The sequence below is a fragment of the Anolis sagrei genome, chromosome 3, assembly GCF_037176765.1.
Source record: "Anolis sagrei isolate rAnoSag1 chromosome 3, rAnoSag1.mat, whole genome shotgun sequence".
In the NCBI taxonomy this organism is placed as follows: Eukaryota; Metazoa; Chordata; class Lepidosauria; order Squamata; family Dactyloidae; genus Anolis; species Anolis sagrei.
In genome coordinates this window covers 202,790,903-202,935,081 of record NC_090023.1, presented here as the reverse complement: position 1 = coordinate 202,935,081, position 144,179 = coordinate 202,790,903, and the positions used below count along the sequence as shown (strand labels likewise).

Below are 144,179 nucleotides of genomic sequence, written 5' to 3'. Positions count from 1 at the left end.
GTCACACCCTTAGTGTGATTATACCACCTTATCTTCCCTGGATAGCTGTTGCATTTCTTTTATCTCCAGAGTCATAAGTTGTTTCAATTGACTTCCATGTCGGGCATTTGCCGTAATAACAATTCTTTCAATCATATTTCTTAAGCAAGCAATCACACAAGGCAGTAGGAACATGATTAGAATACCAATTATCAAGATAACAAATCCTACAACGATGAGGTCTTTTAACCATTGGAAGTTTGGCAACCAATCAGTTAACCAGCCAAAAACACTCTCTCCCTTTGGGGCGTATCCAATTCTGATGGTAGATACTACTTTCTGTATCTTATCTATATCAGATTCAATCTCTCCCGATTTGTTTATATAGTGGCAGCACGTGGTATTGAGAAAAGAACATAGCCCTCCTTGTACAGACAATAGGTAGTCCAAAGCAAGTTTGTGTTGCATCAGGACCCCTGCCAAGGAATCAACTTCTGTCTGCAGAGCTCTTATTCCAGCCACAGTTTTGTTCGCCAGCCTCTCCACTTGAGCTGAGAGTCTCCGAATCTGTTTTATATTTAGAGCTACACCCGCAGCAGGGAACAAGATGGCTCCCAGCCTTTCTCCCTCATTTAAATAAGTTTGGTCTGGGTCATATCCAAGTGTTTCATCATAGGCTCTTTTCAAACGCTGTTCTTCACGCTCCCTTCTCCAAGTCACCTGGGATTGTTGTTCTGGGTATATTGTCACATCCGCTAACATCAGAGTGCCGATCGTGCACGTTCCTTCCCAAAATGGCGGCAAAATCTTTCCCGCCCATTGACCACAGATCCAATACAATCCCTGAGACAAGCCACCCTTGGCTACCAACGATTTAGGCACTTCCTGGTGGGCTTCCACCCCTTTTACCACTTTTGCAGGATTTGATTCTCCTCTACTCTGCTGTGGCCCTTCAACAGGTGGTTCCCCCTGGCCCTGAGGCAGTCCTTTGCTAGGAGCCTTTGGTGGATCACGACCCCTGCTGGCTACTTTTGCCTGGGCCTGTCTAATGTGCGTGCCCAATTCTGGTGAAACAACTCCATCAGATCTTTTTACCCTTCTTGAATGTTCCAAACGGGCTAAGAGGCTAATATCTTCAGACGCCTCTGTTTTGAATACATGGAGAAGGAGATTACAATTGGGATAATGACCAAGTTCTATTTGGTGTGTGTGGAGAGGGTTGTCTCTATCTTGGGTCCATCTCTCATCTTTCTCCCAAATAATGCAAGCTGGGGCCTCTGGCGAAGTCTCTGCATGTGTTATTATAGCTTGTCCTGGATCAAGTAAAGTTTCAGTCATCTCATAATTTTGAGGCCTTAAATTGCTCCATCCCTTTTGGCTTAATAATGTTCCTACCATAAGTGGCCATCCCTCACGCTGGGAAGTAGGCCCATGACTACAAATCCAACAGTCAGTAGCTTCTGTCTCATTCGCTATGTTCTGAATCATCTGGTGGAATATGTTCTGCTCCCATCCTCCCTGCACGAGCTCTGGGACAATTACACTCAACATCATCAGGTAATAAGTATTCCACATTCCAAAACGAATAAGCTTTCCCCCATAAAACATGCTTATAACGGTAAGCCAACCAGATCAACCCCACAATAATCAGAAATCCCACAAATACACCCCCGTCACCAAAAAAGTCCATTTATTCTTCTTTCTTCTTTCTTCTTTCTTCTTTCTTCTTGCTTGATTGTAGTTTCAAAAACTAAGTCTCTCTCCTATTCAGGGCAACTTTATTCTTATGTTTTAAGTCTTTGAAATGTATGTCTTTTTATTTTATTTATGTATGGTTTAATTAGTTCTTTATTCAATCATCCAATTCTTAAGTTTATTTGCTGTAAGTCAGGGTCCTCTGCTGTGTAGTCTTCTCTCAAGCAGGCTTAGCTCATCCACAATTTTACTTCCTCGTACCCGTGGGGATTCATCAAGTAGCAGACCCCTTTCACTCCTGTCTCAGATGTCACACTCCCCAGGATCTCTCATCCACTTTAAATCTTCTGGTAAAACAGGGGGATACTGTAACAGGTAATTAATTAACATTTTTAAAATCTGTACTTTTTCCTTGATGCTTAATCCTTCTCACTTCCACCTCATATTACAACAGTTTACCTTCCTTTGCCAATTCAATTTCTAAACATTTTGAACCTTAAAAAGCATCTCAGTATTTTAGCAAGGCAACCCCATCATTCACTTTATCACAGCTCTCCCCACAAAATCTTCTAAATTTAAATGCATCTCGAATTGCCACCACTTTCTCTCTCAGACAGTTTCACAACTAATATCAATTTTTTTCCCAAAAGATTTTCCCAATTTCTTCTCTCTTCGTGAGGGCATTTAAGTGGCCATCTTAAATACTCTCAACACATGATTTTTCCCTTTTCAATCTCACCCGGCATTTGCAAACAATCAACCTCACACAACCTCACACACCAGTCTTATTCATCCCAAAACTGATTCCATACATACACTCATTTACTCTTTACTGCAATTTTCTTCTCAAAAGGGAATCTAATCATTCACTTCTCACACTTCTCTCTCACACATCTCAACAATTTTCTTTCATTATTTTTAATCCCTCTTTACTTCTGTACTAACATTTCATCACTACTGCATGACTTTCTTTTACATTCTCATTCTCTCTTTTCCCACATGGTAATCACACACTCTGGTTCTTCTCCTGTGATTAACCATTTCGCTCTTCTGACTTACTTTTTCCTTGCTTTCTCAACATTCTCTCAACATACCTTAACTTTCTTCTTGGATGGCTTTCTCTTACCCACATGCTTGGTCTTTCCCCATCATGTGTTCCAGGTTTTCCTGAATTTTCCTCTTTTTTTCCTTTTATTTGAAACCTGTGAAGATTATTTCTCTCACAACACAAACAGCTACACACATTCTTTTTATCCTTGTTCTTTTTCTAACCACACACACATTCAAGTTTTCCAGAGAATGTATACAGACATTTTCCCTTTTTCCCAAAAGACAAACACATATTTCACATATTTTTCTTTTTTTTTTCTTTTCCTTTTTTTTCTCATTTTATCATCATTTCTTTTCTTTTGGCTTTTTCCCGGAAGCCTATAACCATTAGTTTCTTTTCTTTATGAACATACTGACATTTAACAAAGAGACAAAGCAAAAACAGAAACAGACATACGGTTGCAAAGCAGCTAGAAGAGACAATGCATATAGCAGCCAGATTCCACAATACACAACACATAGGATCAACATAACAATTTTCCCTTTTCAAAGTGCACTTTTTCTTAACCTTAAGAGTGAGCCTTCTGTGGCGAACGCAACACTCAGGGGGGTTTTCCTCTTGAGGTCTGCAGTACCTCCTTTGAAAAAATGTTCCCCCAAACCTGTTTCCTCAGGCATATCCACAAATGCCTGTACCTTAAAAAAAGCTAGCTTTTCCCCTTTTTCTGGAACTGCAGCTGTTAATTCCCAATGCCCTCTCAGTCAAGGAGCCAGCAAAGGAACAGGCCAGTGGAGGCGATTTTCCTTATGGGTACCCTTTTTCATCTCCCCTGATCCATGCCTTGTCCAGCCCCTGAGTGAGAAGCACCAGCTTCCAAAAGCTTACCTTTCCTTCTTCCTTTTCTCCAGCCCCACGTTGGGCGCCAATTGAAGCAGGGGGAGCGAGGGTCCCCAAGAAATTCCAGGAGAAAGAGGAGAAGGAAGAGACAGAGACAGCATTGCAAGTTCACAGAATTTATTGCTTACCCAGGTAAGGGCACCTCAGCTCCAATCTGGCTGTTGAGGTACAACCTTCTGATCCAAACCACCCAGTATATATATCATAATTCTCAGGGTTACACATGCGCATAAAAACTCTAACCTTTACACAATCTGATCAGTTTGTCCTCGAATCGTGGCCAAGAACATTTGTTGGCAAGATATCATGTTTTCCACAACTTTTCCCCTTACATCATCTGACCTCGCTCTCAGACAACTTACATTAATTTACATTGAACCATTAAAATGAATCATAACTTCATATTTCTTCACATCATATTATATGATTCCACACATCTTCATTTCTGTATCTTTAAGCAAGCATTTCCCTTATTAATTCTCCTTAATTATATTCCCAATACATTTGTCAATACATTTATTCCATTAAAAAGATATATTTCATTTTGCCTGCTATTTACTTCAACCAGACAGGAGGTGGCGCTGTTATACCATATCTTCAAATGTCCGCTTCTTCCTTAGGTTAATAATCATTAACTTTGTACTTGGCCCCAACATTTTTGACCTTCCACAAATAGCCCAGCTCGGCTTGCTCAAATATTGACACAAGATTAGGTCCCCAGCCTCCTGTCCTTTCATGCCATCTGTCGTTTTCCCTTACACCAAAGAATCACCACCAGAACTTCTTCTTCATATTATTAAGAATCCCTTTTTTTAAGGTAAGATTTCATTAATTTCATTAATTTCTATTTAGCTGCTGCCACACTAGCAGTTCGAAAGCATGTAAATGTGAGTAGATCAATAGGTACTGCTTCAGCGGGAAGGTAATGGAGCTCCATACAGTCATGCTGGCCACATGACCATGGAGGTATCTAAGGACAATGCCGGCTCTTCAGCTTAGAAATTGAGATGAGTACCACCAACACCCCAGTTGGACTTGACTAGACCTAATGTCAAGAGGTAACCTTTACCATTACCTTTACTGGTAAGTGTTAGCATTGGTTCTTTGCAGAAGGCTGCCAAATTCTTTTCACTGAATGCCCAGATTTCTAAATGCTTGATCATAGTGCTAGAAAGTCAATGTGGGGAAAAGAATATTATTGTGATGGGCAATACCCTCATTAGACTTCAAACCACTTCTAGTGTGGGAAGATTTGCTTGTTTTCTGGGACTTTGTGGTGGTTTGCATGGCCTTTAGGTGACTCCAGGGTAGAATATTGGCCCTGTGAACCCATTTTGAAATTATACATATGAAGATGTTCATCTGTATCACCCAAAAAAGCTTTGATGTGACACATATAGCTGATAGATCATTTTCAATATACTTGACTATTCACGTACCCTGCTATTCTCAATTACGACATCTGTGCCTGGTTTTTTAAACCCTGAAGGGAAACATTTACGTCTAGACTAAGACAAAAGATAGCTAAGGTAGAGACACAACAGATGTTATCTCTTGCTTCATTATTTATGTCTTGCTGAATGATGGAGCAAACCGTAACAGTGTCACATGCAAGTCAACTAGGTTCACTGACACAAGATGAAAACACCTTGTTAATTGAAGAGTTTGCATTGGCTACCATCCAGTTCCAAGCTGTGTCTTTTTCTGTATCTCTAGTTAAACCAAACATAGAATTTGAACAAGCCTAGCAAAGCCAAATTTTAATTACATTTTAGACAGCCCATTAATATAATTGTTATAATTCCATGGCAAATGACATAGCAGATTGCATCCTCCAGTGAGCCAGTTTTGCAGTGACATTAATTCCAACTAATATTCAGGTGAGACAAGTACATTTTCCACCGCATTTGAAATTTTTGGTGATGACAGGGTTACAGAATGCTGTTTTACTCAAGGTGCAACTTTAATTAGCTTCTGTGAGGCTGTAATTATCCACACAGCTGTCTATAGTAAGACCTTAGAGAATAAATTGATCACATCTATACAAGGTTATAGTAAAGCTGTCACTTGTTTTAGCCATAAATTCAAAATCTAAAGAAAGATGTTTTCAGTGCTCAGTTCAGGTAACTAGCTTGAACTGGGAAACTCTCATGAAAGCATAATAGAAAAATGCAGAACTATCATCTGTGACTTAATGTCCAACATGCTATCCTAAGGCAATGTTTAATGACCTCAACACACGAGGTAAAATCAGTGTCGTACAACGCTACATCTCCAGTTCACTCACGAAGCCACATGCTGCCCATTAGACAATGCAGGCTGACTTCCAGCAGGACTGTGTGTGAACTGGGGTGGCATCCCCATGCAACACTGTGCTGTCAACATAAGGATCTCCCCATAGAATCATAGAATCATTGAATCATAGAATCAAAGAGTTGGAAGAGACCTCATGGGCCATCCAGTCCAACCCCCTGCCAAGAAGCAGGAATATTGCATTCAAATCACCCCTGACAGATGGCCATCCAGCCTCTGTTTAAAAGCTTCCAAAGAAGGAGCCTCTACCACACTCCGGGGCAGACTTCCAAAGAAGGAGCCTCTACCACACTTCCGCAAGCCACATAGCAATGCTCCCACACGTGTGATGGGGAAGTGTCAGCTACCGTTCAGGCAGTATGTGGTGCTGAGATTGCCCAGATGCACCTCTGACTTACAATGGAGGCTGGCAAATCACTACACTGGACCTCATCCTTGTGATGAGGTCCTTAGTAAAGAAGTCCATAGTTTAGATATAATTTTAATTGTAATGATTGCCCTGGGAAAATATATTTCAAACTTTTATCTGGTATAAAATCAAAATGTCTGTTTTTTAAAAAAAAAAATGAGGCTGGCAGATGCATAACTCTTGAAATGGCACTATAAGGAAGCCAGTTTTCACGGTGTAATTATGTATCATTATGGCTTTTCTGCAGTGCTCATAGACAGACTTCAACAAGCTTGATGGAAGAGATTCTGATGTCCATAGAGATTCTCCAAGTGATTTTCAAGACTCCCAATTGTCTAAAGAGCTTGCAAACATAAAGGAAGCTTTTGTATTCAAATTGTCAATCTAAGCAAAATAACTGGTAACAAGATGAGTGAATTCTTTATGCATTTGCTATTTCCAGGTAGCTAATGCCTCAATTAAACCGCATTGAGTCGCCTGTTATGGGCTGAAAAATGCGGTATAGAAATAAAGCAAATAATAATAATAATAATTAGAAGGCAATGGTGTAGTACAGTGGTTCCCAACCTTGTTTTGACCAGGGACCACTTGACCGGGAACCACATTGACCAGGGACCACTCCCCAACATTAGTACCAAAATGGTTACAAATCGGTTTTTGGTCAACTTTAGATTTAGTTTGGCTATTTGGGGTGCTGATTCAAAAAGTTGCATTAGAGAGACCACATCAGCTCTAGTTTCTGGTACAGAACATGTGCTATCTAGTAGTCATCATCTGCTTGCCCACAGAAAACCATATTGCATAATCTATAGCTGATGAAGCAGTAGTAATCTTTCATGGGTAGTCAGCCTCTCCCCTCCCAACATTCCCATTGCCTCGGCACTATGAGGGTTTTGTGAGACCAGTCGCTCTTGGTTTTGAGGCAAAGGTGTAGTAATGATGAGGCTGTGGACCATATTTTTGTTCTTGCAGACCACTGGTGGTCCCTGGACCACAGGTTGGGAACCACTAGTGTAGTATAATAGTTTGAATATCTGTTGTACCATTGAAGTCCACAGAGAGTGCATTTTCACTGAAGAATTAATGCAGTCTGTCAATACTTTAACCGTCGTGGCTCAATATTATGGAATCATGGAAGCTGTAGTTTATCAAAGTCTTTAGCCTTCTCTTTCAATGACTACTGGTGCCTCTCCAAACTATAGCTCCCATGATTCCATAGCATTGAGCCACAGCTGCCAAAGTGGCATCAAACTGCATTAATTCTGTAGTGTATATACACCCTGGGTAACCTTGGGCAAGTCAGTGAGCTTCAGAGAAAGACAGACACAACTCTTCTCTGAACAAAACTCTGAACAAAACCTTAGGGTATGCATAAACAACCTGAAAACACACAACATCACCCCAATAATTATTCCTCCTAGTGTTCTGAGAACATGGAAGTAAATAGAATGCCACTGCAGCCCAATAACAATCTACCCTCCTTTGATTGAAATGTTCATCAAAAACAAAAAGAATGAGCATGTTGCAAAACCCGGAATAACCTCGAATAGTGATTTATGGGCTGTTCCACACAGCTATATGACCCAGAATATCAAGGCAGATATCCCCAATATCTGCTTTGAACTGGATTATCTGAGTCCACACTACCATATAATCTAGTTCAATGTGAATTTTATACAGCTGTGTGGAAGGAGCCCATTTTGTTGGTGCTTGCTATGCAAACATTTCAAATGAGTCTTGGTCATACAAAGTCATAATTCTTTGCAATATTTCTGAGTGAGGTTCACATTGTTCCTGTTCCCACCATTTTCTACAAATTCTGTAAAGAATAGCTATTACATATTACTTCTGAAAGAAGAAAAGAATAGTCATTATATATTTAAAATGTCCTGGCAACTATGAAATGCAAACAAAAAAATGTCCTTGGAAATGTTTTTTTTTTTTTCAAAAAAAGATTTTTAAATGCCTAGTCTGAGAGCTATGAAAATGGTATTTTTATTTTTAAAAACTTTTTTTTAATTTTTGTACTTTGTTCCATTGTGAATACCTATTGTGCATGAACCTTAGAATATATTGTAGAAGTAAACATAGACATTTGTTGAAAAAAAAAACACTGCTAGAGAAAACAGCTACCAATATGAAAGGCTGAAAGAAAGAAAAATAGAATCATAGGAAGGGATTGCTGGTGAGGTTTTTAAATTAGCCGTTTCAAAATTAGAACTTGCACATCAAATTAAAGTTAATGCAGTTTGACACCACTTTAACTACTATGGAATCGTGTAGTTACAAGGTGTTTAGCCTTCACTGCCGAAGATTACTGCTGCCTCATCAAACTAAAAACTATAAACTACAGCTCCAAAAACGTCCCAGCCAGCTTGTCCATTACCCCCCCCCACCCCCCCACCCCACACACACACACAGCATAAGGGATTCTTAGAGCTATACTCGCCACAACCAGGGGATCACAACCCTGATTGTGGCTTTGCTACTCTGTTGCTGAGTATGCAAGCCCAGTGTGGAACACATCTCACCATGCTAAAACAATGGATGTGGCTCTTAATGAGACATGCCACATTATCACACGGTGTCTGCGCCCTACACCACTGGAGAAATTACACTATTTGGCCAGTATTGCACCACCTGACATCTGATGGGAAGTAACAACCAATAGTGAAGGCAATGACATCTCTGGCCCATCCCCTGTTCGGATACCAGCCAGCATGCCAATGACTTAAATCATGAAATAGTTTTCTAAAAACTACAGAGACACTCGCTGGAACACCTCAGCAAGCCAGAGTCCAAAAGTGGCAGGCTAAAACCCAGAACATCAATCAGTGATTGATACCAAATGAAAGGCTCCCTCCTGGGCACACAGGACAACTTAGAAGACACTGAACAGAAGAGATGCAGAGCCAACCTTAAAAAATGGGACTACAAAGTGGAATCTACAACATGCAAGTGTGGAGAAGAGCAAACCACAGACCACCTACTACAATGCAACCTGAGCCCTGCCACATGCACAATGGAAGACCTTCTTATAGCACCACCAGAGGCACTCCAAGTGGCCAGCTACTGGTCAAAGGACATTTAATAGAATGGCAAGTTTGCAAACTTTGTGTGTGTAGGGGGGGGGGGTTAATACAATACAATTGTTTGGTTCGCTCCTGACATGATAAATAAATAAACTCCAAAAGTATTTTTCCAAGTTTTGCTGTTTACTAACAGTCATCTATGGGTTCCCTGGTGGCGCTGCTGGTTAAACCACTGAGCTGCTGAACTTGCCAACTGAAAGGTCGGTGGTTCGAATCCGGGGAGCAGTGTGAGCTCTCACTTTTAGCCCCAGCTTCTCTCAACCTAGCAGTTAGAAAACATGCAAATGTGAGTAGATCAATAGCTACCGCTCCAGTGGGAAGGTAATAACGCTCCATGTAGTCATTCCAGCTACATGACCTTGAAGGTGTCTACGGACAACACTGGCTCTTGAGGTTAGAAATGGAGGTGAGCATCATCCCCTAGAGTCGGGCATGACTAGACTTGATGTCAAGGGGAAACCTTTACTTTTACCTAATAGTCATCTTTCTCCACCTCTTTCTGATGACGAGGAAAACAGATTGGGGTTGGCTGTAAATATTTTGTAAAAAACGGACGTCTTAAAGCCTCATGGTCTGTGAGTGTGCATTGGCTGTAGTTAACATTGATTAACTTGCCAACATAAACACAAGACAGATTTAGAGTTCCAACATATAAAGCATCAAGACAACTTGCCTTAAATACTAAGCAACTCTAAAATGGAATGTCCCTAGTAAGGTTTTATTTAATTAAAAAATGTACCCTTTATGATTGTAATAAATAAGGGCTTTCCAAAATCAATCCTCGAACTTGCTGCAGTTTTCTTTAAGGCAAGGTTTATATAAAGAAATGTCCACCAGCAGAAATGTTTTGTTCTGAAACTTAAAGCATATCCTCCAACTTGTCCCAGATTAAAATTGGGATATCTCATGACTTTCCCCTCCTGCATTTCTGCTGCTCTGTAATTATTTTCTATAATTTTAAAAACAATTTCAGAATTGCAAGTATGGTTAATTAAAACAAATAAATGCTACTAAAAATCAATAAATTACTGCCTCGTGAATAGTGAAAGGGGGAGAGGGGAAAGGAAAATCCCCTGCCAATAATGCCATGTACAGACATGGCATTATTGGCAGCTATTGACAGATTTCCTATCAATAGCAGGGATCGAGTTAATCATGGGGAGGAAGTAGACTGGTAATGGTCCTGCTGCAATGCAGGTTTGCCTCCTTTGTGCAATAAAGTCTATAAACTTTCCTCACTCTTTGCTGACTTCTTTCTACATTCTGCAAAGGTTGGAAACATGAGCAAGAAAGGAGGGTTTTTACTGTTTAAAGTGAATTAGGAAAAGGCTATTGCTTTTTCATTTACCTAGGCAAAATACTTATCAGGACTCTGGAGAACCATCTCCAGCTATTAACTTGTCCTCCCCCGCCCCTGCCCCAAGTACCACATAGTTGTTGATAATTAGCATATTAACAGAATAGTTATTCATGTAGCATATTAACATTCTTTTAACATTTTTCTGGCCTCTGAGACTCTCTCTGTTAAGTGTTGTTTTTTTTTTCTTGAAGAAAAATACAGATTAGATGTCTTCATATTCAATAGATGCTTCAGGAGTGACCTGTGTGGGTTCATTGTTTATGGAAAATAGATGTCAGTCATGAAGAGCAGGGATGTCTGCAACAAAGACTACCTAAGCTGTCTGCAGAGAAGGTGAAAACATGTGGGAGACATCATGTGATATAATCTAGAGGTATAAGCTGTTTATTTCTGACTGTCTTTCAGCACAAATGCTTTACAAGAGGGCTCTAATGAGAGCTGTCTATGTCATTTATCCAAAGTATGAAGTATATGAAAATGAAATTATTCTAGTGTGTGGGTTGGCGAACCATTTCAATCCCTTGTGCAGTTCTGCCCATGAACTGTGTTCTTTTTCAAAGAGGACAACGAAATGTTCCACACAACAATTATTCTCTGTTCGCTTGTGCATTCACGTTGTCTGTCAATTTATGGTGACTGCATGAATTTCATAGTGGAGCCTTTTTTCCAGTGTTGGTGAACTCAATCCTGACCATTGGCCATGCCTCGAACTTAGTTTACCAAAACTGGATCATTTGTGCCCTCACCTCCCACCCGGAAATGACTTATGGAAACTGGAAATGCAAAGCAAAGCCCTTGGATCTTGGCAACCCTATATGCTATCTGGTTTATAACTGCATCAATAGATCAGGACAAAGTCAAAGAGAGTATAAAGTTTAGACAAAGCTATCCACTTCTGTGATGTTCTTCAACACAAACTAGGGATTTCATCACACAAAATAAGTCAAGTGTTTGGGAAGTAGGTTTTCCCTAAAGCTTCGCCATACCCCATTTTGAAATTAAATGGACAATTTTCCTACCTCCGTCACACCTAATCCTTCTCTCCACTTTCTTTAAGATGTATCTGTTTGATTTGCAATCACATGGTAGAGACTTGTTTCCCTCACTGTCCCTCCTCCATTTTCGTTTTTTTTTTTTTCTTTTACTTCTCATTTTGTAATTTCAGGAGTTCAACTTACAGTCCGAGAAACTCACAATAACATATATAGTAGGGTTATTCTTACATTTTACAGGAAGGAGGTGGGGCATGAAGCTTTAGCTCTCTTAAATCTCTCTCTGCTATCCTTTTGATAGGCAAAAGCAGTACAGCAGGACTTTCAGAGAGGCAAAAGTTCCAAAGGACCTTTATGACCCACACAGGAAAGGGGGGAGGATGTTGAAACAGGGAGCTTGCTAAGGTTACAAAGACACTAGAAGAAGCACAGGATTTGCATTCTTGCTATTTTCCCCTGAATGTTTTGAATATTTTGTTTGCTATACTGCAATGCGCTCCGTGTGATTGCCTTGACGGTTCGGAAGCTTCAAATAGTCCAACGAGAGGCAGCCAGGTTAATAGCTGGGATGGCATACAAGGAGCACACAACTCCCATGTTACATCAGCTCCACTGGCTGCCTGTTTGCTTCCGGGCACAATTCAAAGTGCTGGCTTTGGCCTATAATGCCCTAAACAGCCCCAGCCCAGTTTACCTGCTTGAACGCATCTCCCTTTATGAACCATTGCGGAAACTATGATCTTCTGGGGAGGCTCCCACCCTCACAGGCGCATTTGGTGGGGACAAGAGACAGAGCCTTCTCAGTGATTGCTCCCCGGTTATGGAACTCCCTTCCTGGCAATATTAGATCAGCCCCCTCCCTCCTGTCCTTCAGAAGGATGGTGAAGACCTGGCTGTGGGACCAAACCTTTGGGGCAGTGCAATGAGGCAAAATGGTGTCCTGAGATGGTTTCTAAGCAACTTTTAATATGAATATAAGTGATTTTAATGTTTGTATATATTTATGGTTTTATGTCCCGGCATTGAATGTATGCCGTATATGTGTTGTGCTCTGCCTGTGTCCCCTGCGGGGTGAGAAAGGCAGAATATAAATTTTAAATAAATAAATAAATACTTCCTCAGTCCCAAAACAATAATGGCAGCAGATAGGAATCGATTCTATCCATCTCAGCTCCTCTCTCCATGATTATATCATCATTTTATTTACAAACAGACACATCACATGATAAATTGGGCATTTTACATGTCTCTACATGGGGAATAGGGGAATAGGTCACTTGCCAATCAGTTCAGGAATCATGGGGAAAACCCACTTTTTAGAAACAGCAAGATACCTCTACACAACATTTGAAGCTTATGTCATGTGAAGGGCAACATCCGTGACAGTTTCTTATGTGTACAGAAACACTTATTTAATTGTGTGTGATGAAGACATAGGTGGTTTGAAACTGCACAACATAGGACAAGCAACGAACATTTTGCAGTCCCCAAGCTACTTCCAACTCCCTTTTTTTTGCACTCCCAAGTCATGCAGAGAAAACAATTCAAAGCTCTGAAATGCACTATCAGTAAAAATAATCAATTATCATGATAAAATACTTTTCCAATTACCAGTCTAAATTCAAACTGCTAAATGCACTATCACAGTGCAATTGACTAACACTATAATCTCATCAGTTTCCAGTCAAGCAAAAAAGAAGAAAGGATTAGTATTGTGAGCACTGAAAAGGCTTGCAAGGTCTTTATCCAGTCAGTTGGAAGGGGAAACCTTAATTTGCTGGTTTTGTTGCCAGTGTTTGCTATGTTATAATAGGAAGTTAATTTAAAGTTCATGGTCTCTCAAACTGATTCAATTTTTAAAGTGTTATGTAATGAGTTAAAATTACTCAATTATTTATAAGATTTAATACTTTCAAACAATTTAATCTTTTCAAGTAGTGGGTTGGGAGATTTTATTCCGTAATACAAAAGAAGCAGTATGATAAAATAAATATATATTAAGTGTTTATAAGAATATAAATATATTTATTTTTATAGATTTTACCTTATTTTTGTTTGTATTTTTGTCCACTTTATGAATTTTTAAAACCCCGCTAAACTCCTTAATATAGCTTTAATATAACCTCCATTTTTTCAGTTTGACAGGGACAATCTTGATTCTCTTTCCTTTCACTTTTCAACTGCTTTTAAAATGTTTCTGTTTCTCCCACCTCCTCCCACTCCCAGTTTCCTTCAGTTGGAGCAAACTGAGTTTGAAGTTTGAAGTACACAAGCATTTTGCATTAAATTAATTCCACTTACAGAGAAGAGTGATAAGGAGAGAATCTTGCCTTTCCCAGTAGGTTTAGGCAAAACTAAACTGCTGTAGCCTCTCCTAGCTTGTATGTTCTTCCTCATTAATAACTTGTGCCATCTTGGTCACATGTTCCAGTTCTGATATATAAAACATAGATATGCATGACCTTGTGTTCTTCAGACATTCAGTGCTTTAGCAATCAGACAGCCAGAAAAATAGCTCCTGGCCTGAAGAAGTTGCCCCACCACAGTGTGCACTGATGTGACTAACATGCAAAGTACCATATGGAGTTATGCAACTTTTAATTATTTTATAAAAATCCTGTCATCTTCATCATTGAGGTCAGATAACTGAAAGGGCCAGATTGTGCTCTAAATTCTTTCCCATCACAGCCCGGAAATTTCTATGTAAGATTCAACTACATGATATTTCAATACTTTTTTTACATTCAGACTCATCCTTCATTAAACCACTTCTGGGAACTGCTGAGGCCACCGGGTCATTAGGGACGATTACCATGCTCCTCAATTATCAAGGAAGAGTAATCATAGCTCTTGACATTATAATAATGGCACCACATGAAAAGTTCATTAGCTAGAAATGGAGATATTACAGTCATAATAATCTAAGTAAAGACTTGTGCAATCCCATATTCAAAGGTAAATCCACTGAGTTTAACAAAACATGAAAGATTGCAACCAGGGGCACATCTATGTTGATCCTTTCTTCAGGACCAATCCAGGAGGTTAGATGCTGGATTGACCTCCAAAAGTGTCCCCACAGGGCTCACTTTCAGCGGTGCTGAGAAAGGGAGTGCTGAGAAACCACCTTCCTCTCACAGAATGCCATCCCAAATCCCAGGGCTGCCTGAACCTGGGAAATATGGGAAGGCTGTGGATAAAGTTGTGGCTGGAACCAGCTTAAGTCAGAGGAAAACCTGAGTTCTGGGCAAACTTCTGACTTTTCCTTGACTTTTGGAAATTTGTAGAAAGGCCACCTTAAGGTGACTTTGCCTCACATTACTGTGGATCATCTCCATATTAGGTTTTGTCATCATGGGGCTGGTCCACATCTATACTGATCTAAGTCATCAGTGTAGATGGGACCCAGGACATCATTTGACCAAATTACAAGTTACCTAAGGACCTTTCTACACAGGGCAGAAACACAGGAGGAAGCAGGTTAAAATAACCTGCTGCTTCCTGGGTTTCTGTCCCCACTCCCTCCAACAACCCTGGGCATACCCTTGGAAGGTAGCTAGATGCCATCCTGGATCAATCAAAGGTTGACTTGGGATGACATTCAGCCAGTCCCCAGTCCCACATTCCCCCCCCCAAAAAAAAACTTACCCGAGGGGCTTCCTGGCAGCGCAGACCACAACATAAAGTACTCCTGACTCTTGAAAATGACACATCAGGTGTGAGAGGTGAACTCTTTTTCCCCCTCCCACCTTCTGACACAACATTTTCAAGCATCAGGAGTACTCTAAGGAGGGGTCTGCCCTGTCGGCTGGCCCCTCGAATAAGTTTTGGGGGGTAGAGGGAGGGAACCATCTCACTCTTTCGGGCTCTAGGAACCCAAAGAACTAGGTTGATGTGGAGATTGACACCCCCCAGGATTGAGGAAACAGTCCTGGGAGTCAGTCCATCCACACAGGGCCCACACCTGAAAAGATCCGGACCTTAACTTAAGGTTGTTTGGATGCCTCAGGTAAAAGCGAGATAGGTCCCACATTTTGGGCTTTAGTTGAATAGTTCTGGCCTTTAAAACTGGGTGTTAACTTGACTTGCTAGCATTCCTTGGTGGTCCTGCATCCCACATCTGAGTAGAAACCAGGCATGGCCCTGTTTTATTTCTGATATCAGACATGATCTAGTGCCTTCAGAACACTGAAAAATGTATGGGATACATGGATTATGTTTGTGCATCAAGCCAAAATGGAGGGCCTTTCACAACACAATAATTTCGTAATTGTTTTTGTGTGCCTTCAAGTTACTTATGACATATACTAAACACATGATAGGATTTTTCTTGGAAAGATGTGGTTGAAAGGGTTTGCCTTTGCTTTTTTCTGTGCCTGGGTGAGTGTCACCCAGTTCCTTTCTATGGCTGAGCAGGGATTCAAACCTTGGTCTTCAGAGTCATAGTCCAACACTGCATCACACTTTCTCATAATATTGAACTAATATTCTCCAACAGACAATGTTGTCAGTATGATTTGCATACTTTTTGTCTGTCTTTTTGTTTAAGAGCAAAGTGAATTTGAGCACAGACTTGACTTGAAAAATTCTGTTTGCAAGTACTCCAGCTTTTAGGAATTTTTTATGAAAATTCTTCTCTTCCCCATGAGAAGCAAAGAAAAAAAAGCTGAAGAATTATGCAAACGAAACCTTTAAAAGTATGGAATAGTTTAGTAAAAGGTTTTGTTTGGTAGTCATCGCTGCTAATGGTACACATTAATGCAGTAGCGCTTTGAATGGCAGCAGGATGATTACTTCTCCATACTGCTTTTGTTATTGGTCCTCACCATAGTTTCTATTTTCATGCCAGTGCAATTTGCCCTAAAAAGTATGTTTCAGGGCATAATACCCTGTATGAATATAACACCTGGAAATAATAAAGACTGTATGGGAAAGTGATCTTTTGGGAGACATTTGAAGGCAGCTTCCTCTGTTGTAAACTTGTCCTGAGAAGCATAAACATCAGGTGCTACAAGTGTGCCATCAAAAAACCTCAGGGTAAAGATGCAGAATGTGAAAATCAGTGTTCCCCAAACTCCAGCACTCTTTTTCTCTTCGTCTGCTTTTTCTCTTACCTATTTCATACATGACAAACTTTTAATCAGTCATGCTACTTTTTCCTTCCTTCTACCTGCCCCCAGTGTTTATTTCTTGAGCTGCCTAAACTGATATTCATAAATAGATCAAGCACTAGGCTTGTGCATAGATTTGTTTTGGACATTTGCCTTCAGCTTGTTCGGCTTGTTCAGACACCCATAATGGCAGGGGCTTTGCCGCTGTCGATTTCTTCTTCTTCTTCTTCTTCTTCTTCTTCTTCTTCTTCTTCTTCTTCTTCTTTTTTAACTGAAACAGACCATGTGACTGCTGGTTGTGGCTATATTTGGTTCTAATCGGGCATGTGGATAGCCTGCCGCATGCGCATGCAGTTTCCAACCCCCATCAGGACATATTATTATTTAAATTCATAAGAATTGTTCCAGCAAAACACTACCAATCAAAGTTCTACCACCCTTTCTGTACCAAACCTATCCTTTGTGATTTCTCTGCCTTCTTAATTTCATTTAATAATAATAATTAGGCCACAGCCAGCCACAGCCAGCAGCCCCAGTCGCCATCTTTTCCAGTTGCCAGTCACCTGCCTGCCTGAACTGAAGCCATCCTTCTCCCTTTGTCCCTGAGCCCCTCCATTTCCCTTTTTTGGGGGGCTGCCACCACCTTGCCTTTCTGAATCAGTGAAGCTGATTTTTTTTTTTTTGTCGTGTCAGGAGTGACTTGAGAAATGGCAAGTCGCTTCTGGTGTGAGAGAATTGGCCGTTTGCAAGGACGTTGCCCAAGGGACGCCCGGATGATTTGATGTTTTTATCATCCTTGTGGGAGGCTTCTCTCATGTCCCCACATGAGGAGCTGGAGTTGATAGAAGGAGCTCATCCACCTCTCCCCGGATTCGAACCTGTGACCTGTCAGTCTTCAGTCCTGCCGGCACAGGAGTTTAACCCACTGCGCCAGCTGATGACCTGCTCTGAACTGCTAAGACTTAAAAATAATATAATATGCCCCAAAACATTGTGTATTTTTCCAAGCATGGCTAGATTTCCCACAATACATTTTTAATTTTTTTCCCAGTGGATCATTCCTGTTTTTCTAATAAGGGGACATGCTGCTTGCTTGCCTAGGGATGGTGGGCTGCTGGACTGTTCCAGTCTGTTGTGAGAACAAGAAATGCAAAAGTTTTGGAAGAAGATTTTGTTGTTTTTATTAGTAAAGAAAGTGTAATAGTGGTCTGTGTGATGTGGAAGTGCATCTTTGACATTTGGCAGGAAGGCATGGTGCCCTGCTGCTGCTCCTAGAGAAGCTACAGGGTGGGACCAACAGGGATAGCTTTTTGGGAATGTTTAAAGGAGATTTTATTTAGCTGCGAACCAAAAATGGCTCCTGTTTTCAGGAGGCTCACAAAACAGATCCGTGAGTCTGCCAAAATTCGGATAGCAGAAACTGATCGTGGTTTTAAAACAATACTGAAATATTTGAAAAATTGTCAAGAAATCCTGGTGAGATCATTCTTGCACTAATGAGAATCTTTACAAAAAGGTACATATGGTTGTGTGTAGAAAACAACATTATGTGCACAGAAAATAAAAGTTCTGTACAGGAACAATATGTGCAAAAATGACATTTTCTTCACGGAAAACTTCTGTAAAGAAGTTTTGGGAAGGCCTCTGTCTGAGGAGAAGCAACCAAGAACATTTCCACTCTAGTTGGGGGTGGGGTTTCTGCCAGAAGCCACACAACATTGTGTGATGGCTGATGGAAGGCTCTGGCCTTGAAGAAGGTTCGATGCATCCTAGGACACTTATTTTAGTAAATGTGATGAGGTCATTGGGCCCTGAATGAGTTTGCTGCAAAGAAAACATCCAGAATTAGGATTGGATTCATAACATTCAGCCACACCAGACTTGCCTTCTTCCTTCTTGGACCTCCAAATGCTATTTCTTTGCATTCTATTCATTTTCCAATCTATTTCATCTGTGTATGAGTTAAGCACTATATTCTCTTCTGACCTAAGTTCTTTTCCAACTCTCGCCACCCCATTTAACGGTCTGACCTATAGGTTGCTACTAAACACAATTATTCTCATTCACTGAAAACAATGCAATCACAGATATTCCCAAACACTTAAAAGAAAAATTGCAGCTTTTAGTAATGTCAACATTTTGAAATAGCATTTGATTTTACTTTAATTACTTCCTTTGAACTCCTTCAGAAAAGTCAGATTTTTTTTCAAAGAGCTCTGATTAAACAGAGTCCACATCTTTCTCACTCTGCAACCTTCACTTGTACTTTTTGCTTTCTTTCTAATCTTGCTGATTTTCTTGAGAAGTTTCTATTAATTCTTGAATCCAAAAGTGAGCCTCCATTTAAATTACCCCCTCCCAAGGCTAACCTTGGTTCAAGAGGTTCTGCATGCAGCTTTTTCCAAGATCTTGCATTGTCAGATGTAACTACAATGATGAAATTCATTCCCCAAAACCATACATGTTCACCCTATCAGTGGATCAGGGCACTGGATAATTACATCTGCAGTGCTCTCTTGCGACCTCATCAGACGGAGTAAATTTCAGCAGCAACGACTTATAGCTACTTCTGGCAGGGCTCTATGGCAAAACTAAAGAGGAATTGGCATATGCCAACACTGCTTCATGTGTTGCATGGAGATCAAGAAGGAGAAGCTCGGTGACGGATGCTTCCCCCCTCCAAGGGATGAGGTAGGGGGAAGCCGGGCAATGCGGGGCTTGGGGCAACGGGTTCCATACCCCACGCTAGGCACTGCCAGATTCACCACTATGATTATGTTGTTAGTTGTGGGGCATCTTAAAACCCAGCAACATTGAGGTTCTGCCAACTTCTTGTCAACACACTCCACAACTGGGAATGTTATTTCCCACCAGTTGCAGCAATGACAGACAAAAAAGGTAGACTTTGAGGGTAGGTGGGTGGGGGGAGGAGGATGTCACATTCAGACATTAGTGATTAAACATGGATTCCCAGCAGTTGTGGAATCATAAATCCAGTTTATGACCTTGTAATTACAAAAGAGGATGCTACTCTTTATTTTCATGTTCTAGGGCATAGACAGTGTTTGGTACATCCCCCATATTGATGTGATGCATCTGACAAAATGCATCCTCTCTAGGAATTTTCTAGGTTAGTGGTTCTCAACCTGTGGGAGCCCATGTGTTTTGGCCTACAACTCCCAGAAATCCCAACCTGTTTACCAGCTGTTAAGATTTTTGGGAGTTGAAGGTCAAAACATCTGGGGACCCACAACTTGAGAACCACTGTTCTAGGTCCTCCAGGGCAACTCTGTGACAAATTCCACTGGATGTCATTCATTTCAATAGAATTTAGTATTATCCACATTTACCATACCTGATTCAGGAATATATTTAATTAAAGCAATCTTTAATTATTTTATTGCATTTAATAGCCACCCCAAATTAACTTGTAATTGTTAACAGTAGTGACAAACCTTCATGCACTATATTAATTGATACAGTAATTATTACTTTTTAAAAAATCTGTCTGCAAGTAGCGCTCCTAGTCCATTAAAAAAAAAACATTGTTAGTCTGGAGTTCCAAGCAAAACTTTCCAAAAATGTGAAACAGAGCTCATATCATTTTAAAACTTTACACATATTCTGTTCTCTATCTTCTTATTATAATGACACAACAAGTCAAAACTCTATCGCTATTATGCCAAAAAATAATGAGCATGGGCCTCATTAAGTTAAAAGCAAAAAGTAAATGTATTTCCACTGGCTATTTTCAAAAGCCCAGTGGACTAATATAACATACTGTTCTTAATACATGATTCCCCAATTGTTTTAAGGCAAGCATTGTGTAAAACAAAGTGTCTTTCTAGTACACCTAATTGGCAATCTTTCAGAAGACTCAATGTATGATTTTTAATTTTTTAAGAAAAAATATCTTTCTAATATCATTGCATCATAGCAATGGTGAGCAACCATGGCAGTTTGGGGGGGGGGGGATCCTGGGATCCTTTGGGAGCTTCACAAATGACCACAAAATGCCAAAAAATGAGAGGAGGAACCTTAAAATGGCCAGAGATTCATTTCCCATTTGATTTGTGATACTAACATTGCAAAAGGGCCTTATGATGGTGCATGTGTTGAAAAGTGACATTTCCCCTGGAGCCTTTCATACTATAACAATAACAATATCATCAACAACAACACTTTATTTGTCTTCTGCCCTATCTCTTCGAGGGGACTCATGGCAAATTCACCACCACCACCAAAATAAGCGTGGATTCACAACAACAACAACAACAACAACAACAACAACAACAACACTTTATTTGTATTCTGCCCTAACTCCCCGAGGGGACTCGGGTCAGATTCCAGCATATACAGACATATAAAGACACAAAGCAACCATTCAATGCCTCGAAACAATGAAACACAGATACACAGATAAAGGTAAAGGCTTCCCCTTCACCTCTGGCTCTGGGAAGTTGTGCTCATCTCCATTTCAAGGCCAAATAGCCTATGTTGTCTGTAGACACCTCCTAGGTCATGTGGCCAGCATGACTGCATGGAGTACTGCTTACCATCCTGCCGAGACAGTATACATTGATCTATTCAAATTTGCAGGTTTTCGAACTGCTAGGTTCGCAGGAGCTGGGGCTAACAGTGGGAGCTCACCCTGTCCCACGGATTCGAACTACCAACCTTCCAGTCAACAAGTTCAGCAGCTCAACTGTTTAACCCGTTGTGCCACCGCAACCCCATCTGAATAATTTCAGCACCCCATTGTCACTGCCATGACATGGCTTTTTGAAAAGACAATTTTCTTTTTTATAGTAGAAAATGGAAAATTTGGGAGACAATAAAGGTTAGGGGACACAAAAAAAACCCCTTGGGGCCACATGAAGCCCCAGGAACACACTTTTATCCACCCTTGAGTTACAGGAAGACAGTACTTTCAAGAGCCAAATATCTTCCATGTACCTTCCTGGAATTAATTTTTAAAAAGAGAGAACTACAAAATTCTTGTTAGCAGATAGGAATGATCAAATGGAAGAAACATTTGGATTAAAATTAATCTGAATATATGTAAAGATATTTAATTTAGGCAATTATTATGCTCGGGTGTTAGGCAAAATGGACATTCCCATGTAAATTAATATTTTTCCTCTGTACATTTGTATCTCATCTTTCTTCCATCATGAAACAAAAGCAGCTGCCAAATTGCTCACCGGAGCGGTGTACAGGTATAACCCCCCCCCCCACCCCCGTTGCATCAGCTCCACTGGCTGCCAGACTACTACCAAGCACAATTCAAAGTGCTGGCTTTAGCCTATAAAGCCCTAAACGGTCCTGGTCCAGTTTACCTGTCTGAATGTATCTCCCTCTATGATCCTCCTTGTAGGTTAAGATCATCAGGGGAGGCCCTGCTCTCAGTCCCACCTTGCTCGCAAGTGTGACTGGTGGGAACAAGAGACAGGGCCTTCTTAGTAGTGGCCCCTCGTCTATGGAACTCCCTTCTCAATGAAATCAGGTCAAACCCTTCTCTCCTGACCTTCAGGAAAAAAACTTAAAACATGGCTATTGGACCAAGCATTCAACCAGTAATTGAAGCAGTACAATAATAACAAATTAATGTGGTTGACAAATGGGCAGGACCTTGGATGACAATTTGAATTGTTGTTTCAATAACTGATGTTTTTAATTATCTGGATTTTAATTTTATTTGTTTATTTTTTATTTATATGTGTTGGCAACAAATTGCTGACTCTTGTAAGGCCGCCCTGAGTCCCCTTTGGGGTGAGAAGGGTGGGGTACAAATGTGGGAAATAAATAAATAAATAAATAAATAAGGTCCTTAATTGACTTGGTTCCCTATTTATAGTGACCCTGAGGCAAGTCTTGGCAAGAATTGTTCAGAATGAGTTTGCCATTATATTCCCCTGAGGCTAAGAGGACATGATTTGTTTTAGATCATACAGTGGGTTTCCAAGGACATGATTTGTTTTACATCATACATGGCCAAGCGGGAATTCAAATTATGGTTCCTAGAGTCTAATCTAACATTCAAACTACTATGCCACACCAGTTCTCACATCACACTTTAGCCTAGAACCAAATGACCAACATAATTATGAGGGTGCATAATCTATTTAATTGGTATCCTGTTCAGCAATATACATTTCCAGGAAATTCACAAAAGTAAGGTATCTTATTAACACTGTTGGCAAGAATGAATGAGTAGGAAAGGTTTGGTGAATAAGAATGGTAGAAATCTGGACTGTGGGATATTTTAAATGAGAGGTAACTTATCAATAGTGCCATTTATTTGATGCATGTCCCTTCCCCTTCTCCTTCTCCAAGACTGAAATTCAAGGTGTCTCACAAAAACGTTAACTTAAAAAAAATATTAAAAAACAAAATATATAATATTAATATAGAATGAAACACAATATAATTTCCAGTTTTAAGCTTTCAAACTTTTTTCTACTAATGTCACTGCTGTATGTTTTTCTAGCTTTGGGGCCTGTTGGCACTTAGACAAACACAGGTTGACTCACCAATTCTAATCCAATAAAGGGATGTTTTATGGCTGCACAGATATCTCTCCCAGATTTCTCTACAGAAACACTGCTTAATTTGGTGACTAACAATGTCAATTAGTTTTTTTAAAAAGGTTGTAATGATTTTAATGGAAGAATTATTGTAAGTGTTCCAGGAAAAAAAGGTATGGATTAGTCAGACTGACTCAGACTTCTGTATCCATTGTGTTAAAATGTCTTGAAAGAAGAAAGGTTGGGAGGAAGATGTTTACAGACAGTGTGCTGCTAAAGTATCCAAAGGACACCAGAAACTAAGCAAAGTCAGTCCTGTTTAGTACTTTGATATCAGGTACTATAGGCTATATTTCAGAGGAAGGAACTGGCAAAACCACTTCTGAGTATTCCTTTCTTTAAAAAAAAATCCTATGAAAAATTAATGGGGTCGCCAAAAGTTATCAGATGACTTCAAAGCACAAATATAAATACATACAGATGATAATCACATCAGCATAACTGTAGCTGAACAACAACAACAACGTGAAGCCTTTGCTCTGCCTTTTCCTCTCCTTTTTCTCTTCCCTGTTCATAGATTATCCCAGTAGTGTAGATACCTTCCTTTGTATTAGTTTTTGGGTGGAGGAAAAACTGACCAGAGGCCAGCCTTAGTTGGTCTATTCCATTTCCCTGTGTAGAACTCTCTTGCTGGAATGCTCCCTTTTCTACAGTCACTAGAGGCTTGGGGCATTGTCTGGTAATCCTAGACCCAAGCAATTCTAACAGGCATCCTTAGCAACTGCATTTAGCAGTATTTTTATCCCACCAGTCCAAAAGACAACAGAAGCTTTTGGCCAGCCTAGCCTTCACAAAGAAGAAGATTGAGACAGATTATATGTAACAACTCGTAAACCATTGCTTTGTATCAGAGGCAGAAGACTCCAGAAAAATGATTGCAACCAGCAAAATCTCCTTTTATAATGTATGGCTTTAAGTTACCTTATGATACTCCCGGATGGAGTCATCCTTTATTCATCTTGTTTGCAGTAAACTTATTTTGGTTATTTTTTCACCTTGCCTAAAGTGCCTTAGTGTGCTTATCAGAAGATATACACATAGCCCCCAAGTACAACCAGACACTATAGTTTTCCCAAAGACTCGGGCAATGAAAATGGATTTATTAGCTGCCTCTCCCTGTGGCTCAAGGCAAGATACATCATCATTAAAACATGAGATAAAACACTATTAAAGGACATACAACAAGTTAAAATCCACCAATTAAATGCAGATTAAAATTCACGATTTAAAATTGACTGTATAGGCCTGCTGGGTAGGCCTGCTTACTGTTGTGCTTGATAGCAAATTGCTTTTCCCCAATCTTCCAAGAATAGCCTGTAAGTGTGTGTGTGTGTGTTTGTGTGTGTGTATACATGCATACACACACATATACATGGTACCCTTTACTAGGCTTGGGCCATGCATGTACCTGCTAACCTCTGAGTGATGGTCACTGGTTGGAGTAAACCCCCCCCCCCCCGGGAGAACCTAAATGTTTGGGTGGACTGTATGGGAGAAGGTGATCCTTTAGGTAACCTGGATGCAGTCTCAGACCGGCTAGACCAGGCATCCTCAAACTGCGGCCCTCCAGCTGTTTGGGCCTTCAACTCCCAGAATTCCTGACAATTGAACAAGCTCGTTAGGGCTTCTGGGAGTTAGAGTCCCAAACAACTGGAGGGCCACAGTTTGAGGATGCCTAGGCTAAACCAACCTCACATCTCAGCAGGTTCATCAAGATGCATATGACCACGTCCAAGGCCAGTCGGGAGCATTTCTGCTACAGATTAGCTGCTGATTTATCAGTTAGTGTAGACTGTCTCTATGTCTGATTGATAGGTTGTTAGAGTCATCTTTCCGAATGTTTAACTTCCCTGTCTTCATTCCACAGACTCGAAGTGGTTTCCCAAACAAAACGTTAAAACCTTTATCTAACAATCTAAAAAGCATTAAAATAATATAACCATTTAAAAATAAATTAAAACACAAAAGTTAAAAGTTGTATATTGTGCATTTAGTTTTCTTTATCCTCTCAATTTTTTTGATGTTGTACTTGGCATTACTTTTACAGTATTGTAATTATATTTACATATTGCAGTTGTGTGTCTGATTATGCTTATTTCTCATTTTTGAATATATGAGTTATTTTCTTCATTTACATTTAATTGGTGCTTATTCTCTTAGGGCTTTTTTTGCTGTGAATTAAATATTCTCCCAATTCTTTCTCTGATTCTTTCTTTCACACACACCATTTTTTAACCAGAGTCTTCTCAGTTTTTAAAAAATGTAATCAATTTTTTACTTTGAATAGTTGAATTATTTAATACTATATTTTCATGCTATATTTGTTTGTCAGCACCCAGGGATGGTTTGATAAATGCAAGAATGAAATTAATTTAGTTCTGTTATGTTTGTATGCATTGCATCATAAATATGAATTTGTGGTGTATTATAAACCTTAACACAGAATTCTTAAGACTCAATAATAACTGCTTTTAGGTCCTTACATTTGTCCAGCCCTTGAAAATACAAATCAGATTAAAAATAAAAACTAAGCAAGATCCTTGAGCAGCTCTAGAACTATGAATTTAACAAAATTTCTGAGTGCGATCCAATCAGGGGCAGAACATGTGACCCCCATCAGCAAATATGTGACAACATTCATATCCCAGAGGAAATTCTGGGAAAAAACAGATATTTTTTCCATGCTCACTAAAAAAAAATCACTTAATTGAGAGTCAAGCAACAAGGAGTTCGTTCATCACTAGTATCTTGTTAATCTCATTTCCCCATCTCCTGGTGGTGCAATAGGTTAAACCCTTGTGCCGGCGGAACTGCTGACCGAAAGGTCGGCAGTCCACATCCGGGGAGTGGAGTGAGCTCCCATCTGTCAGCTCCAGCTTCTCATGTGGGGACATGAGATAAGCCTTCCCACAGGATGGTAAAACACCTGGGCACCCCCTGGGTAGTGTCATTACAGACGGCTAATTCTCTCACACCAGAAGCAAGTTGCACAGGCATGTAGCCGGGGAGGAGGGGGGCTTGAGGGGCTTCAGCCCCCCCCCCCCCCGAAATTCTCATGGTGGTTCGTGAAAAGGCCTTACTGGTGCATTATTTAAACTGTTATGTTTATTCATATCATGATCTGATCACCATAATCAAGATATCCCATATGCATTCGGGTATTGGGGTAATGATACAAAAGGTTTGCTAGGCTAGACCCTCTTTCACTCAGACTCAGCCCCCCCCTGAAACTCAGCCCCCCCCCCCGAAACCCCCCCTGAAATTTTTTTAGCCCCCCCCCCCCCCCCCGAAACAAAATCCTGGCTACGGGTCTGAAGTTACAGTTTCTAAAAAAAATTAAAAAAAACCCTTTCAAACAGAATTGAATCTCTTATTCTCCTAGAGAGCAAGCAGGCACTTCAAAATGTCCTTATTAATACAGCCAGTCTTCTATATCCACAAATTCTGCATCCATGGAGTCAATTATTCATAATTTGAAAATATTCAGCCAAAAAGATAAAGAAGCAGAACTTTGATTTTACTGTTTTATATGTTGTTGTTCATTCGTTCAGTCACTTCCAACTCTTTGTGACCCACGCCAGAGCTCCCCATCGGCCGTCACCACCCCCAGCTCCTTCAAGGTCAGTCCAGTCACTTCAAGGATACCATCCATCCATCTTGCCCTTGGTCTGCCCCTCTTCCTTTTTCCTTCTATTTTCCCCAGCAAAATTATCTTCTCATTTTATATAAGGGACAACATTTCACTATGTTATTGTATGTAATGGGGCTTGAGCAGCCAGAGATTTTGGTATCCATGGTGGGCCTTGGAATCAAACATTGGCAAATACTGGGGACCAACTGTACTTACAAGCTTTCAAGTATAGAAGAAACATTTATTACAAATGATCTCTCAAGTATTGTCATATAAATAACAATTGTGGAATTATTTCTACAGACAAAGTTCAGAACTCAGTCCGATCTCTCTGCTGGTGTACTTGTATGTTGAGTAACTTCCTCTGCTTAGAGACATGATTGCTATAGTAACGGCCGAACATTTTCCTTTTTTTATTATTAAATTAGTATTTATTAAATACGTAAGAGCTGACCTCTAAAGATGGCTTTGTATTTCAGGATGGATGCACTTACAGTGCTTAGCCACAATTGGCTTCAGCATTAATTTTAATTAATTTTTTTCCATCTAGAGACTCTAAATGGTTTCTCATTATATGTAGTGAGGGGGCAAAACCCTAGGTCACAGAAAGTAGCTTATATGGAAAAAAAATCCTGTTGCTCATATTAAAAGTTTTATTCTAATAGAAGCTTTTATAAGGAAGTTTTAATTTGGAAGTATCCCTTCCAGAGAGAGTATTCATTGCCAATAGCAGTACAGATAATAATACTTAAGAGAATCTGAATCTTCTCATTGCCAGAATGTAAGTTTTGCTGGTGGTACTCAGTCAATGACTTCTGACAGCTTCTTAAGGAATCAGAGATCATTTTCATTACAGCAGAATTTCTGAATTTCTGCAGGCTGATTGTAGCCCCATCTTTCTATTAAAAGAGTTCGGAGACATATGCTTTGGAGATGCATGACTTTATCCCACAAGGTCAACTCTCTATTTTAACATGCTGGCAAAATGGAGTCCTACACAGGCCATCCCACAATACACAGCCACCTCCAGTGGCTGTTCATGGGAATCCATGTTGCCAGCATCTTAAAATGGAGAGAAGACTTCATATTGAATCAGGCGTGCTACCCAACTCCTGACTTAATAAAATGAGGAGAAAGTGTGTGTGCTTCAACTGTAAAATAAGATGCACAAAGCTGATTGGTCGGGCTACGCCTGGGAAAATGGATGAGCCTGGGACTTTTGGATACCATTACAGTTTTCAAGCTTGAGCTATGAAGGTGCTTGGAGAGAAGCAAAGACAGAGATAGACTTTGGAGTGTGATCTTGCTTCATAACCTGCTGGAAGAAGAATATCCACATGGACAAAGAAAGACCATTTTAAATCTCTCTAAAAGGAGAGTTTATGTGACTGATTGTACATAGAAGAGTAAACTACTTGTTCTTTACTGAAGCTGCGTGGCATATTTTCTTTCTCTGGCAAGGCAGTGTGTGGGCTGATGTGAACTACACATCATTTTCATTTTGTCACAAAATTGACACCAGCTAGCTATGCCCCAAAGTTTACCCTTGACTGATATTTCATAAGTTTCGACATGTGGATAGATGAGAGAACAAAACTTTGTAAACACTCTCATTGTTTTGCTCATCCTCATTCTCCCTCTCTTTTTCCTTCTTTCTCTGAGTAGCAGAGAGATATACATGTAATACGATTTGGGGAACAGTATAATTGGTTGCCATATTTATCATGCTATCTACTGTGGAGCTTGGCATTATGATTCAAAATAATAGCTAGGAAGAGCTGTTTGGAAACTGCGAACATATTCAATCAATAGAGCAGTTAGAATTAGATGAATATACTTTACAATTATATTTTCACCTATAATTAACAGGAAGATTTAAAATGGACACAAAGAGATATGCTTTTGAACAAAAACATCAGATTTTGGAATGTGTTTTTGTACAGATTATGAATATGTAATTTCTAAAATGTATAAACTTGAAATTTGAAATGTATGAATATTGAAATTTGAAGTGGAAGAACAATGGGTAAAAGAATATATGATAAAAGGAGCTAATAATTTTGATGATAATATAGAGATGGATCAATGGGGACCAGTAAAAGAGATTGCAATTCATATTATGTTATTATCTCAAAGGGATTTTCTATGAAATGGTGGACTAGTGGTGTATATCAAAAATGAAGCTGTTTAGAATGTATAAAGAGGTTTTGGATGTCTATTGGAAATGTGAGCACCATGGAACAACATTTTATCATATAATATTGGCTTATAATACACAGATTAATGCAGAGGATGGTAAAAACTAAGATTCAATTAAAATGAAAATGATTACTTTTCTAATTGGTGGGTTTGCAGCTGGGAAAGACTCACAGATGTCTATTTATTTATTTAGTGAATTGAAGTTACAGTTGTAACTTCAATTTAAAAACAAAAAGTTAAAAACTTGACATTATATTAAATGTACTTTGACTATTAGCTGGCCATTTGGAGTGCCTCTGGTGTTGCTGTGAGAAGGTCCTCCATTGTACATGTCGCAGGGCTCAGACTGCATTGCAGTAAGTGGTCTGTGGTTTGCTTTTCTCCACACTCGCATGTCGTGGACTCCACTTTGTAGCCCCATTTCTTAAGATTGGCTCTGCATCTCATGATGCCAGAGTGCAGTCTGTTCAGCGCCTTCCAAGTCGCTCAGTCTTCTGTGTGCCCAGGGGGGAGTTTCTCATTTGGTATCAGCCATGGATTGAGGTTCTGGCTTTTAGCCTGCCACTTTTGGACTCTCACTTGCTAGGGTGTTCCTGTGAGTACCTCTGTGAATCTTAGGAACCTATTTCTTGATTTAAGGCATTGGCTTGCTAGCTGATATCCAAACAGAGGGTGGTCCGAAGATGTCACTGCCCTGGTCCTTTTATTATTGGCTGCTACTTCCCTATGGATGTCAGGTGGTGCAATACCAGCTAAACAGTATAATTTCTCCAGTGGTATGGGGCGTAGACATCTTGTGAAGTCTAAGGCAATATATGGTTACAGCAGCAAGATAGTTATGTAAACAATGATGGAAGAATTCAGATTTACCAACTTCAAAAGGTAGGTACATAACTGAATTTAGTTACCATCAGAGCTGAGAAACGTTCCTTTTTGAATTACAACTTTCAAACCAATAATGCTATTGGAGATTTTTTGGAACAAGAAGATCAGCTGTTCTCTGAGCAGAAAGTTATCATTTGTGCAAGATTCTCCTCACTGTGCTCTAGCAATTAAGAAATTGGTTTTTCTTCAAATTTTCAAATATTTTTGAATATTCAGTCCTTTCCTAATGCCATTTTACACTAGTATGTGGGCAGAGTCGTGCCCCTTTCAAGACCTGATTGCTAAAGCAACAAAATGTTGACTGCTAGGACAAACCATTTTGTTTCTACTATGTCTTTATGAAGTGGCAACTTCACAGAGTTTCCCAAAATAGACTTTGGAGTACAGACAGTTGCTCATAGGCAGTCACGAACTCCTTCACAGGAACAATTTTTCAATTAATATGTGATACACCTTTTATCTTAGCTGCTTGCTACACAGAGCCTAACACAGAAAGTCTTGGGAAAACATATCAAGCCTACGCAAAGCCTTACAATAATGGCTTTTAAGCACACACATATGATTTGGGTCTAGGAAATAAATTGAAAATCACAACTGAACTTCTATATGATACTTTGTGATCCCTACTGTAATACGGAAACTGAAAGAAAGCAAATAAGAAAAAAAGAAAAGAAGGTCTTGGTCTTCTTCACGTGCATGGCAAAAGACAACAATGCCAATTTAAGAAGCAATGAAGAAGGGACAAAGGTCAAAAATGAGTTTATTGGCTTTGTGAAGTCTTGGCTCTCCCTTTTCCTCTCCTTTGCTTCAGTTCTTGTAGCAAATAAGGGGAAAATTGTCTCTAAGGAGTAGAAGATGACATGTGGCGTTTTCAGACAATTTCCAAAAGGCAGTGACCGCCAAATGAAGAAGCTGATCTCTTTCATACTTCCTATTCCTGTGTCTAATGTCTCCCCTGAGAGAGTTTTCCATTTGATGATACAAATGTGTAGCATTAATAGAAACAGCTAAATAGCTCTGTGAAAGCAAAGGTGCAAGCGAACATTATCATGAGCTGTGCATAGTTTTTAGGCTTTGTGTGTGTGTTTCTTTTTAAGAAAGAGCCCAAGTTGGCTGAAAATAGAAAGAGGCCAATTCAAGTAAATACTTTAAAAGCAGGAAGCTCAGGACAATCCAATTCAGCTTTAGAATAAAAAACAACAACACTGGATCACATTTGAAGTATTTCCGTGTGGAGATGTCATGCTGGCCACCTAGCTACAGAAAAGGAGGACAGAACAAGCTTGAAAGGTAACAGAAATCATTTTCATTCATGTTTGTCTATGGAAACACTTTCTGAGATTTGAGAATTTTTAAGGTTTCTATTTTTTATGAATCAGAACAAAACAGTTTGGAAAAAAGTGCAAAATAACATTACAAAATAAATGAGTCTGTTCTTTAAAAAGTAAAGGTGACCTACAGAGATAAAATGAACTTTGGTAGATTCAGATACGTTCAGTAATAAGTAGAAATTTGTAGAAATTTTACCTTTGTTTGAATAGTCTCCAAAAATTTTCACAGCCATTGGCAACCTTATACATACTGGTAAAAAAGCTGTCCAGCATCTAAGTCCATCTTTATGAGATTTTATTACTTGTGTCCCAGGTCTAGCCTGAGTAAGCGTTAAAGCTGTTTCTGCCATCAAGAGACTGTCTCTTAATGCTAAAGTTTAGACCTGTCAACTAGATTGTATGTTGTTATGCTGTCACACAAAGTGAATGAGAAAACAACCTGTACTCTTTAATCTGTGCTCGATATCCAAAAGGAGCGAGAGCTTTGAGTGAGCAAACAACCTGCACCATAGATATATTGATACTAAAATAAAACTGCTGTTAATTGATTGCCTAATAATCTTACTTATACTACTTTAAGGCATTGGTTTGCTGGCTGACATCTCCAGCCCATCCTCTGTTCAGATATCAACCAGCAAGCCAACACATTAAATCAAGAAATAACTTCCTAAGATTCACAGAGACACTCACAGAATGCCTCAGCAAGCGAGAGTCCAAAAGTGGCAGATGAAAACCTGGAACTTCAATCCGTGGCTGATACTGAATGAGAAACTCCCTCTGGGCACACAAAAGACTAGGCGACTTGGAAGGCACTGAACAGACTGCTCTGACTTCACAAGATGGAGAGCCAACCTTAAGAAAAAGGGGCTACAAATGAGTCCACAACATGTGAGTGCAGAGAAGAGCAAACCAAGATCACCTACTACAATGGACTCTGTGCCCTGTCACATGCACAATGGAAGACCTTCTCACAGCGACACCAGAGGCACTCCAAGTGGCCAGCTACTGGTCAAAGGGAATCTAGCATAATGCCAAGTTTTTAACTTTGTTTGCGTCTTTTTAAATACATTATAATTGTACTGCTACTGACACGATAAATAAATACTTATTCTACAATCGTAGTTACTATCTTGAAAAGACAAACAGAATAAAATGAAGTTGAAAATAGGCAATTAGTGGGACCTATTTGGTTATTGTTTGCAGTATTGAAATAAAATATTTAATTCATACCTAAACAAGCCAAGTGTTTAGAATTTAAGGAACATGAGTCTGGGTAAAATCTGTAATTAAGAGTTGTCATTGGGGGTTTATATGAGGCAGAGTGTAAAAAGAAGGCTTCTCACAGAAAACCACAAAGAAGCTGATATCTTCCTATAAATGAGAGTGTGCCTATTTGACGTTTCACTGGAGACTTGGCACAATGCAGTCAAAGGAGTGAATTTAGAGGCTGGCTCTTTGGCCATTTACCTTCTCTTTGTCCTAAGGCCAGACACATGTTTCCTCATCCTGGATCCGTAGGATTTCTTTTAAGACATTACTCTTTACTGATGCCATTTGTAAATTTTAATACCTAGCTAGGTAATCTGTGTAATTTGAAGCATAGACATTTTTAAGATAAAGAAAACCTTGTCCAGCTGGCAAGGCAAATTTTAAAAAAAATCAGCATCCAAGAGAGTGAAAATAACATTTTCAACAGAAACTTTGGACTTTTGCCTTGATTAGCTGGAGTGAGAGCAAAACCTATGAGTGTGGTTGCTCAGGCTGAGAATGATTCCTACAACATCTGCTCTCTGTACTCTTCAGCTATCAGAGAAGCCAGATACTTAATTTTAAAAAATGATCAAAAGTGCACTGATCCATTTACACTGGAAGAAACTGTGGACAGGCAAAAACCTTCCATGAGATCCTGAATCATGGCTGACTAGGTCTCCTTTCTCCCAGTTGATACAATTATTCATAAATGCACTATTAAGTGGTGACCCCTGGACTGGGTGAGCGCCCTTTAAATAACTTCTTCCTGTGTTTTAGTGTCCTCCAGTAATAACAGCTACAAGATCTGTCTTGTACCTATGTGAGCCCTGTCAGTCTTTTATATGGGATGAGTCTCTCTTATAAAAAATGTTTGGTCACTTTGATTTCAGCTATTATTTGGGGGAGATTTTGGAATACATGTATTTGCATATGCATACATAATGATACATTTTGGAGATGGAACCCAAGCCTAAACACAAAATGAATTTATGCTTTATATACATCTTATACAGGTAGTCCCCAAGTTGCAAACATCCAACTTACAAACAACTCATAGTTACGAAAGGGCTTCCCTACTCCCTCGCTGCCATGAATTCTCATCACTAAGACAAAGTGTGTCTATATCTTTCCACTCCTCTCATTTTTCTTTCAATTGATCTCCAAACTCCTTTTCCTTTTTCTTCCTATCCATCTCTCCAAATCCCATTTTCTTCCTATCAATCTTTCCACCCCCATTTATTTTTCTTCCACTTTAAATCCAGTCACTGCTTCCTGCAGAATTCTGGGGTTGTAGTTTAGTGAGGCCCAAGGCTTCTCTGTACTATTCATTTTAAAGCTGCCTTCCCCCAACTACAAACCCCAGAATTCTGCAGGAGGCAGCAATCAGATTTAAAGTGGATAGATGCTCCAGTGCAGTGGTACATGTGCCAGAAGGGGCACGCAGCATTCGCTCTCCTAACACATGTGCCATTACCAACCTCCTGCCCGCCATCCCACCATGATCGCTCACTTCAACTCACTTGCCCATTTGCCCCCCCCCTTGTTCACCCACCCACCACCCCTCACCCCCTTACTTATGCCAATAAATGTCTGCTTTCATACATTTAAAAAGAAAATCAGTATATTTTAATTTAAACATTGCAAAGAAACACAACTAGTTAGTACCAACATAATCATCTAGTCCTTTTGTGCAATGCAAATAGCTTAGCTAAGCAAGTTGATTTTACTGATGTCATTAAAATGTTTTGACAGGAATGTACTTTGAGATCATTTTTGATATCATTGTAAGTTTTAATTATGTAAATATAGTTCTTAAAATAAATATGTTACTTTTGTGATGGCAATAGCAACCTTCAAGCCTCCACTAGTAATTTGTTTTTATATTATTCTGTTTGCTTACTGTATTGTATATGTATGTTTTTGGTTGCTGCTTTACCTTTACTCTATGTTTCTTAAGGTTGTGGGAGAGGCTGCAGAACACATTATCAGATCTGGGACTGTTCAGATCTCAGACTCCATTTTAGAACTGAGAGAGACACCATGAGACTTTGGACTGTTAAAAGCAAACTCGTGTTGCTGTTAATTATAAGAAAGATGCCCTGTGTTATCTGTACAGAGAAACTACTTCACACCTATATATAACTGGATTGACAAGTTATGTACCTATTGTATATGCTCAATGCATGAAAGTTGTGAGTAAACCAAATAAGTTACTTTTAACTAAGTCTATTTTATTTTTGTCTCTTGAGAGCATGATATAGAAACAATATGTTTTATGGGAGAGTAGATGTTTTGGACACTGAAAAGAACAGTTCTGAAGAACTGCTATATTTGGTGCATATTCCTAACAGATCAGAGACCAACAGGTTATCAGCCTAACAACCGAAATCCAAATTGCCTTGCATAAGTATATGTGGATAATGGATATATTACTGAAGAGAAGATTTTACTCAAACGAGTTTTTGGCTCTTCTCTGGACGATCATACTTTTACAAAAGGTTATGATTTTCAAAAGGTTGTGAATGTCATTTTTCTTCAAAAGTTTATGGAGATTCTGGTTTTCCAAAAGGTTATGATCTCTAAAAGATCATGCCTTACTAATTTTTTGTCATCATTTCAACCAACCTAAATCTTGCAGAGTATGGATTTTATCCCAAATTCTGCAGCCCCCCCCTCCCCATCCATGATTCTCGATAAGGGTTACTCAATCCGCCTGAGCTTTTGAGGATAGAGCTCAATTACTCAGATACTTTCACAGCTTCAGGCATGTAATCCATATGTGTGATTGGAGTGGGGACATCATAGTAAAATTATTACAAAAGATACTGACATTGTCAATTGATACTGGTCATTCATCAGCGTAGTTAGTCCCTTGCAACTATTCTACACTAACATAGTGTTCAGTTATTGGAGCCAGCTCAGTGCCTGGTGGGCAACCGTGTGTTGTGGAATATGCCTCTCGTCTCCAAATAGCAGACTGAGTTTACCACCAATATACATTGGGGAACTTGAGACCTCATTACTTTGGTAGAATCTGCCAGAGCTTGAACTCTGCTGGCATAGCTTTTCAAAAGACTGATCAATGCTACTACTTTTATTATATTTTATTTCCTTTTATTTATAAGCCACCTTTCTCCTGGCATGGGACCTGCTTTTATGAATGTTTGCTTAGAAATAAGCCCCAGGGCATCGACGTTAAAGATTGCAAAGTGCATCTTAATGCCACTTAAAGCAACAGCTTTAATCTGTGCAAGGCACACTTTAGCTCTATGCAGGAGGTAAAAAGTTAAAATATCTTTAAAATACATTTGTCGCCAGGAGAATAGTTTGCCAAGCAAGAAAAAAAAGACCACTCTTGTAAACTACACTATAATGGGGTGGGGGTGGGGGCTTGAAAGACAATTTATCACTCTAGGATGCATTTTGATCTCTAGAAGAGTCAGAAAATATTTGATTACTTATGCAAGGCTTTCCTGCCCTAGGTGATTCATTTCACGTGTGCATGTTTGTTTTGAGTGAAATGTCTGTGCACACATGTTCTTGTTAAAGAAGTCAAGCCCAGGAACCCATCAACTTTGTTAACTGAGATATGCCTATACATAATATAGAGCATATCATGGTTGCCCCCACACAGCCATCATTTTTGGTGTTCTGAATCTTAAGCTATAAGGAAAAATTAAACATCTTATGTGTTTTCTTAAGTTTTTTGTGAAACAGACAACACTTTTGGAGAGACCTGTTTTCACATAATTGTAAAAGTGATATCACAGACCCTGGAATGTACTCACTCTCATTGCTTTTAGGAAGCTTATATGGATTGGCCTTTTAAATTGTTTGTTTTTTTTTAATTGTGGCCATTTTAGTAATATTTCATACCTTTAATAGACCAACTAAAATGTGCAGTACATCACACTAGCATTCAAAACTTCCTTGTTCTTCATCAGACAGAGATGATAAAGTAGTACATAGAGCAGCGGTTCCCAACCTTTGGTCCTCCAGGTGTTTTGGACTTCAACTTCCAGAAATCCTAGCCAGCTTATCAGCTGTTAGAAATTGTGGAAACCAAAGTCCAAAACATACAGAGGGCCAAAGATTTGGAACCACTGGAAAAATATAGAGGTCTCAGAGGCTATATATTGGGTTTTACAGGGTGTAGATGGTAAGAGATATGGAGACATGAGAAAAGGTTGAAGGAGCTGGGCATATTCAGTTTGGTGAAGAGAAGGCTGTGGGTTGCCACAATTGTCATTTTTAACCACCTCAAGCACTACCATAAGGAGGAAGGGCCCGGTTTTCTTTTCTGCTGGTAGAATTAGGTCTAATAGTTTCAAGTCACAGAATTGTACATTTTGATTGAACATTAGAAGGATCTTCTTCACAGTGAGAAAGGTTCAGCAGTGGCACCAATTGCCTAGACTAGTGGTGGAATCTCTTGATCTGGATGTCTTCAAAAAGATGTTGGACAGCCACCCACTGGAGATGTTTCAACTGAATCAAAAGTAATGGCCTATGGGCCCCTTCCAATTTTATAATTCTATGGAAAGTGCCCCCTGGTGGCACAGCAGGTTAAACCACTGAGCTGAACTTGCTGCAGGTTAAACCACTGAGCTGAACTTGCTGACCGAAAGCGAGGAGCGGGGTGATTTCCTGCTGTTAGCCCCAGCTTCTGCCAAACTAGCAGCTTGAAAACATGCAAATGTGAGTAGATCAATACGTATTGCTTCGGCAAGAAGGTAACGGCACTCTATGTACTTATGCTGGCCACATGTCCTAGGAGGTGTCTAAGGACAACGCCAGCTCTTTGGCTTGGAAATGGAAATGAGCATCGCCCCACAGAGTCGGACATGACTAGACTTAATGTCAAGGGGAAACCTTTACCTATGGAAAGTAATCCTTCCTCCTCTTTCACTTCTCACTGTAAGCTGAATGGGAACAGAGGCAGTTTAGTTTCTCCATCTGAGATTACAAAGTACCCCTCAGCCCAATATATTTTTAAATGGCAAAGCCCAGCTGCCTATTTTATTGGTATTGGATTAGTTATTTTTCTGAACTAAGAAAACAAAGAGTTGCATAGGTTTATCCATTTTATAGGTCAGTGCCAACAGATTATTCTTTTTGCCTGGAAATAGTTGGAAACAAATGAGGATCTTTAAGCATCTTGGCTGATAGATTCAGAACCAGCTATAGCTTCCAAATGTTTTTCAGTGGCAATTTCATAGAAGTTGAGTGCTGATTTTCCCATATGATTACGAGGCATTTTGTTTTCTCTTACAGTTATTTCCACAAATGGCCACAGCATGTAATTCCCTTTTCTGATTTGGTACCACAACATCTCCATCTCTCTCAGAGGCCATCTTTGCCAGACTTCTGTTGCCTTTGCTCCTCTGCAAGACCCCTTGTCCCCTTGGTTTGAAGGCAATTTGTGCAGCTGAATAGAGACAGCAGTACCGTAGCCATGATTTTGATTGGGAGGGGGGGTGAGTTTGATTTGGGTGGGGGCTGAGTCTGAGTGAGAGAGGATCTACCCTACCAAACCTTTTGTATCGTTATCCCAATACCCCCATGCATATGGGATATATTGAGCATGGTGATCAGGTCATGATATGAATAAACGTAACAGTTTAAATAATGTACCAGTAAGGCCTTCTCAGAGACAGAGAAGACAAGAATATCCCCTTGGTTTGAAAGCAATTTGTGCAGAAGAACAGAGATAGAGAAGACAAGAATGGAAAGGACCGCAAGATGCCCCAGCCTTGTTGCAAGGAGATGGTTTTGTTGTGATGCCATGGCAGGAAAGGGAGGAATGAGTCAGGGCTGGTGGAAGGAAAGGAGTCTGTAGCACAGATGTTGCCACCCACTGAATATGCGCAAAAGTGAAATATTTGCAACATCCCTATTTTTGCAAAGATTCTGACCCCTATTCCCCACAAAAGTCGAAGGTCAGCTACACATTTGAGTTGTTATGCCTAGCAAGCTTTGGGTGAACACTCTGCAATGAACCAACACTGATATTCTTCCCATCTCTCTTTTAATAAACTCTTGTCACTGCCAAATAATATTTCATTAGTTAGTCAATATCTTGACAGTGAACTACCTGCCTATCTAAGCAACCTCCTCATTTTATCTTGTTTCTGAGGGCACTATCATTCATCATGAAGGGAAAACAAGTCAGATATTATTTGCTTAGCTCATGTCATGTCATAGATTTTTTAACTTGCCATTTCACTGCATTAATAATGGGTTAGAGAGAAGGAGGTTGCCAGTTGAGGTAATTAAATAAATATCTGCGATAATTATAATTTCTTTCAATAATAAAGTGGCTCGCTCTGTTCAGTTCAATTTGGAAGCAAAACGAAACTACTCACAGGCAAAATGGAAGGCCTTGCAGCTACAAAAGGACATTGAAACAAAGAGAAATACGACTACTCTCCCAGTTCACCTTAACAGGTAACAGTTCAATTGTAATGGCGACATTGTTCCTTGCAGGAGGAATTAGCAAAATTGGCTACTTGCAAGAAAAGATAATAATTCTTGCTAAGGTAGTAGGAAAATAGGAAGATTGCATTACAGATAGATTCAATAAAGAAAGCCAAGGCCCTGAGTCTGCAAGACCAGAGCAGAGCAAGGTGACTTAGAGGTATTTCATAAGTTGAAGCTAATTTAATGGCAGTCAGCAAGTGATTTATTTTAGTTAAAGGCTACTGGTCCACCACATATTTCCAACTGGAAACCAATGTCCTCACTGCGGAAGAACATGCGGATCAAGAATAGGGCCAACTACAGACCCACCACCAAGACACTACACCTGGATGACCATCATCCTCAGGCTACGAGGGATCGCCTACCACATATATAGTAAGAAGTGGTTATCTGCAAAGATGGCACTGATTCAAAGGTAGACTCCCTGACCACCTTTATCTCTTGCAAAGCAAACCACTCCCTTATTTCACATTATTGAATCCCCTTTCCCTTCTTTTTTCCACTCCTCTTTCCCAAATCCTGCTCTTCCACTGCCTAATAACAGAGCTATCTGAGGGAGCTTTGCAATTCTGCTTTTTCTTTTCTTGAGGCTGTAGCCTTCCTGTTTTAATGACAGAATCACCCACGTTCATATTTTCAACTTCAGCCTTAATTGTGGAAACTAGTCAGTTAAGAGAAATTGCTCAAACAGCCCAGCTAATTAACGCCTTAATGAGCTAATTAGTGAGTAATCCCAAGATCTGATTTATGGTGTGTCTGCTGCAACTATATTTTTTTAGAAAGCAGTATTTTAGCTGTTCAATGAAAAGAACCCTAACGTAGTACAGGCAAAAAAGTGGAAAACAACTGAAGCACCTTCCATCCATGACCTTCCAAATGAAAAGAGAAGCGATGGACATGGACAAATTATCTAGGATAATGAAGGGGAGATCTCTAAACAAGGTGTGAAGAGTAAGAGAATTTGGAGAAGGGTAGAAAATGTCTACCAATAAATGAAAAATGAATGGGGGATTTATGGAATAATGAGTAACTATATAAAGAAAGACTCTAAAAGGCTTAAAAGTTTAAATTGGAGGACATAAGGAATAGTTTCTGTAAACAAAAATAAAAATTAAGCATTTTTTCACCAATTAGAACTCAAGATTAAGGAAGAACTTATACCTCAAAGGGAAGCAAAGTCTAGACAAGACCCTGAAGTATGGAATAGTAATTATAATGGTTTGCGTCCAGGCTATTTGCCCAATCGCATTTCCCCCTATAGGCCATCCCATGCACTGTGGTCAGCTGAGAAGGCTCTGCTCTCAGTCCCACCCCGTCACAAGCTCGATTGGTGGGAACAAGAGAGGGAACCTTCTCCGTGATCACTCTCCATCTTTGGAACTCCCTCCCCAAAGAAATAAAACGACCCCCACTCTCCTCTCCTTAAAACATTATTGAAGATGCTACCTTTGCACTTTGGCATATGGAGAGGAGGAAAACTAGGACCCTCTGGATAAACTGGAATGTTGGTTGACCTACTTGTACCTCATGACCATTTGGGTACACTTCAAGAACAACTATAATTAGCCGATTTCCATTTATTTTGCTTTTATCATTTGAGATGTTTTAATGTTGAGTATGTGATAAGCATAACCTGTTTCTTTGTGATTACTTGTATCTTCTCATATTGACATCAATTTTAATACAATAAGTCCACTGCCATTTTATGTATATTATATTTCATTATTGTTGTTTTTTTGTATTTGTCCAGACATTGAATGTTTGCCTTTTTGTGTTGTAAACCACCCTGGCCCCTCAGAGAGAGAGAGAGCAGTCTATATATAAATTATTATTATTATTATTATTATTATTATTATTATTATTATTATTATTATCACAAGATGAGTCCACAGCAAACAAAATCACTCTGCTGGCTGTTGTATTGGATCACACGTCAGACACTTCCCAAGTCTCTAGGACTGTGTGATGTATCAGCGAATGATGTGTGCAGATCCCAGTAGGGTGGCCTTTTGCAGCTGACAGATGGTAATTTTGTCAGCGCTGATTGCATTTAAGTGCAGGCCAAGGCCTTTAGCCACTGCACCCAATGTGCCGATCAAAACTGGGACCACCTTTACTGGTTTGTGCCAGTCTTTGCAGTTCGATCTTTAAATCCTCATATTGTGTTAGCTTTTCCAGTTGCTTCTCTTCAATCCTGCCATCACCTGGGATTTCAACATCACCGATCCATCAGTTCTGTGGCATTGAAAATTTCTTCTGCTTCTGTAGTTGTTTTGCTTCCAGTTGCCCTACAGGCCCACACCCTGGTTGCTCAGCAGTGGGTCCTGGTTCCTGCAGCCCACTTGTTGACGGGTACCCAGGAGAAGCACTCGCCATGGTCCTTATTATCCTGGGTGACAACCAAGCCAGCATAGACTTCTTTGGCGTTTGTTTCACCATATTTAAATGGGTTGGGTGCACTTAGTTCTACTTCTCAGTTGAGACCACTCTGGCTTGGTTGAACCTGCAGGTAGTTTACACTACCGCCAGCACAGATCTCAACATCATAGATGCAGTTAAGCCCCCCGCCAACAACAATAGTGTCTTTATTATTATTTGTATTATGCTTGTTTGGTTTATGTGTACTCTTTTTCTTTGTCCTCTTTGATGGTGTATGCATTTTGTTGAAACTTTTTTTTAAAAAAAAGGAAAAAACCCTATCAGCAATCCTTTTCGATGGCTGTTATTATTGTCTTCAGTAATGAACAGATATATTTTCTTCATAATGGTGGACATTCTTTTTGTGGATGGGGTAGTAAAACCATCCTAATCTATCCACATTCATATTTTAATACAGTTAATGTACAAAATACAAGTTTTTTTTCCAGCAATACATTTCTATGATACAACAAACCAGACACTTTAGAAATTATGGGGTGTTTTACCGAGGGGGGGGGGGTACAAATAAATGAGCAAACAGGCTACTCAGCAGGAAAGGGGATAGATCATCAAGCTTTTGTGGTGTCCTAAACAAGAACTGCCACTTCATTATCAGCTAATGTAAGCTAGCATTATTCCATCTGGCAGATAAAGTGGGATTCAGGAAATGGAGATCAAAAGATCACTGTATACCAAAGCACTTTTCAGCACTCTCATTCATGCTCAGAAGCCTGCTGGTAGGTGATTAAATGTCCCAATTTTTAAGTAATAGTGTGATGCTGAGAATTGGCTTACATGCCATTGAATGAAGCAGACAGTCTGAACAAGATAAAAAACCTGTATCAGCCCTGTGCAATGTTTGTATTTAGAACTGTGCAATCAATGAAAAAACGTTCCAATACTCATTTTTCCCTTTTTCCCTTTTTCTAATGATTTTAACTGAAAATTCTCAATAAAGATTATTTTTTTAAAAACGTTTCAGTACTCAGTATGAAATAAGGGAGTGGGGAAATTGTTTCTAAAATGTCTCTGAAATTGGACGAGGTTTGTATTGAAACTACGATTTAATTACTTTTTCGTTACTTTTTATTAAGTAATTAATTGTGGCAATGCAGAAACATCAGGGGCACTTTTCTCCCTCATTGTTAGAACTATTGGCATGAAACTTGCTAAGTTTATAGAAGACCTTTACCACCGCTAGCCCATCAAGTTTCAGAACATTTCACTCATCCACAGATTTAGGGGGAATTTTCAAAGTTTTTACGAACAACATTTTAAAAACACCTACAAGAGCTATCTCCTTGAATTTTCTATACAATGACACAAGTTAACAGGGATCATTCCCCTCAGGTTTCAGAAATATTCATACCTACTGATTTGGGGGAATTTTTTAAAAAGCTTTGACAAAAAATGTCATTTAAAAAAACTAACAGCAGCTATCTCATTGAATGTCTCTCATATCAACCAATAGAACAAATTAGAGATTTCTTCCCAGCCCAACACTGATTTACTTACTTGTATTGAAATATCAGTCAGTTCTCCTCTTTACAGAGTCAACAATTTATTGGAAATCTGGCTTCTGCTAGGATGGAAAAAACTCTCTATTGTATTGTTGAAACCTGTCATGGCTGGAATCACTGGGTTGTTGTAGGTTTTTCAGGCTGAATGACCATGTTCTAGAATCATTCTCTCCTGAAGTTTCACCTGCATCTGTGGCAGACATCCTCAGAGGCTGTGAGGTCTACTGTAATTGGAGTTTTCTGATGCTGCGCAGAATTCTGGGAAATGTAGTTTAGGGCAGGGCCTTTTGAATTCTCTGCCATAGGGCTCCTCGCCTTCCCAAACTACATTACCCAGAATTCTGTGCTCTTTTTCCCAGCTCACTCAGCTAGTCCCGCCCTGCTGCTTTTCTCTCCTCATGGCAAGCGACCATTAATTTAAGGCATAATGGCAGCCTTTTTGGCTTCCCTTGCTTGCGATGAAAATGAAACTGACTTTGATAGGCTTCCAAACTTTACAAAATTCAAACAAAAAAATATTGGGTGAGTTTTAATTCTTAAGTTTTTCCGTGGGTACATCCCTCTCCCCGTGTTTCTTAATATCTGTTCATGTATACAAAACTTATGAATTAGGTATGAAATTTTGCACACCCCTTTAGATATGAATACAGGAGGACTAGTACTGTAAACCTAGGGTAATTTGATCAGCATCATGCTACATTAGTAGACACATCTCCCTCCCCCAAATAGTATCTACCCTCCTTAGAAATTCTTGGATTTTAGTTTAGAAATGAATCGACCAAATTCCATGCCAATCCCATAAGGCTTTCTCTCGGTTATGCAGTCCTGCACGACGAGTGGATGCTAGGTAAAAATGGCAAATTCAAAACCAAGGCGTTTATCTAAAAATACTTTAATAGAGCAAGTTTCCCAGGAAACAAATTTGATATATAAGATGACACCCAATGCATAAAACATTGCCATTTAGGTCTCATGTGGAAAACACATACGTACACACAAGTGGTAGGTAAAAGTCAAGGCTCCAGAGACTGGATACACTAATCCACCAAATTGTAAGGAAAATTGTTTACAAAGCAACCATTATTCCGTATGTCTTGTTGCATTTGTTCATACTCCGTTCACAAAGATAAAACCCTTTGAGGATAGGAAAACAAATGATTTCAGCATGAGATGCCAAAACATACAGAAATCTTAATAGTAATTTACAACATAATACAGCATTTTTTATTTTTTTATTTTATTTTCTACAATAAGTTCTCAAGCTTCCTGTTCAGGCAAGTTGCTACATACAGCTAAAAACATTTCTGAAAGGATGTGTAGAACATGGACCACATCAAAGGAATGCTTTGTCCTAAAATCATAGAGGATTGTTATGTCCTATGGCTCAACTTTCAATGACACAAATAAAAACATTGGTAGAAAAAGAATGTGCGTGTTCTCCAAGCCACAACTGAGTTAATAAATGCGGAGCCCTGCGAATGTTGTAGGATCACAACTATTATCCCTCTTAACAATTGGCTATGCTGATTAGGGCCCATGGGAGTTGTAGTACCTCTGGGACGAATACATTCTCCATCCCAAAAGTGAAAGCTTTTTAGAAGATTTAACAAGTACATAATAAAATGTGCATATAACTAGAAATCCAGGGTGCTTTTATTTTTTATTCCAATTCTATCCCATCAGCTTCATTGTGGTCGTTATGACAAGAAAATATTTGATGGGAATCTGATTCTAACCTATATCAACATAGTCAGAAATCAATCCAAATTAAACATTTCCCAAAGATAATCAGGCCCAGACTAGACCAAGGTGTGCCAGGAGGTTAATTTGATGACTATGCAGCCATTACCATCTAGGTATCATGGTATAGATATATGGATGCCACAAGGTGTGAAACGGGAATAGCTTATCTGGGAAGACTGTGATTTCACTGCCAGGGCATGCTAATACACAGAAAGAATCTTTTACATGCTTCAATTGGTTTGCTTTTGACTCTCTAGATCAGAAAGACAGTAAAAAAATGAGGCCTTGATCTGCCCATCGGTATATCAGTATATTCTAAAGGAAACTGGGACTGGAGTAGAGTGAGGAATCAAACCTTGTAACTATCATAAAGTGTGTTGTCAAAGGCTTTCATGGCTGAAATCACTAGTTTGCTGTAAGTTTTTCAGTCTGTATGGGCATGTTCCAGAAGCGTTCTCTCCTGACGTTTCACCTGCATCTATGGGAGGCAACAAGAGTTTGTGAGACTTCACGACCTTTGAGGATGCCTGCCATAGATGCAGGTGAAACGTCAGGAGAGAATGCTTCGGGAACATGCCCATACAGCCCAAAAAACTTACAGCAAGCTATCATAAAGTGACTTACAGGATAGTAAGCAGTTGTCTATCAGTGTTGGGCTTACATTAATGGGAAAGACAACAATTTCTTCTTTGTAGACATACCAAAGTGCCCCAATGCTTGTGGGGCAACTGTTCAATCCATAATATGTTCCAGAGAGTGAAGCAGTAGCCATCTTCTGCCTTATTAGTTAAAGGCTGCAAGGAAGGAATCTAGGGAGAAATCTGCAGTGAAAGAAATCATATGGATGTAGCAAACTACCCAGAACCCCTGGTGGTGCAATGGGTTAAACCCTTGTGCCAGCAGGACTTCTCACCGATAGGTCAGCAGTTCGACTCCAAGTAGAGAGGGTTGAGCTCCCTCTGTCAGCTCTAGCTCCCTAGGCGGGGACATGAAAGAAGCCTCCCAAAGGATGGTAAAACATCTGGGCATCCCCTGGGCAACTTCCTTGCAGATGGCCAATTCTCTCACACCAGAAGCGACTTGCAGTTTCTCAAGCCACTCCTGGCATGAAAAAAGCAAACTACCCGTCTTTCATATATTTTTTAAAAACCCAAACTTTGTTAATATTTTAAACTCCAAAAGATACCACAGTTGTTTAAAAGTTAGCCTCAGTGTATGTTTGGTACGTACTAAACCTTTTCTCCATCCAGATTTCTCTTACAAATCTATACTGATGAACCAATGTGAAGAGCAATGATAGCAATATGGATATATCCATACATTAACACAGGAATGTGTATTCTCCTTGCCATGGGTAACCCAGATAGCCATTTCAATATTTGAGATTTGGGGATTCCTTTTCTATGTAGACCTCATTTCTGCTTGTATAGGGAATTCTGAACTAATTTAGTAAAACAGAGGAGAGTGTATTTATACATCAAAAGAGGAAACAGTTGCAAAAATTGGAAACGCTTTTTCTTACTGCAGCTACAAATGTATTTTCAGTGAAACAATGTTTTTCTTACCAACAAAGAATACAATTCTCCACCAATTAAAAATAGTTTGAATATCAAAATGATTTTAACTTTTTTGCTCCTCTGGCAGAATTAACCGGTTTTTCAAGAACTATCCATCTCTATAAGAATGGAACATCTAAGAATGACACTGGAATTGGCCTTAGATGGTCAAATATTTCTAAAAGAAAAATAAAGTAAAAATCAGAAATTTAATGGGATATTTGTGGTTGTTTGAAATGATGCTCTCAACAGCATAATCAAAGTTTGGGGAACTTCCATGGGACCTTGAGCAATACTCCTTTTAGAAGCAGGACAAAGTTGCATTTTTCTTTAGGGACAATGTAAAATATCTTGTTTTAAATGGTTAAACTGCTGAGCTCCTGAACTGGTGGTTCAAATCCTGGAGAGCGGAGTGAGCTCCCGCTCTTAGACCCAGCTTCTGCTACCTAGCAGTTCAAAAACATGCAAATGTGAGTAGATCAATAGGTACTGCTTTGGCCAGAAGCTAACGGCGCTCTGTGCTGACCACATGCCCTTGGAGGTGTCTACAGACAACGCCGGCTCTTCAGCTTAGAAATGGAGATGAACACCACCCTCTAGAGTCGGACATGGCTAGACTTCATGTCAGGGGAAACCTTTACTATCTTGTTTTAAAACACCAATGACTGTGTTTGAAAACAATATTAGTATGCCTTGCCTCTCTTGCTGTATGTGGCTTTTTTCAATTCCACAGTATCCCTATATTTTGGAGGAATTTTAGTGACATGGGGCAAAGGAAATGCAAAACCAGACAGAGACCCATACATGCAAGGCCTGCATTCCCCACCTTGTCATAGACTATTGCATTTCAAGAGTCTTATTCTATGAATTTTTAAATTATGCAGGGTAGCCAACACAATCAAACTGTGATCAGTACCTAGCAGTGGGGAAATTAGTTTACTTGTTCAGATTATATAGATGGAAAACCAAAAGCACAAAACATTTCCTCTCTAGAGAATTAGCTGGACATTGTGCTCACATTAGAGTCTCACTTCTCTTCTCTTGGCAGCTGCATCCCGTTCAGCTTTGTTGGCTCAGTCACAAATTAATCCACATTTATCTTTGCTGCTATGGAACCATTCTCCCCCTTTCTATGCAAAATCACATCATGTATATCAACCGTTGACAAATGTGATCCTCCAAAATGTTTTGGATCTACAAACCTCATCAATCCTGCTACCAAAGACAACTATGGGAGCTGCAGGTCAAAAACATCTGGAAGGCCATTGTTGCCTACTACTGCCCTGCATACATAGTGATTCTTCACAGAATATGGGGTTTGGATGCAAACAGCACTTTGTAATTAGCCTCTAATCCAAACCCAGAAAGAGAAAGCAGCGATCCAGTTTTCCCTTGTGAGTTACATATTATAGATACATTAATAATACCTATAATGCAGTGCAAATTACTGCAGTTTGTTAAAATCTTAAATTCAAGCTTTATCCAACAGAGCTGATACTGAAAGATCTTTTATGTGTAAATCATACTGAAATCCCCACCACTTTCTTCCAAAAAGATAGAAGCAAACAATGTGTTAAATTGACTTCAAGTACTTTGCTGCCCAGAAATAAGCCAGAAATACAAAGAGTCTTTCGGCCACACTCTTTTAAGTCTATCGTAACAGTCCAACAGTGAGATATTCAACAAGTTGATTATTTTAAATCGGAACAAGCATTTCCATGTGCTGCCAAAATGAAAACAAAGTACACAGAAATGGACAACCTGGCCTGCAAGATCCTTCAATTGTTAGGTACTACCATTTCAACTCAGAACGTTGGAATGGAATTATCTTTAATTCTTTGCAAGTATTATTGAAGGCAGTAGCAACATACAAGCAACCTTTATATTTGTGTTATTTCTTCTCACAGGAAAGCAAATGAGGAAGAAGTACATCTTTCCCAGGCTTATTCTCCAAAAGCTAAATGTACACAGGAAAATGCTGTAACTTTTCTGTGATGTTTAATTATATAGCAGGTTAAGAGACATTTCTGTGGCCTCGAAAGTACAGGGAGCTCAATGGATGAATGATGTGAACTATGTATGAGCTCATTCTTATAAAGGAGCAGCTGCATGAGAGTGGCTTTTAGAGGCAAACTTTTGTGAAAATAAATACTGTTAGGTGGTCAATATTTACTGAACAAAATGTTTGGACCACTAAATGGGCACTCAGCAATGTCCACGTGTGTGTGTGTTTTTTTTCTTCAAATAGTGCAAATGTTCCTTTCAGAGGAAGCTGCTCTTTTTGTCTATCAAGGTCTAGTAAACAGTGATCTTTAAAAGAAAAAGGAAAATGAAAAAAAAAATGTATATTCTTCACAGGATTGCCAAAGAAGAACTCTTCAAGATCAGCCACATTGTTCCAAGTTAGCCCCCACAATAGCAGCAAACAGACATTTTATTATGTAGTAAGAAATACGTCCAAGCTCCTCTTCGGTTATAGCTTTGCACCGGAGAACTTGAGTACCAGCAGGACTCAACTGAGCCTCGGGATACCTTTCCATTTAATGCCATTCCGGTGTCCACTCCTATCAAGAATATAATGCTTCTAGGACAGTCACTATCTGCATCCTCTTGAGCTTGCACATGAGGCTGAACCATCTGAAAAAGCAAAAAGAAATTATTGAAAGCACGCTCTAATTTCCCCTCACTTTGAATTTTATCTCTTTAAGAAAAAAGACAGCATTGCACCTATTCACGGACAGAGACGTGAAAAGCAATCCATTGAACTATTCTGTACAACAGACCTTCTTAGTCACTTTGATATATCTAAGCCTATTTATCTAAGACATTTATATCTCACCCCGAAGGGGACTCAGAGTGGCTTACAAGTTATATGTACATACAATATAGGACATCTGTTCACCTGAAAATACCATATTAAGCATGAAACTCCCTGAATAATGTCTTGATCATGCCCAAGTTCTTTCTAAGAAAAGGCACATCCCATGCCTAAAGTGTTATAGTCTCACACGATTAGTGATGTGGAGCAAAATGCTACCTTAGAAAACTATGCATCTGATCTCTCTACGTTTCTAGTTCAAACCTAATTCATGATATACATGTCTGGTTCGGCAGACACTGCTACAGCCCAAAGGCCTAACTTTTTCTCTGTAACAATTCATGAGAAATAAAATTATATTCTTGTTATGAAAGCACAGTATATCAGCATTAATAAAACAGTTTAAGCCACTTACTGTAGGTTAATTCTTCTCCAGCTCTTTTACGTGATTGGTCACCTCTAGGGGGAAAAAAGAGATTTAAAGTAACCTAGATTTCAAAAGAAATGTTGATGAGACTGTTTTTAATAATAATAATATCCATGTGTCATTTGAAGAAAAAATATGCAAGTGTTCCAAAGAAAGCATTTATTATGTATTAATAATTAGGGTCAATTTGTTTTCATTACATGGGTGGCAGAATGTAATTTCTGTAGAATTACATTTTTTGGAAGATGATAATACTACAGGGATCACAGAATTAAGCATATGGTTAAGACTCCTGATGCGGATTGTGTTGTTTCATTTAGAATGACACAAGCTAAATACGTATTTAGTGTACCCTCGAATTTAGTCTTAGAAAATTCAAGGCCTTGCCCCACCATGAAGCACAGTGGGGGCAATGGTTTTCTTCTAGTAACTAGCTTTGATACAGTGCAAAAGAGTACCAAATTGCCAGTGATCTCAATTACTTTTTCACCGTGATGGAGAAATTCATTTGGCACTTCCGCTTCAGGTGCCAAATAAGTGTCATGACATTTCTCTAGTTTACTCTATTCATAAAGGTTTTAACCGTCCTTTAAATCACACTGGTAAGCTACTGAAATAAATGCTATCAAAAAGATAACTATTGCTTTCCACTCTATATTTAAAAATTATTATTCTTTTAACAAAACTGCACATCCCTGTTTAAACTATATTTTATTACACGTGACCTGTAGAACTGCCAGTCAGTTATCCTTCTGGAACACTGCCAGGGCTAAATCACATCTTCAAGGCTTAATTTATCAAGAGTCACCAGGGAAAAGCAATTTAGAATTCTGAAGTAGGATGAGGCAATTGTTTAATCAGAATTTGATGTTGAAGTGATTCGCTATACTGGATGTTCATAAAGTCTCTCTACCATTTAGAGATTTAAATGGCATACTGCTGCGCTCTGTTCCATTAAAGAGATTTTATGGACACCCTGTATATTAAAGTCTTTTTACTGGCAAGGAAAATGCCTACATGTCAACTTACAAGCTGGAAGGTTAAAAGTTAGCGTCTTTTCAGGTGGATATTAGAAGAAAGAGAAAAAAAATCTACTTTTCTGGTCAAAAACTGAAATCATATGAATGAAACCACGGCGGTAAGGAACAAAATGTGACAACAAAACACAAACAATTACAATTTCAATCTGCTCCTCAATAACACTCAAGATCTCTAATGAATTTTCTTTTAAAATAACTTCTTATTTTAAAATTATAATACACCCACAATACACATACCAAACATGTACACATACACAAACACATACACCCCGTCACACACAGTACAATAATCCCTCATCCTGCCCCCAGTGCAACCCACCACCTTGGCTTCCATCACTAATCCTCGCAGAGTTTATGTACATTTTAGTTAACACTCTATACTTCTAGATCAATACATTCCTCTTGTTTTTATTTATAAAATTCTCCCATCAGATATGCTTAGAAATGGATATGAGCACCACCCCCAGAGTCAGACACAACTAGACTCAATGTCAGGGGAAACCTTTACCTTTTACTTACTTTGTTTTAAAACACCGCTTAACTACGCTTTAAAACAATATTAATGTGCCCTGAATCTCTTTCTTTACATAGCTTTTTCCAATTCCACAGTATCCCTATATTCTGGAGGAATTTTAGTGGCATGGGGCAGTGGGAATGCAAAGTCAGGCACTGAGACCCATACATGCATGGCTTGCATTCCCCACCTTGTCATAGACTATTGCATTTGAGAGTCTTACTCTTTGAATGTTTAAATTATGCAGGGTAGCCAACAAAAACAGATTGTGGTCAGTACCCAGCAGTGAGGAAATTAGTTTACTTGTTCAGATTATATATATGGAAAACCAGAAACACAAAACATTTCCTATAGAGTGGAAAGCAGTAGTTGTCTTTTTGACAGCATTTATTTCAGTAGTTTACCAATGTGATTTAAAAGACGGTTAAAACCTTTATGGATACAGTAAACTAGAGAAATGTCATCACACTTATTTGGCACCTAAAGCAGAAGTGCCAAATGAATTTCTCCATCACGGTGAAAAAATAATTGAGATCACTGGCATTTGGTAGTCTTTTGGACTATATCAAAGCTAGTTACTAGAAGAAGGCCATTGCTCCCACTGTGCTTCATGGCAAGACTAAATTTGAGGGTACACTAAATACATATTTACTTGTGTCATTCTAAATAGGCACATCCCTGATTTTTTTTTTACTTTGTTGTGGATCATAAGCCCGCACCAATCCACAAGACCACCTTACATAGAAAAAGCTCCCTTTCTTTACTTTACACCTCCAACAGAATCCTGATTACGAATTATCTATTTTAGCTAGGAGAGCTGGGGTTATGTTACATTTTATGTAAATTGTCTCCAATTGAAGCCACCACTCTAAATTTGAAACCTTTGTTCCACAGGTATTCCCAATTATCAAGATCTATATTTCTCCCTAGAGCTTTTGCCCATGAAATCGTGGAGGTTTTTACTTGGTTGTCTTCCAGGTTAGAACATAGGATGTATTTCTACAATTTGGATATTTAACTTTTTTCCCTTTTTCTAATACAGTTTCCAGTTCTAATATTTTTTAGACAAATCCCCCCCCCCCTTTTGTCCTTTTTCCATTTTTAATCTAATTGGTGATAGTAGTAGTAGTAGTAGTAGTAGTAGCAGTAATAATAATAATAATAATAATAAAAAAACTTTGTTTATATTTCACCCTATCTCCCCAGAGTGACCCAGGGTGATTCCAACATACTAAGACAAATATTCAGTGCCTCCGTAAAATAAACAGATACCGACATAATAATCCCAGAAAAACCTCGCATAGAACATTAGAACCTAACATCAATAAATGCAATCAATGTTGATACCCAATTCATCTTCCCCCTTAGTGCCCATTGGCTATTAAATCTGATAATTAATTCCCCATATGTCCTTATATCATCCTTGGAAATGGGTCTCACAATAGCTTCTATTGCTCTCAGCCACAGGGGTGTTTTCACTTCCATGCCTAACTTGTACTTGTTCTAGATATCTATGAGGCTTGCTCTAATTATATGTTTGGTAAAAGACTTCTTTAATCTCTCTCCTTCATACCATAGGTATTCTTGCCACCCAAATCTTAGTCTGTGTCCTTCTAGATTAAGTAAATTTACATTCTTGAGTTGTTTCCAATCTCTAAGCCAGCTCATGCAGGCAGCTTCATAGTAAGTTTTTAAGTCTGGTAAATTTGAATGGTTGCAACAGGAGCCATCCCAGCAGCCCTGGGGTTGTTGTCGTCCCGTCCCCCCCCCCCCCCCCAAATCTCTTTGGCATCAATTAAGTTCTTGTAAGTAATTCGAGCTTTTTCATAATAATAAGTTTTCTGTTTCACTCCTGATAAAGTAAATCTCAGAAATTGCTGGTAATGAAAATGCTCGTCCAAGTTTCCTTGTTCAGATAGATAATACTATGACATTTTGAAATGAACTAGTTTACAGAAAGAAAGCACTTTCCTGCTCCAAAGACTTGGAAGCAGAGCTCAGAAGTTTATGGTACCACAAGAGCCTCTACAGATCGTCTTAAGGACCAAATAGTCTATAAGAAAGAAGGCAGAATTTTAGGGGAAATCATTGCTTCACAAACTGTCTCACAACACAAACTTACAAAATGTAAAAGATACTAAAGAAAAATATTACTGCTGGTTTTCTACTTTGTCCAGAGCCAACACAACCTTTTCAAGTGAGAGAGCAAAATCACAACATACTCCACTTATCAAGAATTGATTATTAACCCAGCTTCACTCCCTAATGCCTTCCAGAGTTTGCTTGTAATAATTGACAGATACACTGATGGATTTGTGGTGTCCAGTGTATAAGTAGATGCATATACTGGATGACCTGGTCACAATTTTAAACATAAAGACTGTTACCTGGAAAATCCTTCCTGAATAAGCTCTTGTTGAAGTTTCTGGTCTTGAGCAGCATACTCTTCAAGCTCAGATTCTACAGCAGGAGGGAGGATGTTTGGGATAAATTTAGAAAATAAAGCTGGTGCCATCTGAACCCATTCTGAAAAGAAATAGCCAGTAAAACAAAATCAATTTAAAAATATGTCCTGTTTCTCCCCTGTGCACTCATTCTCCCTCTCTCTCTTTCTCGCCCATTCACACTTTACTAGCCACTATATTACACAGAAGATATATGGAAGCCAAACAACAAGCTTTGGTATTATATTCATAGAGCTCATACTTAGTCTTGCTATGTACTAAATGCAATGGTATACAAGATTATCCTTCATCTGGTAAACTACTTCAGACTGCTTAATTTAATGAAATAATAAACCCATAAGGAGCAAGATGGCATATAGGTGCTTTTCGGCCATGTACCAAATATCACGATAGTAAACATGACAACAAATGCACCATGTTTGCCACATCACTTAGTAATTGCACTTGACCTCTTCACAAAGGTCCTGTATCTAGCTAAACAGATGGTCCGACAGGACTGCCACAAACACAGATACCTGTCTTCTAGTTGATCCTAGTATGTAGATATGTCCAAATAATACAGTTGTCAAAGGAGCTGAAAGGAAAGCAGAGATGAGGAAATGTGTGGCCTTCAGGTGTTGTTGGGACTGCTGCTCTCATCTGCTGTATGCAGCATTGCCAAAAATGGGAGACAATGAGAGCCATAGCATAACAACACCAAAAGAGTTGCATATTCCTCATCTCTATCACAGAAAGGGCTGAATGAAGATGCTAGATTTTGCAGAGATTCTGATTCTACAAACAAGTACTGAAAAAGCAGCAAGCAATTGTTTATTGATCTACCAACTATAAGAATGTATAGATTGAGTATCCCTTATCCAAAATGCTTGGGACCAGAAGTATTTTGAATTTCAGATTTTGCAATACCTATATATTTGCGTTTACATACATAATGAGATACCTAGGAGTGGAACCCAAGTCTAAGCATGCAATTAATTTATGTTTCACATACACCTTATACATATAGCCAAAATGCAATTTTATACAATATTTGTAATACTTTTGTGCGTGAAACAAAGCTTGTGTATACTGAACCATAACAAGAAGTCTGTATAGGCACTTCATAGGTGAGCTTGCGGAGCCAAAATGAAGAATGTTACAAGGCTGCTGTTCAATGCCAGCCTCAAAAATTAACTGGGACAAAGGTCCAGATATTAAATTATGTTGCATCAGCAGTTGAGCTTGCAGTTTCTATCTGATATCATTGAGAAATTTATTATGGGTAAAGTTTTACAAGAAAGGCAGGAACCTAGTTACGACATTCAACTGGCATTCCACTGTGCAATGCACTGAAGAAGCTGACACAAGAAGTGTAAGTTTACAGAAACCAACCATCATTCTAAAAAAAATTAATTTACCTGGTCTTAGCATATACAATCCTTTGACAACATTTGCCATGGTGGAAGGGTTTATCCAGAAAGGTGTGGATTGGGCTTCTAGAAGTAAAGCTGAAATGAAAAGAAACTCATCAAAGATTAATTCTACATCAAACATTGTTTTTATTAAAGAGTGAATTATCTGAAATGTACATTAATGGAAGCAAAAGCAAAAACCTACAAGTCTGTCAAATGGCTTTACCTGACTTCAAACAACTCAGGTGGAAGATCTTTGAAACATTTAAAACATATACCTTTCTGAATGCTAGTTTGGTTTGGAGGGATGTTTCATGCTGCAGAGGATGTATTATTTTCAAAATAATTATCCACATTAATGGGTTTGCCTGTTCTTCTTTATACAAAAGGCCAGACTACGCAAAATATTTTAAATCTGAGTGACTCCTGTGCATCAGAAGTATTGGTACTTCTCCCCTAAATCTTCAATACTGTTTACCTCCACTACTATAGAAAAAAACATATATGCACAGCACCACTGCTAACTAATTCATTTTAATATATTTAATATATTGTAAATGTGCCTTGTCAGTGGCCTCTGAAAATATGGTTATGTGACCATGAGAACCAAGGGTTCTTAGGAAAACTCATCTCATAAACTTTGTTTGTCATAGTCTACATCACAATTACCATCTTCAAAGCTGTAGAACAATGATTCAGAGTTTTATTATTTTAAAGCAATTCACTGTAAAATCAATTTAAAAATATATTTCAATCTATCTACATACGAACATGAAGTCAAGAGGCACTTTTTAAATAATCTGAATTCATTTTCTATTTATGAAATAACATGTTAAAAATAGCTATCATAAACATTCTCGTGATACTCTATGACAACAAAAAATGTTCTTTGTCAATTTTACAATTGCACATTTAAGTGATGTCTCCTAACTTGAACTCCACCATTCCTCAGTGTTTACACTGATGCTATGCTATCAATGCTAAGAACAGTAATCACAAAGTTGTGTCCAACGTTAATGCATAGCATTAATGCATTGTTGTATCTCCATGAAGAAAGAGGTAAATACTGATATATCCACCAGACAAAATCGGGGGTGTTTTAGTTTGTCTAAGGTTTCAGAGCTTCTCCAGAGCTGCCAAAAGGGGAGCGTAGTATAATGCCCAACATATTCAACAAAATATTTAAATGGCATAGTGACAAATGCAGCAAGCCATACCAGTTTTAGTGTTTTCTACATCAATGAAATATAATGCTTCCAATGAGAAAATGAGCTATCCTTCGCAGGTATAAACAGTCTCATTAAGAAAGAGATGAATGCATTTTTTTTCTTTTCTGACATGAAATAAAAATTGAGGAGCAAAACAGGAAGAGCTGCTTTATCCAACTATATATGCCAAAAAGGAGGGAAAAAACACAGCCTGCAATTCAAGAGGAAGGCAGTGATATCCTTGACCTTTGAAACAGTCTTAATATCCATACAACATATTCATTCTACATAAAAAGTGACTGACATTTAAGTTTAAGTTTATTTACTGCTGCTAGATTTTCTTTTCCCTTATTTTGCTTCCTTGGCTATCACTGGAACAGCTATTGCCAATATCCTTGAAAAACATAATCAGCATTATCAAAACTCAGCAGCATAACCAAAGATTCATCTATTTGTTCCTTATTGAATTTCTCCTTTTTCAATACTGTTATGTAAATTTACATTTAATACATTTCTGTTAAACATCTAATGAACCTAACTTCACAGTGGCAGTCAGGATCAACTTGTGAATTAAGAGCATTTGCAAAGGCATTTGTGATTCTCACTATCTGTATTTATGAACATAACATGGGGATAAAAAGTGAATGATATTATTAAATGGCAGTGACACAAACATGCTTCTGGGAGTCCCCAGAAAGGCTTGCATGGGTTACTGGTATGCTGCCTCTTTCCCATACAAGAACACAGGTTCCTGCAACAATGAATTTGCTGGTTGTGGAAAGACTTTCTGGTATTTTAATTTTGTATTGAATATTTTTCAATCTGCAGTGGATTCAAACCATGGGTGCGGAGCCCACAGATACAGAAAATCCAGTATACATACTTATATAATGAACTCTAGATACTTAACTCTAAGAAGCTACTTAAAGACAGTAGCTTTTTACGGTAATAGCAAAACAAAGCTGGAAACGTTCAAGGTGTTTGATACTTTATCAGCAAAGAACAGCCAAATGGGTTGGAAAAAATAAGGAAGCTGCACTCCATTTAGCACGAAAACACAAGTTGTCATAATGAAGATTTTACTCAAGTTCTTATGTAAGTTCTATTACATCAATCATCCTATACACTGGACCTGTAAGACTAATGCTGGAATCTGAACAAAGAAAATCTGCGCTTAAGGCAATTCAACATGTGACACCAGTTTAATTTTCTCTCTGTATCTGCTCACATCACACTCACACTTCTGTAAAGCTTTTACAATACCCAGGGAAATGTAGGGTGTGTTTTAAAGGTGTTACATTAGGATATATTCTAAAAATTCTAAAAATTCATTGAGCAAATGTGAAGAACTTCACATGATCCATCTCCTGATGACAGCTTAACTCCTAGTATGTATTCCTGTGGTGCTTCTTTCTGGCATGCCATGAAATGCCTGGAAAATTACTGCTTCTTATATGGTGACAATATATCTGTTTCAAAGATGAAATAACTGGAGAATAGTACAACTGCATTTTGTGATGTTTTTGTAAAGGCTTGAGCCGGAAAATATGAGCGTCTCCTAACCAACATTCACGATAATGGCATGTACTTTTGCCAACTTTTTTTTTAAAAAAAAATATTTGGGATAAACAAGAAGAGTATAACATAACCACTTTCCACATGAAGTTTAGAAGATAACATAGATGACTTTCACTGTACATATATTTTAATGATTTAACAAAATAATAAATAAGATATATTTCCCCTACTTGTATCAATTCCTTTTCTACCAAACCCCAGAAGCACTTTAGTAGAGCCAAGATCACTGCTCACCGCACACTGCACTTGATTTTAATCCCCTATCCCTCCGACACTTCAGCACTTTTTAATCCTGTACCCCTACTCCGGCCGGCTCAGTTTTTAATAATTGTCCTGTTGCATTGCTATTGTTTATTGTTTTCTGCTTTAACTGTTTTATTTGCTATGTACTGTTTTGTTGTATTGTGTTGGGCTCCGGCCTGCTGTAAGCCGCATTGAATCCCTTGGGAGATGCTAGCGGGGTACAAATAAAGTAGTAATAATAATAATAATAATAATAATAATTGTTTGTTTTTATTTATTTGCTTCATTTTACCCTGCCTTTCTCAAAGCTGCAGGAGGACTCAAGGCGGTTTAAAACTCTGGCAAAATTCAATGTCGCAAGATTCAATGCCGCTTAAAACATATCCCAGAAACTAAAAACTGTTAAAACGGCAAGCAAATAAAATACACATAATAGTTTCTCCCTCCCCCCAACTTTTCCGTTCACCCCCCTCCCTCCAGGAACAGTAATACATTTCCTTTATTGTTCATTCTGTTTGTTGGATCATAAGGATAGTCTGGTTCAATTTCTTATATTTTCTGTTATTCTTTGCCTTGGCTATCAGTTTTCCCCATTTCCCTTCCCATTTCCCCCTGGGGTATTCATTGGTATATTTATTTTTCCTATCCATTATGTAATTATATTATATTATTTTCAATAGTAACCAGGCAGATACTTAAACTGTAATAAACAGTTTGCAAACAACATCCCCACATTGCTTGGGGTCATGGGAACTAAACAACAGGTAGCCTGCGAACAGTGATATCTCATTTAGCAATTATGCTAACTGACATTGATAACTCTATCCACCATGAATGTGATATAACACCAATGAATGTAACTTAGCTAGTGATAGTAAATGTTGCAAGTTAATTATAAACTCTGCTCTACCTACTCCCAAGCTGTTTAATTGGGTAACCAAGAAATCTTCTACTTTGAGAAAGAAGAAGGTATAATGTCGGAAACTGAAAAGTTTATAATACTCAAACCTTTCTTTACCAGACTTGGACATTTTACAAGTGTCCAAGTCTTTGATCATCTCAAAAAACCCTTGGAGTTTCTGTAATAAGATTCTATTATTGCCATTTGAAGTCTTCCAATTACAATGAAAAGTAGCATACCACATTTCAACAATGACCTTTAAACCAAAATGCCTGAAAACCATTGCTAATTCATGTGTCAGAAGCATGAACCATTCTCAGTAAAACCGTAAGATACACCTAGAAGTTACGCTTCGGATAGAAATATTCACCACAAGTAAATGATGAGATAATAAATCCCTTGTGCTAATAAGAAAGAAAGAAAGAAAGAAAGAAAGAAAGACTTCCGGTAGCGGCAAGATGGCGGCCGCCACGGTTCGCTAGAGTTCTGAGGGAACCGACCAGCTAAACACCCCCTGGTAGAGCATACGCTCCCCCAACCCAGCAGCTAGAAGCGGGTTGGTGCCTTATCAATTGGACTGACACAGCCTGGAAATGGGGAAGCCACAGAAATGAGGAACCCCAACTACCGAATCCAGGGTGTCTGAAGCCCAGTTGTGCGGGGGTTTAGTAAGGACGCCCGGGGCAGCCGCAAGGCTGCAACGCGGGTTTAGACGCCAGCTGCTATTTTAATCTGAAAGAAGTGTGAAAAGCAGAAAATATATCAACGAAGAAAGGGAACCCCAAGTTGAGAATTTGGGTCGACGCTAAATGAACAACAGGTTGAAATTATCAGCCCTTGAGAAGGAGTAAGAAGTAAGAAGTAAGAAGAAGTAAGAGGCAAAGAGAGGCAAAGAGAGAGAGGAGAGAGGAGAGAGGAAGAATGGGAGAGTGGAACTCACTTCTGGGTTAATCGAAACACAGAAGCTCAGAAACCTAAACGCAGGGAGGACAAAGGCCCATCCGCGATAGAGAAATCCCAAACCCAATCCTCAAAAAAAAGGGACATTGACAAAGGACAAAGGAACAAGAACCAGCGAGGAATATAAATTCCAGCCTCTGGACTGAAGGCTCTGCAAATTCCGACGCGACTCCAACCCGCAGGCGGCTGTAACGCTCAAAGGGAGGCTCAAAGGGAGGCAGAACGGTGAGTCTTGATAGGCCTCCGCTCCCCACACCCCTCCTTCCCCTTCCATCCCGGTTCCCCCCTCCACCCCTCCACGGTCAAGAATCCACCTACCTTCCGAGGATGGTGAACGGGACGCTGGCAAATCGAGCGTGAACGGGGGAGGCAACGGAGACAGTGCCGAGAAGAAAGGACAGAAAGGAAAGGAAAGGGGAGGAGGAGACAAGAAACGGAATTGCGAGAGAGAAGAAAGGGGATAGGAGAAGCGAAAGAGAAAAAGAAAGGAAAGAAACCAGGAAGGAGGGGAGAGCGGAGAGGAGCCAACGGAAGTGAACAGAACAAAACCGGAAACAAGAATGACGAGATAGAAAGAAAGGGGAGGAGTTACCCCGAGCAGCGAAAGAGGCGGAGACCTGAAAGGAGAAACGGAAGAAAGATACCTCAAGAAAGGCAAGAGAGACAAGGAGTCAAGAGTAGGTAAGGGAGGAGAAGAGTGGAAAAGAGCGGGACAGAGTGGAGAAGAGAGGAGAAGAGCGAAACGGAAGAAAAGAAGGTACAGGCAATGATTCAAGGGAACAAGGGATTAATGTGTGAGAAAGGACTTTGGATTAACTGCCACTAAATTATTAGAATTAGAATAGAAAGACCATTTTGACATTATTGAATGAATTAAGGACAGTAATTTTGAAGGAACAAAATTAGAGAGACATGGATGGACTGTGAACATACTAGAGTAACTAGATCATATGAGGCCTGGATACGAAAAGTAGTGTCAATTATTGTGTTATTGTGTTAATTATTGTAATAGAGACCATAGCGTGATAGAGTAAAATATTATATAGATAGAGGGGAGTTTTAGAGAGGTTAATGTGAATTATACATGTAATAGATGCTATATGGATAGATGCTACACAGATATTTATTATATACATATTAACTATATACCTAGACCTCGGAATTACTTTGGACCATTTTAGATAAGAGTGCAATAATTACTAAATAGACAAGTGCACATAATTGATTGATGTATATAATTGATAATTGTATGTCTTGAATGTATCAGTGGATGAATTGTTACTGGAGATTTAAGATAAGAGTGCAATAATTACTACCTGGGCGAGTGCATATAACTGAATAACCTAAAAGTTAAGTTAATATATAATATACAAATAGTAAAGATACAGTGAAATTAAAAGATCCGAAATATTGGAAAATATAAAATAGAGCAATAAGGAAGAACTAGAGAAGATTAATTTGAGGAAACTTCTGTCATAAAGTTTATATTATTAGTCTGGTTAAGAAGAGGACATCAGAAGGACATCAGAAGAGTAACGAATTGATATAAGAAGGAAGACTTGTGATTATATTACTATCATACTACAAATTGATCATAAATTTATTAGAGAAAAAGATAGTCATTTAAGATCAGGAACAGAGGACATTGGGAGTATAAGATATAGATAGATTATAGAACATAGCAAGTACAGTACAAAAAGACACTAGGATACAACATGTCAATTTAGGGAGTATATAAAAATAAACCTAGCGAGGAGAGAAAACAACTTAAATAAAATATTTCTGGCCCTATAAAAAGAATGTCTGCACAGAAAGGGAAAATGGAAAAAGAAAGAGATAAAGATAAGGGGGAAAAAAAAGGAACAGGTACAGCCAGAAAAGACTCGCTTCCAGAAGAACTGAGTCTGCGAGACTTACTGAAAGAAATATGGAAAATACAAGAGAGTCAGGCGGGGCAAAGCGAAACCATCAAGAAAGAAATGCAGGAAATGGGAAAGAAATTAAAAGAAGAAATGCAGACAACAATCAAAGAAGAGATGAGAGGAATGAAGGAGGAAATAGGAATACTGAAACAAGAAAATAAGGAACTACAGAATGAAAATAAAGTCATCAAAAACCAACAAGAAGGAATGAGGAAAAAAATCCAAAATCTGGAAGATACTGTTAAAAAAATGCAGAATCAACAAGATGCTATAGAAGCTATAGAAGTTAAAGAAAAAGAAAACCAACTGAGATTCCGTAATATAATAGAAGACAAAGAAGATATAAGAGAGATTGCTGTAGACATAATAACCTGTGTACTTAAAAAAGGAAAAGGGGAAATAGAGGCAGAAATAGACAGGGTCTTCAGGATCCCAACAAGTTATTCCAAAAGACATAATACTCCAAAAGACGTGATTGTAGGATTTGTGAGAAAAGTAACTAGAGATGAAGTGTTAAAGGAGAACGCGAAGTCCCCAACGATGTATAAAGGGAGCAGGATCGCAATATTGAAAGAATACCCTCTGACCATAATAGAAAGAAGACGGAAATACCACTTCTTGACAAACGAACTGAAAAAAAGAAACGTTAGGTTTAAGTGGGAAAGAACAGAGGGAATAATGGTAACGTGGAAAGGGACAAAGTATTGGTTGACATCAGAAATGAAGGCAAAAGAATTCTGGGAAAGGCTAGTTAAAGAAGAAAGAGGAGGAGGGCGAAAAGAGACAGAAGAAGAGGAACAGGAAAAAAGCAGGAAAAGACCAAGAGAAAAATCACCGACCCTTAACGACGATGCTTCCAGTATGAACGGAATGGATATGACATCAAGGATAAAAACACAAGAAGAACAAAATGGAGGAAGTTAAGATATACTCTAACAACATAAATGGGCTAAACTCCCCAAAGAAGAGAAAACAAATATGGCAAAGACTTAAAAAAGGTAGATATGATATAATATCATTGCAAGAAACCCATATATCGAGTAAGCATATTACTTATCTGGAACACAAAGCTTTAGGGAAGATGTACTACGCATCTGGCCCAAAGAAAAAAAAGGGGGTAGTGACGTACATTAACGATAAAATGACATCTGTCTTAGCCTTCAGAGATATGGAAGGAAGAATGTTAGGGGTTAAAATTGAGATGGGTAATAAAATTGTATTGCTATGTAACATATACGCTCCTAATGAGTCTAAGAGTAATTTTGTTGATAAACTGAGAAAAAAGATCGAAGAACAAGTCTATGATGAGTTATTGATTATGGGAGATTTTAATGGGGTGTTGGACGAAATGAAGGATAAGTCTACGGGAATCCTCAAGACAAAACAAAAGATCACAGGGGGATTACCAGTGAGATTTAGGGATCTAAAAGATGATCTAGGTCTACAGGATATATGGAGGTTCCAACATGAAAATGAAAGAGATTTTACATTTTTCTCGAGTAGGCATAAAACATGGACACGTATCGATATGGTTTGGGGATCTAAAACGATACTAAATAAAGTCACCAAATCCCAAATTCTACCAATGATAAATTCAGATCATGCCCCATTATTAATAACAATACGGGAAGAAGAGGAAGGACAAAGAATATTCAGATGGAGACTCAATGATAATATATTAAAAGATCCCAAAGAACAGGAAAAAAATAAAAATTTATTACAAGAATTCTTCCAGTTCAACACAGAAAAAGATACATCAATAAATATAATTTGGGATGCCAGCAAAGCATATATAAGAGGCCACTTAATTGCACAGGGAGCAAGATTAAAAAAATTAAGAAATATGGAACAACACAGATTAGAAAAAGAGATAATAAACTGGGAAATAAAAGCAAAAAAGAACCCACAAGATAAGAAGGTACACCACCAACTTGAACTACTAAGAAAACAAATGAATACATTACAGCTAGAGGAAATAGAAAAGAAACTCAAATTTGTCAGACAGGATAAATTCGAAAACGCCAATAAGGTGGGAAAGTGGCTGGCAAGAAAAGTGGCAATTAAAAAACAAGCCCGACATATAGCGAAAATTGAAGACAAAGGGAAACACTACTACAAGACTGGAGAAATAATCAAACAATTCGAGAAATATTACAAGACACTCTATGAAAAAGACAATATTTCAAAAGAAAAGATAACGGAATACTTAGGAAAGATGAAGATTGAGAGATTATCAGAAGAACAGAGGGAAAGGTTAAATAACAAAATCACACAGGAAGAAATAAAGAAAGCAATAAAGAAGATGCCGATAAATAAAGCCCCAGGACCAGACGGCCTTACGGCAAAATACTACAAGACATTCCAAGACATTCTTATAACACCAATACAGAAAGTGATGAACAAAGCTATGGAAGAAGCAATCATCCCAGAATCGTGGAAAGAAGCCGTAATAACCATTATACACAAAGACAATACAGATGGTACTCAGCTAAAAAACTATAGACCAATTTCACTGACTAATGTCGACTACAAGATATTTTCCAGCATATTGGCGGACAGATTAAAAGAGTTACTAAGGACAAGAATAGAAGATGACCAAGTTGGATTTCTACTTGAGAATGCTAATGAACATCAGCGAATACTATGAAAAAAATACCCACAAAGAGGTCGCCATGATGTTTCTCGACGCAGAAAAGGCGTTTGATAGGGTAAGCTGGAGTTTCATCAAGGCGACGTTAAAAGAAATGGACATAGGCTACCAATACACAAATGCAATAAAATCAATATATTCAAAACAAACAGCAAAGATTGCAATAAATGGTCAAACTTCTAATAATATACCAATACAGAAAGGAACTAGACAGGGCTGTCCACTGTCTCCGCTATTATTTATCTTGACCTTGGAAATACTATTAATCAACATAAGGAAAAATAATGATCTATTAGGTTTAAAGATAAAGAATTACTCATATAAAATCCGGGCCTATGCAGACGACATGGTCTGTATTGTGGAAAACCCCATAGATAGAATAAATAAATGGCTGTTGGAAATCGAAAAATTTGGGGAGGTTGCGGGTCTAAAAATAAATAAAGATAAAACACAAATCATCACTAAGAATATGAATAAGAAGAAGCAGGAAGAGCTAGAGAAAATAGCAGGAATGAAAGTAGTTGACAAGACAAAGTACCTGGGAATAATATTTACAGCTAAAAATACACAGCTGATAAAGAATAATTATGAAAAAAGATGGGCAGAAATTAAAACAAAAATGAAGAAGTGGGAACATCTAAACCTGTCATTGCTTGGGAGAGTTTCAGTCGTAAAGATGAATATACTACCAGAAGTCCTGTTCCTATTCCAAACCCTGCCAATAATAAGATCAAAAACAATGATAAAAAAATGGCACAAAGACATAGGAAAGTTTATATGGCAGGGAAAAAAACATAGGATAAGCTTTGTTAATCTAACGGACGACAGAAATAGAGGGGGACTTGCCCTGCCCAATTTCCAACTCTACTATGAGTCGGCGGCCCTGGACTGGATAAAAGAATGGACAACACTGGAGAAGAAGAAATTACTAACCCTGGAAGGGTTTGATCTAGTCCAAGGTTGGCATGGATACCTCTGGAGGGGCAAGGCAGAAAAGGAGAGAAACTTTAAGAACCATGTGATAAGATCTGGATTAATCCAAGTATGGAATAGGTACAAGGATAGATTATATATAAGAACACCACTATGGTTCTCACCCAATGAGGCTAACCATATTAAAGAAATACCCCGAGATAAATGGCTATTATACAAACAACTATTGAAAATAAACACACAGGGAGCGACACTTAAGTCATTGGAAGAATTAAGGACACTGGATCCAACTATTTCATGGTATCATTACTTCCAAATTAGGGAAAACTTCAACATAGATAAAAAAATAGGTTTTGAGACAAAGGAGGGATTTTGGGACAAGATGATAAAAATAGACACAAAAATGATAAGTAGAATTTACAAACAACTACTAATATGGAATACGGAAACAGAACAGGTAAAAAGAAACATGGTGCAGTGGGCTAGAGATGTAGAGAGACCAATATCCATGGCAGAGTGGGAGGAATTATGGCGGAAAAAATTGAAATACTCGTATGCTGCAGAAATAAAGGAAAACTGGTACAAGTTATTCTATAGATGGCACTTAACACCAGAAATATTAGCAAAGATCAACAAAGAAAAAACAGGAGATAAGTGCTGGAAGTGCGGGGAAAAAACTGGGAATTTCATCCACATGTGGTGGAAGTGCAAGAGAGTTAGAGAATACTGGCGCCAAATAGGAAAACAAACAGAGACCGTCTTACGGACAAAAATTAAATTAAAGCCAGAGACCTATTTATTAGGTATAACAGACAGTAAGATGGAGGAAAATGCAGATAAACTTTTCTTTTACATGACAACAGCGGCAAGAACAATTCTGGCTAGAGTATGGAAAACGAAAGAGATACCCACCAAGGAACAATGGCAACTGAAAGTCATGGATATTTTAAATATGGATAGGCTCACTGAAAGACTAGCACAAAACGATAAGAACTATCAAAAAACAGACTGGACAAGATTTATAGATTATATCAAAAAAGAAAATAAAGAGATCTATATTAGTGACCTTTAAGAGATTCTCAAAGGTAAATTCAAAAAGAAAACGGAGACTCAAAAAGATGAGAAAGAAAGGAAGAGAGAAAAGAAAATAACCAAATGAAAGAAAAGAAAAATATAGATGTTTATAGAGAATATCAAAATCAACAACCATAAAAGAGAGGCTATTCAACCTGGGGGGATCTGGAAGTCTATATTTGTTAATGTTGTTTCATGTTTCATGTTTTCTGTCTGTCAGAAGTTGGAGATGGTCGGGGTTTGTCGGATTATTTAATGTCTACCTTTTTTGTCTGTTTTGTGGTTTTGTTTTGTTTTTTTTTTCTCTTTCTTTCTGTGTTTATCTGGATACACTGTATACTGTTTAATGTTCTATAGATGTTTGTAATTGTCTCTTTTTTTAAAAGAAAGATCAATAAAATTAAAAAAAAAAAGAAAGAAAGAAAGAAAGAAGCCAGTGCTAATTAATTCATTTATTTGTGAGATTATTGGACTTGTGTTCATTTTATTGGCTATGAAATTCATGATGTAAGCACCCACTGCATAGTCTTTTAAGAACCCAAAATTTTGGACAAAATATTATATATTGTTTATTTCTTTATTTGCCTTATTTATATCCCGCCTTTCTCAAGGAGGCTTATAATCGCACCTCCACAGTGCCTTAAAACATACAACATCCGTTAAAACGTAAGTTAAAACTTAAATCATAATAAGCATAATAAAAATGCATTTCAATGAATCACGTTATCCAGAGTCGTAGTCTAACTGCACCGATTCCATACTAACATTCCTGCAGTGCTCTATTTTCCAAATGCCTGCTCCCAGAACCAGGTTCTGACTCACTTTCTAAACACTAGGAGGGAGGGGGGGTTGCTTTGATATCACTAGGGAGTTTCACAACCAAGGGGCCACCACTGAGAAGGCCCTATCTCTCGCCCCCATCAACTGCACCTGCAAAGCAGGTGTGATCGAGAGCATATTCTCCCCAGATGATCTTTATCATAGCTGAAGATACATTCGGACAGACAGGCTGGGCCGGAACCATTTAAGGCTTTATAGGCTAAAGCTAGCACTTTGAATTGTGCTTGGTAGAAGATTGGCAGCAGGTGGAGCTGACACAACAGGGGGGTGGTATGCCCCTGTACGCAGCTCCGGTGAGCAGCCTGGCTGTCACCCATTGGACCAATTGTAGCTTCTGAACAGTCTTCAAAGGCAACTCCACATAGAGCACATTGCAGTAATCTATACGGGAGGTAATCACAGCATGAACTACCGTGGCCAAGTCAGACTTCCCAAGATATGGGCACAGCTAGCGCACAAGTGTTAATTGTGCAAAAGCTCCCCTGGCCACTGCCAAGACCTGGGGTTCCAGGCTCAGTGATGAGTCCAGGATCACTCCCAAACTGCAAACCTGCCATGATTTGGGACATTCCAGAAATACCTGGTTGGTGTCTGTGGGAAACATGTTATATTGGATAAGACATACTTTTTGGCTGAATCAGGAGGACACACTTATGTTCACATTTTTACTAAACACTAGCATTTACATGGAAATGTTCTGTATGCTGTCAATCACACAGCCAGCAGCTGCATTTTTACAAAGGGGGAATCTCTGTTGGCACTGGATTTTCTGAAATAGTCAAATTATCCAGAGCTCACAACTGTTGGCTTTAAATTGTATTGTGAGTTTACCTTCTTAAAAGTGCTTAGTTTCTTTCTGAACACTTACAAAGGTTTGAATATGCCCTTCTACTAATTCCACTTTCCCATCAATGTTGACACACAATTTTGAAATTCCACAACATGGATTATCCCATTACTCATCCAAATACCTTAGCATTTCAGAAAAAAGGGAAACCAAAAAGGTTTACTTACGCATCAGGCTGTAAATGTGCTTTTCTGCAACATGTTCCGTAAACAGTTTTATAAGGTCATTTCTTAAGTCCCGGTTGAGTTTTGTTTCTATGTAAAACTTATTCTGAAAAAGAGAAGAACAGGTTTATTTTAGTAATCACACTAATTTGTGAAGCTCAGACTTATGAAATGGCATTATTTGCCATTGCTGTCTCTATTTCCTCTTATAATTACCAGTCTTTCACTTGTTGTATGAAAAGACATGAGGTTGTTCCAAAATTAATAAGGAAATAAAAAGTTGAAGGAAAATCACAGACAATTTTTGAAGACATACTGAGACAAATCCAACTAACACCAGGCCCCTTAATCCCACCGGGGCAAGAAAAGTTGTGGTTACTGAGCAGAACTTTTGTACTCTGAAATATCAGAGTCCCCTCTCCAGATGTGAGGATATCCAACTCTTATGCCATTTTAGCTACAAAAGCAAGCATACTAACCTATAAATTTATGGTATAAGGAAAGTGATAACCATTGCACTATCAACTTTATGAAAGAAGTACTTTCCTTTGGTTCAGTCAGGAAGCAGCACACATACTCATATTCATACAGGCAACACAGTACCTTCCTTTCTCATATTTATGACAAAAATACAGTGATCTACAGAAAAAACTCCACAACACAAGCAACTGCTTATTTGTAAATCAAAATTAGATCAGAACACCCCCATGCACTATACATGAGGTCGGCTGCACATTGGCACTCTTTTCAAAAGAATTGTGGATGTTAGAAGGTAATGTAACACAGTGTACAGAGCTAAAAGAGAGAAGAGACCAATTTCTTCCTCAATACTCTACACAGTACTATAAACACATGTATATAATTGCCCCAGAGAATGTAGGCTGCAATGTACAGGCAATGCTACCAAAGATAATAGGTAAACATAATTCTCTCACAGATAAAGAGAGGAAGGTCATGGAAAGGTAATCTGATATTCGGTTCTTGTGGGTTTTTTCGGGCTATATGGCCATGTTCTAGAGGCGTATGGCCATATAGCCCGAAAAAACCCACAAGAACTGAGTGATTCCGGCCATGAAAGCCTTCGACAATACAGTAATCTGATATTTCTTGAGTAGTTTTTAAAATACATGTTTGGCACTGCAGTGTTTTAGGGCCACTGATGGCATGATTTAAATGATAACAAATGTATCTATAGTGCAGATATTTGAATCAGAGATATATAATTCAAGAGTACAGCAATCTTTAAATAACAATAACAAATCTACACTAAACCTTCCAAAAACTAAAAGTCTGCTGAATTTATCATCTGACTCCTTAATTCTATATTTAACAAAGATTCTGGTAACAGCTGGTTCGGGTTTGAAGTGGTTATTGGGACATCCATATCATGAATGATAAATATGTAACTGTTACTTGTTGCTGCCTGTTCTCTCCCTGTGGACTTCCGCCAGGAGAACATCAATCTCTCTCAGGACCAGCCTGTTCAGGTGCTGAGCCAGCTGCTGCCAAACTAGTCCGTTTCATCTGTTCTCTCCTGATGGATGTCACCTGATCAGCTCAAAGGGCAGGCCAGCTTTGCCACCAAAGGTGGTGAAATCAAAGAGATATAATCCTTTGGGAGAACCACTTCAGGCATAAAGGAGGATAACTTATCCTGCCCAGGAGAAGAAAGGGGATTCTCTGAAAATAACTTCCACCTCCACTGTATTTGAAATTCTGTTATAGTTAAGATATACCTGTTGGGTTAAAGAAGATCATGTTTACAAATGGGAGAGAGAATGAAATAAAGATTACTACTGTTATGGGCAGAATATGAAAAAAAATGTATCAACTATGGGCGAAGGAGAACTATAAGGTATTGGTTGCTGCTAGACTTTTTCGATGTAAATAACTTAGCTTCCTACTGCTTCACCCTCAGTTGGAAATACTTATGCCGTAAGACATGTCAGTGAATGAAATTGAGAGAGTTTGACTTGCCCAAGCTAACTCAGTAGGTTGAAACTGGAATTCAATCATTGGCCCCAGTGCTCAAACCTCTACACAACACTGGCTCTCTACAAATGTATAACTGTTTGTATTCCTCTCTCAGTGCTGTAAACATCTATGGGTGAATATAAATACTTCAAATAAAAGTACACTACTCATACTGTATTATTATGTCAGAGACTACTGGTACTGAACACACAAAAAGAATCATTCTCGGGAAGACTAAATAGTTCCACAATTGGTTCAAGGACTTGAGAGAATTTCATGTTCTGTTCAGATTTGCAAATGTGGCATTAGAAATTGATTATAATTGTGTTCAGCTTCAAGTACTAGCAATGAAGCATCACAAAGAATTCTAGCATGTTGTGTGGTGCTTTGTTCCCCATTCCCCATGTTTAAATCAACAGTCCACAGAAACAAAAGACTAAGTGCATTTATCCTGCAAGCAGCAGGTGGATGATCTAAAAGAAAACAGAAAGAACTTCTTCCTGTTGGTCTTACAATAACCCGCAGTCCCTAAACACTCAGGCTTAAACATTCAGCTTGAGTTGGTTTTGTTTCTTGAGCAATGAATTGAAGCAATTGACAATCTCTCAAATTCACGTAGTATTGGAGGAAACTGAGCATTTGTTTACATTATTCATTCTAAAAAGATGAAAACTGATACAAATATTAATACAAGAATAACACTGAGAACAACACTTTAGATATCTAGTGTTAGTCTCTAAGACTATGAAAATTTCCATCATTATTAATTTTTTAAGTATTAAAGTACTATAGTCCAGATTTCAAATATGTTCACTATAAGACCTGATACCCTCTGGCATGTGTCATTCTTCTTTCTTATAAAACTGCCATGGTCTACTCTAGAGAATCATCCAACATCTGTTTCCTCAGTTCCAACTGAAACTGTTTGTCACAAACACCTGGAACCCAGCAAAACAAGGCCAATAGCATACTCTCCAATACTGCCCTTCAGTTGAGATATGCCTCTTAGGGGATTGGAGCTGAGCAATGGTTATTTCTACTTTCCAGTATTCCAAAAAGAATCATGAGTAGGGTGTACAGTTGTTTGCTAAACCCATAAAGAATAATATTTTAAAGACATAAACAACAACAAAGTGGGCATCCTTGTATCCAGACAATAGAAAACTGCCAGGCCTGAACTCCTCAGAAGGAGCATCTATGAATTCAGGTCTGCCGATGCCAGATCACTTTGTTTAAAAATCGTAATGCAAAGTTAAACACAATATTCCCCTCGCTATGTGTCTCAATGCCAGCAACTTTTATCAGGGGGTCTGTCAAATACCAATAAATTAAGCTTTTGCAACATAAGGCATAAAGCCTCAGAATTCCTTACTGCCATGTGAATTGCCTACATCTCCTTAGTTCAACCAGGCAGCTTCCAAATCAGTACTGTATTAGGTGAATTAGTTTCCACATGTATGAAAGTGTGGATCCAGATTCATCGCATTTGGCACCAGACTGAATCTTAAGATCAGTGCACACCTTAATTAAAACGTATACTTCTAGAACCAGTCAATTCACGGCAGGGGCTTCAAGGCTCAAAGTAAGTTTCCCATCAAGGGGAGAGTGTATTTCTGTCTTTAGTTTTGAAAAGGCTGTGAAAATTCTTTAATATCTCTTTGGCTTGGTTAACTTAGATGTCAGCAGTTGTCAGAAGGCCTGTTTAAACAGAAGATCTTTTCATCCTGTTGGAAAAAGCGGGAGCAGAGAAGGAGCAACGGAGCCTCCTGCAAGTGAGAGTTCCAATGCCTAGGAGCAAACACCAAGACAGTAGTTCCTGTTTCCTCACCAGATGAACATGGCAGGGGCGTGAGAGAGTTATTTTTCAAAGATTGCAATACCAAGGCAGACTGAAACACGGAGAAAAGGCCTTTCAGTCTTCATTGAGGCTGTATAAAGGTGGCTTCATAGTTGAACTGTGCCAGTCAGTGAAGTTGGAGCAGTAATGGATTGCTATGCTCCCTATGACTTGCAGTTTGAAGCAGCATGCCTTGGATGCAGGTATCCTACTCCAGTGAGAACTAGGGGTGCATCTATGCAATCTGACACCACTTTAACTGTAATATCTCAATGAGATGGAATCATGGGAGTTGTAGTTGTATAACATTTTTAGGTTTCTCTGCTTCAGCTCCCATGATTCCGCTGAGCCATTACAATTAAACTGGTTCAAACTACATTAATTCTACAATGCAGATGTACCTTAGGTCTAATTTCAGATTTAGGAGCAGCATACTGTATCCAAACAGAGAAAATTAAAAGGCTAAGCTCACAAAATACTAATTACATAACCTACAAGAAACAAAAGCTGCTTGCAACAAATATCGTCTTTCCTGATGAACTGAAAGCCCTTTTCTGATCCTTTAAATTTCACCATAGTATATAAAATCTGGGAAACTGATGTGATGGTCATAACCTTTAAGAGCGCCATTTAGGGTCAAGCCCTCCAGAATGGAGATTCGCCTGCCTCTGAAAAGAATCTAAGTGAGCAAAGGAGCAAAACTATCAGTTTGGAAAGCCATGTGGCCTATCATCTCCCATGTCCATTACAATACAGAGGTATCTAGCTGCTTTATAAGTAGCCAGGCATGTGTCTATTTAACCCAACATTAACTGTGACTGGGGGTAGCTCTCCAGGGTTCCAGCAGAGGTACTGCCAACCCCAGCTGGTGATGCTACAAATGCACTCAAATCATGTGCTCAAGCCACTGAGCATCAGCTCATCTCTTCCAGAGAGAACTAATGCGCCGTTGGAAAAAGCTGTTCTACGGACTTACCATATATATGAAAAGAGGCACAATGCTCTGTAATGCTCCCATATACTGTCCAAGTGCTATGTTAAACCTTTCAATGTACAGATCTCGAGGGCTGGCCTGTGAGAGAGAGAAAATGAAATGCCTTACTAAATGAAGAGAACCTCTATCTTGAATTAATTGGTTATGCTTGCAAGTAAAAATATTTATTTATTTAATGCACTGTTACCCCGCCCTTTTCCCCCCAAAGGGGGACTCAGAACGGCCTCACACAAACACCATACGATGCTGTTAACAAGTAAACAATTCAAAGTGCAATTAAAGCATTTAAAATCATTAAAACATTAAAAATCAATAAAACACATTATACAATTCATTAGACAGTAGATTATATATGTCGGTAAAACAAAATCCAATTCTAGGCAGATTCAATGTCGTAAATATCCCAAGTCTTTTCCAATTGCTGCTATCTGAATAATCAAACGTCTGGTCCCAAAACCAAGTCTTCACTTGTCTTCTGAAGGACAGGAGGGAGGTGGCCAACCTGATGTCCCTGGGGAGAGAATTCCACAGACGGGGGGCCACTGCCAAGAAGGTCCTGTCTCTCATCCCCACCAACAGCATTTGTGATGATGATGGGATCGAGAGAAGGGCCTCTCTTGAAGATCTTAAACTTTGTGATGGTTCATGGGATGAGATACGTTTAGACAGATAGTCTGGGCCAGAAGTAGGATATATCTCCAGAAGAAATAATGCAATAGACTGGAACAGTTTACACTTTTTAGACAGTAATTCACTCTGGCTAACTGAAACCCCTAAAGCTCTTCTACAGCCCAATGACTAATTTCCAAAACAAATTAATACAAAATATTTTTGCCCTATGTATCCTTACGTAGCAAGAGTGCTATCCATGCACAAGCCGGCCATATCAGCAGCCCTGAGTAAACCAGGGTTTGCAGAAGGACAACAAAGCTAATTCAGAGAAATGCAAAGACTGAGCAAGCTCAGTGATCATAGAAAACAAAGTGCCTGCTGAGAAATGTAAAGTAAAAGGAAGAACAAGAGGGCATATAGGAACCCTGAAGCAGGAGCCTGCATACTCCAACATTTTGTTGCATGTTACTCAACAGCATTCTTAAACAATCACAGTTTGAAAGTAGAGGAGCATAAACATCCTGACCTTAAAATACCACATGCAATGGATTTTTTTTATTTCAATTGAGTATGGTTTATGAACCCAACTTAGCTTTTTAGAATAATAATTTGAAGGGAAGTATTTCTGAAACTAAAAAGAAAGCCAGGAAGCACAACTGGCAATTACAAGGCTTGCTAAACATGGCATATTAATTTCCTCTTCTTATGAAGTACAGTTGAAACATTTGCTGCAGAGTCCACAATAAACACTGCATGTTGTTGCTAAAAGATTATGTAAATATCTTCAACAGTCACTAGGTGATATTCAAAAACCTTTTACTGTTGCCGAATTTTTCACCACCCCCACATTCAGTTTTGTGAGCAAATGTGAGATTGCAGCCCACAGTTTAAGAATTTTTGTCAATTCCCAAACATTGGTCCTCCAGCTGTTATGAACTTCAACTCCAGAAGCCACAACCAATTTGGGCAAAAGTCAAAAATTCTGGGATATGAAGTTCAAAACATCTGAAAGACAATTTGGGAAACACTGGTGTAAAATGACTATGACTACTGAAATTGCCTTACAGGTTGGTTTCAATTGTGCATTTGATCCTGGAAACAAGTTTGTAGGACTGTTTGATCTCAACCATTTAGTGAACTGCGGAGCTTCAAATCCAGGGACAGCAAGGATGAGTTTCCTCTGTCAGCTCCAGCTCTCCATGCGGGGACATGAAAGAAGCCTCCCAAAAGAATGGTAAAACATCAAAACATCCAGGCGTCCCCTGGGCAACATCCTTGCAGATGACCAGAAGTGACTTGCAGTTTCTCAAGTCGCTCCTGACATGCATACACACACAAAAGTGAACTGCTTAGCTGAAAGAAGAACCTGGAGGTGAAAAGTACATGGCCTTTCACAGAGGAGAAACATGAGGTGTTCCAGATATAGTTGGACTGCCACTCTCATCAGCCTTAGTCAGTATAACCAAAAGTAAAAAATAATGGGAATTTCAATCCAACACAATAAGAAGGGTCATATATTACTTCACACTGTACTACCTCTTCACCATACTGGTTGAAATGCTAAATTATAGCTTGATGATACAAAATTAAAATACCTATACCTTCCAACTTATCCTACTAGTCAAGTACTACAGATATGAAGGAGTGCTGATTTTTGCCTCTGAAACATCACTGATGCAAAATTGGCTTGGGAAATGTGTACACTGGCATTCAGAAATTAACCATAACTTTTCTAAGTGGATAATGACACATGTAGATAAATCATAAACAACCTAATTTGCAATTCTTTAAAAACTACGGCTGAAAGAAAAAGAAGTCAAGAGAAAACAATAGAGAAAAGGGAACAAACGTTGAAATAAAAGTTTGAGCTGCCAAAATGTATAACAAATTAACAAAATTACTGAGAAGAGTATGAAGCATGATGCATCTGTTTGGATACCTGTGGGCTCTGCGTTTAATTATGCATGCACAATTTCCCCACAATCCTAACCTCTTAATAATGTCTATCACTTTTAATTTATCCAGTCTTTGAAATTCACATTTCATAACCAACAAAAAGAGTGACAGCAAATATGCTGATATCACTTTTTTCTCATATTTACTCAATTTTAGGCACTTGCAGTGTATAGCCTTTTATGTAATGGTTGAAAGACTTTCTTTTGGAAGTGAAGCATTCTGCAAAGACTAAATATCTTATTAAGTAGCATATGAAAAGCTGTTACATTCACTTCATTTACACTAAAGAGATTGCCTTGAAATGCCACTAAAAGCCAGGGTTACCTTACTCATCTAATCGTTTTAAGTAATGAAATATACAGCCAGTAAGCTTTTTTGTTTTGTCTTTTGGTTTGATTGTCTTTACAGTAGGCTCTTGGTATCCGTTGGGGTTTGGCTTCAGCACTCTCCATTGAGGCCAAAATCTGGTTATGCTTTGGTCTCATACAATGACATAGTCAAATGATATCCACTATATAAAATGGGGAAAATAAAAAAAATTAAAAAAATCAAGACATTGCTGCATGGATCTGTGTATAAAGGGGACTGGACATACTGTAAAATACAAGATGAGATTAAGGATAATCATCTTCTTTCTCTCTTACTAAGAAGTTTGGATTTAGTCAAGTGAATGGACACTTGCACATCGCAAAACAAAAAATAGCCCTCACCTCCTTTAATTAAAACCATAAAAGTTTTACCTGTGTGATTACTGGGAACTTTGGGCACCTGATGATCCCAGAGTAACCCTGATTTAATCATAGAGATGAAGAAAGACTAACCTATGACAACTGAACACAGAAGGCTCAACCAGAACAGACAGAAACTCACATACCTTGCTTCTCAACATCAGTACAGATGTGGGCGAAGGAAACAAAAGGTTGAAGAGACCAGAGTCTGGCCAAAAAAATCACCTTGGTAATCAAGACTGAGCTCTGTGTTTTTGTATATATTTCAATATGGTTTGTGCCCTTGTCAGGTCTATGATGCTAACCAAGCGGAATATATTTAAATATTCATTTATCCTTGGAGAAAGCATGCCCAAGAAAAAACAAGAACATTAAACTTTTGTTGCAGAGATATAATCAATGCAACATAAGTTCAAGGAGCCACCTTCATTTCTGTTCTATGTTACAATGAATAAATAAGTTGTAATAAAAAAGCAGTACACGAAAATGAAAATAACTAATACATAGCAGAATAATGATAGTGCCAGGTTACAATACACATCTGACACCTCAAATAAAGGCATGATTTCACTAAAAAGGAGAGGAAGGAAATACCTGGAATATAGAACTCTATGGAGATAATGGGAAAATCAACTACCCATTAAGAAATTTGACTGCAACAGCTCTTTCATACATGCTCAAAATCCATTACTGGGAATCAGCTGTGGAGGAGTGCTATAACACAGAAATCTTACTGGATCCTCTACCACAACATGAAATTAAAGATGTCAGCCCAAACTGATCAAATCTCATGCACATTTGGAAATATGTGTAACTATGCACACACAGAGGACATTTTATACAAGGGTAGAAATGCATACGGCAAGCAATCCTCTACTGCCTCAAGTACTGCTTCAGGTTTTGCTAGTATCTACACAATCTCATGCACGTTTGGAAATGTGTATGAGATTATGTACATTTCCCCCACTCCTCCTTGCCTTCCAATCAGTGAAGGATATGTTCCTGGCCAGCTTGAAGTTATGTGACACTGCAAGCATTACCAGATACCATTAATTTAACTCATTTCCAATCCCAGCATCCCTTACATAGAGGACCCTAGAGTTTCCAACAGGTATCCTCTCTAGAAATTTTCTTGGACCCTTAGGGCAACTGCATAATAATTCTGTAGGATGGAGCATACCATAGAAACATCTGGAGGACCGAGCAAATTTCTAGAGACCATTTTCCCTGCCAAGCATGTGTAAGTGAAACTGTGGATACAGGTTCCATTGTTACAGGGTTCTTACTGTGTTTTTAATACTTATACACTTGGTTGACATCTATCACTATGCGCCATGCCTAGTGCACACTCACACATAAGAAATTCTATATAACACTAATAGTCCCTAATTAGACATATATTACTATCAAACAAGAAAAGGGTTAATGCAATCATAAGCATTTCTATGTGCATCTGGGAAAGGAATGCCAGTAATTTTGTATCTTCAGGCTAACCTTCAGCTGGCTTGATGTTTTGAAAACAGTTATTCTAGTGACAAAGGGATTTTGCTGCCACCTACAGTGCACTACATAAAATGGAGAATAAAAAAATATCTAAACTGGTAGATGACACAAGGACCACACATCAATTCAGACTGTTCTGTGAAGATAAAGAGAAATTCTCTACAGTTTCCATATGTCTAAATTATCTACAATATTTGCCAGCCATTGCTTCATCCTGCTAGTTTAGAAAAGATCAAGACCTAATGCCTTTCCAGTTCAAGAACCTTGTTCCATTATCAAGAACTTATTTTCAGAAGAAGATTACATACGCTCAGATGTATGCAATTACCTCCCACATATTACATCCCCTATTGCATCTGCACTCTTTAAACTGAAACTATATTATCAAGTGACAAGGATTAAGCATTCCGGCAAGCTGTCTTTCCAAACGTGTTCTTCAGATCAATGGATAATTGATGAGAAAACTGTAATGTTGCAATTATAAAGGTAACGGATGAGGTGTGTCTTATAATTCGTTCTTGCGAAAGCATCATGAGTTATATATACACTGAGGAGCTGATGTTTATCTTCTCAACTCCAATAGGACCCCAGGAAATAGGGGAAATATAATTTTCAGTTTTGTACAATTCTATACATCACAGTTTTGGAAAAGTGAAACATGCAAAGGAGGGTGAAAAATAATCATGAAAGGTATGGACACAAGAAGAAGTAAAACAAGAACACATACACCCTGGATATCTTATTTGCTACCACAATGCAAAGGAATTGAAAGTAAAGCTATACTGTTCACATGCATTAAAACAGACTATAAACAACAAACATAGGGCAGTACAAAAATATAAAGGCATGTTTTTCTGACATCCATGACTAAAGAGGATATTGACTGAACAAAATGCCTTCATTTCCCTCTTAACATTTGTTCTTGATGTAGTTGTCATTTCCTTGGCATCATACTGCCTTTCCTTTACCCTGTAATATTGTCTTAACAATGTCTCAGAGATTGCAGATTATGCAAATAAATGTTTGACCATAACCTATGGTCCATGTTCTGAAGTACAGATATTTCAGACTTCATGTCAATAGCAGAAGATAATAGAGAAAGCTGTAAGCACCGAAAGCAAAGCTTTTCTCCATTTGGTTTTGTAGTAAACATCTAACTTTAACTTAAACAGCAGTTAAATATTCATAAACTGAAAAAAAATTGAAGAGTTTCACAATGCGGCCATAACTTATGAAGTTATGACTATGTTTATCCAGGTTGGTTTGAAAAAAAATGTTTACATTTAGAAAAAAAAATCAGGATTTGAATTTGGCTCCAACAGATTTGGGATCAAATCCAGAAGATAAAGGACTCAGATACGTTCAACAAGAACATAATGTCTGCTCAATTTAAAATTGACAGAATAAAAGGAAACAATAAACTTTGCCTTGACTAAGATTTTTTTTGTATGTAGCAAGAAAAAGGGGCTCATTAACAGATTTTAAGTGATTGTAACACTTTCCAGAAAGGTAGGATGAGAATGAGGCCATATGATGAATCCCAGCCAAAGATGCTCCTGTCTTGCTGTAATTGCAATTTGCCTGCCTCGTGTGATATACACCCAAGAGCAAGTTATTAATCACCAAAGTGTGCACGTTACTTAAGGGTTTCACTTTTTGTTTTTGAAAGAAAGAAATCATAAAATCATCCATCACTATCCTTTTTTAAAAATGTGTGTATTGCCTAAGCTTCATGCTTACCAAGTAGACTCCATGTGCTAGATCAGGTATGGGCAAACCTAGGCCCAAGGGTCAGATATAGTCTCTTGGGCTCTTTTCTCAGGCCCTCCTCTCTCACCATCCTATCCTTCCTTCCTTTTCTCTTTCCTTCCTCCTTCTCTCCCTCCCTCTCCTCTTTCCTCCCTCCTTCCGTCTCTCTTTCTCCGTCCTTCCTTCCCTTTTGTCTTTCCTTCATCCCTCCCTCTCCTCCCACCGTTCCCTTCCATCCTTCTCTTCTCTTTTTCCTTCCTCCTTTCCTCCTGGGGGATGTTTAGCTGGGAGAAAAGAAGTTTGAGAAGGAACATGAGAACCATGTTTCAATATTTAAAAGGGTGTCCCACTAAGAAGGAGGAGGAAAACTGTCTTTCTGCTGCTCTAGAGACTAGGGCACAAGGGAGAAGTGGTTTCAAATAGCATAGAAAGAGATTGGACTGAAAAGATTAGGAAGAACTTCCTGAGAGTAAGAGCTGTTGGAGAGTGGTGTAGGCTACCTGGGAGTGTGGTGGAATCGCCTTCTCGTGAGGCTTTTCCATAGACGCCATCTATCAGGAGTGCTTTGATTGTGCCTTCTTGCATGGCAGGGGGTTGGACTGGATGGCCCTTTGGGTCTCTTCCAACTCTAGGATTCTAGGATTATATATCAGGAATAGGCAATACAGGGTCTAATGTAGGGGTCCTCAAACTTTTTAAAAAGAGGACCAGGTCACAGTCCCTCAAACAGTTGGAAGGCCTGATTATAATTGGAAAAAAGCATGACTGAATTCCTATGCACACTGCACATATCTCATTTGTAGTGCAAAAAAACACACCTTAAAAACAATACAATAATTAAAATGAAGAACACAATTTTAATAAATATAAACTTACTAGTATTTCAATAGGAAGTGTGGGCCTGCTTCTGGCTGATGACATAGATTGTTATTGTTGTGTGCTTTCAAGTTGTTTCTGATTTAGTTTGATCCTAAGGGAGGGCCGAGTAAATGACCTTGGGGGGCCATATCCGGCCCTCGGACCTTAGTTTGAGGACACCTGGTCTAATGGATATACTTTTTCTCTCCCATCCACATCTCATTCTGACCAAGGATAACCCTTTTGAGATCCAAGTTTCCCAACGTTCCTTCACTTTCTGCCTCCGAAGAGAAAAGGCAGGGGAGGAAAAGGCCGGGGGGGGGGGGCTTGGGGAGAACCCCCTCCCAGCCTGCCCACCCCGCTTTCATCTGCCATGTTAGAAAGTTTGCCCATGCCTGTATTAGATAATGGTCAAACCCTTTCATCATATAAAAATGCATTTCAGCCAAGTTGCATTGTTTTTTAAAAGGACATCTAATACTTCATTGCAACTTGCACAGAAAGTGCATACTGCAACTCTATTGAAATTTCTGAAGATTGAATAGCCCCTGAAGAAGACCAATATGTAATAAGGCTAAAACGCATTGGACTTTTTAAAAGAATATGTTTTTTAATGATTGTGTAACATGTATAGCCTTTTCTCCTTTTATTGTTTCAAAGTATTTGAAAGCATGACTTAAATAATTAGAGCAAAACCTGATTCTCATGAAAAGGGATTATTCAAGGCCTATAATGCCATCAAAGTTAACTTTACTATTTCACAGGTAGCAACTGTGATAATAAATTAAAGTGACTGCTGTTGCTCTAACTCCCAGTAAAATTCTCAAAACAAAATTACACAGCTTCTTACCTGCAACTCCTCTGAGACTCTCTCTAAGTGGTTAGTTATCTTTTTTATTAGGTCACTATACATCTGTTCCGAATGCTGCTGGCACACACATTTATACACACAACTGCAGAGATAAATACAGGAACAGTGATGAATTGATAACAGTTTGCAGCAGGAAGGTATAAAAACAATATCAAATCAATAGAAATCCAACTTTTAAAAAATTAAATTAGGTTTTACCCATATGCAACAAAAATCCTATTAGCATTCAGTTTTTGTGTCAGCTAAATTATGTTCCTGACAAATTATTCCAGACTTAAAATTAAGTCTATAAAGTCAAGGCCACAACAAATAACTTGTCTGTGTCAAACTGGTGTGTGAACTTCGTCCTACTAAGCAACTTACCCATGTTTAATGTTGCCTTAAAAGAGTTTCTTTCATCTAAATCTATTATGCCCAACTAAAATAAATGTGAGAATGTTAGGACTGGACTATTTCTTTGGAGACCAGGGTTCAGATCCCCGCCCCAACATGGAAAACCACCAGGACACAGTAAGCAAGTCACATCATCTCTGTCTCACATGAAGGCAAAATCAAACCCCCTTTGAAGGCACACAACAACAAAGAATAGATTCACAATACCAATGGAACACATGGAAGTGTTGAGTTATCATGTTCTACCAATTGTCTACTCCTGTTGGAACTAAAAATTAGACTTAGGTCTATATATGAAAGCATATAGATACACATACCAACAATATGCCATTCTAGGAATATTCCTTCAGGCAAATCTGTAAAGTTACCATATTAATTAAATAAGAATTTCCCCCTTTCAAAGTAAAACGTAAGTAATGAGGGGCGGCAGGCATCTACACTGTAGAATTAATGCAGTTTCAAGCAGTTTAACCTAATTGCTTGATGCCATGGAATCATGCAAGATGTGCTTTTACAAGGGCACAACTTGCCCTCTCTGCCAAAGAGTACTGGCAGAGAGGGCAAACTACAATTACCAGAATTCCATAGCATTAAATCCATGTCATTCCAAAATCAATGAATTCTGACAGTGGCAAAGAACTGATGGAATTTTTTTTAGTAGCAGTAGAAGAATACAGTCAGGGACTGATGTGTTCTTGAGGGCAATTGATTCCTTCCAATCACATTTGCCAGTCCTACCTTAAGATTACTAGCAAAAGCAAGATGGATGTCTTAACCACTTGTCTCTATCATATACATACATTGATCACTCAGTATTAGAAACTGGATGAAATCAGTCAAAAGACTTACAAGTATTAAAATATTCCTCTCTTGAATTAGAATGTATTAGATCACATTAACTAGATCAAGATTGAAAAATAAATCCATATTTTCTACATTAAGACAAACAAACATGCTTATACATAACACTACTATTTCCTATAACTTTTATTCATGGAGTCTTCCAGCATCATAGCATTATATTTTTGATCTCCACGATTTTGTTGAAGGTCGAAGCAATGAAGACAAGATTCTAAAATGGGTACCCCCTTCGCCACATCAAATGTTCATGTGAGAACTATCTTTAATGTTAGAACCAAAGCTGAAGGAACCAGGAAGGATAATTCTTGCCTGTGGTAGGTTCAGCCTGGTAGATCTCCCATGCTTTCTCTTGATAAGTCATTACAAATATCGGACACTTGCTAAACGTATTATTCAAATAAGAGCTGGATAGTCCTCAAACCTTTACAAGGAATTAATGATCCCACAACAATATTTAAGGTATGAAAAAGCCAGGATTTCTGAGCCAATGTAGTAAAGTTAAAAGACCTTAATCATCAACTGTCTTAGGCCCCTTCTACACTGTCATATCAAATCCAGGTCATCTGCTTTGAACTGGATTATATGGCAGCATAGACTCATATAATCCAGTTCAAACAGATAATGTGGATTATCTGCTTTGATAATCTGGATTATATGGCAGTGTAAGAAGGGGCCTGAGAGTACTTTCTCTGAAACTATTAAGAGTACCACGTAAGACCAATTACTAAGTAACAGCTTACAAACTATCATCAAATAACACATCTACAACATTCAGTATAGGTATATCCACAATTTGTACAAAAATACAGCTTTCACATTCAGTGAGGAACTGTAAAATGTGACAAGTGAGTTAAATGTTCAATAAACCATTTTACATTATTAAAACAGTAACATAAGGATAGGTCTAATAAGAATGTAAGTATGAATATGTCTCACTTTCTCCCACATTTAAATTTCCTATTGGTGAAAGATTGGAAAACACATTGCATTTTCATGGCTTCAAAATTTCCAACTATTTTATATCTCTATCACCCCAGACATTAGGAAAGGCAACACTTCATCAAATGCAAATAATCCAGTAGAATAAGAATGTGGTCACTCAGGTATTCAAACACAGTGGCTAGCCAATCAGAATATATTAAACCAGTATGTTAACAGCTGCCCTGGGTACAAATTAACTCACAAGGAATTCAAGGTGCTAGTTTTGAACATTCAAACTTTAAGTTCAGGTCCACTTTTTTTTGTAGGATAAACTGTGTCCATACATTGAGCCCTTCACATTCCTATGTTTCATGAGTCCCCCTTCGGGGGTAGAGAAGGGCAGGGTACAAATTTTTGAAATAATAAATGAAATAAATAAATAAATCACTTTAGCAGCTTCGATCATTTGGGATTTTGATTAATATATTCTCTAGGAATCTCGAGGCCCTTCAGCATGACTCTATGGCCAACTTCTAATAGATTTGCATTGGACTTTAACTCCTTCCACACAGCTGTATAAAACCCACACTGAACTGGATTATATGGCACTGTGGACCCAGTTCAAAGCAGATATTATGGATTATCTGCCTCGATATTCTGGGTTATATGGCTGTGTGGAAGGGCCCTTAGAGATTCCTAAAGAAAATAATTCTATAGTCAATTTCCAGCAAAAAGTGACTTCAGGGTTATGCTGACAAAGTTAGAGATTTCTAAAGTGCTGTTCTCTCATTTTTAAAATTATTTTTTCCCACTTTGTGGACGTTCTAACCCCAGGGAATGTTAAAATCTGTCTGTCTAATCTACTTCACTTTTGGTGGCTACCATTAGAATCCTTGCTGATTGGCCTGCCTTTAAGATTGATGACCACTAGACCTTTTTTGTAGTGAACATAATTTGCAAAATTCTTTCTCGCACCTCAACGGATTAATGGGTGTTTGTATATGTGGTATGAAATTGCTTTGAGAGGATTTTGTTCTGAAAAGCAATTTAAAAGTATCAAAAACAGATAAACATTTGTTTTATTGTTACTTTAATCTCTTGTAAACTTTCCTGAAGCTTGTTGAAAGATGGCAGAAAATTCCTAGATCAGTTAGGGTATACTTGAAAATACATTTTATTAACAAAGTTCCAAGGATTGCCTTCAAACTGTTTAGGCCAAAAATGTGAAACAAGAGCTATATGCTTGATGTTATATGAAAGGGAAAAGAAACATTTGCCTAAATTACAAAAATAAAATCTTAAAATACTATTCTCATCCATATCTATTATTCTACCAACAACAGTAGAGAAACATTAACTGAAATCTATTGATCTTGCTTTTATGTAAAATGGGTGCTCAACTCATAGACCACATGTGGATCCTGGAAGTGCTTAATGTCCCTCTCTTTTGCCCCTCTACTAAGGCCCAATCTACACTGCCAAATAAAATCCAGGTTATCTGTTTTAAACTGGATTATATGGCACTGTAGACACATATAAACCTGTTCAGAGCAAATAATCTGGGTTATCTGCTTTGATGATCTGGATTATATGGCAGTGAAGAAGGGTTATCAGTCTCAACCCCCACCTCTTATCAGTACTTGCAAGTCTGGAAACAGAGGCTTCGTCTGTTGGAGGTGGGGGCTGAGACTGACGGCCCTTCTACACTGCCATATAATCCAGATCTGATAAAGCCATCCCTACAAATCAAAGTAGCCAGACAGACTATATTCCCCACGAGCCATTACAACTGAATAGATGTAGATCCCTACCACAAAGGATATGAACTTTTGTCTTGAATCCTGTGGTGGGAGAAAAACATCCTAAAACTACATAAAAGGCTTTAAAACTGCTTTATTTCTTTATTAAATTTACATATGTTTAACAAAATTACAAAATAATTCAATTATCAAATTAACATTTGTATCTAGGAACATAATATTGGCTCATTAAAACAGACAGCTATAGAACTGACATAACCACCTTCAAACATGCTGTTGTTATAAGATTACCTGTATATTTGTTCATAGGAGATGGGGATGTAGTCACCAGGACTCTGTGTTAAAAGCTGATCTATGGCACTATCCAACTTTGGCCAATATGTGCTCTTATAGTCTTCTATCGTTATAACATTCATTACTATAAGAAAAGAAAATATTTTAGCCAATTTGGAAAAGCAGCTAAAATGAATAATGAAACAAACATCATTAATGGCACATGTAAACATTCTTTAACACAAACCAAACTTTTTAAACATTTACAAACTGTAAAAAAAAATTCCAGATATTTCCTATCCATGTAAGGCATTTATTTTACTTCGCAATTAATGGAAGCAAATCCCACTGAACAGTTTGCTTTACTTCTCAACAGACTTGCACATATAAAGTTATAGAGAACAAAATGGAAATTTCATCTATACAGGCAGTCCCCAAGTTACAAACGAGATAGGTTTGTAAGTTGGAACACATTTTAAGTGTACTTCCAGCCATTATATATATCTATATATACACACTCTCTCTAACTCTCTCTTTATATTGTGTGTGTGTGTGTATTTTGGATAGCATAGGGAAGGGTTAACACTCCTGTGGTGTTTGTTTTGCTGTCTGTGCCCCTGTTCAGAAGATTTCACCACACTTACTGTCCCTGTGATAATTGGATTTTGAAATTGCTTGTTGTAGAAACAAAGATTGATGATAAAGCTTCAGTGTAGACACCTTTTTCCCCATGATTACTATTTCAGGAGTGCATTTCCCATCTGGATCAAAACTTAGTGGTTCGTGGACCACAGTGATTTTGTTTGTCACAGGCAAGTATTATTCCAAACACAGACAAACCCAAATGTGGGTTTGGTAACAAACTATGGCTTCTCAATTTAAGCCAGATTTCAAGCATACTACTGTAAATTGTGAAACATGCAATATCAAAATTGTTCTTTCCCCTGGCTTGCAAAATAAGCCAATGATGAACTGAGGTCTTGCTGCTGGAGTTGGGGAGTCCGTATTGTTTTTTTAAAAAACTTCTGAGAAGTCAATTTAAAATTCCTAGCTAGATTCAATTTTTTCTCTAGATAAGGTAGTCCCTAGATCAAACAAACTGTGCAGGTTGTTGTCACACATATAGACAGACCTGAGAAAAGCTCATTATGTCCATTTATAATGTAACTCTGGAGCACGCTCTTTGATCTTCCTCATCTACTTTAAACGCCTACCTTCACAAGTAGGTGCATGCAAGAGAGAAAGGCAACAGTATTTCTAAGCAGAAGGCCTAGTTTGCATTTCTGAAGGGTTTACACTGCTACCAAGGCAATACATATTGAAATAGAAGAAAAGAGGAAAGCCATTAAGCACACACTGTGGTCATTTGTAGGGCCATTTGTAGTTAATGTATGGGGGAACTGCCTTAGAATGAGACACATTTAACAAACTGTCCAAGGTGTGTATGTTTTTAATCAGACTGAACTTGAGCATTTATCAGTCCAAACTCCATGTGCAAAATTACATTTCAAAACCACAGGTCTATATTTGAAACCCACAATAAAGATAAGGAGTAGCTTATACACTTAGATTGAAGCCACCGTTTAAATTATATCACCACAATTCCACATGCCTGGATCTCTTTTAAGAGATAAAAAACAGAAATGCAATTATTAATGCTACTGCTAAAACAACAACAACAACAACACAGGCATAACTGGAAACCGCAGAGTAAATCCATAACGATAACACTCATAAGAAGAGGGCTACTGGGTTGGACCAGCGGCCTAAATCACAAGTGAGTAACTATTGTGGTTCTGAATGCCAATTTTCTTCTCCGGATCCCTGCTCAACCACAATCCCTGCTCAACCACAATAATCCACTGAGTTACTCTGAGCCAATCACGTACTCTCAGCCTCAGAAACCCCCATGTTATGTTTGCCTTACAGGTTCCCATAAGTTGGAAACAACTTTACAGCAACAAAATGTGGGTGGGAACCGAGACCTATGGGCTTCTGGGAGTAGCAATTCACCCTTGTAGAGAAAAGAACAGAAAAAGGATGGGTCAAAAGAACCTTCGAAGGGTTAAGGCTGCAAAGACAGCACTTCACCATCCCATGTGGCCAGGCAGATGACTGTAAAACTTCCACAAGAAAAGTATGTATGCCGTTACCGGTTCACATTTACACACTCTTCTATTGCAGTTGGCCTTCCATATCCACAGATTCAACAAGCACAAATTCAACCATCCAAGATTTGAAAATATACTTCCCAAAAAATTCTAAAATGCAAACCTTGATTTTCACATTTTATATACAGTATGTCATGTTCCTATGCCACTGAATATATACAACGGGACTTGAGCATACAGCAGATACTGAGCCCACAGTATTTAAGAAAAAACACATATCCATCATGACTAATAACTCCTCACAGCCACATTGCCCATAGGTGCACTTACATTAGGGTTACTGAATTAATGCAGTTTGATATCATTTGGTACAATGCTGTAGAATCATGGAAATTGTCATTTTGCATGGTCTTTAGCTCCTCTGCCAAACTACAATTCCAAGGATTTCATAGCACTGAGACAAAGACAGTTAAAATTAATTCAAACTGTAATCATTCTAAAGTGTAGATGTACCCGATGCGAGACAGATGCGTGCACAAGTGAGTGTGAGGATTAATGCTATAGCAGATACCATGCAATGAATTTGTCCATTCTCCTTTAAAAGAACTCTCAAGGCAAATGGTGCAAGCAAGGGAGGCAGAGAAGAGTGCTGCCAAAGATGGAACCACCCACTAGCAAAAACTATGGATGCATGGGATGTGTGTCCTGCCCCATCTTATAGAAAGGCAAGTGCTATAGGATGGATGCCAATACCTCATCTTCTGATCTGAAGCGGGAAGAGACAGAGAGCATGTCTGTAATACAGCTTGGAACTGGTTTGGGAGGATCAGTGTGCATCTGATGACGATTAGGCCCTGTTCATTAACGCCCAGCCCAGTTTATCGATAAGGTTGTACTCAGAACTTAACCCTTTGCCCTGCCCTACAGTCTGCTTTTTGCACAAGTACATGCCCATCCCTCTCTAGTCTGATCATGCCCATCATATTCTTGGTTACTGCTAGTTGAGTTTGGTTTGAAATAGTTTTAACACTGTTTTTATACTTTGTTGTTTTTAATCGTGAATTGTTTTGAGGCATGAAAAGTGACTACCGTGAATACGGAATATGGTCTCAAAACACTTTGCAGGATTCCACCACCACCAATTATCTGCAGAGACTGACATCAGTGCACCAAAGCCATACAGGGCCCTTCCACACAGCCCTATATCCCAGAATATCAAGGCGGAAAATCCCACAATATCTGCTTTGAACAGGGTTATTAGAGTCCACAGTCAGGTAATGTGGGATTTCCTGCCTTGATATTTTGGGTCATAGGGTTGTGTGGAAGGGCCCATGGGATTTTTTAAAAGGAGAGGGAGAAGTGACAACTAAGAGTGGAGATAAGTAATTCCCCATCCCGGGAGGCCAATTAGCCCACCTCTGCCCAGCCATGCACTTGAGGCTCTTTTTGACAGCCGTGTTCTGGAGTCTATAATGCGCTTGAGAAGGGCTGGGTGTCTACAATGCACAAATGTGGAATTTTCTGGGATATAGAGCTGTGTCAAAGGGCCTTAGGTTATCTTTCTTAGGCAAGGAATACTCAAAAGGTGGTTTTGCCAGTTCCTTCCTCTGAAATATTACTTAATATTCCACACTGCCATATAACCCAGGGCCCTTCCACACAGCCCTATATCCCAGAATATCAAGGCAGAAAATCCCACATTATTTGAGTGTGTGCTCTGGGCCCTTCCACACAGCCCTACATCCCAGAATATAATGGCAGAAAATCCCACATCTGAGTGTGGACGCTCAAAACCCTGTTCAAAGCACATACTGTGAGATTTTCTGCCTTGATATTCTGGGATATAGGGCTGTGTGGAACGGCCCTGGGTACACACACAGGTATTGTGGGATATAGGGCCGTGTGGAAGGGCCCTGGGTACACACACAGAGATATTGTGGGATGTTCTGCTTTGATATTCTGGGATATAGGGCTGTGTGGAAGGGCCCTTAGTACACACACAGATATTGTGGGATGTTCTGCCTTGATATTCTGAGATATAGGGTTGTGTGGGGTTTTCTACCTTGATATTCTGGGATATAGGGCTGTGTGGAAGGGCCCTGGGTACACACAGAGATATTGTGGGGTTTTCTGCCTTGATATTCTATATCCCAGTTCAAAGCAGATAATGTGGGGTTTTATTCAACTGTGTGGAAGGGCCCCAAAGACCCTGAGAGTGGGCCTTACTCACAGAACTTGGAAGCGGAAGGGTTGATGTTGAGGTTGAGGCCTGCAGCGGCGGCGGCGACAGTGGCGCCCCCTCCTTTGCCCGGCGCGGCCTCGCAGCCTTTCCCTTGCCCCGCGTTGCCCGCCGCCGCCTCGGCCATCATGTGGATCTGCAGCTCCTCCTGTGCCGGCAAGGAGCCCCTGTGAAGGCAGGGCCGACGGAGCTCACCGGGGCAGGGCGAGGGGGGCTGCGGCGGCGGAGGGGGCTGCCCGTACCCGCCGCCTCCTCCTCCTCCTCCTCCCGCCGCGCCCCAGTTGTTGTGGTTCTGGTCGTCCATGAAGGCCTCGTAACTGCTGCTGCCGCTGCTGCTGAAGCTCCCGCCGCCGCCGCCTCCCCCTCCTCCTCCTGCGCCGGCCCCCTCCTCCTCCTCCATGCTCTCCTCCTCCATCCCGACCGGCCTGGGTGCCAGGGAGGAGGGGGCGGCAGGCGGCGGGGAGAAGGGCCGGTCACAATAGGCTCCCTCTCATCGCTCCTCACGTCGCCGGGCTACTCAGAACAACTGCGGCGGCGGCGGCGGCCAACCGCTCTCGGACAGGCGAGTGGCGGAAGCGGAAGCCACTTCCGGCCGTAAAGCAGTTTTTCTTTTTCTCGCGCGCGCTGTTGAGCAACGCTTGGCGGCTTCCCGCGGAGCAGCTTGACTCGCGCAGAGGATTGTGGGAGTTGTCGGCGCGGGGCCTTCTTTTTGCCGGCTGCCGCCATGACACTAGAGGCAACTTCTGCTGCTGCTTCTTTTTTAAAGAGGCCTGTCTTCAGAATGGATGGGTTCTTTCGTACATTGCAAACCAAGCAGCACACATGAAAGAATATATATATGTATATTCAAGCTGGGTTTAGAAAAGGCAGAGGAACGAGAGACCAGATTGCCAATCTCCGCTGGATAATGGAGAAAGGCAGGGAGTTTCAGAAAAACATCTACTTCTGCTTCATTGACTATTCTAAAGCCTTTGACTGTGTGGATCATAATAAATTGTGGCAAGTTCTTAGTGGGATGGGCATCCCAAGCCACCTTGTCTCTCTCCTGAGGAATCTGTACAAGGACCAAGTAGCAACAGTCAGAACTGACCACGGAACAACAGACTGGTTCAAGATTGGGAAAGGCGTACGGCAAGGCTGCATCCTCTCACCCAACCTTTTTAACTTGTATGCAGAACACATCATGCGATGTGCGGGGCTTGATGAATGCAAAGCTGGGGTGAAAATTGCTGGAAGAAACATTAACAACCTCAGATATGCAGATGACACCACTCTGATGGCCGAAAGCGAGGAGCTGAGGAGCCTTCTAATCAAGGCAAAAGAAGAAAGCGCAAAAGCCGGGTTGCAGCTAAACATCAAAAAAACCAAGATCATGGCAACAAGAATGATTGACAACTGTGAAATAGAGGGAGAAACCGTGGAGGCCGTGACAGACTTTGTATTTCTAGGTGCAAAGATTACTGCAGATGCAGACTGTAGCCAGGAAATCAGAAGACGCTTCCTTCTTGGGAGGAGAGCAATGTCCAGTCTCGATAAAATAGTAAAGAGTAGAGACATCAGACTGGCAACAAAGATCCGCCTAGTCAAAGCCATGGTATTCCCTGTAGTAACCTACGGATGTGAGAGCTGGACCTTAGGGAAGGCTGAGCGAAGGAAGATCGATGTTTTTGAGCTGTGGTATTGGAGGAAAGTTCTGAGAGTGCCTTGGACTGCGAGAAGATCCAACCAGTCCATCCTCCAGGAAATAAAGCCCGGCTGCTCACTGGAGGGAAGGATACTAGAGACAAAGTTGAAGTACTTTGGCCACATCATGAGGAGACAGCAAAGCCTAGAGAAGACAATGATGCTGGGGAAAGTGGAAGGCAAAAGGAAGAGGGGCCGACCAAGGGCAAGATGGATGGATGGCATCCTTGAAGTGACTGAACTGACCTTGAAGGAGCTGGGGGTGGTGACGGCCGACAGGGAGCTCTGGCGTGGGCTGGTCCATGAGGTCACGAAGAGTCGGAGACGACTGAACGAATGAACAACAACTATATATATATATATATATATATATATATATATATATATATTCTCTCTCTCTTTCTCTCTCTCTCTCTCTCTATATATATATATATAGAAAGAAGGAAGGAAGGAGAGAAAGAGAGAGGGAAGGTTGGCCACAAGTATATGTATACACACACACACACACATATATATATATACACACACACATACTAGCTGTACCCGCCACGCGTTGTTGTGGCCAACCTTCCCTCTTTCTTTCTCTCCTTCCTTCCTTCCTTCCTTCCTTCCTTCCCACTTTTTCTTTCCCTTCTTTATTCCTTCTCTGCCTGTTTCTTTTCTCGCTTCCTTTGCTCTTTGGTTCCATCCTTCCTTGTCTCTTTCCTTCCTTCCCTCTTTCTCTCTTTCCTTCCTTCTTCCTTCCCTCTTTCACTTTATTTAATTCTCTCCCTCCTTCTTTCCTTCTTTATCTCCTTCTTTCCCTCCTTCCTTCTCTACCCTTCTTTTTTTCCTTCGTTCTCTCCTTCTCTCTTTCTCTCCCTCCTTCTCTATCCTTCTTTTTTCCTTCCTTCTCTCCTTCTCTCCGTCTTTCTCTCCTTCCTTCTCTACCTTTCTTTCCTTCTTTCGCTCCTTCCCTCCTCCTTTCCCTTCTCTCCCTCCTTCCTTCCTTCTCTACCCTTCTTTCTTTCCTTCCTTCTCTCCTTCCTTCCTTTCTGTGTCTGTTTTGTGCGTATATATGCATATATGTGTGTCTGTGTATATATTTGTTTTTTTGGCTTTTTAAGTTTCTTCCACTCTTTTTCTGAGTGAAGGACATACATTGGGCTGTTAGGTGTCTTGTGTCCAAATGTGGTATCAATTCATCCAGTGGTTTTGGAGTTTTGTTAATCCCACAAACGAACATTACATTTTTATTTATATAGATAACATGATATATATATATACTGTACTGCACATAATTTATTTATCGTGTCAGGAGCAAACCAAACAGTTGTATTGCATTTTTTAACAAACAAACAAACAAAGCACAAAGTTTGCAAGCTTGGTAGTTGATTAAATGTCCTTTGACCAGTATCTGGCCACTTGGAGTGCCTCTAGTGGTGCTATAAGAAGGTCTTTCATTGTGCATGTGGCAGGGCTCAGGTTGCATTGCAGCAGGTGGTCAGTGGTTTGCTCCTCTCCACACTTGCATGTCGAGGATTCCACTTTGTTAGCCCCATTTCTGAAGGTTGGCTCTGCATCTTGTGGTGCCAGAGCGCAGTCTGTTCAGCGCCTTCCAAGTCGCCCAGTTTTCAGTGTTTCCAGGGGGGAGTCTCTCACTTGGTATCAGCCATTGATTGAGGTTCTGGGTTTGAGCCTGCCAGTTTTGGACTCTCGCTTGCTGAGGTGTTCCAGCGACTGTCTCTGTAGATCTTAGAAAACTATTTCTTGATTTAAGTCGTTGACATGCTGGCTGATACCCAAACAGGGAGTGGGCTGGAGATGTCTCTGCCTTGGTCCTTTCACTATTGGATGCTACTTCCCAGCAGAAGTCAGGTGGTGCAATACCGACTAAACAGTGTAATTTCTCCAGTGGTGTAGGGCGCAAGCACCCTGTGATAATGTGGCATGTCTCATTAAGAGCCACATCCACTGTTTTAGTGTGGTGAGATATGTTCCACACTAGGCATGCATACTCAGCAGCAGAGTATATTGCACATTGAAATGTGTACTGCACATTAAAAGTATCTTCAGAGGTCCCTTCCACACAGCTGTATAAAATCTCACAATATCTGCTTTGAACTGGCAGTGTGGACTCGGATAACCCAGTTCAAAGCAGATACTGCAAGGGCCCTTCCACATAGCCATTTATCCCAGAATATCAGGGCAGAAAATACCACATTATCTGAATTGGAATATATGGAGTGTGGACTCAGATAACCTAATTCAAAGCAGATATTGTGGATCACCTGCCTTGATGTTCTGGGTTATATGGATGTGTGGAAGAGCCCTGGGTTTGCCAATCCAGGGAATGATTGCTTGTGTTTTATTTTACTGCATTATTTACTGCTTTCTTTACAAGCCTGCCTTTGTGGATCCTTGTCCCTTGTTTAATATAAGGGGCAAACTTGTTAAATATCAGGTTATAGACAGCCTTTCCCAAAAGCATGTTATCTCAAGGCAGTGAAAAGGTTCCTAGTCACTGAAAAGCAAAAGGGAAAAATAAGGGGAGAGATATTCAAAGATGAAGGTGTTTAAGATCTAGTTTGGGAGTTCTTTAAATGGGTTTTCACTGAATTTTTTTAGTACAGTATGTGTTTAATTCTATTTCAATGCTTGCATTTTTATATATTTTAAATTATATACTAATCCTTTTATGTCAAGCTGCTTTGAATCCCCTTTGAGGAGATAAAGCGGGGCATAAATAAATAAATATAATAATACTATGAGAATTTAAGTATCAAACTGCAAAAACTGGCAAAAGCCAGTAAAGGTGGTCCCAGTAGTGACCGGCACACTGGGTGCAACGCCGAAAGACCTTGGCCAGCACTTGAAAACAATCAGCGCTGACAAAATCACCATCTGTCAGCTGCTAAAGGCCATCCTACTCGGTTCTTCATGCGTTATTCGCTGATACATACTATAGTCCTAGACACTTGGGAAGTATCCAATGTATGATCCAATACAACAGCTAGCATCTTGTTTGCTATGTACTAATCTTGTTGTGTATCAAATAATAATAATAATAACAACAATAATAATAATTATAATCCCTTATTCCAGGACTTTATTTTCCAATACATTCTTGGAAACACCTCCATCTAGTGGTGAAGGACTTCAGTCAACACATCAAATTGTCCCTCTTAACTTCAAATGTTTTTTAAAAGTAGCCTAGAAAGCTTTAAACCTCGTTCAGAATACAGTTTCCTAGTGAATTTCCCCTCCTGCTCCTGTTACTTTGAAAGAAAGAAAAAGGTAAATAATTGTGATATGCCAGTACAGGCAGTCCGACAGGCAATCGGAGTTACAAACATCCAACTTATAGGGTTGTGAGTTTACAGGGCTGTATGTTCCAGAAGCATTTTCTCCTGACCTTTTGCCCACATCTATGACAGGCTTCCTCAGAGGTTGTGAGGTCTGTTGGAAACTAGGCAAGTGGGGTTTATATATCTGTGGAATGTCCAGGGTGGGAGAAAGAACTCTTGTCTGTTTGAGGCACTTGTGTATGTTGCAATTGGCCAGACAGGAAGCAGCCAGGCTTTGAAGCTGCAAGGCCATTCAATGCTAATCAAAGTGGCCATACATCCTGGAAAACTCACAGCAAACCAATGATTTTGGTCGTGGAAGCCTTCAAGGCAGGAAATTCCACAATATCTGCTTTGAACTGGGTTATCTGAGTCCACACTGTCATATATTCCAGTGTAATTGAACAACCTTCTTCATCCTGGTGCTCTCCAGATGTGTGGATTGCAGTGCCACATATCCCCAACCTGGCCGGCCATGTTCCGTTTATGTCTACTAATTACTGTCTGCAATCTGTATATTCCTGAATGTGATGAGCAAATTATGAAAATGGTATGCAAATCATTATATAGCTCCAGTCTACTCTTTATATAGTGCACAATGCAACTACTCCCCAGCTGCAAGACAAGAGATAAATGTGTGTATCTGAGGCTCCTTCTACATCGCCATATAATGCAGATTATCTGCTTTGAACTGGATTATATGGAAGTGTAGATTCATATAATGCAGTTCAAAGCAGATAATATGGATTATCTGTTTGATCATCTGGATTATATGGCAGTGTAGAAGGGGTCTGAAATTCTTCTGGCTCTTGCAAAACATTATGGCCCTAATACTGCTCAGTTCTGCTAGTATCCACATCTAGGATAGGAATGGGAGTGAAGCAATAAAATCATAGAGTTGAATGTAACCACAAGGGCCATCCAATTCACTCTCCTGTCATACAGGAAAATACAATCAAAGCAGCCCCGACAGTTGGCCATCCAGTCTCCGCTTGAAAACCTCCAGACTCCACCATGCTCCGAAGCAGCGTATTCTACTGCTGAACAGCTCTTACCATCAGGAATTTCTCTTTAATGTTTAGGTGGAATCTCTTTTCCTGAAGTTCGAATCCATTGCTCCATGTCCTAGGCCCCTTCTACACGGCCATAAAAAATCCAGATTATCTGCTATGAAATCTGGCAGTGTAAGACACCTATAAACCAGTTCATAGCTGATAATGTGATTATTTGCCTTGATGATCTGGATTAAATGGCAGTGTAAATGGCAGTGTAGAAGGGGTCCTAATCTCTCAAGCAGCAGAAAACAATGTTCGTGCCAATTCCATCTAAGTGCATGTACACCTAAACACACATAAGAGATCCGAAAGCTAAACAAGCTGTCAGAATTTAAAACCCAATTGAGGACCTATCTCTGGCAGGGTTACCTGCTTTCAGTCATGAGTTTTGATTGACATTCTCTTGCTTCCCGATGTCAGTTCTGTATATATGTTTGGTTCATGTGTGTGTGTGTTTATCTATGTAATTTATTCTCTATATTTTATTTTCTTGTGTTTTTGACTTTGTTGTATCCCACCTAGAGCCATCAGGAAAGGTGGGTAATAAATAATAATAATAATAATAATAATAATAATAATAATAATGTGTGTGACATCACATTCTGTCACCTCTTTTCAGAGGAATAAATCCCCAGCATGGGATATTAAATATGCTACTTGTCCTATGGCTTGCCATGACTGATGTCTTGATAATTCCAAGTTCAACTCCAGATAAAGAAACAGAGCATACATTTTATTGCCTTTGTCTAATATCAGCTTACAAAATAAAAACTGTTCTCTTGGTGGATTGCAACACTGGACGCCATCAGGGTGGATATTAAAAGTCTGGAACCTCCACCATAAAGCTGTTCCTAACACAGTTTTAATCCCCCCATGTGAATCTGCCCATCATTTTTGACAGCTTTCCAAAAGGATTTTATGTTAGTCACCTGCAGGGAAAGCAATCACACTGCCACACACTGCCAAGCTGATTGTCAATCTCTGTGCCACTTATTGTTAGGTGTTTAAAATAGATAGATGCAAGGAGCAGCAGAAAGATTTGCCCTCCTCCACGCATCCTGCCTTTTAAGAAATTGTTTCATTGACAGCCTGCAGATTGATCAATCAGCCCTGAGCTGCCAAGGTTCTCAAAGCCGGGATGTGAGCACAAAAAACCAAGATGTTTAAGAAACATAATGAATTATTGGTTTACCTGCCTCTTGGTTATGAGACACAGAAATACTTTCTGAGTTCTTCCTTGTAAGTCCAGGAAGATTTAGAGGTTTTATAAAAATGACGCACATGCTTGTGTTCTCAAAGGCTTTCGTGGCCTGAATCACTAGGTGGCTGTGAGTTTTCTGGGCTGTATGCCCATATTCCAGAAGCATTCTCTATGGCAGCCATCCTCAGAGCTTGTGAGGTTTGTTGGAAACAAGGCAAATGGGGTTTATATATCTGTGGAATGCCCAAGATGGGAGAAAGGACTCTTGTCTGTTGGAGGCAAGTGTGAATGTTGCAATTGGCCACCTTGATTAGCACTGAATAGCCTTGCAGCTTCAAAGCCTGGCTGCTTCCTGCCTGGGGGACTCCTTTGTTGGGAGGTGGCCCTGATTGTTTCATGCCTGGAATTCCCCTGTTTTCTGAGTGTTGTTTTTTATTTACTGTCCTGATTTTAGAGTTGTTGTTTTTTTTAATACTGGAAGATAAAGAATACTGGTAAATAAAGAGCAATACTCAGAAAACTGGAGAATTCTATACAGGAAACATTCAGGGCCAACTAACACCTCCTAACAAAAGATTCCCCCAGGCAGGAGGCAGCAAGGATGGATAATGGAATGAAATGAAATAATCAGAGTATGTTACATCCACAGATATCAGTGTGTTATCTGTAATTTGCATTATAATTGTAAACAGTTCGCCCAGAAGACTTGCTCGATGACTTTTAAAGACTATTAGAACAGATTATTGTGCAAAGGGTTTTGTTTTTTTTTTTGCATATCTGTAAGTAGCAGATATCACAAAAACTATGCACAAACTTCTTTCTTTCCTTCCTTCTTTTTTACTCATCAACTATCTTTAATGTTAGTATATTTTAAGTATAGCCCAAGACAATTCTTTTTTCATTGTGGCCCAGGGAAGCCAGTCTGATCCATAGCCCAGGCACTGTGGTAATCAGAAAAGGCCCTGCTCTTGGTCCCACCCCCATCCCAAGCACGGCTGGTGGGAATGAGAGAGAGGGCCTTCTCCATGGTGGCCCCCCACCTCTGGAACTCCGTCCCTAAAGAAATAAAACTGGCCCTCTCCCTACTCTCCTTTTAAGGACAATGAAGACCTACTTTTCCTCACTAGCATATGGAGAGGAAGGGGATTAGATGGTTGAGAGTTCATTGCCGGGCCTCTGGTTGAGAATTATTTCTATTTAGGTTTCCCTGGTCCACACCAGCCCAACAACCACATAACCAACCCGCACTGTTCAGTGAACCATTGCTGGCTATTGTACACCAGTGTGGATGTTTTGTTTAGATTTATTATTATAGAATTTTGTTTGACTATGTGTAGTTTAATTTATGGGTGTCAAGTTTAATTTACTGATACTAGGTTTTTAATTTCATGTTAGGTTTCAATGCTACTTTTATATGTGGGGTTTTTCTAGGATTTTATGTCAGTATCATGTGTTTTATGTAGGCATTGAATGTTTGCCATTGTTATGTTGGAATCTGCCCTGAGTCCCCTCGGGGAGCTAGGGTGGAATACAAATAAAGTTGTTGTTGTTGTTGCTGCTGCTGCTGTTGTTGTTGTTGTTGTTGTTGTTGTTGTTGTTAGGAATTAGGGCTGTATCTACATAGCCTTATATCACGGGATCTAATCCCAGGTTATCTGTTTATCCCAAATTATCTGGCAGTGTAGACTTATATAATCCAGTTCAAAGCAGATAATGTGGGATCAGATCCTGAGATATAGGTCAGTGTAGATCCGACCTAGGTTGGAGGCACCTATGTTTGATCACTCTTGAGGCGTCTCCTCAGGCATTAAGAAGAGGACAGCATATTTTTAACAATTTGGCAACATCTCCCTTTTCCCTCCAAATTAAAGATGAAAAATCAGATTTAAATACGCAGATTTTCCTCAATGTTGCTTTCTAACCTTGTGACTACTACACATCCAAACAGTCTTATCAAGAAAGGAGATATATTCCGTTTCCTATTTTTGACTGACAGGAGTACTGGAGTGTCATTTTCCTCCTTGTGTAAAGAATCTGAAAATATGATTTTGAGAAAAGTAAGCAAGGATGATGATGAGAAGTTGGAAGGCCCCGAAACACATGTAGAAAACCAATGCAGATTATGAATGTGTTAAATGCAATGACTGACACGGAAATCGTTCCTGAACACATAAACACAATTGAAAGCCTGGCTGTAAAGCAATATGAGTAGTCTTGATTTGAAGTTAAGAGGATTAAAAGAGTGTAAATAATTCAAGTCCCGAGGGCTGCATTTTGAGATTTTTTTTTTTACAATTTATACATCATCCACTCGGGGGAGTACTTTCAATTTGATATTCCTTTTCATGTTCATTTCTGTTCGGTGCTTTTTCCCTCCTGTTCAGAATGTCAGCTTTCTATTCAACAGAGAGAAAGATATAACAAATAGTCAGAAAAGAAACTTAACAAATATGAATTAGAAGGCAAAGGCCTCAGACTGAAGTCGTTGCCTCAAGAATTGCTATAAGTAAAAAGTGTTTCACCATGTCATAAGAAAGAGAAAACGATGACATGAATACAGAAGTAGTTAAGACTCAGTCTAAAAGTACATAATGGAAGCTGGATAGATAATGTACTTGTCTTAATCATTGTATACAGTATAGATCCGTGTCTTGTTGGAAATGATAGCCATTTTTGCATTCCTATCAGTGTCCAGTAGAGTAATCAAAAAGTTAGACCTGCCTATGTGGAATTCCAAATAGATCTATAGGCGAAGTCATAGGAAGGAGAGGGCAGGCTTGTTTTCTGCAGCCCTGGGGACTAGGAAGCAGAACAATGGCTTCAAACTACAGGTAAGGAGATTCCATCAGAACATTAGGAAGAACTTCCTGACTGTGAGAGCTGTTCAGCAGTGAACTGGATTATATGGCCCCAGAGTGTGGTGGAGGCTCCTTCTTTGGAGGCTTTTAAACAGAGGCTGGATGGCCATCTGTTGGGGGTGCTTTGAATGCAATTGTCCCACTTCTGATCTCTGGCACAAGAATACTATGTGGTTGCAGTGGATGACCTAGAAAATGCCTAGAATTGACATTTTTGTCAGTAATGCACAAATGAAGCCACAGATACAGGGGTCCTATTGTAATGTTATGGAGGTTTTAAGAGTGTCATCACTAAAGAAAGAAGGGGGGGAGGGAATGTAGATGCTAATGATGATTAACTGTACAATACACTTCCTTGTAATGATTTTGAAAAAGAAAAACGTAACTTCTATAATCCAATAATCCAATTCAAAGCGGATTATTTGGATTTTGTATGGAAGTGTAGATGGGGTTAGCTCTAATGGATAAAACTTATCAAATTCATGAGAATATTATAAATTATTGCTTTTACATTTTGATTCTCTTTTTAAAAGAACGTTTCATGTGACTGTATGTGCCTGTTCCTAATGCCCCTTCTACACTGCCATATACAATTCAGATTATCTGATTTGAACTGTATCTGTAGACTTAGGCCCCTTCTACACTGCCATATAATCCAGATTATCAAAACAGATAATCCACATTATCTTCTTTGAACTGGATTATATGAGTCTACACTGCCACATAGTCCAGTTCAAAGCAGATAATCTGGATTTTATATGGCAGGGTAGATGGGGCCTCATATAATCCAGTTCAAAGGAGATAATGTAGATCACCTGCTTTGATAATCTGGATTATATGGCAGTGTGGAAGGGGCCTGGGTAATGTGGCAGTGTAGACGGGGCCAGAGTCTGGAGCAATGTCAGTCAATTTCATGAACCGAGCACAATGGGGCTCATGTGAAAACTGTTCTGAACACTTCCCTACCCCACCATACAGCCCTGACTTGGCTCTGTGCAATTTCTTTCTCCAAGCTCACAACCCACTTCATAGAACATCATTTTAGGATAGTTGAAAGCATCCAAAGCAGCTCCAATAAGGGCTTTGAACAACATCTCAAGTGAAGACTTCCTCCACTGCTATGAAGAGTGGAGTCGCTGTGTTTGATCGCAAGGAGCCTATTTTGAAAGGGATAAGATGTAATTGCATGTATGTTCAATACATTTTTAAATCATTCTCATTACTTTTGGGGCAGAACTGGTGGTAAGATACACACGCACACACACCACCAGTTCTGTCCCAGTATATATATTTGCCTCTTTATCCATAAAATGTAAAAGCCCTGGTTATAAACTTTGCTACCAGCGACAAAGCAGTGATTGTCAATGCTTCCTTGACTGATGAAAAATAACAGAGTGGAGAGTATAAGATCTCTCCACAGGCAGGCTTTAAAAAATGGCAGGAATGTCATCACATGTAGCAGTGCTAAAGAAAGGTGCCCTTGATATACTACAATAGAGGATTTGTCCTTTTTATTAAAGTATGGATTCATCCTGGGGCTAAAGTTGTCATGTTGAAAGGTTTGTAGGCACATCGCCGTGGCAAAGTGCAGAAACATTTCCCATCAAGATTCTTACACCTGATCCTGCTGGAGAAATCCTCATATTTTTGCAATTAGCTCAGGCCATTTACATGGGCCTTTAAGCAGCTTTCTCACTTTACAGCTATGGAAATATATATAAGAAAAACAGGGCTTTTTAAGTATTACGATTCCCAGTCTCCTTCCCCTCAAGCTAGTGATTGTCTGGCTGCAGAATTCAGAGAATTACAATTGCCCATCCACATTTATAGTTTGTAAATCTGTTTATACAGGATTTGATTAGCAATGCTATCTCGAGGAATATCTTCCTCCAGTCTGACTAGAGTAATGGTCTAGGACATAGAGATTCTTAGAACACCTCTCTAGAAATATCTAGGTCAGGCATGGGCAAACTTATTTGCCATGGGGCCACATTGCAGGCCTGGCCAGAAGGGCTGGGCTAGAAGGGAGGGGAACCGTTCTCATGCTGGATAGGATGGTCCCCTGAGGGGTAGGGCCCAGGATGGGGCAGAGTCAAGAGGGGCAGGGCAGGGCCTGGGTCATCCTCAGGTTGTCCTCCCAGCATACAGACAGGACTACTTGCCCTATCCTTAGGCTAGGAGGAAGGTGGGAGACACGGAGACTGCTCCGATGCATTGTGCCAGAAGAAGGGCGAGACAGGCAGCAGCTGAGAGTGCTCCAGACGGCTCTCAGCTGCCACGTGCCTTTCTTGAGCTACCCTCAAGGATGGGACCATTCACCGGGAGGAGGGCAAAACTCATAGTGGCCGAGAGTGCTCCAGAGGGCTCTCAGCTGCTGAGTGCCTTCCTCCCCTGTCTTTTTGGCATAAGGACACAGCAAGCCGTTGTGTCCTTATGCCAAAAGGACTGGGAAAATGAGGAGGGTCTGAGATAAGTGCCCAGAGGGACACATCTGGCACCTTAGTCTGCCCATGTCTGATCTAGATCCTCTAGTACAATTCTATGATCAGCAGTCAGCAGACGTTGACTATAGAGTTGTGGAGATTTAGATCAGGGCTCTCCAAACTAAGGTCCGCGGTGCCTTAGTGCCTTTAAATCTGTGATTACTCCATTTGTACTAATATAGCCCTTTCTGTCCAAGACCATCTCTTTTCCCAGTTTCTGCAAGTTCTTTCCATCAGTGCTGAAAAGCCACCAGAGATTCCCAACCGACACATTTTAAGCCAGACACAGTCATTGTTGCTGTGTCTCTCTTAATGCCTTGCAAATATATCAACATATGTGGGACTTTGGAGGGGCTAATAATGTGGAATGCAAGTTTAACTACAACATCATGTGCTGAAAAATATATATAAGTCAAACCTTGCTGTGATCAGAGAATTCAGATACAAGGACTGATACTCAAGGAAAGAAGAGAAACCTTCTTAGTTTACATTCTGCTGCTTCCACTCCTTCCATTTCCCCCTTTTCTGCACTCAGCCTTTTATTTCACAAACTTTTTCATCCCACATTAAAGTGGTTATATTGTGCTATTTGCTTTGATGCTTTATCTGAATCAGCAGCTCTAAAACTCAGCCTGTTGTAAGTTTCTCATTTAGATTTCCACTCTACCAGCCTAGCTCTCTGCCTGTCAGGCGCTTGGCTTAGGCACGCTTCTGCCTGAACAAAATGAGTTGGCTTGCTTCCCCTGCGTAATGCACACCACCTGCGTTCTGCAGGCACAAATTGGCACCCGTTTGTTTTCACTGAGATTTACCTACATCTTTATGTCGTTTCAGCCCTAACATCCAACATCCATGAGAGCTTGGCATGCTTCCTGGGTTATGCATTTCTAGCTAGGTAATTAAGTCAAAAATCTGAAATGATTGTGCTTTGAAAAATAGGTTGTGCAATTGTATTAGGCAAGTATTCCTCACTGGCATAGGAATAACAGTAGGTGTTTGGGACATACGAAGGACATCTTGTAGATTCACAAACATATTACAGATGTAAACCCCATCCAACAGAAATGCAAAATGTGTTTTTTTTTTTTTTGTTATTGTAGATCTTTCAATCATTTCTGATTTATAGTAATCTTTAGGCAAACCTATCATTTGGGTTTGTTGGCAAAATTTCTTCAGAATGGGTTGACCTTTTTTAGAGGCTGAAAGTGGTGGCCAGCCCAAGACAGTGCAGGTTGTCTTGGGCTGAGTGATAGACATCCATGCACTGTTGAGCTGATTAACTCTTCCATAGATACTACAATTGCACTGAAGGTTCATCATTGGAGTTGATGGAGTTGATGGTACATGTACCTTCAAATCTCCTATCAATTTATGCTGATCCCATGGATTACAAAGAATATTCTTAGCCAAGGAGTAGGCAGAGATGGTCTTGCCAGTTCCTTCCTCTCAAATACAGGCTGTTTTTCATTGGCAGTCTCCCATCCAAGAGCGTCCAAGATCAGACAGGATTTAGTACCTTTGGGGCATTTAGGATACTACTACTATTACTACTACTACTACTACTACTAATAATAATAATAATAATAACAATAACAACAAAAACAACAACAACAACAACAACAACGACAACAACAACAGACACACTGGATGATGTGCCGAAAGATCTCAGCCAGCATTTGGAAATAATAAAAATTGAAAAATCATGATCTGTCAACTGCAAAAGGCCACCTTACTTGGATCTGCACGCATCATCCGAAAATACATCACACAGTCCTAGACGCTTGGGAAGTGTTTGACTTGTGATTTTCTGATACGAAATCCAGCATATATATCTCGTTTGTTGTGACATATTGTGTTTTTGTCACTAAAATAATTATAATTATTATAATTATAATTATAATTATTATTATTATTATTATTATTATTATTATTATTATTATTTATATAGCGCCCCCTCTCCCCAAAAGCTTGGGCAGCTATCTAATCAGATTTCTCTAAATGATGACATCACTGAGATGTATGGGAATAATGGAGACCAAATTGCTGATTTTGAGACAATGAACATTTCTATTTGAGAGGGGGGAATTCTATTTTGATGCATTGCTCTACCTTCTTCACTTCTCATGATTAATTAGTTACACCAATTATCAATAGGTACCGCTCCGGCGGGAAGGTAATGGCACTCCATGCAGTCATGCTGGCCACATGACCTTGGAGGTGTCTATAGACAATGCCGGCTCTTCAGTTTAGCAATGGAGATGAGCACCACACCCCAGAGTTGGACATGACTGGACTTCATGTCAGGAGAAAACCTTTACCATTACCTTTACCTAAAGTTGGTAACCAATTATAAAATTGTAGGATCAAGTCACTGGATTTTGCTCCAGAGACTGGGAACGTATGTAGGCTATCTGGTTAGAATATATTTATTTGATTTAACTGTTAAGGGGGCATCCTATGGAACCTATGGATTTGAAGTTTGGCAAAGTACTTAGAATTGCTTCCTTTGTATTCTCTGCAGAATTCTCTGCTAAACTGCAAATTCCAGGATTTTATAGAATGTAGCCATGACAACATAAAGTAGTATAATACTACTGTAACTGTGCATTGTGGATGATTTTCTGGGGAGTTCAACCTAAACATCTGAAGGACCAAATGGCTAATCCCTGGTTCAGTTCTTCCAAATCTAGTTCTGAATCTGTGCCCAATTTCCTGAGCCAAGCCTGATCATTTGGACTGTATTTTTGTCAAAGCTTGAGAAGACCTTTTTATATATAGAACTCCCAAGACTGACTGGAGGATTGAGATTGCAAGTACAAAAGATTAACATTTCTAAGTGCTGTTTTTTTGTTTCACTTTGTATTTAAAACAGCAACACAAAGGAAATGTTTTTGTCACATTTTTTTAAAAAAATCAGTAAGAAAATCAATGAGGCCATTGTGGTTTTGATCTCCATCCCTTTCCCCCTGTAAGCAGAGCAAAAGATTATTGAGCAAAAGAGCAGAGCTGAAATTGACTAATCTAGTTTCATTTTGAAAGAGGAATGTAAATAAACAGTATAAATGACACATTACATTAAATTTGACAAGCTCTCAGCAGTTTCATTTTTCTTTTCCACCACAGTGCAGATGAAAGCTTGGAGCTGATTTTTGTTTTGTAGGATTATTCTCATGCATATAATACAACTGTTATTAAAATAAGACTGTGCATTGTTTTTATATTCTCATTCATTCTGGTCTACCCTTCAAAAAGTTTGCATTTGCAACAGGCCCGTAGCCAGGATTTCGATTCCGGGGAGGGGGGGGCAGAGTTTTTTTCAGGGGGGATTTCGGGGGGGGGGGAGCTGAGTCTGAGTGAAGGAGGGTCTACCCTACCAAACCTTTTGTATAATTACCCCAATATCCCCATGCATATGGGATATATTGAGCATGATGATCAGATCATGATAGGAATAAACATAACAGTTTAAATAATGCACCAGTAAGGCCTTTTCGTGAACCACCATGAGAATTTCGGGGGGGGGGGGGCTGAATCCCCTAAAGCCCCCCGCCCGCCCCCCCCGGGCTACATGCCTGATTTCCAATAGTCTAATGGCCAGGGTGGCAGAAACAACCATATCTGACATATTTGCCAGTCCAAGGCTAGTGAGGGGTGAAGGAACTCATCTCTAAGCACACAGCCTTGGGACTGGATTTGGAAAGAATTCACTGTTTCCAATCAACTTGCCAAATGGGTCTTTTAAAAAACCAATTCTAATTCTGTTTGAAAGCACATTCCTGGTGATGCCATTAAAACTCATAGCTGTTTTGGTTGGAATATTCTTTGAGTTGGGCTCCACCCCCATGTTCAATGTCTATATTCCAGCCACTTCTATAAGCTCTTCACCATTTTCCCATCCTTTGTTGATGTTTATTCGTTCAGTTGCTTCCAAGTCTTCATGACATCATGGACCAACACATGCCAGAGCTCCCTGTCAGCTATTGCCACCCCCAGTTTACTCGGTGTCAAGCCAGTCACTTCAAGGATACCATCCATCCATCTTGTCCTTGGTCGGCCCCTCTTCCTTCTTCCTTCCTCCATTATCCAGCAGGTATTGGCAATTTGGTCTCTTGTTTCTCTGCTTTTTCTAAACCCAGCTTGAACATCTGGTAGCTCACTCTCCATGTATTGCTGGAGTCTACCTTGCAGGATCTTGAGAATTACCTTTACTCCACTTTATATCTCCAAATTTAATCCCAGCATTTCCTTTCATTCTAGCTCTGGGTTTTGTTTTGTTTTTTATATTTTAAAAACCATTTTAACAGCTTCAACACATATGCATAACCAGCCAGTGCTTTTGAGATAGGCTCAATGAAAAAGTGAACTGTTTTACAGAAAGTGTATGGAAACCATTTGCAATTAATTACCGTAAAGAGAAAAACAACTTAATCTTCCAGATAACAAGAAACCTCTGGATTCTACCCTTCTCCTTGATCTGAAAAAGATAATTGGGGAGAAGATGTATTTATTATATAGAACAAATTAAGACTCTAGAAGTGACTATCTATAGCAAAGACAGCTGAGCTATCGCTATTGGGGGGGGGGGGGGGGTATAGTGAAGACATTTCATCTCACAATTCTGCCCCGAATACAATTTTCTTTTAGTGCCTACATTTCTAGAATTCCAGGGAATGAGATATTAAATTTCAATCACATGTAAAGCTCTGATATTTGCTGTGTTTTCATTCTCCTCATAACTCTGCACTTGACTATTCTTTGGATCCCTAAACCCCGAATCATTCATTATTCACAAGTAAGAAAGTAAGTAAATAATAATAATAATAATAATAATAATAATAATATGTGACGTATGATCCAATACTGTGGACTCATCTTGTTGTGTTTCAAATAATAATAATAATAATACATTTTATTTATTATCCACTTCTGATGGTGAGTAATATATATATATGAAAACTTATACCAAACATAGCTACAGAATTGACATATAGTGGTAATAGAATGCAAATCAAAACTCATGATTAAAAGTTGATTGGGTAGGCCTGCTGGAAGAGATGAGTCTTCAATTGTGTTTTAAATTCCCTCACCTGTTGAAGTTCTTCTGGCAGGTCATTCCACAGTTGTGGGGCAGCCAATGAAAAGGTCCTCTGGGTGACAGTCATCAGTCAGGTTCTGGCTGGTTGGAGTAACCGCCCCACAGGGGACCTAAGTGTCCCAAACGGCAGCTAGTGCAGGAAAAGGTGATCCTGTAGGTAACCTGAATCCAAACCATGTAGGGCTTTAAAGGTCAATTGACAGCCAGTGGAGTGATATTAATATGGGTGCAATATGCTCCTAGATGTTTCTGTATCCAGTCTGGCTGAAATGTTTTGAATTAATTGGAGTTTCCAAACTTGGTACAGAGGTAACCCAATGTATAGTGCATTGCAGAAGCCCAACCTTGAGGTTTCCAGCATGTGTACTACCATCTTTAGGTCCTCAAATTCTAAGAAGGGTTGCAGTTGGTGTATCAGCTGAAGTTGATAGCAAGCCCTCTTGACCATCACATCTTCCTGGGCTGACATTTAGAGAGACAAATGCAGGAGTACTCCTAAGCTGTACTCCACAGTCTTTCAGTGGGAGTGCAACCCCATCCAGAACTGATTGACATGCCTCCACCCCCAGATTAGAACACTTGAGGGCAAGCACCTCTGTTTTGTCTGGATTCAGTTTCAATTTGTTTTACAAATTACAAGTAGCTTTCCAAGGTCTCCAAAGATCTAATTATAGCAAGCTAGCAACTCTTCCACTACCATTGTGCAAGTATTTCTGAAAAGTGCTAGTTACTACAGGTATTTCTCTTCCACCCAACATATTTCACCATGTAACATTCCCCGCTGTGTAATACTCACCCCTTTTCACCCCTTACCCAAATTGGTATTTTTGCACTCTTCTTTTACTTTGCTTACCCAAGTGAAGCACTGTAGATGGAAGGGTGTACATCATTTTTCACCACACAATGGTTGCGTTCCTTTTTTTCAGCCCCAAAAGGGGATTAAAAGTGTAACTATTATGCCATGAGATGCGGTGCTTTTTAAAATCAAGTCTATCATAGAATATATGATAAGAATATTCATTAAAATAAGGAGAACTGAGATATCGCAGCATCAATCTAGCCAAAGTTAAGCATTTTTCAAGTTGAAACGAATGGAAAAATTAATCCCCATTAATATAAATCCTGTTGATTTCCATGGTATTTAGTGAAGGCTAACTTTAGTTGGATGATAAAGTCAGTGTTGGTCAAAAATGTTCGACGATGTAAACACAACTTGGAAAATTATTATGATCTTCCTTCTATTAATTTCTTCTGTGTCAAGACAAATGATCTGTGATAATTACATAAATTAGATAACTCCATTGCACTTTTCTTAATAGGCAGCCACAATTAAGTGCACAATGTGCTCAGTCTACCTGAAAGAGCCTTTAAAAATATCAATATATATGATGGAGGGAGAGAGGGAGAGAATATGGAACTGGTGAAGTCTGTATCAGTGAAGTGTGGACTCTAAGTTTTAATCTAAATTTTAAAACAGTTGTCTGAAGTGCTGAATGTATCTGTAAAACACGTTTAACCCCACAAGAGAGAGAGAAATAGAGAGGAAGATATAAATCATAATACAGCTAAATTTTAATTTGCTGGACATTTCTCTTTCATGAGATATTAAGTGCCTGCCATGTACTTAAACCTACAGCAATATATAATATATCAAAATGGGGATTTGACTATCATCCAGAGTTTTTTGTGCTTGGAATCACCAAGTAGTTCAGACTACTTTCTTTCTGTTTCATGCCATTTTTAACAGTTGCAAAAGTTTCTCTGTTAGATCTCTAAATTACAGCTTATTAAACTTCTATTTTTCTTAGTTGCAGAATATTATACTGTTCCCCTGTAGCTTAAAAGTGTCTAAATTTGTTCTCCTATGTCCCCATTTCCTCCAGTGATATTGCTTAGAATGACCAAGTTTCATGACCGAGTTCCACGACTAAGTATCCATTTGCATCTTCATAATCCAAATTCAGACTTCTAATCACGCTAAAACTCAGAACACATTCAGCAGTGCATTGGCATGGAAGCCATCAACAGTCATTGCCCTCTAACACTAACACAAACCATTTGTATGTGTATTCTGTGCTTGGTTTGCTCTCTGTAACATTCACCTTTTTTTTCCAACCACAACTGTGTCCTTAGGTTTTTTGGCAAAAAAATACAAACCTTTTGGGGGCATTTTATGCACACAAATATAATGCATGACGACAATCCAAATCCATTCCACATGTGGAAAGTTTTTGCACTACGGATGTAATATGTTTGATCTAAGTTGTAGGAGAGCAGGCATTCCTGCAGTAATGAACAAAACTACCTCATCTGAATTAAAAATAATGTTGTTTTCTTGTAGTCGTCCTCTATTTCTGATCTCAAACACTACTTCAGTATCCCCACTGCCTTCCTGTGTTATTCTTAGGGGGAGGGGGAACCAAATTATTAAACATATGCATAACATGAATGTCTTTAACATAACACAATGTTAAATTCATTTTCTAGATCACTTAGTGACAATCCCTACCATTGGCCACTGTGTGTGGCATAATCGGCCATTGTGTGTGAGAGAGCAGTAGGAATGGAAATAATATTTGCTGTTATTCATTACTTGGTCAAAAAACAGCATTCCTAACAGCCAGGAAACCTCACTGGGAGAATTAATCAACCAACAAGAATCTGGAGTTCAGTGTCAAATTTACGCCGATTGCACCCAACTCTGTTACTACTTTCAAGGGTGCCTTCCTGCCCCTAAACTGGTGCCTGTCATCAGTGATGGACTGGATGAGGGCTAATAAGTCGAAGGTAAATCCAGACAAAACAGAGGTAGTCTGGTCAGTCAGAAGGTGGATTAGGGTGTGGGGTGTGATGCCGTTCACCCTGTGCTGAACGGCATCACACTCCCTCTGAAGACACAGGTCTGCAGTCTGGGGGTACTTCTGGACTCATCACTGACCCTGGAACCCCAGATGTCAGCAGTGGCCAGGAGTGCCTTCACAAAACTAAAACTTGTGTGCTAGCTGTGGCCATACTTTGAGATGCCAGATCTGGCCACAGTAATCCACTTCTTGGTTACTTCCCGTCTGGACTACTGCAACTCTCTCTAGGTGGGGCTGCCTTTGAAGATAGTTTGGAAACAGCAACTAGTTCAGAGATCAGCAGCCAAATTACTAACTGGAGTTCTGTACTGTGGGAGGATGACTCCCATGTTGTGGCAGCTCCATTAGCTGTCGATCTGCTTCTGGGCTAAGTGCTGGTTATTACCTATGAAGCCTTAAACGGTTCAGGCCCAGACAGGCCCGTAGCCAGGATTTTGTTTCGGGGGGGGGGGCTGAGTTTGGTTCGGGGGGGAGGAGCTGAGTCTGAGTGAAAGAGGGTCTGTCCTAGCAAATCTTTTGTATCGTTACCCCAATACCCCCATGCATATGGGATATATTGAGCATGGTGATCATATCATGATATGAATAAACATAACAGTTTAAATAATGTACCAGTAAGGCCGTCTTGCGGACCACCATGAGAATTTCGGGGGGGGGGGGGGGCTGAAGCCCCCCAAGCCCCCCCCCCCCCCCAGCTACATGCCTGGGCCCAGACTATTTGCAGAACTGCATCTCTGTATACAAATCGGCTTGAGCATTGCAATCTGCAGATGAGGCCCTGCTCTCAGTCCCACCCCCATCTTAAGTATGGTTGGTGGGAATGAGAAAGGGGGTCTTTTCCATGATGGCTCCCCACCTCTGAAACATCCTCCCAAAATAACAAAAATGCTGCCTCCCTCATTGCCTTCAAAAAGCTGCTAAAAATCCATCTATGCACCTTGGCATATGGAGAGGGGGAAGACTAACACCCCTTGGCCTACATCCTCGTCTAGATATGCTAAATCTTGTCTAGATGCTAAACCTTGACTAAATACTGGAATTAATTTCAGCTTGTTTGTTCTGGCAAATCACCTCAACACTGTTTGGGTTTTAGTAACTAACTTCTAGTTGTTTTACCTAGTGATAAATTTATATTATGTATTTGTTTATATGGGTTTTTAAGTTTTATCTTTGTTATTTTGCTTGTTATTAAGTTTTAAAGTCAGGTCGTTTATATATTGTTTGATGTGATCTGCTTTGTTGTACTTTGTAAGTTTCTCCTTTCTGGCACTGAATGATTGCCATATATGTTGGAAACCGCCCTGAGTTCCTCCAGGGAGATAGGGCAGTCTACAAATATTGTTGTTGTTGTTGTTGTTGTTGTTGTTGTTGTTGTTGTTGTTGTTATTAAACAATTTTCTCCTTGTAGTCAAGGACCTGATGTGTTGTACAGGGATTATTCTGAGCAGAAAAACACTTCTTTTGGCACAAAACCTGCTTTCTTCACAGGAAACAGGTTTTGTCTGTGGGTTTTTTTGTGCAGGTGAAGCATGGTTTTCTCCACAGAATAATTCCTATCAGGAGAGAGTGTGAGGAAAATACAGATATTTTTTTCCATAGCATATCTTTGGGGATGGAATAATCAAAGATTTTCATCTCTAGCCACCTCACTGGTGTAAACAAAAAACCACAGCTTAGGTTATTAATCTTCAGAAAGATCTGGAACCACAGAAAAAATGTTTTTCTCAGTCCCACTTTGGACAACAGTTGTAAAGGAAGCATATTGTTGTTGATGATGATGTTGTTGTTGTTATGTTTATTTATACCCTGCATTTTTTCTCTAGAAGGAGACTCAAAGCAGCAGCTCAATAGCATCTATTTTTGCTGATTTGCCCAAGGAAATCTGAAAATCACGTTCTTGCTCTTGATCTCCTTGCACTGTTGCTCATCTAGCTGGCTAATCCTATAAAGTCAAATTTGTTTTCACTTTGTACTTGGATATTACTACATTTCAAATCCATTGTTTAAATTGTTTCATCTTTTAAAACTGAGGCTATTAATTGACTTTAAGCTTTTTACTTGTTTGTTTAATTGTCAAAGTAGAAGGAAAGCGAAACCTTAATTTTCTAATGGAATTTCTCTCTCTCTCTCTCTCTCTGTGTGTGTGTGTGTGTGTGTGTGTATATATATATATATATATATATATATATATATATATATATATATATTGTTTTGGACAAGATGTATGCCAATTTGTTCAGCATTGAAGCCTTTTGTAGCATAGGAAGCAAATACAAAAATGTAACACACCAATCAGGTTCCGAAGCAGCAGGAGATTTAAATCAAATCTAATTATCTCTAATATGTTTTTCTTAAATTGTTTTCTACAGAGGTGAAATGTGAAGCATCATACAGTGTAAGTGAGCTTCTACCTGCTGCTTTATAAGATAACTGTCATGCTTAAATTGCTATTATGGGTTTAATTTTCTTCGCATAATTCAGCAAACACAGTATAATCAGCTTCTACCCAGTCAAGAGAAAAATTGCCACCTTTTTATTCTACCAAGAGTAAACAAACAATGGGCCAGACCAAAAAGAAATGGATTCTTCCAACACATTTCTGATCCTTTTCATTATAATAGTCCTTCATCATAACAATTCTGATTAAGGTTATTAATTTTGATCATTCACAGATAACTTTTTTAATTTTTGCTGCTCTGTTTTCTGTTCTCATTTTCTTTTTGTTTACTGCCTTCAAGTTGTTGCTGCCGCTGTTCTTGTTGTTTGCTATCACTGTATTATTTCTTCTTAGAAAACATGTGTTTGTTGTCTTCTGCCTTCCCTCTGTGTTCACTTCTTCCCACTGGTCCTTGAGTTTAAAATGACATGGGGTGGAGGGGGAGAAATCCTGGATCAGTTTTTTTCTTTATTTCCTGTTCCTGTAAAGTGTGGTTCTTCTTGAACAGAATTTTGGAAAAGTTAGCTCTTTCTCTCCATCACTCCTCAACTCCTCAACTCCCCAACTAGTGTAAAGACTTTTTCCAAACCCTGATTTGTCAATAATAACAACAACAACAACAACAACAACTTTATTTCTAGACCGCCTTCTCTCCCCGAAGGGACTTAGGGCGATTTACAGACACAAAACAAAAGGCAAACATCAATACAAACATATCAAAATAATACAAGATAATGCACAGAAACAACAGTAAACTTACAACAAAGAATTAAGCATTGAGATGAAAATAATAAAAAACAATCCAACAAGACATAGTAAACTAAAACATGAGTAACACATTACATCATATACCCTAAAAGCAATTATGATACAATTACTTTAAAATGGCTAACATCAGTATTCATTTAAGATGTATCATAGCAGCCATAAAATACAAGTGGGTTAGCCAGCATAATAATTGGTTAAAATGTCAGAATCCTCCTCCTCTCCATACGCTAAAGTGCATAAGTTTCTTAAAGGAGAGGAGGGTGGGGGCAATTTTATTTTCTTTAGGGAGGGAGTTCCAGAGATGGGGAGCGATCATGGAGAAGGCCCCCTCTCTCATTCCCACCAACCGAGCTTGTGACAGGGGTGGGACTGAGAGAAGGGCCTCCTCCACTGACCCCAGTGAACGAGATGTTCTGTATAGGGAGATGCAATTAGACAAATAGCCTGGAGATGCAATTGGACAATATACCCACATATCTGTGGAGTACATCTGAATCTCATGTGGATATGCAAAACTATGAGTAATAGTCAATCCTATTGAAATGATCGACTCCTGACCCAAGAATATCACAGGATTGTACTGAAGGACCTAGAAAATGCCAAGAGAGGACATGTTTTGTCAGAGATGGAAATTAAATTGCAGATATCAGTTCCATGGATATAGGGGTTGCACTTAAAACTTTTTCACACCCTGCTCTTTATAGTTTGACCACAGAAAATTCTGCTTTGTGGAGACTGTTTGGAGGTCCTTTGGAAAGCAGAGAATTAAGGCTGGAAGCCCTACTTTACAGGCCAGCTGCCAACACAAAAATAGTGAACTGTTCAATTTTCATCTGGACAAAAATGAACTTGTTTATACCTCCTGTTCCCTGGCTGAAACAAATTTGATAAATCATCAACAAGATCTAAGGAAGGAAGAAATGAAAAGTGAATATTCCAGAAACTAAGCCAGAAGCTGAAAATACATCCTGGTTTACTGAAAGTATATTAAACACATTAAAAAAAGAGAACTTGTTTGGATTTTAGCTCATCTGAGAGAAGCCTTGTGGGAACCTTTAAAAAGTTTTTCTATGATTGGGGGAAGAAGGGGCTCTGCCTGCAGAGGGCAAGTAGCATATAATGGCTGTATCTTGACTTTGATGTTGTGTGCCACATTTTGCCACTATTTTGTACAAGGTTTTATAAAAACCATAAAATTCTTAAAATTTGGGGGATGGGCTGGATAACTATGTTTGTGGATGGGGAATATAACTTCTCTTTTTCTAACAGAAGTCAAGGATCATGTTGGAGGTGATGTTTCAAAATTAAATAGGAGTAACAGAGGGAAATTATCACTCTCGGTTGAATGTAGTTTGACACCACTTTAATAGCTGTGGCTCAATGCTATAGAATCATGGGACTTGCATTCATGGACACCACTTCATCTCTCAATACAATACAAGCTAAATCCATTATAAATAACAGTGAATATTACATTTTATCCTTGGCTTGGGTTTGGTTTCAAGACACCTTTGGATACAAAAATCCTTGGATGCTTAAAGCCAAAGATTTAATTTTCCACAGCTTGAAATACTAAAAAAAAATAAAAAAAATTTTAAAAAATCAAACCTTAGTTTTGAAATCCCATTATATACAATGACAAAACTAAGGTTTGATTTTTTATTTTTATTTTTGTAATATTTCAAGCTGTGGAAGATTAAATCTGGGGATATGGAGGACTGGCTGTACTTCTATATTAAGAAATCATATAGCATTGGCTATCAGGGAGATTTGAACATATTATGAAACAACTGGTCCCAAGTGGTGCTTTGATTTAGGACAGCCATTTCATTTATTTAAGTCATCTGTTCAATAGGCAGTCATTACCTCTGCATGTGAACTATCTTCTAGAGGCTAGTATCAAGAAATATGTTCTGTCAAGGTGGTTTGGAAAGATTGCTTTCCCTCCTTTCCTCCTTACACATCTTTTCCCTTTCATTGAAAATGTCAGAGCGGCTGCTTAAATAACAGCTCCTAAGGGATTAAAAGAATATTGTTATGTGCTATCCACTTCTCCAAGATGTGAGGTGTCAAGGGACAGCACTGTGTGATTGATTTTCCTTTGACTAAGAAGAAAAGCACTGGAAATTTAGGGGCTGTGACACAGTAAACATCACTCAGGGATCAGAATGCTGGAACATTTTGGGGAGCAAGAACAATAACATAATCTGCCATTGTATCTCCTCAAGGTTCTTTCAACCTAAGTTTCCATCCTTTCCGTAACTTGTGGAGAAACTTGATTTTTTCCAGTAACATTACACTGAGAGCGGCGGTTAACAAATGCAGCAAATGCAACAGTATAGCTCCCTTATCCACAGATTGAATATGCATGGTTTCATTTACCCATGCTCCAAAAATATTACCCATTGAAATGTCTGTGGGCCTCTCTAGGTCCCAGTGTGATTTTGTGGCATGCTTCCAGTCCAAATATACAGTTCACTGTTATCCATAATTTCAGGTATACATTGGGCTCTTGGAACAAAATCCTCTGTGGATATAGGGGCTGTATGGTATTGTTGTAAGCTAGCCCTGTATTAGACTGAGCCTTGACTGGTCAATGAAGATCTACAAATGGCCTGCCCCAGTGGCAATGAAAACCGCTAGGACTGGTTTGTTGACAGAGATCAATACAGCTGCATAGATTTGTGATTTTTTTTTTAGGGTTGTAGTTATGGGGGCTATTATAAGAATGATGCATACTTCCAAAATCATCACTCCATTAGTCCTCATGGACCATTTGGGATATATAGTTATTTATACATACAGCAGTAGAATGAGGTGAAAATACTTTATAATTTTGACAACTAATTTTGAAAGATGAAAATGAGTCACACTTTTAATTCTCTAATTGTAGGAAAATATCTGTTTTGCTAAATTTAAAAGATGCAGAGACCTGGCTTAAATTATGGACTTCCACCATAAACACAAACTATCAGATTGGAAACACCGTTTGACTGGATTGCTCTCCCCATTGTTCTTCCCTTCACCACAGAATTGTTTTACCCATAAGGTTTATTGGAAGATAATTCTTCATCCCCTACTCCTCCAGCCACCTTTGCTAAACAGTTCCCTTTGAAGTTAGGGCTGAGTAGTGAACAATAGAGGGAGACATGGGGACCTGTTTTGACAAAAAGGACTGTACAAAATTGTGCAATCTGCCTAAGTTTTTTAGGAATACCCTGACCCAGTGAAAGCTAGAGACTCTGTCAAATTCATGCTTAAGTTAAGGTGATAAACCTAACTTAGGATCTGCAACCACTCTTAAACTCCGAGCTCAAATTGAGAGCAGATTCACTGCTCACATTGATCCTGAAGCCTCCAGACACGAGTGCCCTGACCATTAGGGCTTCTTAAACCTTTCCATTCATGACCCCCTTTTTTTACAATTTTTACATGACCCAGATATATAGTTATTTAAAATATGTATAAAAATCTAACATTTACTGATAAGAAATCATCATTTCCAAGGCTTGCTAAACAGGCTGGGTTTTTTTTTCCTTTTTATGAAATACAAATGAAGCATCTTCTGCAAAGTTCACTATAAACACTGCACAATGGATTCGTGGAAATGTCTAACAGCCCATAGGTATCGTTCAGAAAACCTTTGCTATTGCCAACATGTTTGGGACCCCAGCATTAAACAAAGGCGACCCCATTTAGAGTCGGGACACACAGTTTAAGAAGAAGTCCTGACCACAACTACTCAGCATGTGGTGGAGGTTACATGGGTTTGAAGAGATAAGGAACAGTCCTTCTCTACATTTTTTTAAAAAGCTTATTTTAAGAGATTACTCCACATCTTTAATATTTAAGGGATAAAAATCCACCTTTTTACCTTTTTCCTGGCATAATGATGGAATAAGTGAAACGATTATGTTTTCCTCCCCCATCTCAGCTGGGCAGTTGTTAAGGGAACAGGAGAAAAGACAAACCTGATCTTCAACTCAGCTTTATCTTCTCAGAAGTTCACCTTTTTTAAAAATGAAAAAAGCAGGGTGTTTTTTTTTTGTTCTAACAAAGAAGCAGAAGCTGATCTACACATTGTTTAGAAATGTAAGCATTTGTACCTGTCAGTGTTGATGGATGCCCAATCATTATGTAATTGAAACTTTAACAACGACTCCTAGTCTTCATGTGTATGGCATTGATTGACATCAAGCAGAATTCAAGGGTTGTAATCAACTGTGCTTCTTGCAGAAATGTGAAATCCTACTACAGCTTCTGAGCCCCAACCTCAGTCTATTGCAAAAGATTGTATAAGAGAAACAAGAGTAGAAAAATAGCACAAAGGTATGAACTAGCATAACTAGACTGTTTCTTTCTAAGTATCCCTGAAAAAAATATTTGTGAGATCTATAGAAGATGGCATGGCACATGCACACAATGTAAAAGATTCAGGAAATTCCTAAGTGATAGGCCACTGAACACAGATAATGAAAGAAAATGCAGATCTAGTTAGGTGGGAAAAGTTGCTTCATATGAGGGACGTCCATTAAAGATTTCCCCCTAATCCACTTCCTGTGGACTGGGAGCAATGAAACTTGGTACCATTCTTAGTCCTTCTCTACATAGGTGCCACTTAGAGACACACACTTCTCCCATCTTTTTAAGCAACTGTAAACACTTCGCTTGTAGAAGTTAACAGGTTGCTCCAAAAGTCACATTGTGACTTCAGAAATCAGAGTCTCATCATCTGAAAAATGCTTTCCCTTCAAAAATAACTGATGGTGCGAGGTCGGGTGAATGAGGGGGATGCAGTAGAATTTCAAAGACACATGCTTCAATTTGGGCAACATGTGAGTTGTGAACTGGTGCATTGTCTTGCAGAAGGTGGACACCTTTGGTGAATATGCCATGTCTCTTGGTTTAGATGGCCTCCCACAATTTCCGCAGCTGTGAAGCATAGTATGCCCCAGTGATCTTGGTAACCTTTGTTAGGAAATCCATCAAAATTACTCCATGCTGTTCCCAAAATACAGCCCAAGAGCATTTGACTCATTTCTGCTTCTGGAAAGGTGTGAGCAGCAAGTGGATACCTTATGCATGTGAAGATGGTCTTGGATTATTATTTTTCCATGGGCTCCAAACTAATTTTGAAATTTTGGGCTAGGTGGCAAATGGTTAAGCAGCAATTTTCCTAAATGGCGACCTCCACTTGCTGGATGGTGTGTTCATCACTAGCAAAGTGGGGTTGCCCTGGAATTGGGAGCTGTTTGCACTGAAATCTGACCACATTTGAATGGACAATGTCAGTTTTCAACTACATCATATGATGGGGAATCATCACCATAAGCCTCTTTCATCTCATCAAACGTCTCCTTTGGTGTGTGGCCTTTCAAGTAAAGGAACTTGATGACTGGTTTGTATTCCAATGGGTCCATTATCAAATCTCACACCAGTTCAGCACCTGTAAAATTAAGACCATTATCAGTTCTGAGTTGTAAATTGGCACGCAACCTATAGAGGCTTATATCATTATACATGTGCAGTTTCAGTGTCCTGTGATAAATAGAAGGTCAAGGGAAATCTTTAATGAACACCCCTTGTAGAAGGGAAGATTGAAATGAAGAAGAAGGTTGTATGAGTACAATTATCATCTGTAACAAAGTATTCTCAGTAATATGTGTCTGCTGCCATCACAGCAGGATTAAAACTCTTACACTAATCTTTGATCATTTGGTCAAAGAAAACCAAACTAAAAGGTCAGCATGAACTTTTGTATGTTTCTTTCTCGAGAGACAGGGGATTTTCTTCATAGCAGAACATTTGTTTTTTTTAAAAACGTGCAACTTAAATCAGTAGTGTTATTTAAACTTAACATTGTTGGCCTGCCTTCACCATGTAACTGGGGACATCGTGTCTATAAGTCCTTATGACTAAAACTGAACCGAACTAAAACAGTACAGCTTTTCAAATGTTCTGCAATCATGGGATCCTCATACCATCTTTTTCATTTTAGACAAAAGCACAAGGAGATAAAGAATGAAAACTAGGGTCTCTTAACAGCCAGTGTTTGGTACCTTCTGAACCACCAGCACTGTCATTCCTATTACTACCGTATCTGTGTTCAAATTAAAACAGCTCACTCTAATTAATTACAATCCACAGGCTGAGTAATTCAGGTAATTGAAGTCAACAAGTTTTGGGACACTCCTGAAGGGGTATAACTGGGGAGAGTTTGTTTGTTGCTCGCTCTGTTGGAACCAGCACAACACAGGCAGGCTCCAGTGTTTCAAGGGAAGCTTCCTAGGATGCTTACACGCCAGTTGTAGGCGGGGCCTTCACTGGAAGTCCAGCAATGTCATGTGATGGGTAGTGTGCATCTGCCCTGTGTGGTGCAGTAGTAAGTCAAAACACTGTCAGTGGGCCTCAGAGACCAAAGGGCTATATACTGTTCATCCTTCAACATATAAAACCCTGACATAACAACCAGCTCCTGTTCAAGCACTAAATAGCCATATAATCTCTCTCGCTCTTCCTCTTTACAATCTCTCTTCAATCTGGAAAATAACTACCACCATAGTTTTGATCTTCATTTGTCTGAAGACCCCAGAACATGATCCCAGCAGTAATCTATCTAGGAGGTCAGCCAAGGCGCATTGTACGTGTCATGTGTGTACATTGGGATCCTTTTCCATTATAGCTTTGTTCTGTGGTAAAGTGAGCAACATCTGTGAGTCCAGAGGTTAAATTTCATTTTTTGAATGCAATAGGGGCTTTACCTATTACCACTGTAACACAAAAATTGCTATCCCGGTTTAGTGGTTCAATAGCAAATTAAATTAAATTTAGAAATAATACCTAAATAAATGTCACTTTAAGAACATAGCATGTTACTTGATTTCAAGCATAATCACCATTCCTACAGGCTTTCAGGAATGCAGTACTGTTAGAAAACAAGGATCATATCTCCCTGCAAGATTTGTTCATTAGACAAAATGTTTCTTTTTGCTGCCACCAAATTCCAACAGCAGTTTCCCTACTATTTAGTGCACATGTGCCAAGAGCACTGGGCAATTCTATCAAGCATTTTCTCCATCAACCCATATCAAATGACATAGCACACTGAATGCTTTCTCTTTCTGTACATTAGAAAACCACAGGACAAATATGAGTCAAAGGAATCTTTCAAGGGAATCTGCAATTGAAAATCTTCTCATTGATCTTCTCAAATTATAACTAAAGAATATAGTTGGGAAGAAATAATCAAATGTGCCTGAGAGATACAGCCTTTCAAATAGTGTGGACTCAAGCTACATAGGGATTTTAAAGTCATTACTGGTTCCTTGAATTCTGCCCAGAAAAAGACTGATAGCCACTAATGATGTTTCACTGTAACTGGTACTGTCCTTGACAAGGATACTAAATGCCTGCACTGTATCTTTAGTACTGAAAATGAGCCAGTACCAAAGTGTTTGGCAGGGACATATTCAATAATGAAGAAGAAGTAGAAAGGTGCACCTGGATGCCTACAAACCTTTGGCACACATTTGTGGCTCAATTCTTTAATATCCCAGCTAAGCCAAGCTCCAAAGTTCACAATCTCTGTGATAATGGATCTAGTTTCCCTATGTTTTCTGTATGACTCACTAATGGAGAATGATTCCTCATCTTCACATAATACGACTAACCTTTACAAGTCAATAAAATACACAGGTACATGATGCAGCACACAGGTTATTTGCTACCCATGTTTTTTTATTTTAGCAAATGGCTGTAAAAGCGTGTTTCTTCTCTAGACTTGTAACACAAAGTAGATATGAACAGTGCTTGAAAAGTTGTGGTTTTGGTTTTTTTGGACTGCATGTATCTCCCAGAACTCCCCAATCAGTAAGCTGTGGGTATGACCTGAATACATAGAAGAGAGCAGAAATACCCTTATCTATATAAATAAAAATGTAATGTTAGTTTGTGGGATTAACATAACTCAAAAACCACTGGACGAATTGACACCAAATTTGAACACAATATACCTATCAAGCCAATGAGTGACCACCACTCATAAAAATACTGAAAAACACAGCAGAAGGGACTTAAAAAGCCAAAAAAGCAAAAAGACGCTACAGCACATGTGCAAAAATGATTCCCCTGGCAAACAAAATACACAACAGCATATCTACACTCTCTTCCAGGCTACAGCTTTTCAGGTCTGAAAAGAAGCATCTATAAAAAATTATAATTTGAAGATATAACCAAGAATATGAGGAAAAAGGAAAGCCAGTGGGAAGAATTGAATGCATAAATAATGAAATTTGAATAGTGGTGAGCATAAAATGCCTTGGAAATAACAGGATTTAAAAGAAAGTGTGATTAAAGAAGGTGTAAGAAGACCTCTTGAGGTCTTGTAAATCATCATTTTGGTAGCACTGCCAAGGACATCATCGACACATGGGGAAAAATAAATGGGAAAACAGTTGTTAAGATATGAAAAATTTCAGCAAAAAGAAAACAGAAAAGAAATAAAATTATCAGGCAAAAAATACTAAAAGAAAAGTGCCCTCTTCTACAAAGATTGGTGGAAATTCTAACCCAGAAGTATGACATAATGTGACTTCTGCAGTCCTCAAGGCCATTTTTGTAGTTTCAAAAGTCCCCAGACAGTAATAAAAATTGTACGCTTTTGCTCCAGAATCCCCTTTAACATAGAGGGGTGGAAGGCATTCTCACCATGTTTGGCATCTCCCTAAGCCCCATCGGAGTTAAAAAAAAAAACTTTAGCAATTTTCCCCCAAAATGTTCATTAGATGCCATGGGGTCCGTTTCCATCATATTGTGCAGGGCCCCAGACTCATTTATGCCCAGGAGAGGTTCTTTTTTCTTTTGAAACTAAAACATGGTGAAAATATACTATACAACTGGAGTGTTTGGAGTAAAACATTTGAGGGGGGCAGGTAGATATGGCCCTCCAACGTCTCCTAGGACCTCATCCCATTTGCTGCCGGAATCCCCGCTTACTTACTTACACGATCTCTCATTGACCGAGTAAGATTGTCCTCCAAGTGCAGTGTCCTGGTGGTGGGTATGTAGGTGACTGCGGAGCCCTATTCTTGACCCGCATGTTCTCCTGCAGTGAAGGCAGCAGTTTCCAGGTGGAAGGCAGTCCCAGGTATGATTGGCTTGATGCACCTTCCTCTTGGCACGTTTCTCTCTTTCACCCTCCATTTGTGCCTCCTCAAATTCTACAGCACTGCTGGTCACATCTGACCTCCAGCTAGAGCACTCAAGGGCCAGGGCTTCCCAGTTCTTAGTGCCAGAATAGCCACGTCATGGCAAATCCGGTGGTTCCAGGCATGGATGTGGAAAACCTGTCACCCCATGCCCCACATTTCCCGGCCATATCTATGCAATACAGGAAGCCTCCCGTGTTGCTGTGATGGCTGCATAACTGGTTCCCCTTTGCTTTTACCATGGAGCTTTGCTGGAAACAGCTGTGAATTGTGGGATGGGAGCCAGAGGGTTCAGTGCCAAAAGGAAGGGGGAACTGCATCCGCTGTCAAATTCAGGCCATCTGATGAGATTGCTAGTCTACTAATGTGGCTCCTTATCCTTCTACAATTGTTTACCTCTGAAACTATTCAGGCCAATCTGTATTGTCAAAACTATTCAGAGATTGTGCTTAAATTAATCCATCACGTGTCTATGTGTGACTTGTGGGAACCCCGTGTTATTTTGCCCTCCCAGTTGCGGCCTGTGTGACATGTTCAACCCCAGGTGGTGCTGGTGATCTGATGTGCACTAAGTTAATAAGAATGAACTAGAGCAGGGAAACATCCAAAGGGAAAAAAGAATGCCTGCGGAGCGTAAACAATGCTCCATCACTCTCCAGTAATCTTGAAACTATCTCCACATTGAGTCTGTTTGCTGAGGCATCAAATTAATTTACTTGGTCAATTCTACAGTGCTGTTCTCATTTTCTTTTCTTTCTTTTTTTTTACTTAAATGCTGTTCAAACAGCTTCCTTACTTTGAGAAACCACTTAATCCTCCCAGAAGCAATCTCATGTCTCTTTTATGACATGAGCCCAGGACAGTCTATTATGCTTTAGTCCAAGTGCTATATTTAACTCAGCCTTTGACTCCTCTAACTGGCTAAAAGAGGCAAGATATTGCAGTCATGAATAAAATACTACAAGGGAAGTCAAATTGTTCAGCCAGCTTTTAAGCAAATTATATATAAAAAGGCTGGTTTCCTATGGGTCCTTCAATATTTCAAAAGGCTTTCCATGCTGTTACAATGTTTCAGGGATGAAATATGGAACATTAACATAACATTAAGGATGGAGCATGGACTACTCAAGACAATATCTGTTCTCCAGATGTTGTTTTATTCATTTGTGTATTCCAAATCTTCGAAAATTTACTTTTCTGGCCACAGTGAATAGAGGAATTCTAACAACTGTAGTTCAAATTTGGTGAAAGGCTAAGGCAAGGCTGCGTTTTATCACTCTGTTTAACTTGCATGCCAGATGTGTCATACATAAGGCTTGATTAGACTTGGAGTTATGAAAATTGGAGGAAGGAACATCAACCATTTAAGATAAGCAGATGATACCATACAGCAAATAGAATTACTTTAGAATTACTAATGAGGAAAATTAAAAAAGAAAGGACACTGAGTGTTCAAAATCTGCCAAAATACAAAATTGTCCACATGGGTAGCTGAAATAGTGATACTTTTTCTGTCTGATGATTTTATGTACACAAACTTTGTTTCATGCACAAAATTATTAAAATGTTGTGTATAAATTTACATTCTGGCTATGTGTATAAGGTGTATATGATATCTAATTGATTTTTGTGTTTAAACTTAAGTCCCATCTTTGAGATGTCTCATTATTCATGTGCAAGTATTTCAGAATTTGGGATGGGAAATCTAAAAACCAAAATACTTTGGGTTGCAAGCTTTTCAAACAAGAAATGCCCAAGCTGTACAAAGGGCTACTGTTGAATATTAAGAAAACATAAACAATGACCACGGATGATTTACATAATTTTCAAGTAGACAATGAAGACATTGAGAGAGTGAAAGATTTCCCCTACCTTGGCTCACAGAGTTGAAAGAGATCACAAGGATCATCCAGTCTAAACCCTTGTCAAGCAGAAATAGACAATCAAAGCACTCCTGACAAATGACCATCCAAATCTTGTTTAAAACTCTTTAGAGAAGGAGACTCTACCTAACTCCAAGGCAGCATATTCCATGGTTGAACAACTCTTACCATCAGGTAGTTTTTTCCTAAGGTTTTGGTGGAATGTTCCTGTAATTTGAATCCATTGCTATATGCCCTGGACTCAGAAAACAAACTTGTCTTCTCCTCAATGTGATATACCTTCAAATATTTAAACATGGCTATCCTGCCCACTCTTAGTCTTCTATTCTCCAAGCTAAACATACCAATTTCCCCAAGCTGCTCCTCATTGGGCTTGGTTTACAGATCAAACCAGAAGAAGTCTAAGATTGAAAAGGCAACTATGAAAGAAGGTGTTAAGTACCTCAAGTGCAAAACTATATCTTAAATATTACAGTCAATATTGTCTATGCCAGTGTTTCTCAACCTTCTTAATGCTGCGACTCCTTAATACTCACGTTGTGGTGACCTCCACCCATAACATTATTTTCATTGTTACTTTATAACTGTAATGTTGCTGCTGTTATGAAGCATAATGTGAATATCTGATATGTAGGATGTACGTTCACTGGCATGGGCTGATCCATGAGGTCATGAAGTATCAGAAGAAACTGAATGAATAAACAACAAAAGGACCAAATTTGGCACAAATACCCAATACACTCACATTTGAGTACTGGTAGGGTTGGGAGGGGATTGATTTTGTCATTTGGGAGTTGTAGTTGCTGGGATTTATAATTAACCTACAATCAAAGAGCATTCTGAACTCAGTAGCAATGGAATTGAACCAATCTTGGCACATGGAACTCCCATGGCCAATAGAAAATACTAGAAGTGTTTGGTGGGCATTGACCTTGAGTTTTGGAGCTGTAGTTCACCTACACCCAGAGAGCACTGTGGACTCAAACAATTATGGATCTGGACCAAACTTCGCACAAATACTCAATATGGCAAATTTGAACACTGGTGGAGTTTGGGGAAAATAGACCTTGACATTTGGGAGTTGTAGTTACTGGGATTTATAGTTCTCCTACAATCAAAGAGCATTCTAAACCCCACCAATGATAGAATGCGGCCAAATTTCCCACACAGAACCCCCACGACCAACAGAAAAATCTGTGTTTTCTGATGGTCTTTGGGGACCCCTCTGACTCCCCCTCATCATCCCCCGGGGGTCCTGACCCCCAGGTTGAGAAACCATCATATTTCCAATTGCTGTGTATGATTGTGAAAGCAGAATAATATACAAAGCTGATAGGAAGAAAATCAATCATTTGAAATTTGGTGCTGGAGATGAGTTCTATAGATACTGTGGACCGCTAAATAAATGGGTACTAGAGATCTTCCTAGCAGCCAAGATGAGTAAATTGAGACTATTGTATTTTGGCCATATCATGAGAAGACATGACTCAGTAGAAATGACAATAATTCTTGGTAAAGTAGATGGAAGACCACATTACAAGTGGACAGGACACAATCAAGCAAGCAGAGCCCAGAGTTTGCAAGACCTGAGCAGGGTAATTGATAACGGGATCTTTCATTCATAGGGTCAACATAAGTTAAAGCTGACTTGATGGCAGTTTACAACCACAATCCTTCAAGGGGATGCAAAACAATCCCACCCCCCACCCCCAACCCACCCAGTGTTTTTTATGTGACGGCGTGACAGCCCTAAGTGTGCTTGAAGGCTTATGTGGTTCTTCTCATTCCTGGCAACAGCCTGTTCCTGTTTTGTGGAAATTTAAGAGCTTATTCAGGCATCACGCATATGATGCAAAAGCTTTTTTTAATAAAAGGGGACATTATTGTTGTAGCAAAAGAATGTTTATCTCAGTTTGGACATAAGAAGATAAGTGCTATTGGATGGTTCATCACTATAACACTTTCCTGTCAAAATATTGTAGCCTTGCTGACAGCCAGTGCAACTTTGATAAAAATGTGTGACCATAAAACTATTAGCAGCATATCAAAAGACAATTTATACAGTTACTATCGTTTCCTTGCGTTTCCGAGCGAATTTCCTCACATACTGTTGACAAGATACATTACAACTTATTTATGGGCAGTTTATCTCATCAAGCTGCCATATGTGTTATTTGACATCTGTGTTATTTTTTTTTAAAAAAAATGACAAATTCTAGTGTCAACAGCCATTCAATAGGCATCATGGTGGTATTTGCTCCATCATATGATGTATTTGCGTTGCAGGAGTTCACCTAACATGCCAACACAGGTTTAGGAGAGAAATAACACAGGAGACATCAGAAGTGCCACAGGGTTGGGATATAATTCTACACTAAATTTCTCTTGAAGAATAGACTAGTAATTTGAGAAAAGTATTCCCACTGAAAAAAGGTCTTCAAAGGCCACACAATTGACCAAAGTTAATTGCAATTTGGGATTTATTCTGTGCAAAATTCACATGCTATCAGGCTTCATTAATCTTCTATTGAGACATGGAGAGCTACTTCAGAAGAAGAAGAGGGAAGGAGAATATATATATATATATATATATATATATATATATATATATATCTCACACACACACAGCTTTATGGCAAATGGGGACATTTTCACCATGTTTGTTTTTTTAAAAAAAGAAATTGGTGGAAATGTACACTATGGCCCCAATGGATAAATTGGAACACCCTAGGGTAACTCACACGCACGCACACACACTAGGTGGCTTACAAGTGGCACCTACACAGTCCCTCAAAACATACAATATTAACTTTAATATAAATTTGATTAAAACGACTAACATATTGAACATAATTAAAATACATTCAATGTTAAAAACACCCCATCCAGGGATCGAAGGCCATTCCGTAATCAATTGCACATATTCCACATTAAAATGACTGCACTGCACTATTTTTCAAAAGCCTGCTCCCAGAGCCACGTTTTTACTGTCCTTCTGAAGGCTATGGGGGGGGGGGGGGCGCTGATCTAATATTGCTAGAATAGAAGTTACACAACCAAGGGGCCATCACTGAGAAGGCCCTGTCTCTCGTCCACACCAGCCAAGAGCAGGGCCTCCCCAGATTATCTTAGTCTCTGAGCTTGTTCACAGGGGAAGATACGTTCGGACATGTATACTGGGCCAGAACTGTTTAGGGCTTTATATACTAAAGACAACACTTTATTCTAAAGACAACAATTGTGCTCAGTAACAGACTGGCAGCCGGTGGAGCTGACATAACAGGGGAGTTTTATGCTCCCTGAATGCCGCTCCGGTGAGCAACCTGGCTGCCGCTTCTGAACAGTCTTCAAAGACAACCCCATGTAGAGTGCGTTACAGTAATCTATACAGGATGTAACCAGAGCATGGACCACCGTGTCCAAGACAGTCTTCCCAAGGTACGGGTGCAGCTGGCACACAAGTTTTAATTGTGCAAAAGCTCCCCTTGCCACTGCTGAAACCTGGGGTTCCTGGCTCAACGATGATTCCAGGATCAGTCCCAACCTGCATCTTCACAGGGAGTGTAACCTCATCCAGCACAGGCTGTAACCCTATACCCTGTTCAGCCTTTTGACCGGGGGCATTCTGGAGCAAAACATTTTTCAAAAGAAAGTTTATTTATTTATTTATTTATTTATTTATTATTTAAACTTATATGCCGCCACTCCCCTGGGGCTCGGAGCGGCTTACAAGAATAGCTAAAATCTAACAAAATTTAAAAGCAATTTAAAACAATTTAAAAAACAACAATATCAAACATTAAAAGCCTGTCGAAACAGGTATGTCTTACATGCCCTGCGGAAAGCTCGTAAGTCCCGCAAGGCACGGACTTCGGGTGGCAGAGTATTCCAGAGTGATGGTGCCACTGCTGTGAAGGCTCTGCGTCTGGTTGCTGTTAGACGCAAGGTCTTGACACTGGGGACTTCCAATAGATCTTGGTCCTCAGAACGGAGGGATCTCTAGGGTTGGTAGGGGGTGAAGTGGTCCCTCAGATACATCGGCCCCAGACCATGCAAGGCCTTAAAGGTGAGTACCATCACTTTGAAAGTGATCCGGTGCTCAATTGGTAACCAATTCAGCTGTAGTAAGATTGGGGTTATGTGGCATCTCATTGGAATTCCCGCAAGAAGCCAAGCAGCTGCATTTTGTACCAACTTGAGCTTCCGGATCACCGACAGAGGAAGGCCAATGTAGAGGGCCTTCTTTACAGTAGTCCAGTCTTGAGATGACCATGGCCTGGATCACCGTAGCTAGGTCGTCCCTGGACAGGTAGGGGGCCAGCCGTCTAGCCTGCCGCAGTTGAAAGAAGGCGGTTCTGCTAATGGGGGTCCCAGAAGACCACAAAAATGATGCTGGGGGCTGGACACTGCCCACAATCTCCATTTTATCCACTCCTGGTGTGGATATTAGTAGCCATGAATGTAGCTGTTTTCCTGGCATGACATAAGAAACTTAGAGAAGGGGTGCAGGGAAGTCTAATAGCTGCTAATATGTTATTTGAGGAGCCATGACCCAACCATCTGATTTCCTGGCTAAATAATAATAATAATAATAATAATAATAATAATAATAATCCACCATTAAGTGCTTCCCTTTTACAGCCCAGGATTGTTTTACTTCCCATATTTGGATACATTCATATTAAGGCGAATTGGCAGAGAGCAAAAGAGCCTAGCCACCTCTGAGACACTGTTGTTGTCCAAAAATAACATCTTTGTTGCAAAGAGGAAAAGGAAAGCTGTTGGGCTTCACTAACCAGCATGGCGGCTGGAGAAATGCCAGCCTGGCTATTCTTGTGTGTAAATGGACTGTTCACAAACTCCTTTCTTGGGTGAGGGGGAGGACTGAGGAAAAGAAAGAATATGTGCCCTCTTTTGTTGCATCAAGCCCCGGTCCAAACTGGTATTTCCTTCTCCCTGAATGAAAGCAGTTTTACGGTTTCCCAAAGTTCTGTCTGGAGGCTGCAATCATATGCCCAGTTCAGTTTAAACAGCTCTTGTTTTGGGCAGCGGTTTTTTTGGATCCTGTCCTTCTAGCTCCTTGCCCAAAAAAAAAAAAAAAAGGCAGAGATGGGAATATTTCACCGATTGTTAAAAGCTATTTGGTAATAGAGCGCTGCAAAGTGAGGCAGATAAAGAGCTGTATGATACTCATGTCAGGCAATCTGCTGGCCTATTCGCCATACCTGACTCTGGAGGGCAGAGCTTTGTTTCTGATTTAATCAAAAACAAGGGAGGCTGAGAGGGAGAAGAGTACAGATGTAGCACCACACACTGCTGAAGCCAACAGATGGGCATCACTATAAGAAAGCCACATGGCATTTTTGTTGTTGTTGTTGTTGTTGTTAAATTCAGCTCATTAGGTTTTATCTGCAATATGTTGCTGCATTGGCAGAAAACGGTGAGTAAGCTGCAATGTTAGCCAAAGTTTGTCAGCAGCTACAAGGAAGATTCCATTGGGAAAGCAAGCATTTGCACAACTAAATTTCAACTATTTTAAGGTTGTTGTTGTTCTTTAAAAAAAATAACCCAAAAGACCAGTCTATTCTTCGAACTTCTGTTAAGTCCTTCTCTATAATGTGTATCAACATCTTATACCTGACCAGCATACTAATTGGATTGCTATTCAGTCTTTACAATTGCCGGTACACTTTGGATTTGTCAGCACACACAAGGAGGAGAAACAGTTTCTGTCTCCTTTCCCACATGAAAGAAAAGCAAAAACATCCCACATGTCTAAGGTTACTAGATGGGCCCATTTGAACAAGGTTAAAAGCATCCGCCCATCAAATACAAGCTTTAAATTCTCAGGAGGGTAAAAGCTGCAGGTGGCAAGTGTGGCATAGTAGGGGTTCTGGGGTTCAAATTTCCACTCAGCTATGGAACCCTTCCCATTCAGAGAGAATCAATAACTGTTCTGAATTAATCTTGCCAAAAACTCTCCCTGCCCCCAAAGGTTGCCTGTGAGTTAGAAATGAACTTATAGCAACAAATACTTGTTAGGATGGTGATTTCAGGGGGAGAATTCAGGGGTATTTGTGAAAGTTGCCCCCAAAGAGGGAAAGTATTATTGAAGAGTTTCATTGTATGACTAAAGAGAGATTGTCATACTTTGGACGTATCATAACTCATTAGACAAAGGCAGTAGTGCTTCATAAAGAGGAAAGAGTAAGAAAAGAGGAAGATTGCACAATAGATAGATTATCACAATCTTATTCATTATGCTTGGCCTTAATGGAACCCAAGGAGGTCAATAACATATTTAAAACGATACAAGTTAAAAATAATGCAAAGGTTAAAATAAAAAATAACTAACTATTAATAATTTGTATGTGAAAACATTAAAATGCATTTTAAAACTATATATAGTTGCTTTTAAACCTTTAAAAATGCACCACACATCATTAAAGGCCCAACCCTTGTTAGTTTGAAAATTCTTGGTGGCTTAAAAATGTTTTAGCACGTCATCAGATGAGCTGATTTGCCTGTCATACACTGCTTCCTCACCACTTTCAGCACAGAGAGCATTAGACGACGCACAAGGGTTTCATGCCGAAAAAGGATAGGAAGCAGTGCATGACGCCACCACAGCAACATAGGAGCCTTCCCTTGTTTCCTTACCAGCAATGGGGGGAACCCGGGCAGTGATGCTTCCCCCCATGAGATGGAGTAATGGTAAGGCAGGTGATGCAGGCATGGAGTGATGGGTTCTCCATATATCCAGCCAGGAGCCCATGGATTCGCCACGATGTGTGGCGAATCCATGGGCCTTTGTGATGAGGTCCTTTATCTGTTGCAAGGAAGAGACCAGTCTGGTCTTTCTAAGGAGGGAGATGCATCTCTTCTGGCCAATGAAGGTTCTGAGCACTTTTCAAGATGGAGGACCCATCTACACAGCACCTAAAACACGGGATTTCCCAAGTTAAAGGGGGGGGGAGTGGCTACATGACGCTGGTGGTAAATCCCCGCTCATTCATTGCAACGGACAAAAAACACAGGGTAAAAAGTCCCCTTTTGTTGTAGCCTGGTCAGATTCTGAGTGCTCAGAAGATGAGGAAGGGGATACTGGGATAGATTCAGAGGGCCCAGAGGAGGATATAAGTAGCCTGGAGAGAGTTGTTTCGGAATCTCCTGGCAGTTCCCATGAGACTAGAGAAAGCAATATCAGTTCTCATGCAAATCTGCCAGAAGTTCAGGCTGAGAGAAATGTGGGAGATGAATGTCCACATAAAGGTGATTGAAGCTTCAGAGGCAGAGCATGCAACAAAGACAGAGTCATTTTTCCCAGAGGTTAGATATAAGGAGAGGAAAAGCAGGTGTGTGAGCAATGATGTCATGGGAGGGATTGGAGCCTTTTAAAGTGGTTTCTACTGGTTTCGTCCTTTGTGAGAGCAACATTGTATTCAGGTGAACAGCTCTCAGTTCTTGGTCCTACATTTTTGGGAATTTATGTATTCAAGTCTCTAAGATCCTGTTTCTAGTTCATGTGTGGCATAGAGTGCCTGCCTTGGATTCCTGCTAACATACTTATGGGTATAACTCTGAATGGACTATTGAGACTGTATCTGAAAGGATTTTGGACTCTTGACTATCTTGGAAATAATTTTTGAACTTTGATTCTCTTTTTTAGCTTTGCTTATTTTTAAATACTTTTTTCTAAATAAACTTTTACTTGTTGGATTAATTGGACAGTGTGTGGTTTGTAGTGAAAAGGTGTTTCAGGGCTCTAGTGCAATATCTTTTTTCTCAATTCCAGATGGAAAACACGCGTATTCACATCACTGTATATTCCTGTACTTGCGAAAAATATGTGATTTCCTCCCCTCCCCTCTATGGAGACTGCTCTAGCACATGTACAGCTGATTGGGCTGTGAAATGGATACACAGCGGATGTAAAAGCATGAATGGAGATAAATTAGAACTCTTTGAAACTTTTTATGTTAAACTTTATAATATTATTGAGAGTTTGAATAAACAATTAGGGGAAGGGAAAATCCAGCAGAAGTTTTTTTAAAAAAAATCCTGAACCTCATATGCGCACATGCAAATCTGCTTGTGTTTATATCAAGATATTCGCATGTGCACATATATGGTCCAGTGCATAATTGAGTGATTTTTAAAAAACCTTCCACCCAATGTTGCCTGTCCACCTTCCATCTTGTTCCAATACAGAGGAGGCCTGTGAGGATGGCAGGAGAAGAAATCTTGGGACCCAGAGGTCTGTGTTCTCAGGTCTTGGTTTTTTTTATCTTCCACATTTTACGCTGTCTGAAAGTGCCCTCAATGAAAATGTCCCAAGTTTGCAAGAGCAGTCTGTACTTTTAAGAGAAGTGTCCATTTTGAAGCTAGATTTTGGCACCTTGGATAGCTCATTTGAATTTCAGTGCCGATTTATCACCCCATTGACCGGAAGCCACTAAGCACCACTCCATGTAATAATTGCCATCTGCTACTGGTTGCATATAAATGCCTAGAACTGGCATTGTCCTTTGGGTTACTAACAATTACTACAGGGTATAGTTTGCATAAGAACATCACAGGATAGTATCAGCCGAGAAACAGCTTTTCCATTTGTAGGCAGCAAGCATGTCTTGGATCTTTTAAAAATGCAGTGAATTAACTCCACCAAAGCTTGATTCTGAATTTTTTACTGTTTCTACTTCATGCTCGTGCAGAAGATGTATGAATAAAAGGCAGAAAACTACTCTCACAAATGGTCACTGCCTTATGAACTGAATACGCATAAATTGTCACTGCCTTATGAACTGCGTATGGGTATGAAAATGTGAGGTGTAAGATTTAAAAACCTTATGAATAAAGAATGGGCACAAAGAATGGCAATGCAACACAATGGCAACACTTACATATGAATCAGAAAAGGTGGGCAGAAAAAGGATTTGGAGAAAGATGGATTTGCTTTCATGTATTGCTGACAGAATAACATAGCGTCAGCAACAAATGCACTACACATATTTAAAATTGTTTGAATTCAGTCGTAGTAACTGCACCAACTCAGCTAATCTTCTTTTCTTTTATGCATTTTATTTTATTATTTAATTAAAGTCCAGAGTATTGTATATGTAGTTCTCCTAGCAACTTACAAAACTGAGATCTTGAAAAAGCTTTTAAAACATTTATAGTAAGCCCTTTGCCATAGTGTTGATGAGAGAAAAATGACACTATCAAACTAAAATATTTGGTGTGACATAGAACTATCTAATTGGGTTGTTGTGAGTTTTCCAGGCTGTATGGCTATGTGCCAGAAGCATTTTTTGCCTGCATCTGTGGCAGGCATCCTCAGAGGTCGTGAGGTCTGTTGGAAACTAGGAAAATGGGGTTTATATATCTGTGGAATGTCCAGGGTGGGAGAAAGAACACTTGTCTGTTGGAGGTAGGTGTGAATGTTTCAGTTGGCCACCTTGATTAGCATGTAATGGCCCAGCAGTTTCAATGTCTGGCTTCTTACTGCCTGGGGAAATCCTTTTTTGGAAAGTGATTAACTGGCCCTGATTGTTTCTTGTCTGGAATTCACCTGTTTAGAATCAGCAACCTCTTTGATGAATAACACAGCCCAACAACAACATCAATTTCCTTGTTACCCTCATTTTTAGGCTTGTTCCTGAGGTTATTTGATTTAAAATGTACTGGATTGACTGCATCAGCTCTAATTTCTTACATATGGTTATCATGATTATCTATGGGAAGGCACATGGTGACTGGTAGGTGGTATATATTCTCTATCTCAAAAATTAGAGCTGATAGGAGACACCTAGTGCTGGTTTTGGAATCAATGGGTCAAATATACCCAGAAACAGGGCTCACATTTGAGGTATCAATATACATTCTTAACAAGCTCCAGAACATAATCAAGACTGATGCCCATTGTATTTCAGTGGAAGGAAATTCCAAAGAGAAATCACTATAACTCAAAGGATTACCAGATATATCAGTGCAGGTGCTGGACTAACAAGCTGGCCATATATGCTAATAACACCATGTTGTACCTGTCCCACTAATGTATTTCTAGCCAGAGCAGCTCTTTCAGGAAAGACATAATGTGGTTATATCTTAATGGCATTAGATCCTTTACACTAATCTTGGAGGCTAAGCAGGGTCAGTCCTGGTTGGTACTTAGATGGAAGTTCACCAATGAATAACAGGTAGTGTAGGTTATATTTCTGAGGAAGGAACTGGCAAAATTATCTCTTGAGTAATCTTTGCCTACAAATACCCTATGAAATTTATGGGGCACCATATATCAATGGGTAACTTGAAGGCACATGCTCACACACATAATATGGTTGTAGGCTGCCTTGTGCTGCAGTTGCACTAGCTGCAATGTCTATATGAGCTTCAAGTGAAGCCCCACTGAAGTAGTCCAGTCTTGAGGTTACTACTATATGGATTTCTCTTGCCAAACTAACTCTACACAGGAATAGCTGCTGGTGGTTACCAACTAAAGTTAGCAAGAGGTACTCCTGGTTCTCAGGATCCCTTTGGGACAAGAATTAAAAGGACAGATCAAGGTTTACCCTCCACGTTATGAACTTGATCCTTCAGAACAGTGTTTCTCAACCTTCCTAATGCCGTGACCTTTTAATACAGTTCCTTATGTTGTGGTGACACCCCCCCCCCCCCAACCATACAATTATTTCTGTTGCAACTTCATAACTGTAATTTTGCTACTGTTATGAATTGTAATGTAAATATCTGATATGCAGGATATATTTACATTAACTGGAGCAAATTTGGCACAAATACCTGATATGCCCAAATTTGAATAATGATGGGGTTGGAGGGAGGATTGATTTTGTCATTTGGGAGTTGTAGTTGCTGGGATTTATAGTTTGCCTACAATCAAAGAGCACTCTGAACCCAACCCACAAAGGGACCTGCACCAAATTTGGCACACTACCTACTTGGCTAACATTGAATACTGGTGCGGTTGAGGAGGGGCTGTTTCTGTATTCTGGGAGTTGTAGTTCACCAACACTCAGAGAGCACTCTGTACCAATCTGGTGATGGAACTAGTCAACTTGCCACACATACCCAACATGCCAGACTTTGAATTCTGGTGGGGTTTTGAGGGGCCTGACTTTAGAGGTTGGGAGATACAGTTCACCCAAATTGACAGAGCAATGTGCATGCAACTGATGGATCTGGACCAAATTTGACACAAATACCCAATATGACCACCTCTGAATACTGGTGGGGTTTCGGGGGGGGGGGGTGTGCTGAGTGCCATGCACCATGTGCCGAGCACACCGCTCTCCCCTCCCCGCCTGGAGAAGCCAGCTGAAAGGACGGCTAATCACAGCAGGAGGAGGGCTTTTGGTGGGAGGATTTGCAGTCTGTTTCCAAAAAGGAAGAGAAGGACAGGTGGAGAGATCTTCAGCCTTCTCTGCCAAAGGGGTTCTTAAGACCATCAGAAATATGTATTTCCTGGTGGTCTTTGGCAACTCCTCTGGAAACCCCCCAGGTGTCCCGACCCCTAGATTGAGAAATGCTGCTTCAAGGGGTCTACAGTCTTACTCCAAAAGGACAGCTAGGCTCAGTTCTAATACTCAGTAAGAAACAGCTTGTCCAAAAGCCTTCATCATGCTAGGATTCAGCTTTAGCCTGGTTGCCCTCTATATAAGAGAGTCATCCCTGGTTACCAATGAATACCAGGTCTGTAGACTAAATGTTAGAGAAAGAAACTGGCAAAATGACCTCTGAGTTGTTCTTTCCTTAGAAAACCAATTGAAATTAATGGGGTCACCATAAGTTGATAGGCGATTTGAAGGTACGTATACACATACAGATGCAGAAAAGAACTTCAGACAAAATGGCTATAGGGTGTTGGTTAAAGAGGACTCATCGTCACACAATGGCCAGTTCTGGTAACAACATAACAACCTCATTCGTTTTTGTTTTGTCATCTTCCCCTCACAAGAAAAAAAGTGCCAATGTATTTCCTTTTAACTAAGATAACATCAAAGGCATTGCTCATTCAAATTTTTGAGTAATGAATCCCATTTACTTTTATACTTTGTAATGATTTTTGGCTGACTTGGGGAACATTTCTGTCTTTTTCAATTGTTTTAAAATGAGCTTTTAAGTAATTAATTAGTAACACTTTATTAACAAATAATGCAGTGTCTTATTTTTACCATCTAATGGGCAGTAACAATTTTTAAAGTAATGTCAGCACATTTTAAAATAATGTTTCCATGCACTGCCTTCACTGTGCAGAAGCAAACAGCTTTATTTTTATGGCAGTTTCAGTGCCCATACATTTTAGTGAATGTAAACCAGTGCAAGGCAGATAATAACATGAGAAAAAAATGGTTACTGTCTTGAAAATATTCCCATTTCTCAAACATGAGTGTTGTCAGTTCTGAAACAAGACATTTTCCATCCTCCTGAAATACAGTTCCTGCTCTTGTCTCTTTTTATTTCACTCTGAAGGCAAAATGAAACTCTAACCAGTTGCATATGGGGAGAGGGGGAAGCTAAATTCCAGAGTAATTGGATTGCATTTGCATTTCTTCCCTTGCCCACATTCCAAAGTATATAAAAACATTTGTACAAATATTGCTTCATTCATGGAGATTTTAAAAGGGAGGAAAGAAACAAGAAGAATACCTTATATTTTTAAAAAAGAGATTGTATGGTTTGTTTGTTTTTGTCGTGTCAGGAGCAACCTGAGAAACTGCAAGTCACTTCTGGTGTGAGAGAATTGGCCGTCTGCAAGGGCGTTGCCCAGGGGACGCCTAGATGTTTTGATGTTTTATCATGCTTGTGGGAGGCTTCTCTCATGTCCCCACATGAGGAGCTGGAGCTGATAGAGGGAGCTCATCCGCCTCTCCCCAGATTCGAACCTGCGACCTGGCGGTCTTCAGTCCTGCCGGCACAGGCGCTTAACCCACCGCACCACCGGAGGCTCTAGATTGTATGTAAAAGAGCACAATTGCAGAAGCATCCAAGAGCTGGATTCGATAGCGACGTGAGAGAAAACTGCCAAAAGATCTTCTGGAATTTGGTCTGTAATTGTTACTCATAAGCAGAGGCTGGATGGCCATCTGTCAGGGGTGATTTGAATGCAATATTCCTGCTTCTTGGCAGGGGGTTGGACTGGATGGCCCATGAGGTCTCTTCCAACTCTTTGATTCTATGATTCTAGGACTTCCGGTTGGCGTCCATGGAGGCAGGACGCGGATAGCCTGAGCTCCGGCTCAAGCAACTCCGACTTGCTGGCTAAACCGTCGGGTAGAGCCATCTGCTCCCCTCCCCCGGTGGATTGATACCGGGGGGTACGCAAGGGCCCTGCTGACACCCCTCGGTAGAGGGGTCAGGGTGCGCGGACGGGCCACATGAAGCAGACTGAAGTCTGCACCTACTGCCTTAGGACTCTAACTTCAATTTCATACCCTTCGCATTGAAGATTATGGGACTTGATTACTAAGGGAAAATTTAGCTCCGTAAAGAGCCCGGTTGAACACCTCAAAAGAAGAAACCAGAGCCACGCGGTGGAATACGATACGTTTGAGAAGGGAAATCTCTGGCAGACTGTCTCTCTGTGGAAAAACGGTGTAAACAAGAACTGTACTTCGGCGTCTTCCTATTGAGAAAGACTATAAAAAAGCATTGGGAAACTTCTAAGCACGGAGCCCGAAGACAGGCTGCAAGGAGCAGTCTCACACTGGATATCGAGTAAAATCCAAGCCAACAGACAAGCTAATAAACAAGCCAGCAAACAATAACAACGATCAAGAGCTACAACCCAACAACCTCCTCGCAAGTAGACTCCCCCCCATCCCCCCCCGCCTCCCCCGGTTTCCCCCCCGCTACCTTTGCGTCTCGAGCCACCCTCCCTTACGGGCGAGTAGCCCATAGAGGGAGGTGGGCCTCCTGCCGAGCCGGAGTCCGGAGATCTCCACGCGGCAACGCTGGGGCGGGCTCGCGCGGCGACGTGGTGACGTTAGAGCGTGGTGACGCCGGACGTCAGAGCGAGGGGGGCAGGGAGGAGAGGCCGGGGAGAGAGCGGGGGAAGGGGGAGAAGCGCCACTGACGGTACCACGGCTGGGGCCAGAAGGAAGAGGAAGCCGAGGAAAGGAGAAGCCGGGAGGGAGTGTGCTCCAGTGAAGGCTCCAGCTCCAAAATCGCCCGGGGAAGGAGAGAACATAACCAAGGCCGAGGTAAGAGGACGCAGGAGTCTAACTCAGTGATCTAACGGGGCTTCGACACCCCACCTGAGGCTGCAATCAAGGCGGGAGGTCCCCCAAACCGCCACCCCCCCCTCCCTCCCACGGACAGTGAGCACAAACCTCTCCTTTCCTCCAGCAACCTCATCTACCCACCCTTATCTTACCCCTCTGCTCCATTGGGGACAACAAAATTATCAATCCAGCAATCAGGAGAATAAACAAGCCTGTCAAGCAGGCAGCTGTTGGAATGAACACCCCCAAAGCCAGGATGGATAAAGAGCTCAAAGAGCTGAAAGAGACTAAGGAGATAAAAGACCTTAAAAACCCAGGAAGAAGGGGCTCAGGCCAAGAAGAAGTAAACATGAAAGACCTATTGAAGGAGTTTCAAAAACTAACGGAGAAAATTTCGGAAAACCAGGAAGAAAATAAAAAAGAGCTAAAGACCATCAGGGAAAACCAAATTAAACAGCAGGCACATTTGGAGCTGATCAGGAAAGAATTTAAAGAAGAGATAAGTTCAATAAAAAGAGACATCTCAAAAACCTTTGCAGACATCAATGAAGTGAAAGCCGAAGGCTGTAAACTCGGGAAAGAACAGAAAAGAATGCAAAAGGCGATGGACGAGATGGCATCCAACAACGAAAGGATGACCAGGGATCTGGAACGCCTCCAACAGGAAGAACTGGAGCACTTCCTAAGATTCAGGAATCTCCAGGAAGAAGCCCAAGAAGATCTACGAACAAAAATTCTTCACCTTCTTGCATCCCATATGGGAACACCAGAAGACACACTGGCGCAAGTAGTGGACCGCGCGTACCGCGTCCAATCCGACTTCGCCAAACAGAACAAAGTGGCTAGAGACGTCCTGGTCCGTTTCACGCGCAAGCACACAAGGGATGAAATACTTAGGCTAACCAACAAAAACCCTCTAACCAGTGATGGGAAGAAAATCATTGTTCTTAAAGAGATCCCGAAAGCCATTCTGGACAGCCGAAAGAAATATTTCCCCCTGACACAAGAGCTAAAAAGACAAAATCTCAAATTCAGATGGGACAAAACAGAGGGCCTGATGACTACCTATAAAGACCAAAGGCATTGGATTAAGAACTTGGAGAAGGCCAACGAATTTTTGCAGAGGATTAGGAGAAGCAGGGACAACCCACATACGGACACTGATCTGACAGCGGGGAATTCGAGGAAACGCCATAGACCCGACACTCCGCTTAAAGATGACGACGAACGCGACCAAGCCACGACTCTGAGCATGAATCTGGATGACGGCGCTAAGGGAAACGGACTGGACGAGGACTCAAACAACACCGATCATGTTTAAACAACACTTATCTCTCCTTTCTTTAAATGTTAACGGGCTTAATTCATCTTGTAAAAGAAACAGAATTTTTAAATATATTAATAAAGGCAAATTTCATATCGTGGCATTGCAAGAGACCCATATCTGTCAGCGGCATGTCGCGCACCTGTCCCAGAGAAAAATTGGTAAAGAGTTCTACTCTTCTTGCGAGTCTAAAAAAAGGGGGGTGGTAATATATATCAGAGAGGATATCCCTGCAGAATTAGTATTCAAGGATCAGGAGGGCAGAATGGTTGCTGTTAAGATCAACTTGGGCGGCGAAGGGATCCTGATATGCAACATATACGCCCCCAACGGGCCCAAGACAAAGTTCCTAAGCATCCTGAAAGAAAATCTTCTAAAATCAGAGTGTGACAGCATAGTCTTATTAGGAGACTTCAACGGAATTTTAGATAATCACATGGATAAACGCCCCAATGGGAAAAAAAACCGATGTAAGGCCACGCTTCCTAAGAACTTTATTGCACTCAAAGAGGAATTTGACCTCCAGGACACATGGAGACACCATCACCCGGGAGAAAAAGATTTTACGTTCTACTCCCACCGCCATAGATCATGGTCTAGGATAGACATGATCTGGGCATCCAATTCTATCCTAACTAATATCGATAACATCCAAATACTTGCAAGGGAACTTTCGAACCATTGCCCCATAACCTTGAACCTCAACAAGAAGGGCGAACACAAGAGGTGGAGACTGAACGACAATCTTCTCAAAACAGAACCGGATATTAAGAGGAACAAAGAGCTTATCCTGAACTATTTAGAACTAAACGACACAGCCGAAGTCTCACCTCAAACAGTATGGGACGCCCTAAAGGCGGTCATGCGAGGTCACTTAATACAGCAGAACGCGATCAAGAATAAGAAGGATAATGCAGAGATGAAAAGCCTAGAAAAACAAATAGCCGAAAAAGAGCTAGAATTCAAAGCAAATCCAGAAAAGAATAAGATTGACGTCACCCTGAAGTGGCTCAAGAGGAAGAAGCATTACCTGGAGATCGAATCCCTAGAAAAGAAATACAAATACATAAAGCAATATGAATTCGAAAATGCCAACAAGCCCGGAAAGTGGATGGCTAGAAAAATAAGGAAAAAGAAGCAATCGCAGCGAATAACTAAGATCAAAAAAGGGGATAGCCACTTGACCACGGATAAAGAGATCATCGAGGACTTTCAAGATTACTTCACACTCTTATATAATAAAGATGATACAAAAAAGATTGAAATAACAGGCTATCTAGCTAAGCTCAAACTGGATAAGATCTCAGACGAGCATAGAGAGGCCCTAAACAAAGAAATCTCGAAAAAGGAGATTATAGAAGCTATCTCCAACCTCCCCACAAACAAGGCACCGGGCCCTGACGGCTTCTCTGCCAGGTTCTACAAAACTATGAAAGAGGAGCTCATACCATTACTTCACAAAATCTTGAACTTGGCTCTTACCAAGGGGGAGATCCCGAATTCCTGGAAGGAGGCTGAAATAGTCCTTATCAAGAAAGGCAACACGGACGGGTCGGAAAAACAGAACTACAGACCGATATCTCTCCTAAACTTTGACTATAAAATTCTGGCTGCTATACTAGCGAAAAGGTTGAGAGGCTTCCTGGTAGATTGGATCGGCGAAGACCAAGGGGGCTTCCTTCCCGGTAGAAGCATTAAAGACAATCTGAGGGTAATTATCGACACCATTGAGTATTACGATACCAACACCCAGAAGGAACTGGCCCTGCTGACCGTCGATGCGGAGAAAGCCTTCGACAACTTAAGCTGGAAATTCCTTAAACTTCTCTTAGAGGAGCTGGACATAGGCTTCTCCTTTAGAAATGCCATAGCCGCAATCTACACAGATCAATCAGCAAGGCTCCTGGTTAATTCTCAACCCTCGGGGATGATCCGGATTTCACAGGGAACCAAACAGGGATGCCCCCTTTCCCCCCTATTGTTCATCATGGCCCTAGAACCTCTATTAAAATCAATCAGAGAAGACCCTAACATCAAGGGAATGAAGATAGGAAAACTTGACTATAAGATCAGGGCGTACGCCGATGATGTCATCTGCATCATTGAGGACCCTATCCATAACATACAAAAATGGTTAGCCAGTATAGAAAACTTTGGCAATGTATCCGGATTCAGAATAAATAATAGAAAGACATACATACTTACAAAGAACATGGACCGAGGCAAACAGAGCGAATTGGAAAATCAATCGGGCCTGGTGGTAAGTAAAAAAATAAAATACCTAGGCATTTGGCTCTCGGCTAGTAACGCCAAACTGTTTAAAAATAATTATGAGCCTACCTGGAAAAAGATCCAGGCTGACTTAGAAAACTGGAGATTCCTGAACCTATCTTTGTTGGGGAAAATTGGTTTAATTAAAATGAGTATTCTGCCAAGACTTCTTTTTCTTTTTCAAAATCTGCCAATCATAAGAAACAACACAGTCTTTGATAAGTGGCATAAAGACCTTTCAAAATTCGTCTGGAACAGGAAAAAACCGAGACTGAAACATCGCATAATGGTGGACAGTAGGGAAAGAGGTGGCTTCGGCCTCCCCAGTTTAAAAAACTACTTTGAAGCCTGTGCCCTTATTTGGGTCAAGGACTGGGCCTCACTCAAAAACGAGAAAGTCCTAACATTAGAGGGGTTTAATTTACGAGTAGGTTGGCACGCGTACCTATGGTACGGTAGATCTAAACTAGAGGGTAACTTCGGGAATCATTTTGTTAGATCTAGCCTCCTTAAAGTATGGAACAAATATAGGAGATACTTTTATGCCAAAACCCCCAGATGGCTGTCCCCAATCGAGGCGAAACAAAGACGTCTGTTAGGCTGGCAGTATTGGCCTACCTACAAAGACCTGCTTGTCAGAGATAAGGTTAAAAAAATATGGGTTCTGAACTCCTTGGAAAACCTAACTCCGAAGTTTAAGAATCTCTCGTGGCTGCAATACTTCCAACTTCGAGAGACCTTTAAGCAGGACCAGAAGATCGGCTTCGAGGAAAAAGACTCAACTTGGGATGTAGTGCTGAAAACGGACAGGAAGTCTATAACTAAGCTATACAACCAGCTCTTAAAATGGGAGACAGAAACAGAGGAAATCAAAAACTGCATGACCCTCTGGGCCAAAAATATAGGGCGCCCCATCAGGTTACAGGAATGGCAAGCGATCTGGCAGAGAAAGCTAAAATACACGTACTCCGTAACACTAAAAGAAAACTGGTTAAAAACATTCCATAGGTGGTACCTAACACCTTATAAGCTTCACCAAATGTATAAGAATTTGAAGAACCTTTGCTGGAAATGTAAAGAGCAGCCAGGGACCTACTTCCATATGTGGTGGTCCTGTGCAGAAGCAAAAAAATATTGGCTGGGGATCCAGGAAGAAGCACAAAAAATTTTCAAGAGGAAATTTCCAAGAAAGCCGGAGTACTTCCTTTTGGGGTTGACGGACGAGGACTTCACGCTCAGCCCTAATGAAGATGTCTTGTGGATGCACTTCTCATCCGCAGCCCGCATTGTATTTGCTAGACACTGGAAGGAAGACAGGCTACCGGATTTAGAGGAATGGCTAGTTAAAATTTCTGAACTTAGAGACATGGACAAAC

At 39.6% G+C, this 144,179-nt stretch overlaps 1 protein-coding gene and 1 long non-coding RNA gene across 3 annotated transcripts in view; both read right to left on the bottom strand.

Annotated features, from left to right (window-relative positions):
- The window catches only part of LOC137096502 (uncharacterized), a 5,255-nt gene extending 806 nt beyond the window's left edge, over positions 1 to 4,449 (bottom strand). The window contains exons 1-2 of the long non-coding RNA XR_010909502.1: positions 2,769 to 4,449; positions 1 to 2,040 (exon numbers count right to left, since the gene is read on the bottom strand). The exon at positions 1 to 2,040 is cut by the window's left edge and continues 806 nt beyond it. This is a non-coding gene — a long non-coding RNA (uncharacterized lncRNA). The remainder of the gene's footprint in view (positions 2,041 to 2,768) is intronic.
- Positions 4,450 to 44,074: 39,625 nt separating this feature from the next.
- CACUL1 (CDK2 associated cullin domain 1) lies at positions 44,075 to 90,721 on the bottom strand. Of its 2 annotated transcripts, none has more exons than XM_060768513.2 (9): positions 90,104 to 90,721; positions 85,781 to 85,907; positions 81,534 to 81,636; positions 73,260 to 73,355; positions 68,476 to 68,578; positions 55,159 to 55,248; positions 53,684 to 53,822; positions 49,731 to 49,774; positions 44,075 to 49,134 (listed from the first exon to the last, which is right to left on the bottom strand). In XM_060768513.2, exons 1-9 carry the CDS (start codon positions 90,525 to 90,527, stop codon positions 49,094 to 49,096), a joined length of 1,167 nt encoding a protein of 388 aa, XP_060624496.2. In that variant the 5' UTR covers positions 90,528 to 90,721; the 3' UTR covers positions 44,075 to 49,093. The 2 variants fall into 2 exon arrangements, with proteins under 2 accessions (XP_060624496.2, XP_060624498.2); XM_060768515.2 differs by having other exon boundaries at positions 90,308 to 90,718.
- Positions 90,722 to 144,179: the final 53,458 nt, after the last annotated feature.

Excerpts from the sequence above, each read along its gene's own strand:
- CACUL1 (XM_060768513.2), bottom strand. The coding sequence starts at position 90,527 with ATGGAGGAGGAGAGCATGGAGGAGGAGGAGGGGGCCGGCGCAGGAGGA. Across the intron at positions 85,908-90,103 it reads CCCTTCCGCTTCCAAGTTCT|TAATGAATGTTATAACGATA; the intron begins GTGAGTAAGGCC and ends CTTTTCTTATAG. Across the intron at positions 55,249-68,475 it reads GCACATTTACAGCCTGATGC|CTTTACTTCTAGAAGCCCAA; the intron begins GTAAGTAAACCT and ends TTTTCATTTCAG.